General features: G+C 38.0%; 2 protein-coding genes across 11 annotated transcripts; one reads left to right on the forward strand and one right to left on the reverse strand.

Moving 5' to 3' along the window:
• Positions 1-8,449: 8,449 nt before the first annotated feature.
• On the reverse strand, positions 8,450-27,026 carry DCLRE1A (DNA cross-link repair 1A). 5 transcript variants are annotated; one of them, XR_013525123.1, is made up of 10 exons: positions 26,967-27,026; positions 25,320-26,451; positions 21,941-23,620; positions 20,469-20,602; positions 18,965-19,083; positions 17,361-18,166; positions 15,679-15,824; positions 14,758-14,912; positions 10,766-10,907; positions 8,450-9,028 (listed from the first exon to the last, which is right to left on the reverse strand). XR_013525123.1 is itself a non-coding variant. In XM_009010308.5 (10 exons), exons 2-10 carry the CDS (start codon positions 25,780-25,782, stop codon positions 8,868-8,870), a joined length of 3,141 nt encoding a protein of 1,046 aa, XP_009008556.4. In that variant the 5' UTR covers positions 25,783-26,451; positions 26,967-27,026; the 3' UTR covers positions 8,450-8,867. The 5 variants fall into 5 exon arrangements, 4 of the variants coding, with proteins under 4 accessions (XP_009008556.4, XP_002756651.4, XP_054099305.2 ...); XM_009010308.5 differs by having other exon boundaries at positions 17,361-17,501; XM_002756605.7 differs by having other exon boundaries at positions 17,361-17,501; positions 26,922-27,026.
• Positions 27,027-27,239: 213 nt separating this feature from the next.
• On the forward strand, positions 27,240-89,418 carry NHLRC2 (NHL repeat containing 2). 6 transcript variants are annotated; one of them, XM_035269147.3, is made up of 11 exons: positions 27,240-27,789; positions 30,987-31,139; positions 46,388-46,843; positions 49,769-49,890; positions 54,524-54,653; positions 70,055-70,154; positions 73,333-73,564; positions 74,131-74,253; positions 75,181-75,390; positions 76,796-77,015; positions 80,293-89,418. In XM_035269147.3, exons 1-11 carry the CDS (start codon positions 27,717-27,719, stop codon positions 80,547-80,549), a joined length of 2,076 nt encoding a protein of 691 aa, XP_035125038.2. In that variant the 5' UTR covers positions 27,240-27,716; the 3' UTR covers positions 80,550-89,418. The 6 variants fall into 6 exon arrangements, with proteins under 6 accessions (XP_035125038.2, XP_002756652.3, XP_009008553.3 ...); XM_002756606.7 differs by having other exon boundaries at positions 27,240-27,658; XM_009010305.5 differs by lacking the exon at positions 46,388-46,843 and having other exon boundaries at positions 27,240-27,658.
• Positions 89,419-144,179: the final 54,761 nt, after the last annotated feature.

A 144,179-nucleotide genomic window follows, 5' to 3' on the forward strand; every position in this document is an offset into this window, starting at 1 on the left:
TTCTTAAGTATTTTACATATATTAGCTTTTGTCCAGCCTCCTAAGGAACCTCTAAATTCCTCAAAGTCAAGAACCTCATCTTCAGCTTCAACACTTCACAGAGACCCCACAATTGTAATGTGTTTCTCAAGGTCAAAGGTATGGGCCAGTTCTCCAGTCAAGCTACAATATACTGTATGTATTATTAAGATATATATATGTGTGTATCAATTTTATGTCTATATATATCTTTATCCATCTATCATCTATTTACCTTCTATACTTCATTTCCAACACATAATATGCTGACTGCCCCCAAATCTTTAAGAACTCTCAATTCTCTTCAGAATACCCCCACAACGCCTTCCTATGGATTTCAAAGCTTTTTGTCAGCTTCCCGATCCCATCTACCCTTTCTAGCCTGAGTGTCACATGCCAACACATCAGTTACTTAAAGCTCCGTTTCCCCCCCTCTGTTGTCACACCTCCAGGCCTCTGCTGTCCCTTGGATTTCCACCTAGTCTATGAAAAACCTGCTAAACTTTTAAGTCCAAGTCAAGAATCATCTTCTTATAAACCCTACCTTTCAGAATTTCTCCTTTTTAAATCCCTTCATAGCACTTTGTCTAATCCTATATCCCTTATTACGGCTTGATTTATGTGGTGCCTAAGGACATGCCTTCTCTCCTAGTATTAATTTCCTGAGGTTTGTAACTGTTAATGTGTGACTCCCTACCAAAGCACCAAGCTTGTATTCCCTTCACCCTTTACCAAAGAAACCACTCAATAAATGCTTGCTAGAGATGACAGGTTGATAGGTGCAGCAAACCACCATGGCACATGTCTATCTATGTAACAGATCTGCATGATCAGCACATGCCTCCCAGAACTTAAAGTAAAATTTAAAAAAATAAAATAAAATAAATGGTTTCTAGATTGAATTATTTTTTTTTTCTTTTTCTTTTTTGAGACGGAGTTTCGCTCTTGTTACCCAGGCTGGAGTGTAGTGGCGCGATCTCGGCTCACCACAACCTCCGCCTCCTGGGTTCAGGCAATTCTCCTGCCTCAGCCTCCTGAGTAGCTGGGATTACAGGCACGCACCACCATGCCCAGCTAATTTTTTGTATTTTTAGTAGGAATTATTATCTTTAATTCCCACAACACCAAGAATGGTGTGGGGCACACAGCAGTTAATAAATAAATAATGTTACTTAATAGAATATACATTCTTGGGAGAAAGAGTCAGATGCTCAATGACTCATTTTAGTGACAGTAAAGTTATGATAACCAAAAAACGTTCATTCTGTAAATTGTCCCTACACTGAATTGGGCCTAAGTAACAGATGCTTTAATGTACCAAAACAATTAGCTAGGTGTTTTGTTTCAATATATTTTTATTTCCAGTGGTCCTTCTGGAATGAAACCATTTTCATCTGGGAAATACATGTAAAATAATTTCAGAAGTCAATTCTTAGAATGTACATGGATTTTTGTCACTTTTATTGAAGATTCACTCAAGTATTTATCACTTATGTGAACTGTCTCTGGGCAGACACTGAAAAACGTACTGGATCATCAAAACAAGATACGGGTTCTGACCTTAAGTGTTTACAGTATAGGAGGGGAAGGATCTCAAAGGAATCTAGGTTTGATGCTTCAGAAACACTGGTACTAATTATCTAGATGCTGATGAATTTGGAAGTTCTTTAAAAAGCATTATTTTAAATTCAGATTTAAATGTTTGTTTCAATGTGTACTAAAAACAAAGGTATAACAATATTTTATTTAGAAAGCCATTTTTATTCATGTAAACAGCAAACAGACAACTAGATGCTATGACTCAGGGTTGGGAGTAGAGTGAAGACAGAGAGGTTTTCTAGAACAAAATTTCAGGAGGCCATTTACTCTCAGGGTCCTGCAAGTACAGGGTCAGCCTTGAAAAGGAGTTCCTCTTTAAATTCATAACTCTAGCCACCTCCTCTGCCTGGCCTTAGCTCTGACCCAGCTATAAATGTTTAAGAAGTTAGTAATTTTGTGTTATACCTGGTTGTGTATACTCGGTATACTCCATAACAAATGCTTTATAAATTATTTCTGATTTATAGAAAATGGAACTGTGGAATTATGGAGGAAATGCACTATGATGCAAAGGAAATATGTATACTTTTGGGAGGAAGGAGTAGATACTAAGGGAAAAGGAGAGATGAAACCCAATTAGCATATTAAAATGACTGCCAAGTTAAAAGCTACCAAGTATTCAGATTGGAAGTAATTCTCATGCCTAAACTGTTCCACTACTACTCAAAACCATTAACTTATGGTTTTGCTACTTTAAATAACTTGTATTGGCATCTGTAATTGTCCATTCTCACGTTGCTATGAAGAAATACCCGAGACTGGGTAATTTATAAAAGAAAGAGGTTTAATTGACTCACGGTTCCACATACCTAGGCAGGCCTCAGGAAACTTTCAATCGTGGCTGAAGACGCCTCTTCACAGAGAGGCAGGGGAGAAGATGAGTGCCCAGCAAAGGGGGAAGCCCCATGTAAAGCCGTCAGATCTCGTGAGAACTAACTCACTATCATGAGAATAGGATGGGCAAACCTACGCCCAGGATTCAATTATCTCCACCTGGTTCCTCCCAGGACACATGGGATTATGGGAACTATAATTCAAGATGAGATTCAGGTGGAGACACAACCAACCATATCAGCATTTTTCTAAGATAATACCAAGTGAACTAAATGAACAAAAAAATACAATAAGTTACAAGATAATATCATCACTCTTTTAAGACAGATTAATTTGGGGATTAGCACCTGAAGATTATTCTCTTAATTCCTTAGTGTAGTTATTGACGGTTATTTAAGACTGAATAAGGAAATTCTGGATGCACTCGATCCATGGGAATACAATTCAATAAATGAACCCAAAGCTTTAATTTAAATTTGTTGTCCTAAAGAGAAATTTCATATTTAGGTACATTATGAAATACAGAGCAAGTGATAATTTAAATGTAAAAGGCATCGACATGAACCGGGAAAGGTTTTCCATCAGATCAAAGTTGAAATTTGAAATCAGCCTTTCAAGTGTCACTACACCAGGTAATACAATGTTCAATGTCAGATAAGCTTGTAAAGAAGCTTCCTGAAAAGTTCCAAGTAAGTATAAATTAAAACATTTTCCCCATATTGGCTTGATTCTACTTCCCCCTTCTCTCCACATTTTTTAGGTTGTTAAGAGCTGCCAGCTATTTTGAGTTGGTGGTAGGTTTATTTTTCTTTCATTTCACTTAAAAATGGAAAAACTTTACCTACTAAAATGTTCTATTAGAACTAAGAATTTCATTTATGCTGTCAATAGAACCTCGAAAAGTTTACTTGTGATTGTTACTTATTTATAACACGATTTGGTACAGCCGGCCTTAAATGAGGTTTTACATTTCCAGCAATAGCAGGGCATTATTCCAAGATGCCACAAATGGTGATGTTCATGTAAAAAGATATTTTTGCATAAGATAATAAAAAGGCTGAGGCTGCTCTTAAAATAACATGCTTGGATTTTCAAAAACATTCAAAATCATGAAAAATATTTTTACCAATGAAAAATGACAATTCTGGGGGGGGGCGGAAATCACTCAATTAATAAACAAAAATGACCCCAGGACGACTTGACCAGCTCTTCTATGTTAAGGATATCTATAATTATAGACAATATAGAGTTTTTCTAATTATAACTCTTAAGAGCTTACAAAATGTTTAAGACATCAAAACAAGTTAAATATTTTAAATTTGTAACTGAAGTCAATTGAGAACATAAACACTACCACTGTGCCCCCCAATAGCTTTTGTTCTTCTAAATGTAATCCCCCATAACTCTTACCTCTATAAAGTAAAATCAAAACCCATGAAATAAAGTTCACAGAGAATACTATCCTTCTGACTTTTATTGAAAAATTTCCATGACTATTTCTATGAAAATATTAAGAAATTCCTCAGTTAATTTCGTTGCTAAAGCTAATGCAGGAATACACAAATACACACATGCATACATTCCTTGTACTAGCTGTTGTCTTATTTGGGCAATATAAACACATCTTTAATATGCATTGGCCCCAAATTTTCACTTCAGATCAACTATTCAATCTATGTTGGAGAGATTAATATCCATAAATACGTTATCTAATGATACTTTATTAAAAACACTGCAACTAAAACTTTTAGTTATCTGATGTCTTAAGTTAAATAGTTCAGATAAATGTGCAAACATTTCTGCATCCTATATTGGGTGATTATCTAAGCCCTTCGAATTGTCTTGTTCAAAGCCACATGTTGAATTATTTTCACTGATATTCCGTAAAATTTCACCAATATCACAGCTATAAATCCTAAAATCCAAAACAAAACAAAGCAAAGCAAATCATAACCTCAAGGAAATGAGCCAATTCTTTAAAAGACACAACGTGTCAAAACTCACACAAGAAGAAATAATCAATCTGAATAGGCCCATATCCATTAAATAAATTCAATTAATAATGAACAACCTTCCAAAACATAAAGTACCAGGCTCAGATCAGTTAACTGGTGAGTTCAACCAAACATTAAGAAAGAAATTACACCAATTCTTTGATCTGTTTCAGAAGACAGAAGTAGAGGAATACTCCGGAGGCCAGCATTACCCTATTACCAAAATCAGATAAAGCGATGATAAGAAAACTACAAACCAGTATCTCTCATAAACATGGATACAAAACCCTCAACAAAATATTACAGCAAATCCAACAATGTATAACGAATTATAAACCACAATTAAGCAGAATTTATCCTAGGTATTAAAGCTGCTTTGAAAATAAATTAATGTAATGTATCACAACAAAAGACTTAAGAAAAAACGTCACAGGACCATAGATGCAAAAAAAAAAAAAAAAAAAAAAAGCATTTTACAAAATCCAGCACCCATTCCTGATAAAAGCTCTCTGCAAACTAGTAATAGAAGGTAACTTCCTCAAGTTAATAAAGACTATCTAAAAAGAGCCCTACAGCTAACATCATATTTAATGGTGGGAAACTAGCAGTTTTCCTACTAATATTAGGAATAAGGCAAAGATGTCCCCTCTCACCCCTCTTTTCAATATCATACAGGAAGTTTTAGCTAATGCAATGTCAAGAAAAGGAAATAAGGCCAGACGTGGTGGCTCACACCTGTAATCCCAGCACTTTGAGAGGCTGAGGGGGGTAGACCACCTGAGGTCAAGAGTTCGAGACCAGCCTGGCCAACATGGCAAAACTGCATCTCTACTAAAAATACAAAACTTAGCCAGGCGTGGCATGCGCCTATAGTTCCAGCTACTCAGGAGGCTAAGGCAGGGGAATCGCTTGAACCTGGGAGGCAGAGGTTGCAGTGAGCTGAGATTGCGCCACTGCACTCCAGCCTGGGTAACAGAGCAAAACTCTGTCTCAAAAAAAAAGGAAAGAAAAGGAAATAACAGGTATACAAATTGAGAATGAAGAGATAAACCATGTTTGTTCACAAATAACGTAACTATATAGGAAATCGAGATTATTCAAAGGTTGAAGGATACAAGTTAATATGCAGAAGCCAGTTGCTTTCCTACATACCAGCAATAAACAAGTGCAATCTGAAATTTAAAACATGATACAGTTTATATAAGCACAAAAGAAATGAAATACTTAGGTATAAATCTAACAAGATATACATAAGATCTATATTAGAAAAACTATAAAACTGATGAAATAAATAAAAGAACTAAATAAATGAAAACATTCCATGTTTATATGTAGGGAAGATTCAATATTGTTAAGATGTAAGTTCTTCCCAACTTGATCTATAGATTTAGTACAATCTGAAACTCCCAGCAAGTTATTTTGAGGATATCAATAAACTGATTCTAAAGTTTCTATGGAGAGGTAAAAGGCCAAGAAAAGTGAATATAATACTGAAGGAGAAAAAAAGTTAGAGAACTGACACTACCTGACTTAAGACTTATAAGAAAGCTACAGTAATCAAGAGAGTGTGGTATTGGTGAAAGAACAAATAAATCAGTGGAACAGACTAAAGAGTCCAGAAATAGACCCACTTAAATACAGTCAGTGATCTTTGTCAAAGGAACAAAAGCAATGCAATGGAGAAAAGATAGTCTTTTCCACAAATGGTGCTGGAATAATGGGACACCCATATGCCAAATAGTAAATTTAGAAATAGACCTTACACTATAACTCAGAATGAATCACAGATCTAAGTGTACAACACAAAACAATAAAACTCCTAGGAGACATTATAAAAGAAAATCAAGGCCAGGTACAGTGGCTCACGCCTATAGTCCAAGCACTTTGGGAGACCAAGGTGGGCAGATCACAAGGTCAGGAGTTCAAGACAAGCCTGGCCAATATGGTGAAACCTGTCTCTACTAAAAATACAAAAATTAGCTGGGCGTGGTGACATGCTACTCAGGAAGCTGAGGCAGAAGAATCACTTGAACCCAGGAGGCGGAGGTTGCAGTAAGCCAAAATCATGCCACTGCACTCCAGCCTAGGTGACAGAGTAAGACTCTGTCTCAAAACAAAACAAAACAAAAAAAACAACAAAAACAAAAACCAGAAAATCTAGATGACCTTGGGTATGGAAATGAATTTTTAAATATAACACCAAAGGCATGATCCATAAAAGGAATAATTGATAAGACAGACTTCATTAAAATTAAAAAACTTCTGCTCTGCAAAAGACATTGTACACTGCCAACAGAATGAGTAGGCAAGCCACAAACTAGGAGAATATATTTGCAAAAGATACATCTAATAAAGGATTATTATCCAAAATATACAAATAACTTTGAAAACTAAACAATAACCAGAAGCTCCGGTAGTCTTAGCTTCTCCACAGGCCGAGGCAAGAGGACAGCTTGAAGCCAGGAGTTTGAAGCTGTACTGTGCTATAATTGCACTCATGAATAGCTACTGTACTCCTGCATGGGCAACCTAGTGAGACACTATCTCTTAAAAAAAAACAAAACATAAAACAGCAACTCAAAGTAATATAATGTTTTTAAAAATACAAATATATAAACCTTCAACAATAAGGAAATGAACAGCCCAAATTAAAAAGTGGGCAAAAGATCTGAACAGACACTTCATCAGAGAAGATATGTAGATGGTAAAGAAGCATAAGAAAAGATGTTCCATATCATACATCATTAGGGAAATGCAAAAGAAAACAAAAATAAGATATTGCTGTACACTTAAGAGAACAACCACAATCCAGGAAACTGACACCAAGTGCTGGTGAGGACGTGAAGCAACAGGAATGCTCATTAGTTGCTGGTGGGAACACAAAATTGTATAGCCACTTTGGAAGACAGTTTGACACTTTCTTACAAAACCAAACATACTCAAATCAAGGACTGAGGTTGCTGGGTAGTACGATATTTACCCAAAGATGTTGAAAACTTAGCCTACAGAAAAACCTGCATTCAGATGTTTATAGCAGCTTTATTCCTCATTGCCAAAACTTGGAAGCAATCAAGATGTCCTTCAGTAGGTGATGGATAAACAAATTGAGGTATATCCATACAATGGAATAGTATTCAGTGCTAAAAAGAAATGAGCTATCAAGTCACAAAATGACATGGAAGATCCTTAAATGTATATTACAAAGTGAAAAAAGCAAATCTGAAAAGGATACCTACTGTATAATTCCAACTATATGACACTTTGGAAAAAGCAAAATTATGGAGACAGCAAAAAGATCACTGCTTGCCAGGGGTTTTGGGGGATGCAGGTATGAATAAGCAGAGAACAGAGGATTTGGGGAACAGCAAAAATTTTGTAGGATATTAAAATGGTGGATATATGTCATTACACATTGTACAAACCAAAAAATGTACAACACCAAGAGTGACCCTAACGTAAATTGTAGACTTTGGGTGATTACGATGTATCAATGTAGGTTCATCTATTATCACAAACGAACCATTCAGGTGAGTGATGTTGATCATGGGAGAGTTAAGCATGTAGGGGTCGTAGGAAGTATATGGGAAATCTCTGTACTTTCTACTCACTTTTGCTGTGAACCTAAAACTGCTCTGAAAAATAAAGTCTTGGGTTGGGTGTGGTAGCTGACGCCTGTAATCCCAGCACTTTGGGAGGCTAAGGTGGGTGGATCACAAAGTCAGGAGTTTCAGATCAGCCTGGCCAACATGGTGAAACCCCATCTCTACTAAAAATACAAAAGTTAGCCGGGTGTCGTAGCAGGTGCTTGTAATCCCAGCTACTCGGGAGGCTGAGGCTGGAGAATCACTTGAACCTGGGAGGCGGAGGTTGCGGTGTGCCAAGATCACGCCATTGCACTCTAGCCTGGGTGACGGTGCAAGAATCTGTCTCAAAAAATAATAATAAATTTAAAATAAATAAAGTCTATTAAAAATAAAACAAAAAACCACCAAAAGACAGTAGAGCAAATTTTATATTAATTTTATTTAAGTATACATATAAAAGTTTCATCTCATAATTTTAAAGATACATAATTGCTTATACACATCATGTTTCAATCTAGTTTATTATCATTAATCCTTTTGGTCCCTGAATCTGCCTTTGCTTCCTCTTCTAGGGCTTGATGCAGAATATAACTGCCCATGGAAGGCAAGGGGCAAGAAATTAAGGGTCTCAGGGAGACTCAGTTTCAGTTATCCTTGATGATGCTGAGAGGCATTCAGTACCAGGAACATGTTGTTCAAACATAAATGAAAAACTAAACTATCTTAACAATCTTCATGAAGGTTTTCCACACAAAGTACATTTCATATCTCTATAGACTTAACTACTAACAAGCTACAACTAAGGAACTTAACTACTACTGAATCCTCGGAGGTATCATCAATATCCTGCTTCCAATTTCCACTCTCTAAAATGTTTCTCCATCGTGCTCCTAGATTTCCAGGTGCCAACATTTACAGTAGGTATGATTTTCTGGGGCTTCAGCCACTGGACAAAGCGTTTCATTTCTAGGAAGCTGCTGTGTTCACTGTAAGGAATTCCTATAACACCAAAGAAATGAAGTTGTACACTAAAAATCAAACTAATTAAAAAATTCACAGTCCTAAAATAAAATAGAATAAAACAAAAGAGAAAAGCAATCCATGGTATTTTTGTCAAAGACTCCTTGGTGCTTTACTTTTGATAAGAAAACTTGTTGATACCTTTTATGAATAATAAAGATTAAGACATTAAAATAATACCAATATGGTTTGGCTCTGTGTCCCCACCCAACTCTCATCTCAAATTGTAATCCCTGTGTGTTGGAGGAGGGGCCTGGTGGGAGGTCACTGAATCATGGGGATGGATCTCCCCCTTGCTGTTCTCGTGATAGTGAGTTCTTGGCCAGGTGTGGTTGCTCATGCCTGTAATCCCAGTGCTTTGGGAGGCAGAAGCAGGTGAATTATCTGAGGTCAGGAGTTGAAGACCAGCCTGGCCAACATGGTGAAACCCCATCTCTACTAAAAATACAAAAATTAGCCAGGTGTGGTGCGGGTGCCTGTAATCCCAGCTACTGGGGAGGCTGAGGCAAAAGAATTGCTTGAGCCTGGGAGGTGGAGGTTGCAGTGAGCCATAATCCTGCCACTGCATTGCAGCCTAACCAGTGGAGCAAGACTGTGTCTCAAAAACAAAAAAACAATAATAAGATAGTGAGTGAGTTCTCAGGAGATCTGATGGTTTCAAGTGTGTTGCACTTCCCCCTTTGTGCTCTCTCTCTCTCACTCTTCTGCTCCACTAGGGTAAGATGTGCTTGCTTGCCCTTCGCCTTCTGTCATAGCTGTAAGTTTCCTGAGGCCTCCCAGTCATGCTTCCTGTTAAGCCAGTGGAACTGCAAGTCAACTAAACCTCTACTATGCATAAATTATCCAGTTTCAGGTAGTTCTTTAAAGCAATGTGAGAACGAACTAACACAGAAATGAAACTTAGAATATTCAAAAATCTATTACTTTTTTGTGTATATACTTAATAATATGCATTTCTAGAGTCCTATTTAATTAGGATTTTCTTCTTTTTAAACATTTCTTCCTTTAGATACTTTACTTAGCTACAGGTTTTCAGGAAAATATGGAAGAAGTATGAGTCAAATGTGAAGAATAACAACCAGGACACCCACCTCCAGAGCAGGTAAGCAGATTTGTCCCTAAACTTTGCACATATTAAAAAAAAAAAACCCACCCTTTATCTTCTTTATTGAAGATCAAGTATCACAGTGAAAGGTGGGAAGGATCCTATTTTCAGTAAACTAGAGTCTTTAGAGGCTGAGGGTAAATCACTGGTCTGGAGATACACCAAACGTGTTTCCATCAGCTGTCACTGCAATAAGCCAACTCTGAAGGCACTGGTAAACTTTCTCCAAGGATGAAAACAGGCAAGTCTGTATCTCCTGCCGTGACCACATCTAACCCATCATCTTCCTGCTCCCAATTTCACAGTGTCATCTATACTTCCAGTATATAATCACAGTAGTCCTCCTTTCAAGTAATTCTGCAATTTCCTCTCAATATCACTGATCACACAAGTGAAATGATCTGCATTCATCAATGTCTATCTACTAATCAAGTTCTCTTACATCAGTTTACAATGGACTAGATATAGAATTAGAGTTGCAGAGAGATTTGAAAACTCTTGAATTGTTAAATTCTTTGGTGACTATTTTTTTTGGATTCAATTTTTACAACACTTTTAAAAAATATAAAGTAATTATAAACATTAAAAGTGACAAAATTTAATAACTATACCATATATTGAAATGTTTCCTTTGGTCTGGGGAATAACATCTGCTATTCTAGTGAACTTGTTAGAGTGTGTCCATCCTGTAGGTCTAAATGCCAAAATCTGATCATATTTCCCACCATACTTCTTCAAATGACTCTGTAAGCCCTGTTAAATAAAAATAGCATATCGATGTAGAGGTCAATGGAGATGAGTTATGTGGAATAAAACAGACTGATTAAAGAAGTTACACTGGAGTAGGCATGAGGAGTTGTCACTTGTCAAGCATTAGCTTCTAATACCTAGTGCCGTGCTTCTAAAAAATAATCCTTGAAAAAAAATACATATATGAAATATTTTCTCCTTCACTTATCTGAAGTTAAACAAGTACGGTCTGGAAAAAACAAGTATAACGAGACAACTTGAAACACAAGCAATTAGGTATAAACAAATTACAATTCCGATAGCTACCAAAAACAAAAACAAAACTACTCTCCAAATCTTACTCCACAAAGAGAATATCAATAATGGCAAACACCAATGCAAACATATCTCCATGCATATACACCAACAGGTGATAGCTAGGTGGACAGAAAGAAATAATTTTCTGTGAATGGCATTATACTCAACACAGAGATACATTTTACAGCTGCTTAATAGCATTCTTTTCAGGTATTCGCACCTTTAACCCTTTAAACATAAACTAGATTTATTTTAAAACTTTTCGTGCCACTATCATTGGAAGTAATATGCTCCCCTTATAAGCCTTGAGTGAAATAAAACTTCCCTAAAGTCATAATAAATGATGACATTTGATAAAACTCTTAGAAAAATCAATGACTGAAGTTCAATCTTTGAAAGATAAATCTAGTTAAAATAATAATGGCATGAAGGATACAAAAAAATCTAATACTTTTGGTCTGAAGAGCAAAACCCAAAGTTTCAAAGATTTTGAATGAATTAATAATAAAATTCATTTTATTGATGAATTGATAACAATCTTTTGATCTCTTCTATATCTAATAAGAACCTTTTATTAATTAGAAGTGAATATCAAAATACCTACCATAAGACAACCATATTTCTTACCAATTACTATGCACATACAAAAAAAGTTAGTTATGGATACATAACTAAACTTCCATTTCAATATTCTTGGCTCTGCACATTTGCAAGTTTTGCTTAGTCTAGCACCTACCTAATGTAATTTGTTTAATCACTATTCCTTCTGCCCTTGTCCTCACAAAGAAAAAAAAAATAGGAAACTGAGGTTTACAGTAATTTTACATATAATATATTAAATAAGTCCAACTTTTGATACATATCATCAAACCTGTCCATTCCTATTTATCTCTGCAAAAACATGCAGAAGAATTAAATGATAATATTTGCTTTTTGTGGGACAAATTAGAGTTGCCATAAAAACATCTTTAACCTGTGCCATAAACAACAACTTCAGATATTATCGTATATGCCAAACATATAGAAAATAAGACTACCAACAGCTACAAGTAGTCCATTAACCACAATCTGAAAACTATTCTCATGAGGAAATTTATTAAGAATAGTTTAGTCAACATGAAATCCCTGATTTATGACTTGTCTCTCTCCATTTATTAATAACCAGTTTAGAAGAAAAATACTTTTAGAAATATTACTAGAATTATTTTTTCAGCAGGCAAATAATCATGTATAATATCACTGTTGTAACACTTTACCATAATCATCAATCAGGTTTAAATCAGAGGTGGTAGTCAACTATGTAGCCCATATGTGAACTTCAGATGTTGAACTAGATGGCATGAATGGTATTATTTATAGTCTTTCAAAGGTGCATTGGGCATCTTGAAAACTGTATTAGGATTACTTTTTCACAAAAAGTAATTATCTTTCATGAAACACAATTTTTCTCTGGTAAAAAAAAATGGGCTCGAATTACAAACTAAAATGTAGTATTATGATTACCATCAGTTTCTGCTCCATTTGTGTCCTAGAGGTAAGAAATTTTCTGAAAATATGTGAGTAAATCAGGCACAGGGGAGGGAACAAAACTTTTTACAATATGCCATTTTATATTTTTGTTTTTACCACTGTCAATGTATCACCTATTCAAAAACATTTTAAATACATATTTGATTATCATTGCTAGAATGTTTAATAAATGAATTTCAAAAGAAAAAAAGTCTTCAAAAAATATGATCAATACCTACTCACTTTAATGGAGGAAGGGGAGCGACTACTGAGGCAATACCAATAAATAGCTGCTCCAGTATTACATAGTAGCTTGTGCCAGTGTGGAGGACAAGAGGACACAGACTTCACTTTCTGCAAGCTTACAGCCTAGTGGGCAGGAGATCAGTAAACCCCATCTTCCAATGGAAACCACTTGCCCTTTGTCAGTTTTTTCTATCTCTCATCATCTATTCCACCATCAGCATCTAGGAGGCTTACAGATCGGTCTTTTCACAAAGAACTTATGTTTTATTATAAAATCATAGACGTGGAAAAATACAGATTTGACGACTATCAAATATATAGATTTAATGACTCCAGATCACTCCTCCAAGGACACTAGCCTCAAAAAAAATATTCAGAATGAACATTTCTGAGTTATTAAAATCAATTTGAATTACTGTATTAAAAAGTATTGTTTAGGCCAGGCATGGTGGCTCACACCTGTAGTATCAGCACTTTGGGAGGCTAAGGAGGGCAGATCACTTGAGCTCAGGAGTTTGAGACCAGCCTAGACAACATGGCGAAACCCCATCTCTACTAAAAATACAAAAATTAATGCGGCATGGTGGCATGTGCCTGCAATTCCAGCCACTCAGAAGGCTGAGGCATGAGAATCTCTTGAATCTGGGAGGTGGAGGTTGCAATGAGTCAAGAGTGCACCACTGCACTCCAGCCTGGGCAATAGAGCTAGACTCTGTCTCAAAAAAAAAATTATGCTTGAGTTTGTAGTTGTGAAAATGTAAATCTTGTTTAAGTTTGGATTTGTACATACATGCTCTCTAAAAGAAGGCCATATGCATCAGAGCACACAGTCCATAGAGTGGTAGGTTGTGAGGGAATTGTCAAAGGAAGACGTGGCCCTCTTCCTGTTCAAAGTGGATGCACCTCACTACCTATGTTTCAGATCCTGCTCAGAAACCTTACTTCATCAATTATCCTCTTATCTTAGATTCTCCCTGACCCTCACAACATCAAAATCCTCATCTCAGCTAACAAACAAGCAAACCCCCTCCCTTTGGCCATCAAAGTATCCATCTCCTCTTTACGCCATGCTCTAGTCTTACTGTCTCCATTGCCTCACCTCTCATTCTTTTTATTTCATAAACACAACAGCAAATGTGAAAATACATTGTTCCATACATTATGTTCTAAATTTCTTTTTTAACATACAGGTTAGATGTATTCAGCTGCCAGGTGTCAAAATGGTAGTATATGGAAGAATCCTTAGTTAGTATATGAATAAATCTGACAAATAAGCCCCCAAATCCCAGGAAGGTCATATCCTATGTCTTAATTTACACCTTGGAACTAATGCTCAAACTTCCTCTTAGGATACACTTCCACTATTTAATTGTCACGACAAGTAAATTTTCAATATATATCAATCTAGAGAGGCTTAATATTAATAAAGAATAGAACAGACCTGAAGTAAAGTAAGAATTTCTTAGACTCTCCCCTCATTTCCCGACTGACCCAGAAAGAACTAGAAAATAATCTTAAAAATTGAAGATTTGAATGACCAGACAGCTGCATACATTTCTATTTTTGTTCCATATGTTAGTTCTCTAGTTCCTAAACTTCTGGTGGGCATATGAACTACTCTACAGAGTTACATTCATAGAAAAACTACAAACATTTAAAATTCCTTTTGAAAGATTGTCTAGGGCAAATTTTACTATGAGTGACTCTATTATAATTGAATCCCTGTAAGTTAAATGCAGTTTACAATCATCAGATTACCTTTTTTAGTTCGCCCTAAAACGCGTATCTCTTGAATGCTTACCTTGAAATTAATTTGCATCATTGGGAGAAGGTGAACCAATGAACTGCACATGTCTGTAGTGATGAGTGAATTAATATCTGGTATATTGAGGCACTGTAGTGTTTTATATTTTTCTTGGGACATGCCCACTTTTGAACCTAAAACATCAGCAATGGCTATGGGCAAAGGAAAAGGTTAAAAATAATAAACTTACAGCTGGTGAAAAAAGTTACAGTTTAAGCAAATTTTAAAGTAAGAATTTACCAAATAAAAGGAAATTCAAAGGATTCACACTTTTACCATGATATCTCAAAAAAGGCTGAATCATTGTTTTAGTTTACTGTGCAGAATAAATTGTGAGAAAACCAAATAATTTATTTTTAAAGACTATTTAAAAACTGCGGAAGTGTACAGAAAGTGGGTAGAGGAAGGGAAGGAACTAAATTTGGAGAAGTTAAAAGCCCCAGCTTTATCATCCTTAACGTGTGATATAATGTGACCATACTTAAGAAGAAATGGAAATATTTCACAAATCAGTATAATACTACCTGGACAAACTACAGTTATATGTCCAGAAATCATTTAGGAACAAAAATTAACACTGCTAATATAATTATCTATCATCCTCAAAGAATGCAGCAATACAACTATGCACTGTCATCTTTCAAAGTTTATTAAATAATAATGTAGCATGGGCAGTTGCTCTATACATTTCTTACATCTAGAAAGCCTAAATTAAACACACTTAACAATGTTTTCATAAAGTCAAACCTTCAAAGATTAAGGGTTTCAAACTAAAATTCTCCTTCAACTTCAAAGGTAATATTGAATCATTACAGGAAATAATTATCAAATGCAAGAATAGAAACTGAAAGGGCTTTATGCAAAAAGAATCTGATCTTTATAATATATTAATATAAATTAGATACACCTACCACTCACCTAGGAAGACTTTCTCTTTTCCAATAGAGTAAGTACCACAGACAACAAGAGCACGTGGGTTTAAAGTTACAGCCTCAAAGGCAGTGTTGATGGCAAACTGGATAACCTCTTGCTGAGATGGAAAGGTGTATTCTGGGCTACAATATCTGTAATATGGAAACATGGTACTTATTAAAAGAACAATAAGAAAGCTGTAGCCTTAAGCCAGATGCTATTTTAGAAAACAAGCTTTAGCAACTTGCATACAACAGCAGTATACCATATTAACACCACAAGTTATTTCACTGCCTGTGCTTAAAATTATTTATCAGTTACTACTAACATGATAAAATTCTAAGTTTTCAATATATCTTTTTCATTATATTTCTTTCATCACCCTCAAAAAATTGTTTTTGAAGATTTTTTCTCCAAGAATATTTCTAGCAGGCCAGCTATTTTAGTTATAAATTATAAACCTCAATATCTTTCATTTAATCCAAACACTATCAAAAAATCCTATTGATAAGGATTATATCTGAATTAAACATTGTTGATCTAATAAAAAATTATTAAAATAATGAAACTATGAATTTAAAGTTTTAAATCAGTTAATATTGATATTAATAATTGATCAATTGATATTAATATCATTTCTTGCAGACATAAAATATATATACTGTGTATATATGTGTATACACACACATAAATACAACAGATCTATAACCCAGTGAAAAATTAACTCTAAGCTACCATCTATATTCGAGACGAAAAGCACTTTTTCCCTAAAAATGTAACAAGCTACAAAAACCAAATAAACATATTTTTCCCAATTTTCAGCATTGTTTTGTTAGCCAACCACTAGACAAGAGGAAGAAAAACCTTTCTCCTATAAAAACCCATGATGAAATTCAGAATTGTATGAGAATAGAACTAGGTAACAAAAAAGAGGTTTTTTTTTTTTTTTTAACTTATTTTCTTAATTTATCCAGTGCTTAAAATCCATATAGAAGAATGGAAAAATCAGTTACAGTGTGAGAAAACTGGATGTGGAAAGACCATCTTTTACTAAAATATTGCATCCAAACATACTTCTCCTTGAAACAGGCTGAAATGGTTAAGATAATTTCTAACAAGTTGATGAGATATTTTAATATATGAAATCACATCATATACCAGTAATATATATAATCTTTATGTACTTAATAAAGCTAAGGAGAAATACATATACAGTTAAAATGTAAGGGCTTATGCCATTATATTTATGGTACTCAGGAATTCAGAACTGTAACTTATCATTACCTTTTTAAGAAAAGAACACCAGTAACTTTGAATACTCAAAAACAGAATCACATTTTGGCCTCTGTCTTCTCTTCACAATTAATAGCTACACAGATACTCTGAAAGGACAACTTAAAAGGGTGTCTTCCTAAAGTTTGCTCCTAAGTTTTTTTTTCTTGTTTCAGTAACAGGATTCTCATATGCCATATTTTCAAAAATAAATCACAAAGAAAATGAGCTGTAGTCAGTTAACACGTGCAATCCCAAATTCGCCCTTAAGCAAGTATACATTTTTTTTTTTCAAACAGCATCCCTCTGATAAAGACCTTTAAAGTAATAACTGGCAATAAACCACCAAATTGATGACCATGATACACAAAGGCTGTCAGTGGGAAAAGGAAGCACACAAAGAAAGCCTCTCTTACGTGGTGTCTAAGTACAGCACATGGACTTCCCGGTTTGCAAGAAGAGAACGTTCCATGCTGGGATCTGCTCTGAAGTCTCCCGTGTGTAATATGACAGTACCATTAGGAAGACAAAAGAGGATCATGACAGCACCTGGACAGCTGAACACAAATTTCAAAGGAATATTCTTAACACAGGCAAGCATCTAAAGGAACAGTATCTATTTCAGTATCAACAAGTGAACACACTTTATTAGCTGACCACAATGACACAGCATTGCACTACAAAGGAATTGCAGCACTTTAACTCGAGGAAATTTACATCAGAAAAAGAAGTGGTGTGCAGAAAGGCAGACCCAGGTTGTTCAAACTCCACACATTCCCAAGAAAACTCGTCTTCAGGGCTGGCCCTTGGCTGGCTTCTGGGAAATAAACTCTGAAACCTTGGAATATTATGCCAGGTAAGACTGTTTTGTATACCTGAGACATTGAACTATGTACATGATAACAGCATGATGCTAACTTTGTGATCTATGGTGAAAACCCCATAAAGTTGACTAAAAATCAGAACTCAGCTGGGCGTGGTGGTTCACGCCTGTAATCCTAGCACTTTGGGAGGCTGAGATGGGCGGATCACATGAGGTCAGGAGTTAGAGACCAGCCTGGCCAACATGGCGAAATCCCACCTCTACCAAAAATACAAAAATTAGCTGGGCATGTAGTGCATGCCTGTAATCCCAGCTACTTGAGAGGCTGAGGCAGGAGAATCACTTGAACCCCGGAGGTGGAAGTTGCAGTAAGCCAAGAATGTGCCATTGTACTCCAACCTGGGCAAAAAGAGCAAAACTCCATGTCAAAAAATAAAAATAAAAACTCAAACTGGCAATTTAACAACAACAACAACCAAAAAAAAAACAGCTGCAAATATAGTAGACAAAAAACTTAAAAGCAACCTAACGTAATAGCATTGGCCTGGATTTTAGGAAACCTAGATTTAGTCTTCTTTCTCTTCATCTATGACCTCCATGGTACAGAGGGCTAACATTCTATGGAAAGTAGAAAGAAGCAGAGTTGATAGTTGTGTTTTGACAACATGAATGCTGATAGTACTTTATATTAAATGAAAAAAAAGAGGGAAAAATACAGGCCATTTCCAAGAAAAAAAATCTTCCAACTCTTTAATATCTAGAGGCTGAATGAATTCTTAGTTTAAAAAGGGCTAGGGGGAGATAAAACTGACCCTCTAGTATCTGCAGGTAGTATAAACTGTTAATTTATATAAATGATAAATGATATTAAAGAAAACAGCAAAAGGTTATCTTGCAAAGAACAGCAGCAACGATATGTTAAAGTATTTTAAAACATAAGCTGGAATCTCAGATGTGAAGTGTAGTAATTTAAACTGGATAAAAAATGGGTTAGATAACATTTAGAAGATCTCTTTACTTTTAATATCTGAGTCTATAACTGGGTACATTTTTTCCAAAAGGAGAAACAACTTACTTAAGTTTTAAGAAATATCAAGCATATTAATTCCAATGAAAAAGTTATTAAATAATCATGCCAAAGTGCTGTCCTTTTGAACATTTAAAAAAATATGCTATTAAGATGACTTTAATACTTACTGATTGGCATCAAGCAAAACAACTTTGACACCATTCACGATACATTCAGTGTCCAGTGGCAATGGATGAATATATTGTTCTTGCACGTGAAGCTTGTTCTTCAACAAATTGCCAGTTATCTGCAAAACAAGTTGCACTTATTGCTGATACAGTAAGACACTAAGTATTTTATTTCACATCTAGTTTATAACAGCATCTTAATAACATCCCTTTTCCTGTTTATATTTAGGTAGACACTCCATAAGGCCAGGAAGAATTTCCTATAATGACTGTGCCACTACTCTGCTTGAACACCATCACTGACTTCACCTCATCTATGAAACGTCCATCCGTCCGGGCCTGACATACAAAAGCCTGAGTGATCTGGTCTCTGCCTATTCCTGTGGATTTGTCTCCTGTTCTTCCCTGACTTTCCTTCTAGCCATTCTGAATTATCTGAAGGGCCTGGAATGGGCATATTTCTCAGGTGTCTGCGACTTTACATAAACTTTACTCTCTACCTGGAACGTTCTTTCCTCTGCCTTGTCCTGGAATCAGACAAATTTGCATACACAAGTTCAGACTCTGCCATTCCTAGCTCTGTGACCTGGGGCACACCACTTAACCTCTCCAAACCTCAGGTGCTTTATTAATAAACAGAGGGTACTTGAAGTATGCTGTGAGGTTTAAATCAAATTCTAGTTCAAGCCCTTAGTAATGAGCGTTAAAATGTTCTCCTTTTAATGATTAGTTGAAGGTATCTTTCACCCAGAAAACTGTCTAACCTTAGCCCAGGACAGGGTAAAGCACTCTCTTCTCCCTACTCCTAGGTACTCCATCCATTTTTCTATTATAATACCAATCCCAATGTGGCATTATTTATGAATGTTTCCTCTGGAGGCTATAAGTTCCTTGAAGTTAGATATAGTCATGTCCCTCAGTATGTGCAGGGGACTGGTTTCAGGATCCCCGGAGGATACCAAACTCTGGGGATGCTCAAGTTTCTTATATAAAATGGCAGAGTATTTGCATATAACCTATGCACAACCCCTTTAAATCATCTTTAGATTAATTATAATGCCTAATACAATGTAAATGCTATATAGTTGTTATACCGTATTTTAAAATTTGTATTTTTTTGTTGTATTAGTTTTTATTTTTGAATCTTTTCAATCGCAGTTGGTTGAATCCATGGATAGGGAACCCACAGATACAGCGAGCTGACTGTATTTTGCCTTAAGAATCCATTTAGGCTTTTAGTGAATGTTTACTCAGTGACACTTCTTGTTTTTAATACATCGTGAAATAGTTTATCTTTTGTTTCCATGTAATAAAACATATGTTTTCTAAAAACGGAAACCCAACGTTAACTCATTTAAGTTTAGAACTTTTATGTGGAATGTGTTTTCTCGTATTTTTTCTAGTAGAATGAAAGATCTTACTGTTTTAATTATTCTTTTTTAATGAAATTGCTTAGAAATTCACAGCATTCTACAAAGTCAAAAGTTAGACAATTAAAACATACCTCACTACAATAAACTGGAAATGTGAAGTGTTTAGACAATCCAGCATAATGATCAGAATGAAAATGTGTGAGAAAATAGGCTGTGCAACCTTCAACCACGCCATACTGAAAGGCATCAACTGTAAAGCCAGTTCCTGCAAGAAAAATACCAATACAGTAGCTTGAGCAAGAGCTAACAAAGATACCCAATTTGATGACAAACACTGAATGAACCCTCTATCTTCTTTACATCTTATTTCCAATTTAACTATATTTAAAAACTGATGCCACATAAATTTAGCAAAAGGTGACACTAAAGAATGTCTTATACATTTCTACCAAGTATTTCAGTATAGAAACTTTTATTTGTGAATAACTGCACCAAAAAATATATATATAAAATTCTGAGCTAAAAACCAATTGCTTCTTTAGCTAATACTTTCATAATACTTAGCACTTTACATCTTCAAAACAGCAAAAGGAGAATGCTAACTTTCTTCTAAAACATGAATTCTCAGTGGGGGCTGTATTGATTTAAGGAAGCAAAAATGGTTGAGGGCCAACATAATCTCACATGTTACAAAAGTGTGTAGCTCTCCAAAGAGCCACAGTACAATAATACCCAAGCAATATATCTATCATCTTTGAATTTCACTGCACAGTCAGACTGGAGGAGTGGGGTGGGAAACAAGAAAAAAAAAATGCCCAAAAAGGCTCCCTAGAGGAGCAGTGATGAAGAAGAGGTTGAGAAATACTGTTCTAAAATGTGCTCATGCAAAAAATAACTAAGTATGCTCATTAGCAATGTGCAAATAAATAAGCATAACTTCTCAATTCTATTGAGGCTTATCAACACATGGTTTTAGGCTCACTTCAGGTACAGAAAATTAATCAAAATAATAATTAAAAACACCACTGGTATTATAAAGCAAATAAATGCTATTCTTTACATAAATATATTGAACAAGTTAAGATCTAGAACATCAACAAAGCGTTTTAAAAATCTTTCAGCAACCAGGTATATGAAAAGGCAGAGAAAGTAAGTTATAACGTGGTTTTAAAATTTTTGGCATTTATTATATGTAAAACTGGTGATGTTTCCCTTCTTAGAAACTATTTAGTACTTTGTATTTCTCATGAGTACTTAAGAGGCTATCTTTTATTATATTTATTTAGAGACGCCTTTCCTCCTTTTGTATTAAGCTGAATCCCTACTCCTTTCTTACTAATCTTTCTATAGCCAGTAATATCTACCTAACTAGTATGGTCACTTACATAGAGGACATGTTTAATAGAAACTTGATGAATTCAATGTAGCAAAAAAAAATCAAATAGGCAAAAACCATATCTATGTTAGAGGCTCATGAACTATCACAAAAGCAAAGGAAACACATACAAAAAATTGTTTCATACGCACACACAAACATCCCAAACGGGGCAAGTTCAAAAATGTTGTCTTTGTTGATATATTGCGTATTGATATTTCAACTTACCAGGTATTTTCTTATAGAATGGACATGACTTTTTTCTTAATTCTCCTACATTTGATGACTCTGGGATTTTCTTGTCCCTCCTTTGCAGCCCACCATGAGCTGATTTTGTGAAGACTTTGACTTTACTTAAATTGACTGTTTCGGATTCTGCATTAGTAAGGTGATCTGCTCTCTTCTGATGCGCTCCTTCCTGCGGTGAATTTGACTTCTTAAGTCTCTTTTTTTGACGCTGTGACCTCTCACTAGAAAGTTCCACAGAAAGCTGACTCTCGTTTACATTCTTTGCATCAAATTCTAAATCACTTAAAGATTTTTCTGCTTTCCTCTTGCACTGCCAGGACCTCTTTTTATTAGGACTTGGAACTGGATTTAAGTTTATCCCTTTTAATGCACTTTCCTCTGGCAATTTCTCTTCTTTTCTTTTGGGAGGTAGTCCAAAATACACACCTATATCTGTTTGCTTCATTACTTTGGTAGAAGGATGTCTTGCATTACACTTAGGACCAGAAGGCAATATTTTCAAAGACGTAGCAGCAGGTGTACTAGAAAAGTTTTCTGTATTTAAAATTGTAGCTTTACCAACTGGTATACCATCTAATTTCTTTCTGCAGAAACATGCTGAGTTAGCATTATTCTTAACATTCAAGCTCTCACTTGATAATTTTCTATTTTTACTTTGGGTTGGTTGGGAAGAAAGATATCCTTCTACCTGGCTTTCAAAAGGTTTCGATGTTAAACTCCTAACTAAGGAAAGAGAAACTTGATTGTAAACAGCTGATTCTTCAATTACCTGTTTCTGGTTATTTGATTGAGATGAGTGAAATTCTGGCTCACGAGGTTTCACTTTAGTTGCCTGATGAACAGAAGCAGCAAGCTTCCCTGCCAATGCAGGTGGAAACAACACAAAATCACCACCACGATATGCTGCCTCATGAGGCAAAGTACTCTCATTATTTTGGGAAATAGGTTGAAACAAATCATTTAGACTACTGAATCTATACAACTCTTCATCATGCTTATCCTGAGTTAAAAAGCTATTCACTTTGGGGCAGCTCTCATCCTGGTCCTTCAGTAAGGGACTACGTTGTTTTATAAGCAAAGTACAGCTGTCATCTTCTTCAAGGCTGCCATCTTTTGAGCTTTCTGTAAAAAACAGTTCTTGTTGTGAATCATCCAGTTTTTCATTGATATCATGAGGGTCTTCATCGCTTTGAAGCGGAGAATAGGAGATTCCACAGTCGCTAAAGTCATTTTCTGGCAATGGCAAATTTATGTGTTCTGAGTTGTTTGGGCTGCTTAGTTCTTCATCAGCAAGAGGCAAAGCAACTCCTACCAGTTTATTCTCAACAACTTCGGTAAATTGTAGAGCTTGTTGGGATGTTTGGATATTAGTGGAAATCTTTTTATTGGCTTCAGTTGGAGATGGAGATTTTCTTAAATACTGTGTCATCAATAAGGGATCATTTGAAACTGAGTTATCAGTTTGGTTCCGATTCAAAGACCATCTTTCCTCAAAGCTGCAAAGAATGCCTGATTTAGTCTCACTGAAACTGTCACCTGGCGCAGGTGATGGGCTGCTAAAAGGATGCTCACTAGCTCTGCTTTGAGCTAGCAGGAAGTGAGTGTATCTCTTGTAATGAAATGGAATTGTTGAGGTACACAGAAGACCATCAGGACACTCTGAAATTTTAATTAAAAAAAGTTATAGGATCAAAGCATAGACTAAGCTTTGACAACAATAGTCCCATAAATTGGGTTCCATTATTTAACATTCACGTTGCATATAATAACAATTTTAATAAGATTAGTTATAATTGCTGATACACTGAAAAGTTATAGATTCTATTCTAAAAATAGAATTTGAGAAATTGGTTAATTATAAGGCTTTACTAATTTGGAAACTATTCCCCGTCAAACTATTGTAATTGAGAAACTTTCTATAAGCCATCTTTGCATATCCCTGTATATGTTAATTTCCAGATTTATCAAAAAATGACACCTCCTTCCCCTCAAGAAAGATATTATATTAAATTAGAAATCTTCGTGGCTTAAAACCTAACTTAAAACTGCCTCTTAAAAGCATTTGTTATAGAACGGAATTTAATTCAAGAAGAACCATCTAAGAGTCTATTCAAAGGAGTTTAGTGAAATATTGAAAGAAAATATTTTTAAGGTGGCTTCACTCTATAGGACATTTCACCCTAAGGTCTTCAACTATGGACTCCAATTCCATTCCTGATTTTCAAGTTACATAAAAGCAAATTACTAGAAAATTTATGAGGTTTTCACTTGCTATACTTTTATGGGAAAGGCTAATGCCCAATTTAAAGAAGAGGTTTTTTTGCATCTTCATGCAGTACTTTAAAATAACTACAGGTTAATAATAAAATGTATTCTGAATCATAGCTAACATGAAAACCATATTGAGTATTTTTTTATTTTACTGAATTTTAACTTTTTCAGATTAAAAAATCTATATATAGTATATATAATTACTTGAAAATATATAAATCATAACAAGCCATTCTCCATATGCATTCCAAGTAGGATTTTCTACATTAAATACTTGTCACATATTTTAAAAGATAAAAATGCATACTTTTGTTATCATTTGACACATTTTTTTGTTAGAATCTTAATCACCTAAGACTCCCTCACAGTTCCTCTTCCTGTATACATTAGCATGATGACTAAAACATAACCATATTTAGGAACCACACTATATCTATACTTACTTTTTTTTCAGACAAGGTCTCACTCTGTTGCCGCACCCCAGCTGGAGTGCAGTGGCATGATCACAGCACCCTACAGCCTCAATCTCCTGGGCTCAGGTGATCCTCCCACCTCAGCCTCCGTGTAGCCACCACACCTGTCTAATTTTTGGTATTTTTTGTAAAGATGGGGTTTCACCATGTTTTGCAGGCTGGTCTTGAACGCCTAGACTTAAGTGATCCACCTGCCTTGACCTCCCAAAGTACTGAGATTACTGGCATGAGCCACCGTGCCTGGCCTATTTATAGTTTTCTATACAGTTCCATAAAAATATCAAATCGGGCAAGGTATTTGACTTTTAAGAACTTTCATCTATAAAATATCAATACCACCTTCCTTACACGGTGGTTGTGAAAGTACCCTGCATAGGAAGGATTAAATTAACATTTATGAAAAATAATCCGGATGTTTAGGAACTTTTATGAAAAACAAAATGTATTTAAACTGTTTTCCAGTCTGCCATTTTCTTTACCATTATACAATTGACTGGTATCTCATCTCTCTTTTAGTTTACTGCCTGCCTTTCTCGTTTCACTGAATTGTTATGTCTGGCCTAATGAAGGCTTTATAGATTATTTAGAAACTGCTACCTTTTCTGCAATCTTACCTGTTTCAAAGCCTGGTGGAGAATCCAAACATTCAAAAACATGCCATCGAGGTGTCTGCCCTATCAATGAGGAAAAAGGCATCTGGCAATTTGGACAGTATCCATCATAAACTGGACGTATCTTTGGAGACACGTGTTTGCTTTTTTGAGTTCTACAGAGCTTTCCTGGAGTGGTCTCCTTGTCTTGGGACTGCTGAATACCATCTCCAGAACTTGAATTTTGACTAGAAGCTGCAGAAGTCTGACAATCTGCTTCTTCAAGGGATATTTCATGGTCCTTCACCTTCTCTTTAGCGTCCGTGGCTCTTTTTCTCTTTCTATTCCGTTTTGACTGGTATTTTCCATCTGTTCCCTTTTTAACAGATTTTAGAATATTTTTAGAGCAATTATTTGGATCAACTCGTTTCGGTTTTCTTTTAGATTTGTATTCCCAAATGTCTTCTTCGGAAATGTCTTCTAACATGGCAAAATGATTTTATCACTCAAGAAGTATTAATCTTAAGTAAATGGAGAGTCCATTTCTTGTCACAAAAAGTTATGGAATTATTTTCCTGAGAAAATTATAAAGGTAACAAACCCCCCACCAACTCAATGGGACTCTAAAGGAGTGGTAATGAACATATTGGCAAGCTAGAAAACTTGAACCTGAGAACACCTGCTGTTCCATTTATACCACAATAAAACTAAGATAAACCTATCACAGGAGTAGCAACTGTGAAGTTTTCCATGATGGGTGCCATTTCATTCAATTATCTTGGCCTTTTCCAGGACTTGATTCATAAGAATAAGAATCAATAATACTTTGAAAATTAAGCACTAATGGGAAATATAGGTTCAACAGCTTCATCTCAGAATGAGCTTTGAAGCTACTGTCAGTTCTCTTTCAAGTGGACAACTGTCCAAATAATTCATAAATCCAACCACAGTTAACTGGACAAGTGACTCAACAGACGTCCCAAACACTAAATGGCTATCTCAGTTTACTAACAAAACTAGTCACAACATAATCAAAGAGGGGTGTAATTCGCAAAAAACTGCCAAGTCACTGCTCTTATCCACATCTAGTGGATGTTTAACAGCTTCGGTTTCCCGGGACAGTCCATGATCTTCCTCCAGCAGCAACGAACAATCCCTGCACAGTGAGCAAAAAAAGTTCAAATATGTGAGAAAAAGAAGTTCAAATATGTGAAAGGGTGGGCTTGTACTGAGGTCTGACTCCGTAAAGCACTAATGGTCCTGAAAGTGGCCAGCGCCCTGTCCACCAGCCTCAAAACGGGGTCACAGGCCAGCCTCTCCCTTCCCTTCCGGCATTACAGGCTGCAAGACCAGGGAATGGGGCCTTAACCCTCTCCAGGTTAAGCACAGCCAGCTCCAAAAAAGCCCTCAGAGCCCTCCCCTTCAGTAGACTCTGAGGCCAGCCCTCAGGGACCCTCGCCACCCCCCCACCTGCCACTCGTGCCCCGGGGGAGCCGCTTCAGCTGCGTCCGCTCTCCTCGGCACCCCCACCTAAAAATCTGTTCGCGGTCGCGCTTTCAGCACTCCCAGATGACAAAACGCTCTATTTGTGTATAAGTGAAAGCCACTTCCGCCAGGCACTCCCACCTTACAAAAAGCCTTCTCCCTCGAGGTTATTCCTACACCCTTTACCTTTAGAGTCTTGGCGGGAGCAATTTCCCGCCACCACAGTAGCGTGTCGAATCGGCGGATGCTGGTCAAAGAGAGAAACTTTAAAAATAATTTTTAAAAATAGGTTGCCCTTTTAAGTCCTACCGATTTATTGTATTTTATTTTTGTCCTAAAGTCCGCTAATTTCTAATGTAAGGGTGGGGGGTGGTTCCCTTACGGCCTCTGGGACTTTGTCCCTGAAGCCTTTTCCATGTTGAATCTGGCGCTCTCAATGTCCAGGCTCGGCTGCGGCGTGGGGACCCAGAAAGGGCGGGGTAGGTCGGGACGGCAGTTTAATTACGTGCCCGGGAACTGCGACGATTTGGACTTTCGGCACTTGGATGTATTAAAAAGAAAAAAGTGTCGTTGGCGTGGAGTGGAGCTGGTGGAGGGTGAGACGAATGCGCCCTTTGGAAACCACAGGACAGTGAACGTTTCGTCTCCCAGCGAGAATCTCCCGCGGGCCCGGCGGCTGCTTTGGGAGCCCGGAGGGAACATGGCGGCGCCTGGAGCCCGGAGCCGCAGCCTCTCCGGCCTGCTCCCCGCGCAGACCTCGCTGGAGTACGCCCTGCTCGACGCCGTCACCCAGCAGGAGAAGAACAGCCTGGTCTACCAGTATCTACAGAAGGTGGACGGCTGGGAGCAGGACTTGTCGGTTCCCGAGTTTCCGGAAGGTGAGGGGCTGGCGTCGGGGTGGGGGGCCCCTCCTGGCACCTCCCCTTCCTCGGGGGAATGGCTCTTCGCCTGACGTGGGCCGCCTCTCTTGTGCTCTGCAATTCCAGGGATCCCCAAGCGGCCACCAACGGTGGGTTTCTCCGGGACAGAGACCCACGTACTCGTCTGTGTGTCCTGAGTCCTGCCCGCCCCTGATGTTAGCCAAGTAGAGTCAGTGCATGTTTAGTGTCCCCGTTGGCGATTATTGCAACGTTCACACCATTCTGTCCGTTCAGCCTGGTTCCCCAGTGCCGTCTCGTCATCTTTTTGCATCACCTTGACATTTATTGATCACTTTTTCTTGTACCACACACAGGTTTTTTTGTTTTGTTTGTTTTTGTTTTTTTTATTGAGGCGAGTCCGGCTCTGTCACCCAGGCTGGAGTGCGGTGGTGTGGCCTTGGTCTCACTGCAACTTTCGCCTCCCAGGTTCAGGCGATTCACCTGCCTCAGCCTCCGGAGTAGCTGCGACTACAGGCATGTGCCAACACTCCCGGCTGTTTATTTATTTATTTTTTTGGTAGAGACTGTGTTTCATCATGTTGGCGAGGCTGGCCTCGAACTCCTGACCTCAAGTGATCCTCCCGCCTCGGCCTCCCAAAGTGCCTGGATTACAGGCGTGAGCCACCGCGCCCGACCTGCCACACAGAGTTCTAAACAGTTGAGGGAATATGTCTTTATTCAGTCATCTCTATAGCCCAGTGAGGTGCTCGTATCATTCCTCTTTTACAGTTGAGGAAATGGAAGTACAGAGAGATTAAGTAACATGCCTAGGGCCTCACAGTTGATAACTGCCCCAGTTGGATTGACCCTAGATTTGCTGATTTCTTAGCCCGTGTCATGCTTCTCCGCTCAAAGTCCTGAAACTAATACTTTTAAAAATCGGAATCAATTATTGCCTGTCTCCAGGGTTTAAATCCTGGCTATGTGACCTTTTGAAGCACGAAGGAATAGATATTCCCAGCAGGGCTGTTTGTGAAGCACATCTTGCCATGATACATGAAAACATATTTTACCTTCTTTGGATGGGAGTAGCATTGCTTTGCCTGGTGGTGCTGGCATGTGTCCTGGAGTGACACTGAAACCACATGTATAGTTAATTGGTTGGATGTGGCAGAGTTCAGTTAGCTCGTGGGTGGTATATCGGAACCTGCCTCTGACAACGAAGTATTTGGTGTCTTTCCAAGCCTTTTGCACTACCCATGTTGAGAAGTGCTTATTTTTCCTACTATTAATATTATTTTGGATTTGAAATATTGTGGAATTCTTACAAAAGACTTGGGTACATGAATGCTTATCCCATCAAATAACTTTGAAATATTGTTTACATCTATACAAACACATGCTTTTTTTTTGTAAGAAGGTAGTTACTTAGTAGGTACACTTATCAACAAGCAGGCCATCAGCTGGGATTTGGGCAGTGTTTTTTATTTTCCAGTCTTGTTTGTATTTACAGGGAGTGTATTTTATTCCCATGAGATATGACTTCTGTGACTCATAAGTAAAAAACAGACAATAAAATATTCAGGCTTTGTGTTTACCGTAGTATGATTTTCTACTGGATCCAATTATTGAGGCTAGAAAGTTAGAAATGACTATTTTCTTGGTTTCCTTAGCAGTAAACTATAATCAAGAAGTCATAAACGTAACTTTATCTCAAAAACTGTATGATTTGTTCATTTCTTAGAAGACTCACATGTTTATGGGAACAGTGCAGTGTAATGGACAGATTTATACAGACCTGGATCTTTGTTAATCCATTTTGTTGGTTGTGTGATTTTGAGCAAGTTACTTGACCTCTAAGCTTTATATTTCTCATTTGCAAAATTGAACTATGATTTACCTTTCAGGATTATTATTTGTATTGAAAGTAATGTATGTGAAATTCTTAATTCACAGAAAAGCTTACTAAATGTTAGCAGCGTTTTATTGTAATTATTGTTATAAAATACATTATTATTATTAAGCCTGGTAAGAAGCACAGTGAGAGGTAATCTTTCTATACTCCCTGATCTAAGTCACTCTTCACTATTTACAGTAAAGTCACAACAGACATTCATAAATATTTTGCAAGTAGGAAATGAAGTATACATTAATTAGTGTGAAGTTTTGTATGATTACTTGATTTGGTATATAATTAATGCTTTAGCAAAATGGATAATTAAGAGGTCACTGTACCCTGAAACCTCATTAGTTTGGACTAATTGGCACAAATACTAGTTTGATCTGCAGATTTTTTTTTCTAGAATTTTGTTACAATTGAATAACTCCAGTTATTGTTGTTAGTCATTAGCTGTTACTGTTTACTTGTTCCTCCCAACTTTGGCTTTCAGTAGCTAAAAACTGTTCCAAATACCTGCTTTGCGATATAATTAATAATTTTAATAGCTGCATTAATTGACTTATAAGCAGTAAATTTTTTTTCTTAGATTGGCTAAATAAGGATGCTGTACTTTATTATTAGTTAACAAAATCTTTCTTCTTAGTACAGAGTTTTCTTTTTTTGGAGGAAAGGGAACACGTTCTTCATCAATATTAATGTTACCTCAATGAAATCTGCAACAGTAATAAGTGTATTTTGCTTAACTTTACATTTAAAATACTTTATTTTGTATTTAGATTCTCATCCAAATCCAGAATATTTCAGTTTCTTCTCCTTGAGGAAATGGGCTTAGGCATTTTGTATGTTTATCCTTATATACATTTCATTGCTTTTTGATGTTTAGTTATATCTTACTCTTCTTAAGCTTGAGTTTTATTCTCAGTAGCCCATTAGTATCTAATTGTCTATGTAAGTAGGTTCGTTTAGTATTTGATATTTCTTTCTTTCTTTCTTTCTTTTTTCTTTTTCTGAAGTGTGTTGCTCTTACTTCCTTTCACAGACTGACACTATTTCCGAAAGAATTTAGTAGCTTTTTTTTGCTTTATTTGTAGACAGCATCCTAATAGCAGCTTTCCTCCTGCTCCCCCACCTGTACCCCCATCCCTTCCTTTTCTTTCTTCCTTTTTTGAGCTTTTTATCTCTACTAATTTGCCTTCTTAGTCTTTTCATTCAAACTAGAAATATCTGTTTTGTCACAGTCGTAAAGCTATGTTGGTAGAAAATGGTGGTTCAGAGTATACAATAATAAATACATCCAACAGCCACAGCCTTCAAATGGTGCTAGTCTCTCCTAAAGTATTTATTTGCATTAGTCTTTAAAAAAAAAGTTACGTTTTAATGGAAAGTTTTAGATAAATTTTTTCTCTTTTCCTTTAATCATTGTAATTTATTTTATGTAAATTTCAGGATTAGAATGGCTAAACACAGAAGAGCCTATTTCTGTCTACAAGGATCTATGTGGAAAAATAGTCATCCTTGATTTCTTCACCTACTGCTGCATAAACTGTATTCACCTATTGCCCGATCTCCGTGCATTAGAACACACATACTCTGATAAAGGTATCTGTTCTTTAATTAGTTTCTAACAGACTGTTCTGGCATAGTTACTGGAAGAGTGGCTGACTCATTAGCTCATAAGAGAATGAACATTTGGCAAGACTTCAGTGATTCTAAAAGTAATCTCTAATCTATGAATTAAAGACTTCATGTACCTTTTTATAAAGGGTTAAGCTTAGTGATAGTGGTTTGCCTGTCTAAAGAAAACTAGCATTTAGTATATGGTTTTTCTCTGAGGGTAGGGGTATAATTTGCTTTTTTCATGATCAGATATTTTAAAAGGTCTTTTTATATGTTGAGGCTTTATATGTTCAGTTTAAAAAACTGAAATTTTTTCTGTTTTTTAAAAATGAAACATCTGACCTTAATTTTATACTCTTTTTCACTGTGATGGGAAGGTTTAAAGTTCTTATTAGACAATGAGAGTAGGCTGTCATTAATATTGAATGACATGAACTGCAGTGGAATGCAAAATATAACAGATACTCTTTCTTAGACACTGCTTCATTAAAAAATGATTTATTACAGCTAATGTTTTTCAGAGCAGACTAGGAAATCCATTTTTATGTTATTACAAATTCGAAAGATGTAGGAGATTAATTGACTTTAGAAGTTTGAAACAATCAGATTTTTTTTCTTGTCTACTTTCTAAAAAAGAGCATGGGGGTAAATGAAATTAATTAAACATACCATTTAATTAGGTATAAATGAATTGAAGCGCTAATCTTGGAGTGGATTAGAAAAAAAGAGATAGGGTCACGGATCCTGTGATAGTAAGGATGAGAATAGATTATATATGTACAAAAGTAAAGGATATTCTGAAACTTACTTTAAAAGGGAAGTGATAGAGAAATCTTCAGTGCAACTGAAACTTAAGATGCTTCTGAATTGTAATAGATTGTATGTTAAAATCACTAGTCAAATGATTAATCAAGAACTCAAATATTTCTACTAGCTAAATCATGTTATTACAAATTTATCTATATGGATTTAAGAAATATGGATATCTTATTATCTCCTAGGTTTTGGATGCCAGTATTTCTTGTTCAAGACATCACATTTATTGAACATGTGTTATGTGCAGGGTACTCTGCTAACTGCTGAGGAAATATGTAACAAAATTGAATTAAAAACATTATGGAACCTGAGGAAAGGAATAAGTCACTTTGCCTAGAAACATTGGAAAAAGATTTCTCAGAGAAGGAGACAATTGAGCTAGAACTTGAAAAATGAGCAGGAGTGCAGCTGAAAATGAAAATGGGGCAGAAGGGACACTCCTGGCTGAGGAAGCGTCAGGTAAACAAACATGGAAGCACAGAGGAGTAGGATTCTTGCTCCAAGAACAGGTAAATAATTTAGTGTGGCAAGATGTAAGGGTTCATGGTAAAAGTAAAAGGAGACAAAGGTAGGCTAGGTTAGGGCCACATTGTGAAATGCATTGTATAGCGTTCTTAATAGTTTAGACTTTTTCTACTGTTGAGGATATAGAGATGCTGAAGTTTGGTTTTGATTTGTTTGTTTTTTGGTAGAAGGATGACATTTGTGTTTTAGAATGGCATTACACATGGAGTTAAGAATCTCAAAGTTTATCAGTTCCATACCTAAGATCACCCCTAAAAGACTATTTGGTGAGCTTGGGGTTAACTCCATACCTGAAGCAGATTCAGTGACTTCTAGAGTGGATGGGTCCCTATAATCAACAGTTTACTGGAAACATTGTTTTTATAGCACATTGTGACAAAAAATTAAAAATATTTTTATATACAAATACACTTCTGAAAAGTAAAATACTTTGTAAGTGGAGTGAGAATTCGCTCTCAGTTTCAACAAAGAATCACAAATCATACACAAAGAAACAGGAAAGTGCAGCCCATTCAAAGGAAAAAAATAAACCAATAGAAATTGCCTCCAAAAAATATCTGATAGCATATTTATGAGACAAAGACTTTAAAACACTGTCTTAAAGATGCTCAGATAACTAAAGAAAGATATGGAATAAGTTTAAAAAAAAATGTATGAAGAAAATGGAAATAGCAATAAAGAGAGAAAATCTAAATAGAAGCCAGAAGGAAATTCTGGATCTGAAAAGTGCACTAACTGAAAGGAGGAACTCACCACAGAGGCGGGGCTCCTTGACTTACAATGCAGCTGATAAACTCATGGTAAATTGAAAATATCATTAAGTTGAGAAAGTATGTTTAATGCTTGGTAGCACAGCAGATGGTCTCTGACTTATGATGATTCAACTTAAAATATTTTGACTTAATGGTGGTATAAAGGTGACACTCAGTAGAAATCATAAATCATAAGGAGCTCTTTTACTTACAGTGGAATTATGTTCAGATAGACTCATCGTAAAGTTGAAAAATCATTAAGTCAGACCCTCATAGGTCAGGGGCTGTGGAGAAATTCAAAGACAGAGCTGAGCAGACAGAAAGAAGAATCAGTGAACTTGAAGATAAGGCAATGGAAATGATTGAATCTGGGGAACAAACAGAACAGAGATTGAAAAAGAGTAAACAGAGCCTAAAGGACCTTGGAATACCATCAATCAAACCAGCATATGTATTTTGGCAGAGAATATTTGAATAAATAATGGTTGAAAACTTCCCAAATTTGATGAAAAACATGAACACAAACATCTAAGAATGTTAGTGAAGTCCAAGTAGGATGAACTCAAAGAGAACCATGCCAAGACACATTATTGTCAAACTGTCTAAAACCAGAGAGAGAATTTTGAAAGCAGCAAGAAAGAAGCAACTCATCACATACAAAAACTTCAATAATCAGCTGATTTCTCATCAGAAACTTTGAAGGCCAGAAGGCAGTGGGCCAATGTATTCAAAGTACTAAAGGAACAAAACTGTCAATGAAGAATTCTACAACTGGCAAACTGCGCTTCAAAAGTGAGAGAGAAAGCAAGACATTTCCAGATAAACAAAAGCTAAGGGAGTTCATTACTAGACCTGCCCTGAAAGAAATGCTAAAGGAATCTGAAATGAAAGGACATTAGACAATAATTCAAAGCCTGTGAAGAAATAAAGATCTCAGTAAAAGCAAATACATGGGCAAGTATAAAAACAAGTGTTATTGTAACAATGGTGTTTAGCTCCATTTTTTGTTTCTACATGATTTAAGAGACTAAAATTATTCTAAAAGCTAATGTTATTGTGATGTCACATTTTGTTTTCTATGCAATTTTTTTAGAGTCTCACTCTATTTCCCAGGCTAGAGTGCAGTGGCACAATCTTGGCTCACTGCAACCTCTGCCTCCCAGATTCAAGCAATTCTCCTACCTCAGACTCCCAAGTAGCTGGGATTACAGGCACCTGCCACCAGGCCCAGCTAATTTTTGTATATTTTTTAATAGAGACAGAGTTTTGCCATGTTGGCCAGGCTGATCTCGAAGTCCTGACCTCAGGTGATTTGCCCACCTCAGCTTTCCAAACTGATGGAATTACAGCCATGAGCCACTGCGCCCGGCCTGTTTTCTATATAATTTAAGAAACTAATGCATTCAAGTAATTATTAGTTTATATATTTGGAGATATAATGTATAAACATGTAATTTGGGGATATCAACAACTGAAAGGGGTGGGGATGGAGATGTTAAAGGAGCAGAGTTTTTGTGTGTTATTGAAGCTGGCATAAATTCAGATTAGAGTATAGTAACTTCAAGATGTTAAATGTAATTCCCCTGGTTACCACAAAAAGGAAAAAAAGCTAAAGAATATACACAAAATGAAATAAAAGAATTTAAATGTTTCACTACAAAATAAAAATCCACCAAACAAAAAAAGACAGTAATGTAGGAAATGAGGGATAAAAAAGCTCTAAGGCATGTGGAAAACAAATAGCCAAATGATAGATGAGTCCCTCTTTGTCAATAATTACTTTACATGTAAATGGATTAAGTCCTCCAATTGAAAGGCAGAGATAGGCAGAATGAATAATTAATATATTCCAACTATATGTTGCCTTCGAGAGACTCACTTTTGATCCAAAGATACAAATAGGTTAAAATCGAAAGGGTGGAAAAGGATATTCTATGCAAATCGTAACCAAAAGAGAGCTGGGATAGCTATGTTAGTATCAGACAAAATGAACTTTAAATCTGAAAAGGTTACACGAGACAAAGGAGGACATTATTTGTTAATAAAAAGCCCAAGCCAAGCACAGATTGCACCTGTAATTCTAGCTACTCAGGAGGCTGAGGCAGGAAGATTGCTTGAGGCCAGGAGTTAGAGACCAGCGTGAGTAACATAGCAAGACCTCATTTATTAAAAAATAAAAATTCAATACATAGATGATATGATTATAAACACTTAGGCATTTAATAACAGACAAAATATATGAAGCAAAAATCGACAGAATTGAGGGGAGAAATAGACAATTCTACAAGAGTAGTTGGAGAATTATGCCCAATATATACAGGACATTCTCCCCAGCAAGAGACACTAACCAACACCAGCAGGATTGCATATGGGACATTTTCCAGGATAGACCATAAGTTATGCCACAAGTTAATCTCAGTAGATTTATTAAAGATAAATATTAAAGCATCTTTTCTGATCACAGTGAGAAATTAGAAAGCAGTAACAGAAGGAAAACGGGAAAATTCACAAATTTGTAGAAATGAAACAGTACTCTTTTAACCTATGAACCAAAGAAGAAAACACATGGGTAATTAGAAAATACTTAAATATGCATGAAAGCACAACATAACAACTTATGGCACATGGTGAAAACAGGGCTAAGGAAGAAATTTATGGTTATAAATGCTTATGTTCAAAAGCAGGAACTATTTTAAATCAATCCAATTTTATACCTTAAGGAACTAGAAAAAAACAAACTAAACCCAAAGCTAACCGAAGGAAGGAAATAGAGTCAAACAGAGAGAAGCAAAGTAGGTAATAGAAAAGAGAATTTAGGTACAACCAACTAAAAGTTGGTTCTTTGAAAGTACCAGAAAAATTGATAGACCTTTGGCTAGCAAGACTAAGAAAAAAGAAGACTCAAATTACTAAAATCAAGAATGAAAATGGGAACATTACTATTAATTCTACAGAAATAAAAAGGAATTAAGACTACTATGAGCAATTGTACACCAACAAATTGGACAACCTAGATGAAATAGACAAATTTCTGAGAACAAAACCTACCAAGAGTAAAGTATGAAGAAGTAGAAAACCTGAATAGACCCATATCTAGTAGCATTATTCTCAGTAGCCAAGATATAGAAACAACCTAAGTGTCCATTGATGGATGGTGGGTAAGGAAAGTGTGGTATATGCATACAGTGGAATATTATTCAACCTTAAAAAGGAAGGAAATTCTGACAATATAGATGAACTTTGAGGACATTATGCTAGGTGAAAAAAATTGACAATTTTTACCACACATAAAAATTCAAATACTGCATGATTTCACTTACGCTGGGTACTTAGAGTAGTCTGAATCATAAAGACAGAGAGTTAAATGGCAGTTGCCAGGGACTAGCAAGAGGGGAGAATGCAGAGCTATTGTTTAATGGGTACATTTTTCAGTTTTGCAAGATGAAGAGAGTTCTGGAGATGGAGGATGGCAGTGGTTGCACAGCAATAGGAATGTACTTAATACCCTGAACTGTACACTTATAAACAGTTAAACTAGTAAATTTTATGGAAGAAACTGTAAGAACACAAAAATGAGTTTATAATACCTATTTGTGAAGAATATTGGAGAAAAGGAAAAGCATGAGAAATGGTTGAGAATGCCATTGTGATCAGTGTTCACAGAGGCTGGCTGGCTTTTTTTTTTTTAAATATAACAGAGATTTCCTTTTTATTTTGTTTTTGAGACGGAGTTTCGCTCTTGTTACCCAGGCTGGAGTGCAATGGCGCGATCTCGGCTCAACGCAACCTCCGCCTCCTGGGTTCAAGCAATTCTCCTGCTTCAGCCTCCTGAGTAGCTGGGATTACAGGCATGCGCCACCATGCCCAGCTTATTTTTTTCGAATTTTTAATAGAGATGGGGTTTCACCTTGTTGACCAAGATGGTCCCGATCTCTTGACCTCGTGATCCACCCGCCTCGGCCTCCCAAAGTGCTGGGATTACAGGCTTGAGCCACCGTGCAAGGCCCCCCTTTTTTTTTTTTTAAAGTTCTGGGATCCATGTGCTGAACGTGCAGGTTTGTTACATAGTGGAATAAATTTTTAAGCATTAAAAAATATTTTGTAAGTAGTCTCAACATTGTATTTCAAAGAAACGCTACCTCTGTAATATGCTACTATGTGAAAATTCTGATAAAAGATTTTTATATTGATCAAAAGTTAAGTTCAGTTCGTATTCACAAAAGCAGACATACCCAGAAATGATCACATGACAACCCAAGCTGTAACTAAGTCACTAAATTAAATTTACTTTTTTGAAGTTAAATGTCTTTTCCCATTACTATTTGATGTACTTACCTGCAGCAGTGCAGTTTATGTTCTTGAAGTGACATTTGACTGTATATCTAAAAATCTGTGAAATGTTCCAGTCATTTTACCAGAAAGCCAAAAATGCTCCACTGAAAAAGGAAGTATTTATTAATTCAAAACACCTTGAAAGAGTCCCAATTTCTTAATCAACCTCCTTCCTCTAAATCAGCTTTTAAATGCAGAGTTGTAGTAGGGGCCAGTGCCACTTTCACAGTAGCGAATGAGAAATTGCAAATGCCTTAAAGAAAAAGCAAAATGTACTTAATGGTAATGAGTTGTTCTGATGTTTAAACATTTTTAAAGAATAACTATGCCCTAGGATTGTTATTAATAATAATTTTGTACACATTTATGTTAAACTGACAAGGACCACAGTGATATTTTACCCTTTTCTATTTGAGAGCTAAGTTTTTTTCATAATATATACATTAATGGTATGTTATTATATAATACTGAAATTGAATATAATGGCTATTATCTAAGGAAAAACATTTTTGTTTTATAAGAAAATATCTATTAGGAAAACTTTGTATTTTAACATGATTGCTAGGTGTATGTTAATATATAACTAAATCAGACTTTAAAAATCTGAATTTCATATTACTATTGAGTAAATTCTAGTATGTAGTATGTGCTTTTTTTCTATTTTATACTTTATTAAAGTTAGAAGAATATACTTTTAATTTTATAGTAAAGCTAAGCCTTTAAATAAGTCTATATATAATTTCACTTTGTGTCATGGTTCTCAGATCTTGCTCCCAGCCCCCACCAGTTTTGATAGTTTTCATTAGGAGTACTCAGAAGATTCAGTATATAGTTGTACTCATGACTGTATTACAGCAAAAAGATACCAAGCAGAATCAGGAAGGGGAAAAGATGCATGGGGCTAAGTTGAAGGGAGACCAGGTACAAGATTCTAGAGTCTTCTTTCAGTGGAGTCAACCCAATATGCTCTTAATTTCCTCAGCGATGTGTTGTAACAGCACATTTGGGATGTTGCCAACCAGAGAAACTCAGAAATCATCAAGGTTTATATTGGAGGCTGGTCACGTAAGCAGCTTCTGCCTGCTGGCATGTTCCAAAAGTCCAGACTCTCAGAAGGAAAGCAGGTGTTCAACATAAACTGTATTGTTTGTACAAACATTTTAGGCATAGTGAGCCACTCTTACCAGTTCTAGGAATGGTGAAAACCCTCCCAAAATCTAAGCTCCCAGAAGCCAGTAGTCAAGAGCCAATCTTGTCTGCACGCCCTTTAGCCATCAGGGCTACTATGTTTACTCTTTGTGCACAACACATGTTGTATTTTCTTTATTCAGCAGTCTATTTATTGTTCTGTGTTCTTAAATAAAGTACTTTGAAAACATTGCCAATTTATGGCACATTTTCACATGTTTAGTGTGGACAACAGCCTGATGTCAGTTTTTGATTGGCTTTCAAATTTGCTTCTCATTTCTTCCTCAGTTTGGTGTTGAGCGATTTTGATCCTTTAATTTTTTATGTTCCATCGTTCTTAGTATAAAAATTAAAATTTTGCCTATCCAGCATCTTTTCCACACCCTTCTCATCCATCAAGGCTGTTCTACCTTCCTGGCTTTCCTCCAGTTCCTAAGTATCATCATTCCTCTTGTTTTAACACCTTGCTTGACACAGTGTTCCCTCTGCCTGGAGTCATCATCTCATCTTTTTTGTCTAGTGAAGTCATGGTTGTCTTCTGGATTTCAGAATGTCTTTGTTACAGTTTTTTTTTTTTTAACATTTTTCATAACGCCTCAAATATTCTCAATCCTTGCATTTTAGTGTGTTTTTACATTGCCTGTGATTAATTGTATATAGTACACGCTCTGCTACAGTATATACAGTTGCAATTGAGTGCACTTATATGTGTTTAAGTATACATCTCACAAAAATGAGACCTTTGAAGCTTCAAAAAGGTGTATTTTTAAAAGTTATTTTATTACTAATATTTTAGAAGCAGTTATAAATTTATTATGTTTTTTGCTTGTTAGTCTGAGACAAGGTCTCACTCTGCTGCCTGGGCTGGAGTGCAGTGGTATGACCACAGCTCACTGCAGCCATGACCTCCCAGGCTCAAGTGATCTGCCTGCCTCAGCCTCCCAAAGTGCTGTTATTACAGGCATGAGCCAACATGTGTGTGTGGTTTTTGTTGTTGTTGTTGTTGATTTTACTTCACTGAAAAGGAGGAAGTTATAATTTTTGATAATAGTTTCTCCTTCCCTCATTCCCTTCTTCCTTGCCCTCTTCTCTTCTTTCCTCTCTCCCTCACTTCTTTGCCTTTCTTCTATGTTTTCTCTTAAATGGAGTCATTTTGATCCCTATGTTGGCAAAGAATTCACAAAGGGAAGACTCTTTTACATCTGCTTTTTGCTGTGCACGATTAACAGAAAAAGCAAAATAATTTAAGAAAAATCTGTGCATATTGAGGTTATTACAGAAAAAAATGGGATATTTGCATATTTGGCAATTATGTTTGTATACAGATCAGTATAGATACTCTATTTAAATATGATATGGCTTATGCGGTTTTATAAATTCCTTAAGTATTTATGTCCAGTGAGATCATTTGTTTCCTACTTACATACTAGGCACTGTGCTGGAGAATAATAAAACATGCGTGAGTCCTATGTAATTAGTAGGCATTATAGTCTTACAAGAGGAGGCATATAATCAAATAATCGCACACATATTTTTATAATTTCTTATTAGTGATGTATAGGAAAAATATAGGCTGCTATGATAAATTACGGAGTTTAATTTGGAGGAAATAAAGCTTTCTTATGAAAGTAAAAATTGAGCTTCAGTTCTAGAAGACAAGTCTGGCTTTAGTAGGTCAGAACAGATGAGAACATTACAGACAGGGAACACTATGTCAACCCTGTAAGGCAAAAGGAATAATGGTATTGTTGAGGAATCAAAGGAAGTTCTAGAATACACTGCAGGAAAAGGGTGTGGAGAAGATGCTGAAGAGATGAGACTTGTTATACTAGGAACTGTCAAAAGCCAATGAAGAACTTTCTACAAGATGACATGATCTTAGGTGTGTTTTTAAAAAGTCAGTGACTCCAGGATGGTTAACTAGTTGGTAGACAAGAATGGATATGGGAAATCTGTGACAAGGCTGTTGTGTTCTGTGAGATATGATAACAACCTGAAACTAGTCATAGCTGATAATATAAATAGGACTTGATTGTGGATTAAGTATAGATGATGAGAGAGGACGAATTGGTTATTACAGAGATGTCCTAGATTGTTTTTTTGCTTGTATAATTGGATGGTACCGTTCAGTGACAGGAAACACTGTGAAAAGGTCATATTGGAAGGGAAGGTTATGAGTTGTGTGTGTGTGTGTGCCATAACTCATTCAGCCACTCTCCTGTGTATTGGCTCTTAGATTATTTCCGTATTTAGCAATTATAAGCAATGAGTAATCTTTTGGATATGTTTTTGTCTTACTGGTGGAATCACTTAAGGATAAATTCCTAGAAGTGGCATTGCTGGGTCAAAGTTAAGTGCATATGTAGTTTTATTAGGTATTGCCCATTCTCCAACAGGAAAGTTGTATGAGTTTGTATTCCTATGAGCAGCCTGTGAGTGTACCTCTTTCTCAGGTGCTGCTTCAGTAAAATGTTTTGACATACTTTTAAATTTTTTACTAATCTAATAGATAGGAAATGGCATCTTGGAATAATTTAAGATGCATTTTTGAGTTTGGTTAATCTTTTCTTATGTTTATATGGCTATTTATTGTACATGGAGTTTTGTCCACCATTGTATCCTCTAACTGGTTATTGTTTGAGTCTCTGGAATCTTCTTAAGATACTGTTATATCTACATGTAGAAATTTTTCAGTCTTATGCCTCTAATTGATTTCACTTGTCTACTTATGTTGACTAATCCTCCCCCCACCCCAGTTTATTGTTAAACAATAGTAGAGTTAGTAGGCATTTTTTCCATCTTCTTTATCATATTGGAAATACTTCTATTTTATACTACTTTTATATTGTACTTATATTTTTATACCAGCTTCTGGTTTTATACTCAGTTAAATTTAATCAATGAACAAAAGTATGAAAGATTAAATAATTATATGTTAAACCTAATGATTAAAAATAATCTATCTCTGCTACTTCTGGGTTTGGAGGAGAATGGTGGCCACCTGGTCTTGAATCTCCCCACTGGCCCTCCCCTCTGTTCCAAGCAATTAAAAACAAGGAGAGCAAGTAAAACTACACTTGACCCCACATTTCACAATCCTAGGAGACAGAGAATGTCATGGCCTTCACATTACATATAAGTTCAGAAATAAACTAAATTGCCATAAAGGTTCTATTGCTGTAAGTCTGTGGATGCCAAGAACAAGTATAGGGGAGACTTAAAAGACTGTATGAGAACACTAGAGTGGTTCAGAGTACATAGACAAAGCACAAACAGAATAGTCTCCTTAATTCCAGAAAGAGAAATTCCAATACAGAATATAAAATACTGAACACAGGTCTGGACATACTAGACCATATCACCAGCTCTTAAAAGAACGCAGGAATAGTAACCAAAGCCTCAGAAAAGTACTGCTTCTGGGAGATAATCAGCTATATAGGAAAGATGTGGTTTCCCTTGGAGATAGACCACTGAAGGGAAAGAACGAACTGTGAGGGAAAAGGTAAGGCTGTAATGGAAACAAAAGAGTTGTATCAACCCCTCCTTCCACCAATGCTCATCATAAATGAAACTGCCCAGAAAAAGGGAACTGTCAGAAGAGGGTGCTATCAAACTAGGAACCCTGTTCACAAAATGAAGAGGAAGAGAAAAAAAGCAGATCATATCTATATAAAAACTACTGCAAAAAAAAAGCTGAAAATGCTGATACAGATTCTCTAATAATCACAAAGTTGACAAAACTGTAACACTGTACCTCATACTGGATTAAATATTCCTAAATCAGCATTTTGGAATAATTAAAAAAACTACTTGAATCAGAAATTTGAAAACTAAGAAATGGACAAAAAAAGAAAAAAGGAAATGAGTGTTCATTGAATCCAGAAAAGAAGACATATTCAAAATAGTATTAGAAATAAAAACTAAATTACAAGATGTCCAAGGAACAATAAATTTGTATAAAAATTTAATGAGCGTTAAAGAAAAGCAGGGGATGAAACTCCAGAGAATGAAAATGACCTTAACAAAAAAAGAAAAAAGATTTTTAAAAATGATTGAATTGGAAAACAGGCAGAAGAGGTCCAACATAAGGCTACTTGGAGATCCTCAAGAAAATGAGAACAGCTGACTGGAACAAATATCTAAAATTCGAATCCAAGAAGACTTCTGGGAAAGAAAAACCTTGAATCTACAAATTGATGGAGCCTACTAGGTACCAGGGAAAATTGACCCAGAACAGTCCAAGAAGTACCCTAATAAAATTATTATACTTTAAACATTGTAAAACAAAAAGGATAACTTAACAAAGACATGTAAGTTGGACTGGCCATGCTTTTCACAAATAAGGTACAAAGCAAGGCAACAGCAGTAGAGTGTCATTTCAGGAATCTTAATGAGTGTAAACCATAAAGCCAAAAAGATTATATCCAACCATTTGTCCTTCAAAAATCAATCAATCAAGGTTAAAGAAAAATGGTTTGAATTGTGCAAGAACTCAGAGAATATTGCGCACTTGTGCTCTTTCTGGTGAATCTACTATAGGGAGAGCTAGGGAACCAGGGGTGAGTAGGGAAACTGCTAATGGATGGATGGAGATTTTATACGTGTAGAGCTAACACCAAAACTAGAATGTAGAGTTTTGGTATATTAGTCACAGTTTGATTAGAGAAGTATACCAACTAGGGATAATAATGAATAAACTCATAGGGGATTCATTATAGGTAGTTAACCTTATGTCATTGTGCAGCTACATGGCTAACTAGTGTATATGAGGCTGTTGCTTCTATGTGCTTCTGCAGCCTACCCGAGTTTTCTGACTTTTCACAGTTTTCAAGCAGAGGTTTGTGTGCATATGTACCTGTGGTTTGGTTTGGAATTAAACTTCTAATTATTGGCGAATAGTATCTCCCGATGGCAGATCAGGCAGTTGAAGAGGAAAGAGGGATATAAAGTAGCAGAGAACAAGGGTAATCCAGAAAGAATGTGCAAACATGAGCTAGAACTTGCCGGGATAAACTGAAACCCATATAAGCTTCAGTTTAGATAACGAAGTGGAGCAAATCGCTATTTGGAGAGGCAGAAGGAGGAGATCTACAACCCATGTATTCTTATTGCTTTCATTTACCTCGCATATCTTTTTTATCCCTTTATTTTTAGGCTTTCTGATTCACTTTTTCTTAGATGTATCTTTTATAGACAGAATTTACCCAGATCTTTTAATAATTAAGAGTTAAGCCCATTGGTATTTATTCATATGACGGTTAATGTACAGGTATTAATGTGTATTTGATACTCGTGTTTATCAACATGATGCACTTCCTTTCCTGTTTTATTTTCCTAATCTTCTGATATTTAGAAATATTTACATTTATCTTCTATTAGTTATCTTTATACTTACAATTAAAAATAATAATAGCAAACTTTGTTGAGATTTTACCCTACATTAGGTACTATGCTAAATGCCTTACGCAGATTATCTCTTTTAATCTGCCTGACCTATGAGGCATTTACTGTTATTTTCCTCATTTCACAAATGAGAAAACAAATGAACAGGTTAAGTAACTTGCCCAACGTAACAGGTGTGTGGTTCTTCCCACTTCCCCTTTACCCACATTCCTCAGGCAACCATTCCTCACTGCATCTTTTCTCTCAGCTGCTTTCAAGGTGTGTGTGTGTGTGTGTGTGTGTGTGTGTGTGTGTGTGTGTCCTTCAGCAGTTTGTTTATGATATGTCTAGACATGATTTTAATTTATTCTATTTGGTGTGTGCTGAGGTTGAATTCTCTAAATTTATATTTTTAATCAAATTTTGAAAGTTAGGGCATTATTCATTTATTTTTTTTTCTGCCCCAATCTATTTATTCACTTTTTCTGGGGCTCCAGTTATACTTACTTAGATATTTTGAAACTGTTCCACAGGCCCCTGAGGTTCTGTTTATTTATTTATTTCAATCTTCTTTCTTTGTGTTCTTGAGATTGGATAATTTCTGTTGAGCTATCTTCAAGTTCATTAACCTTTTCTTTGTCATGTCCTTTTTGCCAATGAGATCATCTAGTGAACTTATGGTATTTTTCAGTTCTAAAATTTTTAGTTATTTTTTATAGTTTTTCATTTCTCTGTTTATGTTTCCTATCTTTTTACTTATTTCATTTGTGTTTTTCTTTACCTCATGGAGCATAGTTATCTATTTGCTTGAAAGTCTTTGTCTGGTAAATTGAACATCTGCTTTATTTTGGCATTGATACTGTTGATTGTTTTTTTTTCTGTCTCTCTCAATAATTGACCATATTCCCTTTTTCTTTTCTTTGACTGTCAGGTAACTTTGGATTGTATCCTGGACTTTGGAATGTGATATGGGTCCTGTTATAGTCCTCTGTGGAATATTGGTAGCTTTATTTTAGTAGGCATTCAACCCTCTTACTTCAGATTACAACTTCTGTCTCATCTCCGTCAGCTCTCTCTCCTATAAACCCGGTTATTCAGTTTTCAGCTCTCCAAGCACTTGCTATACTTTTTTGAATCTGTTCCATGCACTGTAGTTTAGAGGTTAAACTAAGACTTATAAGTGTTCATACTCAGAAATAAGGAGTTGCCTTCACCAGCTCTCTTTCCCTCAGGCTTCTCCCACACTGTCCAGGTTACGTGGTGGTTACGTGGTTTCTTGGGCCAGAATTGCAGTGGGGTTTCTATTGGAATTTTAGTGCTTAATACAGCTCTAAACCTGGGAACCACTCTCAGGGCAAAGCTAGGAAAAGGGTGGAAAAGGAAAATAAAAATTGGCAGCTCATTCTTCTGTCATTTACTTTTCTGAGTTTTGACCCTTCTGTACAATCTACCTGGTCACTTTTACTTTTCTCCGTCTTCAAGCATGTTTCAGAATTAATAGTTGCAATAGGGAAGTAGGAGTTGCCGGGAAATTATATCTCTGCTACCTTGGTAGTCAATATTGAATTTTTTTACTGAATCCAGCCTAACAGGTGGTTTTTGTTGTTTGTTTGTTTGTTTGTTTTTGGTATTAACTTCTTAAAATAATGTATTGATTAGATAAAAGAAGTATGTTGTTTTCAGCAGTTCTTTCTACAGAAAGGTTTGTTCTAAGAAGCATACAATAAGAATTTTAAATAAATCAAAAGCTTTATATTATGGAAACGTCTTGCTTATATTTATTTTGTTACTCTATAATGTAAGGTTAGATTAAAAAAAAATAAGAGAGTAATATAACAATAAATACCTCCCCAAAACAGCATCATCAACTCTGAGTTTCAAAGGGACTTTATTATAGGTGGAAAAAATTTCAGCATTTCATAGGAAAATAAAGACGATTTTTATAGCATTATCTAAATAAAAGAAAAAAAGAGTTTTAATCCTGCAATAGCCATATGAACTTAATCATATTTGTTTTTATGTAATCATCAAGATTGTCATGAGATTTAAATTTCTTAGTTTTTTATGTGTGTGTTAAAATGCAGTTGAAGATCCCAGTGTAGTTCTACTTTTTGTTTTTTGTTTTTTTTATCTAAGGACTTTTAATATTTGTTAGTGACCTAAAACCTAATGTGTGGATGATGATATTCAAACTTAAATATTTAATAATGTTTACATATAATTTTTTCCTTTCAGATGGTCTTCTCATTATTAGTGTTCACTCAGCTAAGTTTCCAAATGAAAAAGTCCTGGATAACATTAAGAGTGCCGTTCTTCGATACAACATCACCCACCCTGTGGTTAATGATGCAGATGCCAGCCTTTGGCAAGAACTAGAAATTTCCTGCTGGCCAACTCTAGTCATACTTGGACCTCGAGGAAACATGTTGTTTTCTTTGATTGGCGAGGGACACAAAGACAAATTATTTTTATATACTTCAATTGCTTTAAAGTATTACAAAGACAGGGGGCAGATCAGAGATGATAAAATTGGAATAAAACTCTATAAAGATTCTTTGCCACCTTCACCATTGCTATTTCCTGGCAAAGTAACAGTAGACCAAGTTACTAATAGATTGGTAATAGCAGACACTGGACATCATAGAATTTTGGTCGTTTGGAAGAATGGACAAATTCAGTATAGCATTGGAGGTAAAGTTTGCTTCTGATTATGATACATGTTTTCAGTAAAAAAATAGTTCAGGTAAATATAAAAGTTGAAATGTCTGAATGAAAACTAATTATAGAAAGGTGATATACCTGGACTTAACTTCCTAACACAAATTTTTTGTTAATTAATGTCTGATGTCTGAATTAACCTCTTCTTACTCCCTCATAAAACAAGCAAAACACCAAAAAAGCTTCAGGTCAAAAAGAGGAAATAGTTCAGCTTTTAGGTATATTTACATATTCAACCTTGTTTTGTTAAAAAACTGCCAGACTTACTGTGTCTTATGAAAACAGATGTTTTAGATTTCAGACATTTTTAAGTGGAATTATTATATTTCACTTTCCAAAAACGAATAGCCTTATCTTTTTAAAGATTATGTCAGTGCCCCATGAACCTGAGAAGTAGATTATAAAATAGATAAGCAGAATTTGTACATAATTTTCTCTCCTTTCTTCTATAAGAACTTGAACATGTTTCTGGATCTACTTCCAGAATAGAAATAGTTGTAGCAGCATGATACTTATAATGTGTAAGTATCATGGAAGCATAAATCATTTTGTCCTATATCTCCCTGGTCTTAGATCTGAAACTGCCTCTTGGTTACATCTACATAATTAATAAACTCTACTGAGTACATTCTTATTAATTCTGCTTATGTAAGCTCAACTGACATCTGACAAACATGTTAGTCAAAGACAAAAGTAATTCATATCTTTTTGCAATCAGTCCTGCTTTAGTAATATATGCAGCATTAGTATGTAAAGTAGGAATGTCTTAGTTCTTAATATAAAAAAGCTAGTTGTATTCCTGTGCCTTGATGTTATTCTTAATATGCCAAGATGCAGTATGCGTTGTGTTTCATGGTATTTGTTTTGTTTTGGCTACTTGGTATTTCGATTTATGATAGGCAATGATGAAAATTTAATTGTTACTCAAAAAATGTCTTTTGTAGCAGCTTGAATTTAAGTGAATTAAGAGTGCTTAATAGATTCTGTACTTTTCAAAATAGTGTAGGTGAATATTCTTTGTTTAAAAAGGAACCAGCAGCAAGCTACACTACCCAAACATATTTCTAGAAATACTGTTACCTTTTGACATAGTTATTCTTTAATTATTAAAAAAGTAATTATTTGGTCAGATACACTTAGAAAATGCTCAGATATACTCAGATACACTCAGGTTCAATGTTATCTAACAGATTTTTATTGGTGATGGTATCATAATATTTCTCAAATTTTTTGCTCTGCTAATTTTCCTCATGAGGGAGTATAGTACACAGTATTTTCCAATCTCATGTAACCAAAGAACTCTCCCTTTTTTTTCAGGGAACTCTTATTGATATTAACGACAATGATAGTATTATTAACAATTATAGTTACAGCAAACACTATATGTCTGACATTATTTGAAGCACTTTACTTGTGTGAACTCATTTTTGCCTGCACAATGCTATGAGTTAGGTACTATTATTAGTTCCATTTTACAGAAGAACACAAAAGACTTGCCCAAATCTTCAGCTAGGAGATTCACCTGGGATTTAGATCAGGTCTACTGGGCCCTTAAGTTAGTTTTCTCCTTTTTTGAGATGGAGTCTTGCTCTGTTGTCTAGGCTGGAATGCAGTGCCATAATCTCAGCTCACTGCAACCTGTGCCTCCCAGGTTCAGGCAGTTCTCCTGCCTCACCTCCCAAGTAGCTGGGATTACAGGTGCCTGCCACCACAGCTGGCTTTTTATATTTTTTTAGAGACTGGGTTTCACTGTTTTGGCTAGGCTGGTTTCAAACTCCTAACCTCAAGTGATCTGCCTGCCTCAGCCTCCCAAAGTGCTGAGATTACAGGTATGAGCCACTGTGCCAGGCCTTGAGTTTGTTATTTTTCTTTTTTTTTTTTTTTGAGAGTTTCGCTCTTGTTGCCCAAGCTGGAGTGCAATGGCACTGTCTTGGCTCACTGCAACCTCTGCCTCCCAGGTTCAAGCAATTCTCCTGTCTCAGCCTCCTGAGTAGCTGGGATTACAGGCACGCGCCACCATGCCTGGCTAATTTTTGTGTTTTTAGTAGAAACGGGTTTTTACCATGTTAGCCAAGCTGGTCTCATACTGCTGACCTCAGGTCATCCGCTTGCCTGAAGCCTCCCTAAGTGCTAGGATTACAGGAGTGAGCCACCACGCCTGGCCGAGTTTGTTTTCTAGCTGCTATATTATACTCCTTTTTTATGGACACCTAGGGTAATGGAGTTCCACAAACAGTTTGAACTGCTGATTTAGAGACCTTGAATTGCTTGTCTGCTGGCCATGGAAATAACAATGATATTTTATTGTGTTCTACTCCCCACCCTTGAAACTCTACATGAATTGTAAAAACTGAGAAGTGGACTAGAATCACTCTCTCTCATAGTGTGTATGATATATTAGACTTTGTGACAAAGTGAAATAGTAGCTAGGAAGGATTCTTAACCTGGGGTCCTTGGACTCTTAAGAAAGGCTCGAATGGTCCTCGGGATCTAGGATTGTTTGCAACAATTTAGCCATGTGTATTTTTCTAGGGCTAATTTTCCTTGTATTATCCAAGGAGCATAGCTTGCATAGCTTTCAGAATTGTTAAAAACTGTTCATCTGCTGAACAATTGAAATTATTTTTAAGTCTTTGTAGTCTAGGTAATGGATAATTAGAATGCTTTTAAAATTATTTTCTTCTGATTTATGCTACTGTGCTTAAGTGCACTAGTAATTATACTATGAGCCCTATCATTAGCAAAATTCACTCTTGAGAAAAACGTTCCATGGGGAACATTTTAGTTTTTAGATGGATGTACCATGTTATTTATATTAAAATCCTAGCATTAAATACAAGTTTTGTTTTGTTTTACCTTGAGATCACTTCTTAAGTGAGAAATTTCATCTTATTTTAGGACCCAACCCTGGAAGAAAAGATGGAATATTTTCAGAATCAACTTTTAATTCTCCACAGGGTGTAGCCATAATGAATAATACCATATATGTGGCAGACACTGAAAACCACCTTATAAGAAAGGTAATTTTTTATTTTAAATTTAAGTTTTAATACTTATAATCAGAAAGGTGATATGTATTTGCTACATTAAATATTTGTAGTTAAAGGGTGATGGTTCTGTATGTCCGTGTCCTTATTCTGCTTTTTTTGAGGTACTTTAGTTTTATTCTCAAGTATCCTCTTTTTATTTGTGTCAGTATGTAGTTGCCACAGGAGAAAACCCCATTCAGTACTTTTTTTAACCCTTTGTTTCAAAGCTGTGTGCCTAATCACTCAAAAGCTCCTCATTTTGAAGTATTTTTCTAACTGCTAGTTTATAATGATCGCTTGCCCTTTTTCAGTTAAATTTTCTCAAACTAGAAAAAAAAATCATACCTCTCCTGCTTCTTGTTAACTCTTATGCTTTGGCTGGAAATACTGATTAGCCAATTAGTCTTAAAACTTGTTTTATCTTACTATAAAAGTAATATGTGTTCTTACTTCGAAAAAGTCAGCTAATACGTAAAGGTAAAAAAAAGTTCCCTGACCATTAATTCCAGTTCCCTATAGGTAATCATCCACTGTTAAAGTGTGTCTTTTGGAAATTTTCTATTCTTATAAAAATAAATTGATATAAAAAGACTTTAGAGAATTTTTAAAAAACAAATGTAATGATGCTGTACATACATAATGTTTTGCAGGTTTTTCTAACTGTATTTTTTTCCATATTAATCACGAGTGATATGACTATATCACACTCCATTGTAGATGTACTCAGTTATTTCAGACATTTCCTACTGATGGTTGTTTTGGCCAAACCATTGGTCTTTACGTTGCCATATATTTGTAAAATAACCAAGTTCATCATACTCATCCTGTCTAAATACATTGTTTCAGATACTTTCTTGCTTTTCTCACTTTTTCTTTCAATATTGACATTTATCCTCATTTATTTGAAAACATTATCACCTATATACGTGATAGAAAAAAATACATAGAATATATAATAAATGCATTGTGGTGTAAGTCTCCCTGAGGCCTAGAAATATGTTTTGTCTACTACTGAATCCTAGCACCTAGAAAAGAACTGGCCTATGTATGGCAGGTATTCAACAGATATTTGTTGGATAAATTTGTGGGCAAATAATATCTGTTTCATGAAGCATTTTCAAAAGTGTGTATTCCTCTTAATATAAAAAAGTGTTACATGAACAGATTTTGTGGGTTAGTACATTAAAGCAGATATATTTTTGAAAGTCTTGGAACTTTCTTTTTCCAGACTTAAATATGCTAATGTATTGTTGAGTGCATTAAGAGGGGAATATTTGTGCAACATTTCTAGACTTATTTGACCAGAGAGTCCTTTATAGGCAGAGCTTCTCAAAGGACTAATGTTTCTATGGTGTATATTTTAGGGAAAAGTGGTTTTACTAAGTTCTTAATGATCAATATTTTTTATCATTATCTTTTTGGGGTTGTATGCTTCTATAATTCATCAAAGGGCCTAGACATCCAACAGTGTATTAAAGTAGTAAATAGCCTGTAGCATTCAGGGAGTACTTGTCCTTTTTTAATTGTATTTCTCTTGCTTTACAACTTAATGGGTTTTGGAGTATTGACCATGTGCTACGTTTCAAATATTTATGCATTTAAGTAGCATAATAACAAATTTAGGTTACCTGAAATTGTTCTATTTGATGACTTAATATGGTGTCTGCAGAAATGGAAAGTAGTGTAAGTCTCTTATTTTTCCTTTTAAAAATATAAGAATTATTTGTCCTTTTAAAGATATAAGAATATTTATTGTTTTATTTTTATTTAAGACCTCATTTGCAGAGGATTGAGTTGATTATACTCCTACATTCACAGCTAACAAACATTATTGTTCCATGCAGATCCTTCTCATTAAGAATAATTTATTTAATTTATAGATTTTCCTGCTTTCCTATCCCCCGCCTACTCTCATTTCCCTTACATAAACATACCTATAAGCAACCATTGTGGTATATTTAATGCATATATTTTTATTTGTATGTGATCTTGTAAAACAGTGTTTTGTGTATATTTTTAAATTACTGCGCTGTATTTTACATATCATAAAGTTCACCCATTTCAAGTCTACAATTGATTAGTTTTTAGTAAATTTAACAGGTTTTGCAACTGTAATCATTAAGTTGTTGTTAAAACATTTCATCCCCCAAGTAAGAACCCACGTGACCAATTACAAATAATTCCTATCCCCTCCCATCCCTAGGCAACTGTTAATTTCCTTTCTGTCTCTATAAATTTGCCTTTTCCAAACATCTTATATAAATAGAATCATATATGTTTTCTTGTATGTGGCTTCTTTCATTTTGCATATTAAAAAGTTTATATATGAAATAACATGTCAGTAGTTCATTCCTTTGTATTCTGTCATGTGAATATATGACATTATCAGTTCACCATTGATAGATATTTAGATTGTTTTTTGGCTATTGTGAATATTTTGTTATTTTTGGCAGTTATGAATAATCTTGTTGTGAACATTTATATATAAGTTTTACATGGACATACATTTTCATTTGTCATGGTGGATACCTAGAACTGGTATTGTAGAGTTATGTGTTTTATGTTGAATTTTTTGAGAACTGCTAAGTTATTTCCCATAGCAATTGCACCATCTTACCCGTGGGTTCCAATTTTCTGCATGTTCACCATCACTTTAGTTTTTATTGTTTAGAAACTCTAGCCATCCTACTGGATATGAAGTGGCATCTCATTGTAGTTTTGATATGCCTTTCCCTCATGACTAATGATGTCAAGTATCTTCTCCTGTACTTATGGACCATTTTTATGTCTTTGAAAAGTGTCTGTTAAGATTCTTTGCCAAATTTTTAATTGGGTTGTCTTTTCTATAATAGAGCTGTATATTATTTGTATATTCTATGTACAGGTTCTTCATCAGATATATGATTTGCAAATGCTTTTTTACATTTTTTTTTTGCTTGCTTTCATACTTATTTAATCGTGTTCTTTGATGCATAGAAGTTTTAAATTTTGATGATGACTAAATTGGTCCATTTTCTCCTTTTGTAGCTATGTTTTTGTTGTCGTAAGAATCCATTGTGTTTTATAAAAATAAAACCCCTGTGTTTTATTCTAAAAGTATTTTAGTTATGGCTTTATTAATTATATTTAATTATTGTAGTTATGGCTATATTATGGCTACTATAGTTATGGCTGTATTTTAATTATGGCTATAATTAGGTCTTTGATCTATTTTGAGTTGATTTTTGTATATGGTGTGAAGTCGGGGTTCAACTTCATTCTTTTACATGTGGATATATAGGTATCCCAGAAACATTTATCCGAGAGACTTGTTTCTCCATTGAAGAGCCTTAGCTGCCTTGTTAAAAATTAGTTGATCATAGATATACGGACAGGTCTATTCCATTGATCTCTATGTCTGTCCTAATGCCAGTACTTCACTGTTTTGATTGCTGTAGGTTTAATAAGGTTTGAAATTGGGACATAGAAGTCCTTCCACTTTCTTCTTTTTCAAGATTATTTTGGCTATCCTAGGTCCCTTCCAATTTGATAAGAATTTTAGGACCAGCTTGTCCATTTCTGACAAAATCTTTTGATTGTTTCTTATGTAAATATGTTGTCTGTAAAGACAAATTCCCTTCTGATTTTTAAACTTCCTGTTTCCTTTTACTATATTGCTGGCCAGTACATCTCTTGCTTTTAAGCATTAGTAGTGATTGGTGGGTTTCTTGTCATGCTCATAATCTTAAATACATGTAAATTTTCTCCAAAAGTTTAATATTTGCTATAGCTTTGGGGAGTAAGATATCTATGAAATAAGGAAAATTTCTTTCTTTTGATAGCTACATTAAATATGCAGTAAAGCAATTAAGTGAAATATTGACTAGAATCTAAGTGGCAGGTATATAGATGTTAGTTATAAAAATCTTTTAACTTTCCTGTGTGTTTGAAAATTTTCCCAATAAAATGTTTGGGAGAAGGTCTCAGGAGATGAAAGCAGAACATATTTTCCCAGTAGAGTATATTAGTTTTTCAGTTTATGAAGTAAAGTCAACATAGTGTCATGGAACTGCCTGGGTTTAGGTCCCAGTTTCTTGACTTACTAACTGTGGGATGTTGAAAAAGTTACTTAATGATTTGTGTTTTTGTTTTCTCTAAAATATTGAAATCATAGTCATGTAGTTATTATGAGCATGGCTGGATGACTCGTTGGCATGCTCACTATTGGATCAGTGCTTGGCATATAAAAAGTTTTAATGTGTGTCAGTCACCAGCTGAGCACAATTGAAATATGTGCATTTAATTTTTAGAAATGTATTTTGCTACGTTGTGTTTTAAAATTTCATTTTCTTTAATTTTTTTTTTTGTTTTGTTTTTTAGTTAAGATGAGGTCAATGCCAGATCTGTTGGAGGCATGCTGGGAAAAGGGGATAAGAGGGAAAAAGTGGGAATGGACAGGTGGGGAAATGAAAGGGACTGATTGTGTGCATTTCAGTAAGAAGTTCATTCTATAATTGACTAGCCCTTTTTTTTCTTTAAATAAAACATTGTGTTGCACATACACTCTATATGCCTATTGAAAATCTTTACACAGCAGAAGACAAAAGCGAGAGTAGCATTCATTGCAGAAATTATATTTCTGTAGATTGACCTAGAAGCTGAGACGGTGAGCACTGTAGCTGGCATTGGAATTCAAGGTACAGATAAAGAAGGCGGAGCACAAGGAGAACAACAACCCATTAGTTCCCCTTGGGATGTAGTTTTTGGAACGTCAGGTATGTGAACTTTTAATATTAAATGTAAAAGTAAATTTTACTTAATAAAAGTAAGATTTAAAAATATTTTTGAGATGGTCATTTGGATTAATTCTGTTGCTAGTTATTTTATTTTATACTTTTATACCTATGCCTCGGAGTTTGTTAATTGTGTAAAAACAAAGCCAGCAGTAATACAGATATATATTATTATATACTAGGGTATATATAATATATAATATTACATATTATATTTTATCTGTAAGATAGATTGTGTTACTCTAAAGAATTATATATTAAATGCATCTTCCAATTAATGTAGTTCTGAATATTCTTATATTGAAAAGATTATAGTTTCAGAACTTCAGATTATTCTTGAACAGTAATCAATAAAAATAAAAATAAATTTATTAATTTATTATTTTTAAATAAGGAACTTACAGTGTCCTTACATAATCTAGTTTGATAAAGAAATCCACTGCCCAAAAAAAAAGAAAAAAAGAAATCAAAGAGATAGCTGCTTTTTTAGATTGAAATTTGTGTTAAAGTATGATAGCTTTTTTTGAACAATTAAACTTTTACCCTACTGAATTGTATAGACATTGATAATAAATGAAACTTAACCTTATCTTTATTATCTTTATTACCTATAATAATTGACTAAAAGAAATTGAGGAGTACTCTTATTAGTATTCTTATTTTTTATTGGCTCTTAGTGATACTGAGATGATCATTTACATGTCTAAAATTGGATTAATGAGTAAGCAAAGTTAGTAGAATACATTGAAAATGGAATCTGGGACTAAATGGTTGGTGTCTTGTTAATATATTTAAAGTGTGTGTAACCACCAGCTTCGTTGAAGGCCTTTACATTTTACATAATTTTCTGTTATGATGTCAATTTAATTATGATTATTTATTGGCAGATTAATTATGCCAATTTAATTATGATTCAAAGACCCTACTTTTTTTTCTTAGTAACTTTTGTAAAGCACTTAATATGCATAAAATAAATGAGTGATCTTCTAGTACTACATGCACTTAACGTTTATCTTAAGTATTTTGTGTAGGTTGTTTTTGAGAATTCTGTTTATCGAATTGAATGTTGTAAACATCTGTAATTTGTTTCATAGTTCACCAAGGGGGATGGTAAGGGATACTTGGTATGTAGAGAATTTTGAAATAGTAATACAATGAACTAAAACTTAGTCTCCATTTTATTACCCTGCATTAGCAATTCTAAATAATTTCAGGGCAAATCCTCATCAGTACTTTTCACTTTTACTACCTGCCTTTGATACACCAGGAGGCTATTAGAACATAAATTTTATAGATGGGAAAATAGTCTGAAATATATCTATCAGTAACATAGTAGTAGTGGTTGATTAATTATTGCTTTGGTATGATACTGCCATCTCTCAAGGAAGAAAAATAATATGCCTTTTATGTGTAAACCCCTAATGATTTATAGTCAGTAATCCCTAGAGTAAGTTAGTTATTGAAATTTACATTTTACAACTTATAACCTATACCTACTGTGTCGGTTGGTAATTGCCACAAAAATGCTGCATCCCCAAACTTTTACAAACCTAAGCCTTTATTCTTGCTCATATATGAGATTAGAGTTCATCTGATAAATGCTGAGCCAGACTGGGCTTGGTTCTAAGGTGTTTCTTAAGTCCAGATCTGGTTCATTTGTTATTCATCTTCCTTGGACTAATAGCTGTCTCAAACATTTTCTTCTCTTGACAAAAGGCAGGAGTACAAGAGGGTAAGACCTCTTTGCTCTTGACATGTTTTCCTACCTTCTGTTACTGAAATAAGTCACATAACCAAGCTCAAAGCCATGGAGCAGTGATGTGTACTTTACCTATGATGAGTCCATGGCAAGGGTGTGGATATATAACATTACTAGAGATGGGTGAGGAATTGAGAATAGTAATTAACCTATCATATACATCAAAATTTACATTGCTTAAAAATAAGATATACCTTCCTGGATGCTTTGCTAAGTTAGATTTATGTAATGGCCAAGAAGTACTTAATTTTTTTTCTAGGCTAAAATTTTTTAAATCATACTTTCTGGCATGGAATTTCTGGTTGTTAATCTCTATGTTGAGAATGCACCCAAATTGCTTTACAAGGAAAATTGTGGTTGTTGATAAGCACTCCCTCATGTTGCAACTGGAGTGACTGTTTCAGACTCAGATTTTTACTAAGTTCAGTTTTCATTAAACGAAATGAATCCTACCTTAGCTCAACAGATCATGGTTCAGCATTTAATTTACAGCTGAAAATATCTTCCTTTTTTTTTTTGAGACAGAGTTTCACTCTTGTTACCCAGGCTGGAGTGCAATGGCGCGATCTTGGCTCACCGCAACCTCCGCCTCCTGGGTTCAGGCTATTCTCCTGCCTCAGCCTCCTGAGTAGCTGGGATTACAGGCACATGCCAGCATACCCAGCTAATTTTTTGTGTTTTTAGTAGAGATGGGGTTTCACCATGTTGACCAGGATGGTCTCGATCTGTTGACCTCGTGATTCACCTGCCTCGGCCTCCCAAAGTGCTGGGATGAAAATATCTTTACTGCAGGTACTTGGCAGGAGGAGTAATCTTGCTTCCACTTAATCTCAACGTCTTACAGAATGCTCATTAATAGAAAATGGTTTTCAAGTATTGTATGAAAGACCTGCAATCGCAAATGACTGCTCTAGTCCATGAGTTTTTAGCCTTGTATTATATACCAAGGCATTGGTGGTTTGGCTTTATAACGTACTTATAAATTACTGGGTGTTCTCAGAAATTCTGAGAGTTTAATATTTGGAGAAATTGGTCAGATTTGGGCCAGATTTTCAAAGTGGTATTTTACTCAAAACATTTTAAGGACCACTGCTTTAAATTACTCTAAAATCCAATCCTGGATTAATTTATATTGTCAGAGTATGGAGAAATTGGATCGTAGATTATTTGCTCTACTTATGATTATTTTTACAAAGTTGTATTTTAGTATGAGCTGTTCTATAGTACAAGTAAACAAACTACAGCTACATCTAGCAGCCTGGACAAATATAACAAGGAATATTTTGAGTGATAAAAGCAAGTTACAGAATATGTACAATATAATTTCTTTATATGTAGAAATCTACAATATTTCTTTTAAAAAGTACAGTGGCATTTAATACAATCATTGGGAGATCCATTCAGACATAATAAAGTTGAAAAGAAAAAGGTAAATGTACATTTCATACTAGTGGTTCCTTGTGGTAGGAATAGGAGTAGGGTATGATCACAGAGGGATGCACAGCAATTTCAAATAATGTTGTCTTGAGTTTGGTAGTGTGCACATAGGTGTTATTATTTTACCTTGAAATGTGACATGTATTCCATATGCATATTTAATGAACATTAAACATTAAAAAGAAAAAATAGATTGGGTAAAGAGAATGAAATAGAACGAGGACAAATACACTGTTGAATGTATATTTAACCAAGGATCCCAGCTTAATAAACAACATACTTCAAGAAGAGATTAGGCAGGGGTAGCTATACATATATCAGACAAAATAGACTTTAAGTCAAAAACTATAAAGAGACAAAGTCATTATGTAATAAAAAGGAGTCAGTTCATCAAGAAGTTATAACAATTGTAAATATGTATACCCAACGCAAAGCCCCTAGATATAAAAAGCAAGTATTAATAGATCTGAAGGGAGAGATAGACTACATTACAATAATAGTAGGCTTTGATACCCCACTTTCAACATTAGATTATCTAAACAGAAAATCAGTAAGGAAGCACTGAACTTGAACTATGCTTTAAACCAAATGGACTTAACTCATATTTATAGAACAATTCAACAGCAACAAAATACATATTCTTCTCAAGTGTACACAGAACATAGGCCATATATTAGGCCACAAAACAAATCTTAACAAATGTAAGAAGGTTGAAATTTTATTGAGTATCTTTCTGACCACATTGGCATAAAATAAGAAATCAGTAACTGGAGGAATCTTGGAAAACTTGCAAATATATGAACATTAAACAAAATACTCTTGTACAACCAATGGGTCAAAGAATAAATTAAAAGGGAAGTTTTAAAATGTCTTGAGATAATATAAATGAACATGAAAACTCAGCATATTGAAGCTTACAGAATGCAGCAAAAGCAGTCCTGAGAGGGAAGTTTATAGCAATAAATGCCTACATCACAAAAGAAGAGAGATTTAAAATAACTTACTGTCATGCCTCAAGGAACTAGGGAAAAAATGAAGGACAAACTAAGCCCAAACTCAGCGGAAGGAAAGAAATAACGAAGGTCAGAGCAAAAGTAAAGAAGACAGAAAAGATGAATGAAACTGAAAGCTTTTTTTTTTGGAAAGTTAAAATCAACAAACTTTTAGCTAAACAAAGGAAGAAAGGTGACTCAAACAAAATCAGAAATGAAAGAGAAAACAACTAGTACTACAGAAATACAAACAATCATAAGAGACTACTAGGAGCAACTATACACCAGCAAACTGGGTAACAGAAGAAATGGATGAATTCCTGGCAACGTGCAAGTCACCATACTGAATCAGGAAGAAATAGAAAAGCTGAAGAGACCAATAATGGGAAAGGAAATTAAATAAATAATAAAATATTTTCAGTCAAAGAAAAGCCCAAGACTCAATGACTTCACTGCTGAATTCTGCCAAACATTTAAAGAACCATACCAATCATTCTCAAACTCTTCTAAAAAATTGAAGAGAGAATACTTCCAAACTCATTTACAAGACCAGCATTGCGCTGATACCAAAGCCAGTTAAGGACCCTACAAGAAAACTACAAAAAATTCTCAACCAATTACTAGCAAACTGAAGGCAACAGCATATTAAAAAGATCATTTACCATGATCAACTGGGATTTATCCCAAGGAAGCAAAGGTGGTTCAACATACATAAGCCAATAATTGTGATATATTGGCATAAAGGAGAAAAACAACATGATCATCTCAATAGATGCAGAAAAATAATGTACAAAATTTAACATCTGTTCATGATAAAAACTCAAAAAAAAAAAGTATAGGAGGAACATAAGAAAGCTATATATGGCAAGTTCACAGCTAACATCCTCAGTGGTGAAAGTTAAAAGCTTTCCTCTAAGATCAGTAATAAAGATGTTCACTCTTGCCACTTCTATTCAACATAGTACTGAAAGTCCCAGCTAGAAATTAGGCAAGAAAAAGAAATACAAGGCATCCGTATGGGAAAAGAAAAGTGAAATTGTCTCTATTTGCTGATGACATGATCTTATATATAGAAAATCCTTATGACTCTACCAAAAGACTATTAGAGCTGATAAATTTGGTAAAGTTAACGATTGCAAAATCAACGTACAAAAATTGTGTTTCTATATAGTAACAATGAATATCCAAAAAGGAAATTATGGAAACAAATTTCATTTACAGTAGCATTTGAAAAGGTAAAATACTTGAGTACATTTAAACAAGGAGGTGGAAAGATATGTTTTCTACAGAAAACTATAAAACATTGATGAGAGAACTTGAAGAGGACAAATAAATGGAGAGATATCTCATGTTCATGGATTGGAAGAATTAATATGGTAAAATGTTCATACTACCCAAAGTATTCTACAGATTCAGTATAATTTCTATCAAAACTGTATTGTCATTTTTCATAGAAATAGAAAAAACTTAAAATGTGTATGGAACTAGAAAAGATCCTGAATATGAATAGCCAAGGCAGTCTTGAGCAGAAAGAACAAAGCTGGAGGCATCACACTTCCTGATTTCAAAATATGAAGCTATTGTAATCAAAACAGCATGGTACTATTATAAAAACAGACATATCAACCAAACAGGATAGAAAACCCAGAAATAAACCCCAAGTATTTACACTCAAATGGTTTTCAACAAAAGTGCCAAGAACACACAACGAGGAAAAGACAATTCCTTTCATAAATGGTTTTGGGAAAATTGGATATCCACAGACAGAAGAATGAAATTGGACCATCTCATATGCAAATACCTACTCAAAATAGATTAAAGACTTACAAGGCCTGAAACTGTAAAGCTACAGGAAGAAAATGTGAAAAGTTCCACGACATCTATCTGGGCAATGAATGATTTCTTGGATAGGACTCCAAAAACACAGGCAACAAAAGCAAAAATAGACCAGCGGAATTGAATCAAAACAAAAAGCTCCATATAGCAAAGAAAACAGTTAACAGAATGAAGAGACAACCTATGGTATGAGAGAAAATATCTGCAAACCATACAACCACTAAGGGACTAATCTCCAAAATATGTAAGGAACTCAAACTAAGCTCAATAGCAAGAAAACAACCTGACCAAAATATGGGCAATGGTTTCAACAAACATTTCTTAAAAGAGGTATGAATGGCAGACAGATATGTGAGAAAATATTCATCATCTCTAATTATCAAGGAAATGAGAATTAGAACCATGATGCGATATTACCTTACACCTGTTAGAATGACTTTATCAAAATAACAAATGATAAATGTTGATGAGGATGCAGAAAAAAAGAGAACCTTTGTACACTGTTGGGAACGTAAATTATTACAGCCATTTTGGAAAATAATATGGAGGTGCCTCAAGAAAACTATAAATAGAATATTCATATGATCCAGCAGTCCCACTTAAGAAAGGCTTTAAAATTGTTGTGTCATAGAGATATTTGCACCCCCATGTTTATTTCAGCATTATTCACAATTGCCAAGATATGGAGGCAACCCAACTGTCCATTAGTGGATGAATGGATAAAGAAAATGTGTATCTAAGGCCGGGCATGGTGGCTCATGCCTGCAATCCCAGCACTTTGGAAGGCTGTGGCAGGCAGATCACCTGAGGTCAGGAGTTCAAGACCAGCCTGGCCAACATGGTGAAACCCCAGCTCTACAAAAAAATATAAAAATTAGCTGGACATGATGGTGGATGCCTGTAATGCTAGCTACTCAGGAGGCTGAGGCAGGAGAATCGCTTTAACCCCAGAGGCAGAGCTTGCAGTGAGCCAAGATCATGCCACTGCACTCCAACCTGGGCAACAGAGTGAGACTTCATCACTTAAAAAAAAAAAAAAAAAACAAGAAAATGTATTTCTACACACTGGAATACTACACAACTTTAAATACTGTCATTCATGACAACATGGATGGAAGCAGAGGACATTATGCTAGGTGAAATAAGCCAGACAGACAGATACTGTATGATCTTATTTGTGGAATCTAAAAACATCAGTCTTAGGCCAGGCATGCTGGCTCATGCCTATAATCTCAGCACTTGGGGACACTGAGGTGAGAGGATTTCTTAAGGCCAGGAGTTTTAGACCAGTCTGATCAACATAGCGACACAGTATCTACAAGAGAAATTTTAAAATAAAAAATAAATTTAAAAGTTTTCTAAGAAAATCTCAGAAAAAGAACATAGGAATGTGGTTGCTAGAGGCTAGGAAAATGGGAAAGGGAAGAGGTTGATCAAAGTGTAGAGAGTTTCAGTTGGAGGAATAAGTTTTAGCGATAATAGTACACTGCGTGGTGACTGACCTCTAGTTATTAATGTGTATTTCACAACTGTTACAAGAATAGATTTTTTAACATTTGCACCACAGAAAAAAATGTTGATAAGGTCCTGGATGTGTTAGTTTGATTGAATCTTTCTACAGTGTATACATAGATCAAAACATTACATTGTACCCTATGAATATATACAATTATTATTGGTCAATTAAAAATTTGAAAAAAGATCTAGGAAAGGGACTAGAAATACCTCTCAATATTTTAAATATATGTGTAATGTGTAAATGCATGTGTGTATGTATTTTAAATAGTATCTGAATATTTAACCTAACTATGCTGTACAGTCATAAAGGCATAAAAATAAGCAATATAAAGTGATTTTTACAAAAGTAAGTTTTATCTGTGTTCATTTTTTGTCATTCTTAATATGGTCATAACATCATGCACTAAAAATAATTACTAATTACAGTAAGTTCAGTTTTTCAGCAGATACTTTGTAATGTTGCTAAAATGTGTATCAGGTCTTTGTTGACTCCATTCATGCCAGACAACAGCCTGAAAGATGTTTTAGCATAAAGGTTGAAACCCTTATGTGTATCATTTTTTTTAATTTTTGTAGTCCTAGTCTCACTTTCTTGCCCAGGCTGGAGTGCAGTGGTGTGATCTTGGCTCACTGCAACCTCTGCTGCCTGGGTTCAAGTGATTCTCCTGCCTCAGCCTCCTGAGTAGCTGGGGTTACAGGCCTGTACCCCACCCAGCTAATTTTTGTATTTTTAGTAGAGATGGGGTTTCACCATGTTTGCCAGGCTGGTCTTAAACTCCTGACCTCAAGTGATGTGCCTGCCTTGGCCTCCCCAAGTACTAGGATTATAGGTATGAGCCACTGCACCCAGCCAAAACCCCTATCGTATCTAAGTACTTTAGACTTTACCTGATTTTGAGTCATTTATAGAAAGCATAATGTGCCAGAATCCCATTAACCTTTCTTGGCCCTTTAATCAGTATTTTCCCTAGAGAGAAGTTTAGCCACTCTTTTACAGCCTTTAATGGTTGAAATCCAACTATTTAGTATGCTAGTCTGATAATCGACAGTGTTGGTATTTATGTGCTTCAATAATACGCTTCTCTGACTTCCATTATTAATATGATATAAAATACCATGAAAATATTTTTCTTTAAAAATAGATGACACAAAGTTTTGAAGGGATAAATTTGATACAGTATGACTAGTACATTTTTGTTTGTTAAAATAAGAAGTTGTATCTTTATATCTAAAATTTGAGAGAAGATTCTTATAATACCTTATCACATTGGTTAAGTTTTTTACATTAATTAGGTATAGTTTACATAAAGTAAAATTTATCCTTATTAGCTATATAATTCTATGAAATTTGACAAATATGTGCAGTTGCTGTAACTTTTACCACAATCAAGATGCAAAATATTTTCATTATCCCAAAAAGTTATTTCTTAGCCTGTTGTGGGGTCTCCCCCAACCATCACCACACCCACTCCAGGAACTGGCAGCAGTGATCTCTTTTCTGTTCTCTGTCATCTTTCATGTCTGGCTTCTTCAATTTAGCATAATGCTTCTGAGATTCATCCCTGTAGTTAGTTCCATGTATCAGTGGTTTGTTCTCTTTTACCACTGAGTAGTAGTTCATTGTATGGCTCTACTCAGTTTGTTTATTCATTCACCAGTTGATAGACATTTGAAGGTATTTCTAGTTTTCAGTGGCTATAAAAAACCTCCATAAACATTTATGCACAGTTTTGTTTCTTTTTCTGTGGTAATATGCATTTACTTCTCTTGGGCTGATGCCTAGGAATGAGATTACTGGGTCATATGGTACGTGAATGTGTATAAGAAACTGCCAAATTGTTTTCCACAGTGGCTGTTTTCTTAAAGTCCCAAATGTCTGTTGGGAGTCGTTGCTTCTGCCTGAAGAGCTTCTTACGACACAGATCTGCTGACAGTGACTTTTCTTCCCTTTATTCTGTTCTGAAAAATGTATCTAGCTTTCATTTTGAAAGTTATTTTTACTCCATATGTGAATCTGGATAAACATTTTTTCCTTTTAATACTTTAAAGATATCACTCCATTGTCTTTTGACTTACATAGTTTTCCATGAGAGATCTGTTTTAATATTATCTCTTATTCTTTGTATGTAAAGTGTGTTTTTTTCTCTGATTGCTTTCAGGATTTTATCTTTGGTTTTCATTAGTTTTATAAACCTAAGAATTATCTTCTCGGAATTCTCAAATCTGTGGTTTGATGTTCATTATTTTCAAGAAATTCTCACACATTATTTCTTCAGATATTTTTTCTGTCCCTTTCTGTCTTTCTCTTTCTGGGACTTCAGTTACTCATATGTTAGATTTCTTTTTAATATTATATTCAATAACTGTTGCATAATGTGCTCTTTTTATTCACTCTTTTTTTTTTTTTGCTTTTTATGCTGGTAATTTCTATTGATTTATCTTCAGAGTCACTAATTCTTTTTTCAGCTGTGTCTAGTCAACTGATGAGCCTGTTGTATTAGTCCATTCTCACACTGCTATAAAGATACTACCTGAGACTGGGTTATTTATAAAGAAAGGAGGGTTAATTAACTCACAGTTCCACATGGCTGGGGAGGCCTCAGAAAACTTAAAAATATGGCAAAAGGTGAGGGGGCAATAAGTCACATCTTACTTAGCAGGCAGGCAAGAGAGTATCAAGGGGGAAGTGCCAGATACTTATCAGACAACCAGATCTCTTAAGAACTCATTCACTATTACAAGAACAGCATGGAGCAAACTGCCCCATGGTTAATCACTTCCCATCATGGTTGATCTAGTTCTCCAGACAGGTTGATCTAGTTCTCCAGACAGGTTGATCACTTCCCATCAGGTTAATCTAGTTCTCCCATCAGGTCCCTCCCTTGACATGTGGGGATTACAATTCAGATTACAGTTTGGGATGAGATTTGGGTGGGTACATGGCCAAACCATATCATTTGTTGAAGGAATTTTTCATCTCTAATATTGTGCCTTTTTAATATAGTATTTGCATTTCTTATAGATTTATTTCTGCTGAAATTCCGTATCTATTTAGATGTCTTGGCCACCTTTTTCTCTAGGTTCTTTAACATACTGTGCATAGTTATTTCAAAGTCTGTGTTTGATAGGTCCAAATTTGGGGACTATCCTCGAGTCTGTTTCTGATCATTCCTTTGTTATTTAAAAGTGGGTAATTTTTTTTCTTTTATGTGTGTCTTCTCATTATTTATTATATGTCAGTCATCTTGTATAAAACAATAAAGGCTGAGATAAATAGTACTTATGTTATCGTTATGAAATATTGAGTCAGTTTGGTCAGGAGCTAAGCTGGGCCTTCATTTTATTATTCCCAGGTCAGTGCACCATGTCTTTCAAATCCCTCTAGCTGGGCAGCTGTTGCCTTCTGATTTTGCCTCAGCACAGGGGCCTGGATTAGCTGGAGAGTTTTTTAGTGCTCTACCCTCAGCTTTTGGTCATCCCTGTACAATGAAGCCACACGGTGGTTCCCTCTCTCCATCTTAATAGTTGTGTGACTTGGGAAAACTTTCATAGCCTCTTTGTACCTCAGTTTCCCCACCTAAATTGAGGATACAACTGGTACGTACCTGAAAGGCTTATCATGAGGATGAGAATTAATATATGTAAAGCACTTAGAACAGTGCCTGGTGCATAGAAAGCATAGTATACATGTTTGCTATTATCATTGTTTTCTATAAGATAAGAATTTTGTTATAAAGCATCACAAACAGATGCTGATGATCTGAAGCAAACCAAAAATGGTAAGGCAAGGGACTAGAAAATAAACGTTAAAGAGATTATTCAACCATAGACCTTTGCCAGGGAGAGAAGGGCAGAGGGATAAACCTCGCTATGCATCTTGGAGTAGAAGGCTGTGGGTACATTTAATCAGATCCCGGTTTCTAGTCACAGACAGAAATGCACTTGAGTACTTGATACCAGAGCTAAGTCCATGGGTCAGAGGCAGAGGGGAGGGCGAAAAGGGGGCAAGCAAGAGAACTGAACCAAAGAGCACAAGCTCACTTCCGTAGTTCTTTTATTCTTACCAGAACACTAATTATCTGGAGTCAGATTCACTAATGAATTCGTTTTCCCAGTTAAGCTGTGTGAATTTCAGCAAATTATTTAGCCTCTTTGAAGCTGGTTTTTTATAAAATGAAGATGAAGATAAGACTTCTTAAGGTTGTTAAATTAAAGGAAATAATCCATGTAAAGTGATTAGCTCACTGCCATCATACAGAAAGTGACCTGGATGGTGATTATCATCATCCTGAGAAGTTGGTATGTAGATTTCCAAACACCTAAACCCTGACCAGACACAGCCGCTGCTTCTCTATTTCTCATTCCCCGGGCATCTGAAGGAAATAAGTACACAGAGACCAAAACTAAACCAATGCACACACTTTCTCTGTCACTGGGAAGCTTTTGCCTTCTTGTTGTAAGCCTCAGCTGAGCTAGACCAACCTGTCTGGAGAACTAGATAATGGAGCTAAATTTGATCTTTTACTCAGCTATACACCAACATAGCTCTCCTTTGCCAAGACAGAGGCTCTAAAAGCAAGCTAAGAAAAGCAAGTGTTTTTGTTCCTAAGGCTTAGAGCTAAATTTGCTTACCTCACCCTTCTGAGATTTTCTCAGAGTGGGACATTGAAGTGAATGAGAAAGAGGCAGTTTTCAAGGTGGGAACAGGATGACAAACCAGTTCAGAAGGAATTCTTGCAGTAATCCCGGATGGCGGCTTAGGTCAAGGTGGAGGTGGTGAGAAGTGGTCAGATTTTGGATATATTTGGAATAAGAAGCCTACATAATTTGCTGATGGATCATCATGTGTGACATGTGAAAGAAAGGAGGAATTAAGGATGACTCCAAGGCTTGTGATTTGAGAAGCTGAAAGGATTTTCATTTACTTGGTCAACCTTGCAGTCTTGTTACCTACAAGGATCTAACATTGGCCAGAGCTGACTTTTCAGTGAAGATAAGTTGTATAAAAATATCTGTGTTTATTTCCCTCAATAACAATTCTCAGTGTAGAAGGCTTATAAATCTTTTGTTAGATTTACCCTTAGGTGTCTGATGTTTTTTAATGTCGTTATAAATTTTCTTTTATATTTGTTTGCTGCTGTAAACCAATAAAATAATTTATCCTTGCTTACTGACTATACTAAATTACATTGCTAAATTCCTCTATAAAATTGTAAAGATTTTCTGTGTACATAATTCTGTCATCTGCTAATAACTAGTTTTATTTCTAATCTTTTCGTACTCTTCTTTTTCCTTCTTTGTTGAACAAACTAGGACCTCCATAAGGTGTTAAATAGAAGTGTTGATAGTAGGTATCAACACTTCTCATTTTTATTCTCAGGGAGTATTTGCTATATTTCATTCTTAAATAGGATGTTTGCTATGACTCTCTTAAAAATGTTATTTATAAGATTAAATAAAATGCCTTCTGATCCTAGTTTCCTAAGAGTATTTATCATGAATGGAAGCTTTTTAGACATGTTGAAAGGCTTTGTTGTTATGCATGGCTTCAGAGTTCTCAGCCCTATCAGATCCCACATCCCCTTCCTATAATAAATTTTATGAAATGCCTCCTTTACCATATCTAAAGTGAAATTCATAGGTAATGGAATCCACTTGTGATTGAGATATATATATATATATAATAAATATAAAGAATAAATAAGTATAATTTATAATAAAATAGTATAATCATTATGTAAATGATCTGGCATAACTATATCATCATACAATATACTACCCATCAAATATCCAAAGCATTTTTTAGGGTGGGCTGCCACTCCCATTCAGCATCAGTGTTTGAAAGGATAATAGCACAGGTTTACATCTATAGCAGATTTTTTTGATTAGAGATGAATCATTAGTACTATTAGGGAATACCAACCATCATTAGGATAGTTTTAGGGCTTATATGTATAATGACAAAATAAAGGACCTTTTTTCTTTTTTGTGGCTTCTAAGGGAAAGTTTACCCATTAAACAAATACCTACTGAGCATTTGCCTTGTGCCAGGCACTATTCTATGTGCTGCTAATAAAACTGTGAATAAAACAAAGCTGCTGGCCTCTTAGACCTTATGGTCAATAGAGGGGAAAGGCAGTAAATTAATAAATATGTAACATGTAAGAGTGATAAATGCTACAGTGAAAAATAGACAAGGTAAGGAGCTAAGCATGATGGGTGTGTGTGTGTGTGTGTTTGTGTGTGTGTGTGTGTGTGTGTGTGTGTGTGTGTTTATTAGGGGGAGCAGGGAAGAAACTTGAGCAGAGATCTGAATGAATATTCATATCTGGAGGTAAACTTTCTAGGAAGAGGAAAGAGGGAGCACACTAGGTATAAAAGTTGAAAGACAGCAAATTGTTTAGCACCTAACATGATGCCTGGCGCCATGTTAGGTACTTTGCTTACATTGTTTTATTCATTCCAGTAATCTTATGTAGAGAGTGATGATGTGCTTATTTTACAGATAAGGAAATTGAGGCACACACATCACATAGTGATGCATTTACCATTCAAATCCAGACCCACCTGGTTCCAAAGCTAAGGAAGGTGAAGGAATCCTTTCAGGAGCCCTCTTCTTTGAGTGATCTGTCACAGTACCATAAGGATAACTTTATTTCATTCAAAGAAATGAAAGAACTGGGTAGAGGACTAGAAAACAATCATTTACATTTTTTTGTGTAGCATTTAAAAAATATTTGAACCAATAAAGGCTTTGAAATCCTGTGAATGGAAAACATTCCAAAATAAGTTACAATGAATAAGATTATTCATTTTTGTGAGCTTTCTGTGTTTTTGTTTCTATTACCTACTAATCTTTTCGTTTTGTTTGGTCATTTCCATGGTTGATGATACCATTGACTATGCAGAAACATAAGACTCAATCATTTTCATTGTTTAATACTAAAAAGTGTATTGTCTTAGATTTATGGTAGATTTAATAAAACAAACAATTATAAACTGAGCGCTTTCTTAGTTACCAAATAACTGTTGGTAATATGTGCATTGTCAGTACTCACTGTAAAATTAACAGCCTTCTTAAGTGGAAGAGATTGTGTTATACTTTTTACCCTCTTTGGTGTCTGTTGAAAGACTGTTCAGTTTGTAAATGTATTTATATTTTCCTAGTACAAATACTATAAAATTAAGGTCCAGATTCACTAAATAATGATTGTGGCTAACATTTGAGTGATGTTACCTCCAAGCATTACTCTAAGTACATCACATGCTTTGAACCTTTTTATTTGAATGTTAGTATATCTAAAATAACAGAACATTTTATTAGCTTAGATTTCCTGTTCATTTTAGTAGTCCCAGGTTATGGCTCTAGAATAACTGAAACATTATGGTATGCTAAAAATTAATTATGGAAAGCTTTTGATATAGTTTAAGGTGATTAAGCAGAGACAGTCTCCAGAATATGTGCATGCCATTGTCACTTGTAATATAGTTTATATCATGTAAAATAAGAAATCAGATGTTTAAAAACATTGTTAATGCTCACTGTAAAATTAACAAACTGCTGAGGCAGACTTCAGATGCAGAGATGCAGAGGATATATTGCTAGTCAGAATACTTTGGATTCCTGTGAAATTGTTGCAGGTAAAATGGGATATCTTAAAAAGTAAACCTTTCACAAGAAAACAAAATTTTTAAAGATAACTTGAAACATTGCAAATATTTTTATTTATCAGATGATTCATAAACATATTGTTATCTTCCATAAATTAACATTTTAAAACCATTGGAGTGTTTATATTAACCAGATATGTATATAATAATTATGATTTATTTTTATAAAGGTCCAGAAGTCCAAAGAGATGACATTCTGTGGATAGCCATGGCAGGGACTCATCAGATATGGGCACTCCTACTGGATTCTGGGAAACTGCCTAAGAAAAAGTAAGTGACAGCCTCTCTCTTTGAGTAGACTGTACTGCTTGGCATTCATAGAATTTCTTTTTTCAAAATCACCGTCCTCACTGTACTAGTCAGGATGTGCTAGGTTAAACTGCCATAGCATACAATGCAGATTCTGAGTGGCTTAAAACAAGGTGCATTTCTTGCTTACTTGCATGGGTTCACTGGGGCGTACTACTCTGCCACCCAGGCTGATGAAACAGCCACTGTTGGGAGCTTTGCCAGTCATCCTGGCACAGTAAGAGAGAAAGAGGTGGTAAGTCACTCACTGAGTCTTAAAATTTCTACTCAGAAGTGACACACGTCACTTCTACTTACATTTTATCAGCCAGAGTAAGTCTCATGGCCACACTTCACTTCAGGAAACCTGCAAAGAACCATTCTTTTTAATGTCCAGAAAGAGAGCTAAGAATATTCGGTGGGCCCTTATCTTTTAAGACATAGCTGAACTGTCTCTAACCATTCATTCAAATAGTTGAGTACCACATAGCAGAGTACTTAATAACCCGCTTTTTGTAGTCAGGCTTGAGATTGAATCCTGGCTCTGCCATTTATTATCTGTATGAGTTTAGGAGAGCCATTTTAACTTTCAAATCCTCAGTTTTCTTATTTATATTAGTTCATAGCCTTGCTTTGAGAATTAATAATATGTGTGAAGAGCTTGGTATAGTGCCTAACATGTACAGTAAACATAGGTAGCTTTGCTGTCATGAAGATATAGGATGAAAGGGTAGTGTCTGCAAAGTTTCTCATATTTTTTCCTTGGAGCCTTTCCTCTTCCCCCTAAACCCCAGACAGAACTGGCCATACTCGTCTCTGTGAACTCACCGTGCCTACCGTACCTGGTATATAGTTACATCACTGCACTAAGTTTTCCTGCCCTGCCTCACTGCCCTTCCCCTTTCTCCCTCTTCTTCTTTTTTGATTGTTCTTTTTAGCCATTTCCTTCCTTCTGCTAAACTGTCTCATAGAGGAAGGGACCCTCTCCCATTCATTTTTATATCCCTTGTATCTATCACAGTATTTGGTACCTAAGAGGAGCTCAGTAAGGGTTTGAAAATAAATGAGTAAAAGTCATTAACCAGAAAGGCTGTCAAATACCCATGGAAAATGATCATTTCAGGTTACCTTTATTAATAGCAGCATTTGTATAGATACTTCAAAATAGCAGATATTCCAAATACTGTGTATGTTTGTGCATGTTGCTTTGGACACATTTATATACTGTGTTAAGACATTTAATAGTTTATCTAGCAAATATTTATGAAACCTACTATGTGCTAGGCAACAGGGATGAAATAATATGCTCACTATGTTAAGGATAAAGTGAAAAGGTGTGGTTGCTATCATCAGTGGACTTAGAGAAGAATCAGATCAGCAAAAAAAATTAAAAATTAGTATATGCAAAAGGAAGCACTGCAAATTGTAATTGTTTCCTGCATAAGTAAGAAGAAGACCCAACATCAATAAGATTTGAGCTGTCAAGGAGGGCTTCTTGGAAGAGGTAACTCAACAGACACTTGATAGAGTGGTAGAAGTTAGATGGGGAGAGTGGGAAGTTTTCCAGGCAAGAGTTGGCACTAGTGATGTTAGTAGAAGCCAGATCACACCGTGCCTTGTGAGTACTTTTAAGGGATTTGGAAATTCTACAAGCCTTTATAGAAAGGTTTAAGCTGGGAAGTGACAGGATTAGATTTGTGTTTTTGAAAGAACACTGGCAGTACTCAGAGTAGAACAAGACTAGAGACAGTGATACCATTGAGGAGCCTATTGCTGTTATCCAGGCAAGAAATGATAGTAGCCTGAACAGTGAGGTTACCAATAAGATTTTGCATGAAGCATAACTACAAACAGCAAACAGAAGGAACAGAAGTTGCCAGAATATGCTGTCCTGGGTGATGGCTGTTTTATACGTAGATGGTTAAGAGCTGCCTACATTTCCTAATAAGTCGAGTTGTCACTCTCCTTCGTAATAGGAAATTGGCACTAGGATCATGTTGACCTGTATTTTAATTTTAAAGATGTATTTTCTTTATTACTAATCTTCAGATAGTAATGATAGCATTTTAAAAGTAATTGTTTCTCCCTACTCTTTCCTTTATTTAATTAAGGAGTCTCGTTTTTAAAGTAGTAAGACTACTTGTAGACTCCTTTCAATTAATTTGTTTTGCATATTACTGATTGCATGTATTTTACTGGCTAGTTTATGTTTATACGTTTCTTGAATAAGTGGCCATATTTTATGCATCCTAAATCCCTTTGCCTCTGTCCCCTGCCCCCTACCTAACTTATCATGGGAGCATATCAGCCAGAAAGTGATTGTTAGTTCAGACTTTTGCATGTTGTACCATATTCAGAAATGATTTACACATACTCTCATTTTGTGTCATAAGTCAGCTGCTTCCCTTCCCTCAACACAACACACTATCATGTCTTCCTTATAATCCCTCTGTCATAAATTTAGAAACCAGGGTCTAAAACTTTCTCTGCGTTACAAAAGGAATCACTGCAGTAGTTCCTTAAATAAAAATTTTCCTAATGTATATAAGAAATTGATTTCTATAATTGATTTAATTGTACATAATTGTACCATGTAATTGTAAGATAATTATGTACATTTTTATCATTTTTCCTATAATAGTAATGTCTGACCTGGCTATCTAAAACTATTCTTTAATTCCTTTTTCTAGTCTCTGTTTATATACAAGAACACAAAACACTTTCAATGAAAACTGAGGCTTGAAACTATCAAGAGCTAGATAATCTTTTTAGTTCCCTTTCAGAACCTAATATTGCATGAAACTAAGAAGTTAAGAACTTACAATGGTAAAAACACAGTCTATCTCATCAATAATCTGATCATTATTTTTATCTTATAATTCTAACTCTGTCAGGGATTTCTCGTTTGACCTTTGAAAGTGATTTCAGTTTTGTGTATGTCAAAGTAAAGTGAAAAGTTTCCTACACAATGGGTAAATAAGTTGATTGGCAAAATGACAGTAAAAGCTGACTTGAACAATTTAACTAGGCCAAGATCACCAGTTTGTGTTTTTACAAGGCTTATCACTATTGATTCGATCATTTAAGTTCATTTATTTAATAACTAATTTGAACACAATATACCACATGTTGACCCCACCTATGAACTTGTCTTTTTCAGCGAGTTAACAAAAGGAACCTGCCTTAGATTTGCTGGAAGTGGAAATGAAGAGAATCGAAACAATGCCTATCCTCACAAGGCAGCTTTTGCTCAACCTTCAGGCCTTTCCCTGGCCTCTGAAGATCCCTGGAGCTGCCTGTTTGTAGCAGATAGCGAGAGCAGTACAGTGAGAACCATTTCGCTGAAAGATGGAGCAGTGAAGCACCTCGTGGGAGGAGAAAGAGACCCCATGGTAATGACAGTCACTCTTGCCCAGTGCGCTCAGACACTGAGCAAGCTGTCAATTTTGTGAATTATAGAAAGTTAATAAGATTTAAGAGAGATTATCCTTGGCCTATCTGTGAATTGAAATGAAAGTCAAACCAAAGGAAATGTGAATATAAAGCAACATGAGGAACACACCATCTAAGAGAAGTAAACTGACTCTATTATGTATAAATGTTAAGGTTTCAGGGAGAAAGAAAAGATGAAGTATTGATTATTGGAGAAAAGAAAAAAATGTAAATTACATATTGGGCAGTGGGGTGGAAAGAGCACTAGGCTAGTGGACTTGACCTGTTCCTGACTAGAAGTACTATTGTGAGTAAAACTACTAAGCACCACAGATTAATACAGGTTCAAGATACTGTCATTTTTTTCTAATCTGAATCAAGAATCCAACACTATTTATATTAAAATCAGCATTTTCCCTTTTAACTTGAATATCATTTATAACTATCTGAATTTTCACTTTGTATCCTAACAAAATACTGTAAAAATTATAATAACTGCTGTTTCTTTCCTTTTAAAAAATTAAAGAATTTATTTGCTTTTGGTGACGTTGATGGAGTAGGAATCAATGCAAAGCTTCAACACCCCCTTGGAGTAACATGGGACAAGAAAAGAAATTTACTTTATGTGGCAGACTCCTACAATCACAAGGTGAGTCGTGACAGAATTATATAATATCTTGCTTTTTGTATGTGGCATTTAAAATGCTGAAAGATCTGTGAGCCTCCTACAAGTGCCACTCTAAAATATAGACAGGAATAACAGTCTTTGACAACTGTATCCCAGCTTGTTCTGTTCTTTTCTTGGTCCTTTTTTGCCACGAGGTTATGATGGTGTTCTGAACTAGGAAAAGCACTAAACCAGTTCCAATGGTAATGGCCAACAGCTGTGAATTGCAGCCCATCAAAGCTGCTTAGTAACATATTCAGTATATCAGGATAAGACAAGTAGCAGGGAAATTAATATGTCAATTAACAAATGAACGCTTTTGAGATATTGCATAGTTACAATGCCTGTTAGTAAATAATTTTGTTTTTAGCAGCACTTCCATTTTTGTCTATTAAATTGTTTTGTTTTATTGCATTTTTACTTTTTACAGAAGTCAGTGGATAATAAATATTCATGCAGTACTTCATGATGTGAGACCATAAATTTAATATAATTGAGCCATAACTGGAAATCATTAAGTTTAACAAAAGTAGCAAATCTAATGCTAGATGCTTAAGAAGACAGAGTCAGTTCAGTTTTGAAAGTGTGTCCCATTTCGAAGAAAAACAATTCAATTAAAAAATTTTTTTAAATTCCAGAAATAATTTCATGAAAGATTGCTTCTAGAAGGCAAGCTATAGATAGGAAATTTATGTTGTTTTTAGTTCTTAGAGTAGAATATCTCCCCTTAGACTGTAATTTGAACGTTTGGCTTTTCAAGAAAATATGGAAATACCTGTTCCTTTTGTGAGATTTCTTGAGAATATAAATGGCAATCAAATTATCTAGCTTGCTTGATACTATACCCTTCCATACTACAAACATGAGCTTGATCTTCAGATATATACATTTTTGTTCTTTCTTTTTTAGATTAAAGTTGTGGATCCAAAAACAAAACACTGTACAACATTAGCAGGAACTGGAGACACAAATAATGTTACCAGTTCCAGTTTTACCGAGTCAACTTTTAACGAACCAGGAGGCTTGTGTATTGGAGAGAATGGACAATTATTGTATGTAGCAGACACCAACAATCATCAAATTAAAGTAATGGATTTAGAAACAAAAATGGTATCTGTGGTAAGTAATTTTAAAATGTAAGTTAAAGGATGTCATTTTAAGAATGATACTTAGATCCTCACAGAACTGACAGAGGCATTTTTGGTTAGGCCATCTCCAGGAGAGTAGTAAGTGGATGCTTCTGTTGTGTTTTTTGACTAAGAGACCAGCAGGACTGCTTTAAGGATATCCTCCTAGTCTTAAAATAAAAGTTCCATCTGTGCTGAGAGTTTGAGAAAAATACTGGAAATTGGAGAGAATCTGATGAACCTCCAAGAAAAAAAAAAGAGAGGACTCGGATCTGTTTTTAAGTGTACAGGCATACTGACACATACTACCTACACCTGCTCTGTGGGTTAGGTTATTCAGCTCTTTTTTTTCAGTGATCTTTAGATTGACGTGTAATCTTTGTTTCCCTATGATGAGTCCATTACCAAATACCTTCTAACAAAAACTTTAGAAACCGCATTTCTCAAGACATTGAAAATAAGATTGTGGGAGAAACTTCATTCAGTGAGTTGTAGTCAACTTTTAAAGATATGAACATGGTTTGTTACAGAATTTTCAAGGAGAAATATCTATTATAAACTAACTCTTGTTGTATGACATTTACTTGAAAAAAAAAAAGTTTTTTCCCGAAAGTGTGGTAATTTGCACAGTATATTTTTAAAATAAAAAACACAGGGCCAGGAGTGGTGGCTCATGCCTATAATCCCAGCACTTTGGGAGGCCGAGGTGGGCCTGAGTTCATTTCAGGAGTTCAAAACCAGCCTGGTTAACATGGTGAAATCCCATTTCTACTAAAAAATACAAAAAACTAGCCAGGCGTGGTGGTGTGTGCCTGTAATCCCAGTACTCAGGAGGCTCAGGCAAGAGAATCACTTAAACCTGGGAGGCAGAGGTTGCAGTGAGCCAAGATCACACCATTGCACTCCAGCTTGTGCAACAAGAGCGAAACTCTTGTCTCAAAGAAAAAAAAAGACAAAACCAAAAAAAACACAAAAAACAGATTACATAGATTACTATTGCAATGTAAGTGGCATTTCTCTTCACACAGATCTCTGATGTAAGATGAATAACATCTTCTTACAGTTGGCAATGAAAATTATAAGAGAATGTAGATCTGTGTTTAAATTTATAAGCTTTTCCTTTAATTTCCTGCTATCTATAAACAGTGGATGGTTACTTTAATTTTGCCTCATTCATAAGTCTTGGGTTTTGTTGTTGTCTTTGCTAAGATGAACTTTTTCTGTATCTACAAAAATAATCTTGAGAGTATCTAACTAACACATTCTAATTCAACCTAGAATGGAAAATAGTTTCACTGATACAGAATTTCATTATTCTACTAAAGTTTTAAAGTATGCTCATTCTGTAATTACTATAAAGTTCTTACGTTTTAATAACAGACTTTCTTATTTCCTAGCTTCCCATCTTCAGATCCGAAAATGTTGTGGTAGATGGCCCATTTCTAGTAGAAAAACAGAAGACACTACCCAAATTACCTAAATCTGCTCCAAACATTAGACTTTCCCCCATGACTGCGTGTGCTGGCCAAACTCTTCAGTTCAAACTCAGATTAGATCTCCCATCAGGATCAAAGCTAACTGAAGGAGTACCCAGTTGCTGGTTTCTAACAGCTGAAGGTATGAGTATAAGCTTGCAAATACTAATGCATCATACATTCTTGATGTTTAATCTAGTTATTTTTCATTTGTTAGGTGATATTTTCACTCTGTATGGGCAAGATTTGAAGGAGTTAATATGAACAAATGAATCCAAATCCAACCCCACATTGGCAGTTTGCTTTAGTCTTCAAGAGTCTTTCCTCCCTTTTATTAAAAAACAGTGTAACTCTCTAAAAGTTAAAAGTCAGTTGTTTGTATGATTTCTTAGAATATGGGATTTCCTATACCTCATCCCTTATTCTGATCCTGTTTTTCATTCTATTCTTGTTCCCAAAAAAAATCTTAGATTTAAAAAGTCTGAAATAGAGGCTGGCTGTAGTGGTTTACACCTACAATCCCAGCACTTTGGGAGGTTGAGGTGGGTGGATTACCTGAGGTCAGGAGTTCGAGACCAGCCTGACCAACATGGTGAAACCCTGTCTCTCTAAAAATACAAAATGTTAGCCAGTGGTGGTGGGTGCCTGTGATCCCAGGCGTGAGGCACGAAAATTACTTGAACCCTGGTAGGTGGAGGTTGCAGTGAGCCAACATCGTGCCATTGCACTCCAGCCTAGGCGACAAGAGCGAGACTCCATCTCAAAAAAAAAAAAGTCTGAAATAGAGAAATGCAGAGGAACCTCTTTATTTAACATCTTTTTCTGTAACTCTTCCTTTCAGTCACTGTTACACATTCCTCCCTTTCTTCTATGTGTGAATCACAGTGTGAACCAGCTACTTATTTCATTAATCTATGGTAAGGAATTAGTATACTACTTGCCTTGCAGTAGTGCTTTCCACCTTCTGTAACCTGGTGGGCAAAAATTTTAAAGTGAAATTTTAGAGGTTCAGAACTTCTGATGTACAACTTGTCTCTAATGAGGTTCCTCTGTCCTGGTCTCCCACGCTCTTTCACTTTCTCACTCAATTTTCCATTTCCTCCCCTACTCCTCCTCCTTCATACCCTCTCACACACTTTTCTTTTGTACATTACCCAGATCCTGGGTAATTCACACCTTCTTACCTTCAACTTTCTCAGGGCAGCAGCTACTGACCTGCAATTATAATTATCAACTTAGTGTCTAAACCAAGAGGATAACAATATCTTGGTAGACTAGCTGGGAGGAACTGCTGGTTAGTGTTTGGGAGGCTGGTTCTAGGGTGATTGAGTCTGTAGGGAAACCATTTCCTTGTCACTCCCCACAAGGGAGAAGGCTGACCATGTATTACTAGGACCTTTGGAGCTTACTTTAGACAGAAGAATACTCAAACCCTAGCCAGTCCATCACCTTCTGTAGGTTTGTGCAAGTCCTAGACTGCCAATTTAGGTCTGGAAGTATTACATCAGTTGGAGATGATCGTTAATTTAATTTTTCTGGGTGGTACTGTAAGAGCAGTCACTGTAAAAGCAGTATATTAAATGGTGTCATTGTAGGAGCCGTGTATTGATTTTTAAAATAGCATATTGACAAATTAACGTGCTTATCTCTGTATTATCAGACACACTAATTAATATTGAATCATTGGGATGTAAAATACAGGTAGTATTCAAATGAGGTAGTCTATAGAGAAAATACTTAGCTGTTTTATCATTTGTCCAAGATATTGGCTGCATTTTTATTATATAGAAGCAGATCATTTTCAGGCAGTAATACTAACAATTTGAAGTTTTTGAATATTACAGAGTACATTTGTACACTTATGTTTAAAGGACATTTTCTTTTTTGATTTGTTATTTAGAAGCAAACATTTACTTTTTGCCGAATTTTGGTCTGTATAATCTTAAGGAAGTTAGACCATATGCAAGTTTTAAGAAAAAAAAAAAGACAGCATTAAAATACCACCTGTATTGTAACTTCACAGATTGTGTGTGTCATATATGTAAAAAATAAAGAAACGTTTTCTGTTTTATTTCTAGATTTGGACATTAAAATAGCTCAGTATTGTTTTCTTTGTTTGATTTAAAATATAAGAAGTTCTCTTCTAATCTCTCTAGCAAAATCATGCATTAGATAAAAGGTACCCTCCAGTCCAGGAATAAGCAAAGAAAGCCAAAGAATATTAAAAGAACTGTTTAAAAGCTTCAGCATAAAAGTTTTGTAGTTATCTCTCTAGATTCTTATTTTTCTCTTTCTTACTCTTATTTGACATATTTTTCTCAAATTTGACTTTTCAATAACCTAAAGCAATAAACTAAAAGACACCTCAAGAGGACTGATAAAGGCAGGTACTCTGAGTTAGCTGACTCATCCTGAGAACAAAAGAAAGAGATAGAAAAGATGAAAAGTAGACAGCATTTCATCACACTCAGTAGATGGTCCAGTTTTTGTACAGATCCCCTGAGTCATTGATTAGTCATTAGAACCAAATGTTCAGTGTTCTCCATTTACATGGCGGGAAAGCATTTCATATATTTCTCAAATGCTGGCTCTTGAAGGCTGCCACCCTCTTAGGCTGAATGTCTGTATGTGTCTCTGCTTCCCCAGTATGACACATGTGTTCCTTCTAAGAGAAGTTCAGATAAATAAAGACATTTACAGATGATTTTCATTCTTGAGGACTTAAAATTTGTTAGTAGCTTATTCAATTTTTGTTATAGATAATCTGTATATTTATGTCGAGAAAGAGTTTTACATGTTAAAATGAGATATACAGAATCTCTTGGTTTTTACATTGTGTAAGCCCACCAACGATAGATATGCAATGGTATCAGTTTCTAAAGAAATAAGTTTTGTGTGTGTTTGTGTTTAAATTACTTTTAGGTATTCAGTAATTCATTATTAAATATAAAGTCACTACAGAGTTGCAGATACATTTGCATTTCCTAGATAAAATTTTATTTTGTAGTTTATATATCCCTGAAGACTTTTATCTGTTTGGTAAAAATGATGCATTTTCTCAATGTCATATGTTTATTTCTAAAACTTAATAGGTTTCATTTTTAACTTTAGAGATTAAGGCTTTATATCCATATTTGCAATATTCAGCTTGATTTTAATAGGAATAAATGTGTAATTTACTTTATAGTATCCAAACAAAGGAAGAACTATAATAATTAGATATAATCATCAAACTGGGAACTTCTAACGAGTGGTTAGTGTATATTATTTATATTTATGTCCTTCCCACAGAGCACAATGCCTGGCACTTAGAAATCTTTAATAAATATTTGTTGATTGAATTAATCTAGTCTTCATAAGATATTCCCAGTTTTCTCCTTATCTTATACAGTCTAAATAATTTCTTTTTTAATTTTTAGGCAATGAATGGCTTCTTCAAGGACAGATACCATCGGGAGATATAGAGAACATTTCCAATCAACCAACAGTTTCACTACAGATTCCTAAGGATTGTTTATCACTTGAAGCCATTGTATCTATCAGCGTGTTTCTTTATTACTGTAGTGCAGACAGCAGTGCTTGCATGATGAAGGCAGTTTTGTTCAGTCAGCCTTTACAAATAACTGACACCCAGCAAGGTTGCATAGCTCCAGTAGAGCTCAGGTATGTATTTTAACCAGCCAGGTAGCTAGCATCCCATTGCCATCACCTGCTGTCCCCATCCTATCACTGTAATTTAATGAAAGAAAACTTCACTTCTGCCTCTGGATACCAAGATGCCCTTTGCTCATTTCTAACAACTGATATTAAAATAAAGCTATGCTTCTTACTTACTTTTTTTATTATAAACAGATTCCTTTGCTCTGGCCAATACTAGCTGAGTTGTTGATCATCATTGGAATCATGATACTGTAATCTATGCTGCTATTTGGCACAAGACTGAAGTCCACACTACAGTAGAGAATACTATAAGATAATTTGCAGTGAATACTGATAATAATACCAGATATTTTAACTTTTTCTACCTTTATTAATAGCAGCCAGCACAATCGAATGTGCAAATTTCGCAGTAACTTTAGGCAGAACTTAAGCTCCAATCCACATTTGTATCTATTCAAGGCGAAGTCTGTTATAAGCCAAAAAAAAAGTCTTTTCATCACTGTAGAAGCTTTAAGGAGTACATCAGTGGTAAATACGATTCTTACTCTCTTCTGTGATTTTCTCAGTTGAGATATTTTTAAAGGAGAGTTTTGATCTATTTTTATTATAAATAATTTGTTGTTTTAACATACCACTTTAATGCCTTAAAACTTTATACAGGTAAAGTTGGACACAGAATATCTAAGGGCATATAGACCAACTCTTTTAATTTTGTTTTTGAGTGACTACATTCAGATAATGAATGAGTCCCAGAAATATTATGACTTTCAAGGACAAAAGGGAGTTCAGGACACATTACTTAGTATCCGTGATAAATAATTTATTGTGACAGCTAAATCTGATGGTTATGTATCTTGCTTGTTTTGGAAATTTACATTTTACTTGAAAGCATTACATGCAGATTTGTTGGGTTCAGCTTTAGAGGTTTTTTGTTCCCATATTCAGAATTTAAATTATCATTTATTGTGATGTTTATAAAAATCACTTTTAAGCTTTCAAAGTGAAATTTTCAATGTTAAGTATTTTCATGTTAATAGATACAGTATATCCTAATATATTACTCTTCAAAATATTAAGGCCGAAAAGAATAATACTGTTTTTTAATTTTTGTTGTTTTTTAACCCTAAAAAGATATGGAAAAGGTTACTTCTGTCATAATTTATAACTATTTAAAAGCCTAATCATTTTTTCTTAAGACCTCTTCAACATGTTTGTGATTTAATCAGCTTACAAGGTTTTAAAAACATCAGGTGAACCATGTTTATTCAGTAAATATTTATAGACGATATGGCATAATATGCTTCCATTCCTTATAAAAACAGTGCTAAATTTAAAGCATCACTGTTTATTTTTTAATTTTTTTTGGAATGTTGTTTTGAAATGTAGTATTAGTTTGTTTTATTCATAAGGTCAGCTGAATCTCTGAAGTAAGGATGTATAAATCATGACATTGATTTAATTAGTCATCTGCTGAAGTTTTTTTTAAAGAGAAGTATAGATATAAAATTAAAAGGAATCCTTTTTAAAACCATATGTAATTACCTCATAAACCTTTTCTCTGCACAAGCAATCAAAAAAATGAAATGCTCTGCAATGAAGGGTGTATAACATTCTCTTTTGGGGAGAATAGGCCTTAGGTTTTTTCTTTTCTTTTTGTTGTTGTTTTGAGATGAAGTCTGGCTCTGTTGCGCAGGAAGGCAGATGCAGTGGCGTGTTCTCAGCTCACTGAAACCTCCACTTCTGGGTTCAAGAGATTATCCTGCCTCAGCCTCTGCAGTAGCTGGGATTACAGGCACACGTTACCATGCCTGACTAACTTTTTGTATTTTTAGTAGAGACAGAGTTTCACCATGTTGGCCAGGCTGGTTCCAAACTCCTGGCCTCAAGTGATCTGCCTGCTTCGGCCTCCCAAAGTGCTGGGATTACAGGTATGAGCCACTGTGCCCGGCTGGCATTAGCTATTTTTTAAATCTCATTTGACTTACTGTATTTCTCATTTCTAGTTGGACAGAATGAGAATGTTTGGGCCCAATCACTTTTTGTTTAAGGACAAACAATTTCACACTCTAAAAGAAGTATATATAATTTTAATCTGCTAATTTAGAAGTGTCTGACAATTTATTTTTCAATATAATACACAAACACAGTGTTTGTTATACATTTTCATGTGCATTGAAAACGCAAAAGCATTTTTTAGAATCTATTCTAAAAATGTTTTAGAATAGATTTTTCTTTGTTTGTCTAGACAGTTTTATGTTAGTCCTAGCTTATACTTTTCTTGACTCTCAAAGTACAGTTTTTTGAACATCCTTATTCTTAGCCACTACCAGTCTGCATTGTTTTTTACGTGAAAAGTATTATTTGTAGTAGATTAATATGATTTTGAATAAATCACACTAATGCAATATAAATAGGTTCCTGGAATTTATGACTTGGGTAAACCTCTCACATAGGAGGAAGTACTAGAAAGTTTATTTTTAAAACTTGTTGATCCATGTCTACCTTTCATAATCTCTAAGGACTTCTTCATATTTTTTAACTTTTGCTTTTCTTGTTGCATAAATTATTATGTCCAATGATAGTTTAAAAAGAGTAAGATTTTAGTGTAAGTCACCTCAGTTGAAATGCCAGTAATGTGGCATTACACATACTTTATATAATACCTGGAATCTTTGTCCTAAATTATTCTGCTGATTTGTCCCTATTTTTTTCCTCTTCTCTTTATTCTACAATTGGTAGAAATTTTTGATATGATTCCTCTAAAGAGTTTAACTTACCTTAAATATTCTGTCTTAAGCAAATATTTAACAAGGGAAAACTCTGTAGTTTAATCACCTATAAGTGTAACTTTGGCAAAATTCAGTGACTATGAAAAGTATTTTTTTTCTTAACTGATCTAATAATATTAGTTATAGTATTGTCAAACCTTCAGAAAGCTATAAATCTCAACACAGCCAGAATAAAAGTTTAGTATATGTATATTTATATAGGTGTGTGTGTACATAACACAAAGATTAAGAATTACTCATGATTCTCTTCTGGCCAGTAAACTTTTGAGCTTATACAACTGAGATAAATTACTCTTTCCTTGTTTTTCTATAGTTGGAAAATTTAGGAAGATAGAAAATACATATCTCTCTAGTGTAATAATTTTCTGCCTGCACAAAGTTTACTATTAATTTATGTCTACCAATTAAAAGTACGATAGTTCTGTTTGGCATCGTGTTTAACAAGTCATCAAAATCTACCTAAATTCTATAGTTCAAAGTTACATAAACATATATGCAGAGGGAAAATGTCAATAATGGTTCTTGTGAATGATGAAATAATGGATGTTTTAATTTTAATTCTACTTTGCTGAGTTGTTTTTGTTTGTTTGTTTTCAGTAAGCAGTCTTATTTTTAAAATCACGGTGGGGGAAAACCCATAAAGTTTAAAGATTTAAAGTTAACTGAATTTTAAGCACTCAGAACATTGTTTTGAGTCCGTTAATCTACAGTTCTCTTAAGTATGTGATTTTGTGAAGATAGAAATAGTCATGGCTTTTTTGTTCTGGTATTTTTATTGCCTAGCGTAGTATAGTGGTTGAGAGCTTGGATTTTGCAGTAATTTGGATTCTAATCTTTTAAAATGGGGCTAATATACCTGCCTCATGGAAGTATTTAATGAAATATTGTGTGTAAAGCACTTAGTAATTAGTGAAACTGATCATTATTGGCTTAGTTACTATAATGATAATTTGTGACCACAAACAAATATCACCTTACATTTTCTTTGCAACTGCAATTTGTCAAGGAAAATCTTCCTCCCACCAACTGTTGGTTATGTTAATATTCTCCATAGAGTTGGGTTCAAAAGAGAATATGGTTTTATAATGAAGCATATGACTATTTTGTAAACAACATTGTAATTACAAAGAAGCATGTCTATAGTGTTAATAAATTTTTTTTTTTAATTTGAGATGGAGTCTCGCTCTGTCACCCAGGCTGGAGTACAGTGGCGCTATCTTGGGTCACTGCAACCTCTGCCTCCCAGGTTTAAGCGTTTCTCCTGCCTCTGCCTCCTGAATAGCTGGGACTACAGGCACGTGCCACCACATCCAGCTAATTTTTTGTATTTTTAGTAGAGACAGGGTTTCACCACGTTAGCCAGGATGGTCTTTATCTCCTGACTGCATGATCCTCCCACCTCGGCCTCCCAAAGTGCTGGGATTAGAGGTGTGAGCCACCATGTCCAACCTAAAAAATGTTTAAAGACTTTCTGGAACTATGGGTAATAAAGTTGCTTTGAGAGGGTCCAGACATACTCATCCCGAACCACATTCCTACAACATGTGCCCAACAACTTGCACCAGAGTACTTATATCTTAACCAAAAAGTTTCACTCGATGGGGCTTTACCAAATCTTCAGAATGTTTTCATGTATATTGCCTCATTTGAGCTTCAAATAACCTTACAAATCGGGCAGGTAGATGTTAGTTTACAAAGAAGGAGATAGCTTTGGAATAGGGGTAACATATCTGAAGGTCAGAAAACTCCCAGAATAGTGCTCGATGCCTAAAGTGGTGCCTGGCGCCAGCAGATGTTCAATTCTATCAAACAAGGGGAAATAGTGACTGGTGGAGCCTTTATTCAGGCACAGGTCTCCTCATTTCTAACTCTTCTCCAAGATGCAGAGGGAGAACAAACTGCTAAATTAAGAGTTCTTCCACGGACACTTTCTTAAGCCTTCAAATAAAGTAATAAGAATAATAGATATTTACTGAGTTCTTACTGTTTGCCAGCCGTTTTCTATTAGGTGCTTTTATATATTAACTCATTTACTTTACACAACAACCTTATGTGAGAATTACCATTTTTCCTTGTTTGATTGGTGAGGAAACACACAGAGAGGGTAAGCATGATCAGATACACCAGCGTAACCAAAATCACAAATTTAGGGAGTGGCAGGGCCTGGATGGGAGTCTCCTCAACTCCCTGCTGTATTGCCTCTCAAAGTAGGTTTTCTTAAAATGTAAATCTTTCGTAACTTTATATATTAATAGTAACTTAATCCAAAGAACCCCTAAAGTCCTAGCAATGATTGTGCAATTTAAATAAATCCATTTAATTATGCAGCTTTGCATTATATACTCTTATTCAGACCTTGAAACAGTCTATAATTGTTGGTCAAAAGATTTTATGTACCACTCGTTCTTAATTTCAGATACTATCCTGAATTTTTCTTGGCAGATAGATGTATTAAAGAAAAAGCTTTCCAATGTTAGTTCTAACAGTGCTGTTTCAAAAGTTGTTTCAGAAGTTCTAATGGTTGATCTTCGAAAGGTAATTAAGACCTTATAAAGAGCCTTATGCACAGGACTATCTCAAACCCTAAGAAGCTTATTCATATTTAAGAAAATGTTGTTGTATTAAATATTAGTCCAAGTGAGCTCTAGAAATATAGTCTTCTGCTTCCTTGTTTCATAAATGACATTGGTATGTAGACCCCTCCCCATTACTCAAATATTAATATATACAATTGTGTTATGGTAAAGTTTTCACCATGGTCAACTTATTCCAGCATTAGGTACCTTTTTTTTTTTTTTTGACATGAAGTCTCACTCTGTCACCCAGGCTGAAGTGCAGTGGTACAATCTCAGCTCACTGCAACCTCTGCTCCCAGGTTCAAGTGATTCTTCTGCCTCAGCCTTCCAAGTAGCTGGTGCTAACCACCACAGGTGCCCACCACAACACCTGGCTAATTTTTATATTTTTAGTAGAGATGGGGTTTTACCATATTGGCCAGGCTGGTCTCGAACTCCTGACCTCAAGTGATACACCTGCCTTGGCCTCCCAAAGTGCTGGAATTACAGGCATGAGCCACCACACCCAGCCTAGCATTAGGTACTTTTTTTTTTTGAAATGGAGTTTTGCTCTTGTTGCCCAGATTGGAGTGCAGTGGCACCATCTCGGCTCAATGCAGCCTCCGCCTCCTGGGTTCACGCAATTGTTCTGCCTCAGCCTCCTCAGTAGCTGGGATTACAGGTGCCCGCTACCATGCCTGGCTAATTTTTTGTAGTTTTAGTGGAGATGGGGTTTCGACATGTTGGCCATGCTGGTCTCAAACTCATGACTTCAAGTGATCCACCTGCCTTGGACTCCCAAAGTGCTGGGATTACAGGCATGAGCCACTGCACCCAGCGAACTAGGTACTATTTAAAGGAATTAAGCAGAATGCTACGTACCAACGATTATGATTCATGATCATCTAAACACAGAATGCAAACTCTTCATTCTTAGTGTGCTAAGTAGTATTATGGTGCAGTAAGGAATATGTTAATTTTCTTATAAAATCCCTCTTTTGAAATCCATAAGGAAATGTACATCAGCTTAAGAAATAATAGTGTCATATTTTAAAAGTAGAATTCACTGTTAGTCTCCAAGATTACCTTTTCTTCTCCCTGTGGCACAGTTTATTTAAATGAAGTATTAACAATAATCATGTCACTATTTTTGTCCTGAATAGCTAAGAGTTTGCTTTTCTCCCATTTCTTTGCAATCGAATAATATAAAGAATAGTATTAAAAGTCAGAGGCTTTACTAATCTACCTATTTGTATTCCGTGACTAACGAACTCTGGCCCCTTCACATATGAGCCCTGCAGGTTTACCTGCCTGCCTCTGGCTTGCGGAAGGCTCCCCCAGTCACAGAGCCTGGGTAAGGTGGAACAGGAGACAGCCCCACTCGGCTTTTCTGATTGCACCCCACCCATTTCTGAGTGTGTTGGTTTGGTTTCACTTTTTTCAAAGGTTGGGGTTGAAAAGTGAAAACCCTAGACACTTGTGGAATGTTTGCCTGGTTGTTTTGGTGTGTGCCTCTTCACTGGCATGTCCCTTTCAAGTGTACCAAAGGACATTTTGTTCTGTTAAAGCCCCAGGACCAAAAGGAAAGTATTGCAAGCATTTGCAAACATACTTTCCTACCTATACAAGCCGCCATAATACTAAAAAGCACTAAACAAGCACAAACGAACACTAAACAGCGTTATACCAAAAAGCATTCTTGTAACTGTCAGAGCATGGTATGAGTTCCTTCCTCTTTAAGCAGTAATTTACAGGCCTAGTGACTTTAAGTAATACAGAATTAAGCAAATAGTTATTCTTTAATGTAGAAAACTCGAAAGTGTGAGTAATGTGGACATAGTTTACTACCTTTTGCTTTTAATATACTTGGTTATGCATCTCTATCTGAAATAAAATGAAAGGAGACCTCATAAACTGATGCTGAGAAGTAGAGAAAATCAACTCTCAGTTTTAAATGTGCCCAATTTAAATAGTTTTCTTTTCCTCCCCTCCACCTTTTTTTTTTTAAAGAGACAGGGTTTTGCTCTGTCACCCAGGCTAGAGTGCAGCAGTGACGTGATCATAGCTCACTGCAGCCTGGAACTACTGGGACCTGGAGGTCCTCCTGCTTCAGCCTCCTGAGCAGCTAAGACCACAGGTGTGTGCCACTACTCCTGGCTAATTTTTTTGTAGAGATGGGGTCTTGCCATGTTGCCGAGATTGGTCTCAAACTCCTGGCTTCAAGCCACCGTCCCCCTGTGCTGGGATCACAAGCCTGAGCCACCACTCCTGGCCTGTTATTCCTTTATCTAATGTGTGCTAAGATCATGGAAAATATATGTTGAGATAACTAGGGCAAAACATTAGTGATAAATTATGCTAATTAATGGGGGGAAAACAGGTATTCCTCTAAAATTTATTCCTCTGAAAATTTAAAAGGACTCTGCCATGCAACTGTCTTCTGTTTTTGGAATTTGTGGTCATTCTTAGTGTCACTGGAAACACTCATTCTTCGAGCATGTACAGGATAGGCTACCTGTTGTATTTATTATACTTTTCAAAATGCTAACACATTTTTGTTTATATAGAGTTGAAATATATTGTTCATGCATGCCTGTGATATTCATCATCAAAATACACCTGTAACAAAATAAACCACCACTTCCTCTCCACACCTTAGGCCTCCCTGTTACTAAAAACAATAGTAGTTTCTGTAGAAGTTTCAGTGAGAAATTGGTTTATATAAACAGATACGGCAGAACAATTTTTTCTGTAGTTTTTTCCCCTAGCATTTCTCATTGTAATAGCTCAGTTTTCAAAGGAGGGGAACAGTACCTTAGTGAGTTCCAATTAATTTTTTCTATTTTGAGGTATACCTTCCTAATTATATTTTCATAGGCTATTTTTTTTTTACATTTGAATTATTACTGCTAAGATGCATTGAGAAACAGTTTAGAAATGTTGCAGTGGTCATTTCTTTACTTGTGGACTATGAACAAATGAAAGTTTGCTGTGTGATTACAGTTTCAAGTTATAACATTTCATAAATATGTCAGTTTTAGAAATTCTTTCCCATCTTTTGTATGGATAAAGTTTATGGTTTTATTTCTCAAAATAGAGTTGGTCTGCTATGCTGACTTCATGTCTGTCATTCCAAAGGCTTGATTATGTTTTTTTCTGCAGTGATTAAAAATGCAGTAAAAATCCAATTTACACGTTCATATATTGATGTATCTAGACATAATCTAGTTCTAAAAGAATGTACTTGGTGTGCATTTTTAAGGATTTCATGTAAACAGATTAATATATTTTTGTACAACATTATATTTCTACATTTATTTCAAGACTGTACTTTTCAGTGACTTTTTCAAGTGCATGTGTTAACAGAAGATTGTTTGGAATGGGAGTGCAGTGGCCTTCTTTACTGGCCAAGAGCAGTGTAATACAAGTGATCATAGAAGAAGGTGAGAATGTGTTTATACTGTACATGGAAACCTAATGCCTCTTTTCTAAAGCTTTGTACATTTTTTTGTGAAATAGATTAAATATTTTCTCTCTAAAACTGTTACCGTTTTAATGTGCTTTCTAAGTGTATCATAAGGTAACTCTACTACTTAGAAACCTGTAAGCCATGATTTATTTGAGCTTTTGGGGAAATGGAAAGCATGATACTTAGGTTAAAAAAAATTTTTTTAACTGCAAGCAGATACCTCAAGATCAAATCGTGCAATCATAATTACTGTAGAGGTTTTTAATATATATTGGAAAGAGTAGTCTATTCAATAAATGACATTGGGAACATTTGAAAAGAACAGCAAAAAATAGATCTCTGCCTAACACTGTGCACACTGAATTTGAAAGGAATTAATGACATAACACAAAAAATAAAATTACAGAAATGCCAGAAGAAGATAAAGGAGATTACCTATAGTGTTGAGGTGAGGATGGCATTCCTGAGAGTGACCGAAAGCCCAAAAGCAATGATTGGAAAAGTTGACTTGTGTGACTACATAAAAATTTTAAGCATCTATATAATGAAAGAGAACAGAACTGAAAAAAGGAAATGCAAACAGCGAAAATATTTTTGAGACACAAAATAGAGGATTACTATGTGTAGTATCTGAAGAGCTCTTATAATCAGAGGAAGACGTCCCACTTGGAAAATTGGCAAAGAATATGAGCATGCAATTTACAAAAGAGAAAATAATGAAACATGTTCAGTCCCACCAAATCAGGAAATGCAAATGCATTCATTCAGCTATCTATTGAGCACCTGTTTTGTGCTGTATTTCAGGCCCAGTGATGAACAAATTAGACAAGGTCTCTGCTCTAAAACTTGTGTTGTAGTTGGGAAGAGAGACAGGAAAATGAATAAAACAAAAAGGATAAACGCCGTAGCAAGGTAAATAGGAGAGTCCAGGCCTTACAAATGAACGTGAATGGTGAGAGAAGCCCAGTCATGCATGCCCACCTGCGGGCAGTGCAGAGGCCATGTAGGTTTCTGTTTTCCAAAATGATTCTACCAATTATACTCCCACTGGCAAAGTACATGACAGCCAGTGGATCCACGTTCTCTTTATTATATTGTCAGACTTGAATTTTTGCCCTTTAGATATCAGATGGTGTGTCATCGTGTTGATTTGTATTGCCACGACCACCAGTGAAGCTGAACGTTTTTCTCACTGATCCGGTAGTTGCACTTGTAGAAATTGATTTAGTAGAATACTTGCTTCATGTGCACGAAAATGTGTCAACATTGTGATAGTGAAAAACTGAAAACCTAAATATCTCAATAGGAACATTTTTTTTTAAGTAAACAATGGTCTGTCCATACTGTGGAATATAATGCAGCCATTAGAAATAATCAGACATCTACTTGTACTCATAATGTGAAAAACAAGTTTCTGAATAAATGTAAATCTTAGTTTTAAAAACTAGCTCTATACACATGCACATGTGTACATCTACAAACCCTCTTTGCTTTGCACAGTAATATAGGACCATAAAAATGACCTCGCAAGCTGAAGCTGTGCAAAGCAATCTCAGTGATCATTAGAGGAGCAGTTGATTGTTTCATGACCTCTAAAAACATTAGTGAAAATATTAAAAGCTCTCTGTCAATTATAAATGAATGGGGAAATGAAAGATGTAAAGCTAGTATTTAGTATAACATAATTTAAAACATTGCAAATATTGAGAGTTCAAGTTTTTGTCAAAAAATTTACCAAGAGCTTTTGAACAGTGCTTGCCTGCATCTCCTAATTTGCAATACAGAGCAAGTATCTTTTCTATGCCTTGACAAATTGTTAAACTCCTTTCAACCTTGTAAAATACTTTAAGAGTTCTTTGATGTGAGGTATTTATGCCAGCATTACTTCCATTGGGACATCATCTTTTCATTACAACCAGTTTCCTCCTTTATGTTGATAAATGTTAAGTCCGCTTTCACTAAGTGTCTCTGGCTTCTTACCTAGAGTCTATCAACGAGCACAGTATCAGCGTTCCCACAGCCAGCCCAAATGTTATTTCCAGTGTTACTGCTTTGCATTTCTTTGCTGTATTTTTCATCTCTGTTGGCCAGTTCCCTATTTTAACTCTCCAGTTCTGTAAAATGCCATGTGCCTCTGTCACTGTGACACAAAAAGGCAATACAACTACACACATTGCTGTCTGTGCATAACAGATACACAGTGACCAGTCACTAATGGATTTTGAGATAAGTGACATCATTAGTTGGGGCACACCTACTGTTAGTGAGTTGTGGGCTGAAGAGCTAACAGTGAAGTTTGTACTTAGTAATTACAGCTAATATGCCATGGAAATGAAATTTTAACTGTGTCATTTGGGAACTGATGTTATTTAAACCATGTAACTGAAAGTGTGCCTATCAGAATTGTTCAGAAAGATTGCCTGCATATATATATATATATATATCTGCATATATATATATATATATATATATATATATGTAGGATATATGTATATGTGCATCTACACACGTCTATGAAAATATATACAGGAATAGAAAAAATATAGTAGGACACAACAAGTTTCTAATTAACAATATAGAGTTGAATTTGAGGAAGGGGATAGGGAGGAACTAGTATTTATTGATCTTGCAATATTTTCATATTATTTGAATTCCCATAAATTAATGCTTTTTTAGAACAAAATTAAGTGGAAGCGCTGGGTGTGGTGGCATATACCTGTAATCCGAGTACTTTAGGAGGCTGAGGCAGGAGGATCACTTGAGGCCAGGTGTTGAAGACCAGCCTGGGCAACATAAGGAGACCCCGTCTCCACAAAAAATAAGTGGGAAAAAGATTACTTCCATTTCCCACAGTCACAAAGCTTGCTTTGTGTACATTCTGGAAAAGGTAACCAGAAGGGTAATGAGAATATAAGAATGTTGAAAACATAAATGTTTAGGGGGAAAAAAACTTTGTGATGGCTGTCTTAGACCATAGGGAGAAAAATATAAACTGAGAGTAAGCGTGCCACAGCATAGTGCAGTGTCTAAAGATACCAACTCTGTGCCAGCTGACCCAACACAATCGCTTCGTCTCCATCGACATTTAGTTTCCTATCTGCATCTGGATATTAATACCTTAGAATTATTTTGTGATAATATTAGAAAAGCACTTTAACACAGTGACTGTCGACTACTAAATGCTCAAATCATTGCATTATTCATGCCATGGAGAGCAGTGAGTTTTCTGCCAGTGAATGTCTTCAAATACAGTCTGGGAGATGGCTGATCGGAGTAGTTACCATATAAGGAGAAATAGAACCAGATGACCAGAAATTCTGAGCCATTCTCAGAGACCATGATTTGAGATATTTATGGAAAAATCTGTTTAGTTCGATTTCAAAACAATAATTTGTCATATATGCCTTCGGATTTTATAATACTTTTTGGAATGAGACATACACTACACACTAATTCAAATAGTGCATTGTACAGATAAACAAGAGTTTTAATAGGACTGAGAAAATTATTGAAAATGGTTTTAATCAAATGCAGCTTTACTAGTGGATACACTTGTATAATTCCAATCTTGCTAATTCGATTTATATTTTAAAGTGGGTAAGAAACTTAAGACTTAAAAGGATTTTGAGGGGAAGAAAAAGTGGATATTCACTCCCCTCCCTTTTTTTCTGTAAAGTAGTTCATGAAAAATGTTTGCAAAACTCTTTTATATACATAAAACTTTACTTTAGGCTATTTTAAAATTCTTTAAAAATGAAAAAATTTTTTAAAATCATGGGCCCTCAAACATACAATAATCAAGTTATTTTACACATCTGTGACCTCAGTCTTAATTTTCCAAGGAATATAGGGTTTGAGATTTTTTTCGTGACATCTGGAATACGACTAGATCGTTAATGATATTTTGTGTTCATTTCTTATCTTGCCTGCTGCTAAGGAGCAGAAATAAGGAAGATCACTGAATTGACAGACAACTGTATTTCCACACTCGTGCCCTCTGGCATCTGCCTTTTAGTTTGTGAGGCAACCCTCATCAGCATGTAGTAGCATGTTGGTTGGTGCTGGCTAGTTACTTGCCAAGAGCGAGGTAGATGCTTCAAAATAAGCAATGGAATTGCTTCAAGTCAGTTTTAAAATTGTTAGTTTAGAATAAAACTAAAATGAGAAGTTTTTACATTAACTGCTGTGCGTCATTTTTCTGTTCATCAAAGCACTTCAAGTTTACTTTAAGTTCAAATAATTTAGCTTTTTAGTTTAAAAACATCTCCACAACTTTTAAACCATGCTTATATCTCTCTTGTGAGACAGGCAACCCACAAATTATATATACTAAATTACATATGTATGCCAGCATTTTATGTACATATATATATATATATATATATATATATATATATATATAAAACTGGTGAATTTCACCAGTTCCAGTTTCTAGTTTCCGCTTTGTGATGCCAGAGTCACAATTCTAGTCAATCTTAGGGTATTATTTTAGTAAGTAATAACTTTAATCAAACTTTGAAAATTGTGATTGCATATGTTAAGCATATTTTAATTTCAATTGCTAAGAAAAACAGATTATCACTGTATAATGTATCTGCTGTTACTTCCGCTTATTGAAGAAATCACTGAACTGCCACTGAAGAGTGGGAGGCACCTAGGAGCAGTTGGGTTCTGGAATGCTGCCAACATACGAGAAGCATGCATTTCTCCTAAAATGTTTAGGATTTTCATTTGAAAGGAGTCTTCTCATTCAGTAGTATCTATCTCTTTAAATTGAAATGATTCTATATTTGGCATTTCATTGGAAATGACACCACAACCAAGTTTCTTATTAGAGTGGGCAAGATAAGGAGGATAGGATAAATATTTGAAGTATAGTTTATCTGCCCATCCTGGAAAGGGAAGAACAATAGCTTATCCATGTTCAGGAAGCTAACATGACCTAAAAATCCAAGCGTTGCCTGGGAGCTAATGAGGCTGTTTACCCCGTTCTCTCATCTTTCAGCAGTATTACAGTAAACTTAAGTCAGCTTTGCAGAAAGTCAAGTAGAAAAAAACACCTGCTTTTATTTGTGTAACTTCCTAGAGGAAGAACAAGATAATCATCCATATAGCCAAGAACCTTCTTTGGTTTCCTTGCACCTTGCTATCACAAGTTGTAGGATACTGGGTGTTTTTGCTGTGGTTCAGCATTGCAGGTGGAAGGTACAGCACTGAAGTCTTTTTAATAATTTGTGTTAATAAAGGCCTTCTGTCAAAACCTGCCACAATGAATGAGGCAATAGAGAAACTGCATTTTAGCCACTCAGGAGATTAACCATGTGAAGATAAGGATCTAGCCTATCTTAAAATGCTATTCTGCAAAACTTATGGGAAGTACATTCTTATTTAACAGTTTAGCCGGGAGATGATTCCTTGTGTCTAATCTATGTACCCTGCTCTGCGATGTGAGCACCCCACTTGTTCAATGAGCATGCTTCCTAGCTCTTTATAACCTTAACTTTCTCTTTTCAAAATGAATCATTTCATAATTTAACATTTTCTTCAGTTCAGTATTAATTCCCCACACATACGTCTTCTAGATCTTTTTTCCTAGTCTTCCATTTTTCTGTCAGCCTTCCCTGAACTGTTCAAAGCCACGTGGAGTTATAAAGCCAAGAATTAACACATTCTGTGGACAGGAGAGCCAGTGCTGGAGATGAAGGTATATTCCTGAATGGCACAGGAGGAACACCAGTGAATGACCATAACTGGTAAATATTATTTTAAAATAGCCATTTAAAGTCTCTGGAAGTTGTCTCAAAGGCAGGTTGTTAATGAAACGTTTATTCAAGAAAATCTAAACCTTGATAAGAACTGTGAGAGTCTATGACATGGGAGTCATGATCATTCCTTCCCTCCCCCCACTCCAGAGCAATGTGATGGAAGCTCCACTCCTGGTTTGGCCAAGAAGGTGGGACTCCCACTTCCCCAGTTCCCAGTAAAGGGCTGCAGGTGTTCCCCAGGAGGGGCAGGCTGCCAGCATCTTCCTCTCCCCAAGCTGTGTGTTGAAAAGGCTAAGTTCCAAATGAGGGCAGCCTTGAGTCCAGGGGTGGCCCTCTACCTTCGCTAAGCCACCACTCAAAGTGGAGCTTCTTCCCCATGCATGACAAGCTGAGATTACAGGAGCGTTGGACACCCTCACCTCAGCTGTCTGGCAGGGCAGACTTTTCAAACCAAGAGGCAAGCCAAGAAGACTAGAGGCTACCATCACTACCTAGTGCCCTGCTCACAAAGAACAGGTGTCACTCCAAAAACAGCAGGGCGCTGACTTCACTCCCATCTCCAGAATAGTGGCATCGAAAATCGGAAATAAAAGGGAACATATCAGCTGACCTTGCAAGATTTCAAATGAATACTATGAACAATTTAACTTTGATAAAATTTTTTAAATTCTGTAAAAACAAAAAGGCTGTAAATGACTCAAGAAGAAATAGAACTGAATAGACCCATAAACAGACTGAATTAGTAATTTTAAAATATCCCACAAAAGAACAAATGGCTTCACTGGTAAATTCTACTAAATATTCTAAGCGTAAGCAATACCAATTCTTCACAAAAATCTTCAAAAAAATAGCAGAGAACACTTCCTAACTCATCCTATGGCCTGATTCCTAAACAATATAAAGACATCATGAGAAAAGGAAACTACAAACCAATATTGCTTGAATATGGATTCAGAAATCCTCAATAAAAGATACTAGCAAGTCGTATCTAGTAACATATTTTTTAAATTATGACTGTTAGCTAGGTGCAGAGGCTCACATCTGTAATCCCAGCACTTTGCAAGGCCAAGGTGGGCGGATCACTTGAGGTCAGGAGTTGGATACCAGCCTGGCCAACATGGTGAAACCCCATCTCTACTAAAAAAAAACTACAAAAAATTAGCCAGGCATGGTGGGCACCTGTAATCCCAGCTACTTGGGAGGCTGAGGCAGGAGAATCTCTTGAACTCAGGAGGCAGAGGTTGCAATGAGCCATGATGGCACCACTGCACTCCAGCCCAGGGAAACAAAGCAAGACTCAGTCTCAAAAAAAAAAAAAAACAAAAAAACACAAGCAGGGAAGCGGGAGACAAGATGTTTGGGTGAGGAAGAGGAACAGCTGCCATTAAAAAAGAACAAAAACTATGACTGTTGCCTAATAAAGATTTTGTCCTTTGCCCTTGGTTCCTGGTATGGAGATTCTAAAACACTTGTAATTCCCTGAGTGATAGAAATGTATTTTTTTTTTAATTTATAAGCCCCTTGGTTCACATCTGAGTTTGTACTAATGAAGTGACTCACTGTGTGCCCAGAGACAGCTTCAGGATGGGGGCTGAAAAGACCAACCATGTAATTACAAGGTTGGCACTTCCAGCCATGTGATTTTAGCCTGGCTTCCCAACCTCCAGGGATGGGTGGGGGAGAGGCTGGAGACTGAGTTTAATCACATGGTCAATGTTTAATAAAGCGTATAATAAATGTAATAATGTATACTGTATTTTTACAATTATAATAATTGATATTGTAATGTTTAATAAAGCATGTAATAAATGTAATAAAATATCAATAAAACCCCTGGACATAATCAGTGGAGCTTCCTGGTTGGTGAACACATTAATGTGCCAGGAGAGTGACATACCCTAATTCCACAGGGAGAAGGCACAGAAGTTATGTGTTCAGGACCCTCCCAAACCTCACCCTACATGACTCTATATTTGGCTGTAATAAGAATAGTGCTTTTCTGAGTTCTGTGAATCATTCTAGTGAATTAACCCAACGGGGTCATGTAAGTCCCCAGATTTGTAGTCAGTTGATCTGGAGTGAGGGCAATCTTGTTGTGGACTATGCCCTTTAACTGGTGGCATGTGAACTAAGTTTGGTTGGTTAGTGCCAGAGTTGAATTGTAGCATACCAGTTGGCATCAGAATAATGACCAAGTGATATTAATTACAGGAATGCAGGGTTGATTTAACATCCAAAAAGTAATTAATGTGATACACCATATCAGTGGAATAAAAAGCAAAAAATATCACATGGTAATATCAGTAGATGCAGAACATCATTTTGTAAAATCTAATGCCTTTCATAATAAGTACACTTAATAAACTAGACGTAGAAAGAAACTTAATCCAATAAGGGCATCTATGAAAAAAAAGAAACACAGCCAACACTGTACCTAATGGTGAAAGACTGAATACTTTTCCTCAAGATCAGGAATAAGATAAGGATGTTGACTTGTGCCACTTCTATTTTGAAGAAATTCACAAGCTGGCCCTAAAATTTATACGTAAATTCAGGGAACTCAAAATGGCCAAAACAATCTTTAAAAAAAAAAAAAAAAAGGCTGGAAGGCTCACACTTTCCAATTTTAAAACTTACTACAGTCAGGGTAGTCAAGGAAGTGTGGTACTGGTATAAAGCTAGACGTATGAATCAATGGAATAGAATTGAGAGTGCAAAAATAAGTGTCACATTTATGGTCAATTTTAAAAAGCTAGCTGGGGCTTTGATAAGGATTGTATTGAATCTATAGATCAGTTTAAGAAATACTACCATCATGATAATGAATATGGCATGTCTTTGATTTAGGTCATCTTTCATTTCTTTTAGTGATGTTTTGTAATTTTCAAGGGAGAAGTTTTGTACTTCTTTTGATAAATTTATTCCTAAGTGGTTTTTTTTGGAATTAATGTGAATGGAATTATTTAAGTTTATTTTTTGATTGTTTGTATATTAATCTTTTATCCTGCAACCTTGCTGAACTTTTATTGGCTTTAATGGTTTGTTAGTGGATTCCTTGGGATTTTCTGTATTTAAGATCATGTTATCAGTGAATATAATTTTTTTTGAGACAGAGTCTAGCTCTGTTGCCCAGGCTGGAGAGCAGTGGTGCAATATTGGCTCACTGCAACCTCTGCCTCCTGGGTTCAAGAGATCCTCCTGCCTCAGCACCCTCTGTCCCAGTAGCTGGGATTACAGATGTGAACCACCACACCCAGCTAGTTTTTGTATTTTTAGTAGAGACAGGGTTTCTCTATATTGGCCAGGCTGGTCTCAAACTCCTGACATCAGGCAGTCCGCCTGCCTTGGCTTCCCAAAGTGCTGGGATTACAGGCATTAGCCACCATACCTGGCAGGTGAATATAATTTTAATTCTTTTTTAATCTAGATTCCTTTTCTTTTCTTTTCTTTTCTTTTTTTTTTTTTTTCTAATTGCCTTGGCTAGAATCTCCAATCCAATGATGAATAGAAGTGACATGAGTGGACATCCTTGTTTTGTTTCTGATTTTAGGGAGAAAGCATTCAGTCTTTCACCATCAAGCACAATGTTAACTGAGTTTTTTACAGATGCCTTTTATCAGGTTGAGGAAATTGCATTCTTTTCCCGGTTTGTTGATTATCTTTATAAAAGCATTAGATTGTTTCAAATGCTTTTTCTGTGTTTATTGAAATGATCATGTAGTTTTTTAGTTCTATTAATAACACGAATTGATTTTCAGATATTGAGCCAATTTGACATTCCTGAGATAAATCCCACTTGGTCGTGATGTATAATTTGTTTCACTTAGGTTGCTGGATTCAGTTTGCTAGTGTTATGTTGAGTATTTTTGTGTGTATATTCATAAGAAATACTGGTCTGTATTTTGTGTGTGTGTGATATCTTTGTCTGGTTTGGTATCTGGGTTACATGGCCCTCATAAAATGAGTTGAGCAAGTGTTGCCTCCTCTTCTGTTTTTTGGAAGACCATGTGAAGGGCTAGCAGTAATTCTTCTTTAAATGTTTGGCAGATTCAGTGGTGAAGCCCAAACTTAGACTTTTCTTTGTGAGTTCTTTTTGATTACTAATTCAACCTCTTCACTTATTACAGATCAATTCAGATTGTCTAGTTCATGAGTTGGTTTTAGTAGTTTGTGTTTGATTGGGTTCAATGTTGTCCCCCTAAAATTAACATTTGCATGGAACCTGTGCCTGTGATCTTATTTGGAAATAGGGGCTCTGCAGTTGTAAGCTAGTGAAGATTGGAGAATATAGCCATACATCAGAGACTGGAATTTCGCTGCTACAAGCCAAGGAACACTGAAAATTGCTGCAAATCACCAGAAGCTAGAAAAAGGAAAGGAAGAATCCTCTGCAAGAGCATTTGGAGAGAGTATGGTCCTATAAATACCATGATTTCAGACTTGTAGGCTCCAGAACTCTGAAAGAACAAATTTTTGTTGTTTGAAGCCCCCAGTTTATAGTACTTTGTTATGACAATTCTAAGAAATTATACAATTTCTTTCTAAAAATGTGTCCATTTCATCTGTTATCTAATTTGTTGACCTACAGTTATTCATAGCATTCCTTAATAATTATTTTTATTTCTGTAATAATACGGGACATCAGTGGTGATGTCCCTGCTTTAGTTTTTGATTCTAACAAGTTGAGCCTTCTCTCTTTTTCTATTGGTCTCGCTAAAAGCTTGTCAATTTTGTTAATCTTTTCAAAGAACCAACTTGGATTTCCTTGGTTTTTCTCTATTGTTTTTCTTTTCTGGTTTACTGTTTTTTCTTTAAACCTTTCCTATTTTCTTCCTTCTTGTTTTAGTATTTGTTCTTTTATTCCAGTATCTTAAAATGGAAGTTTAGGTTATTGATTTGAGATCTTTCTTCTTTTTTAATATAGGCATTTAGTTATTCATGTCTATCAAACACTGACTTAACTACATCTCCTAGGCTTTAGTATGTTGTGTCTTCATGTTCATTAATCTCAAAGTATTTCCTGATTTTTTAAAGTGACAGGATACTTAATGTTGCCCAGGCTGAACTCTCGGGCTCAAGTGATCTTCCTACCTTCCTGCCTTAGGCTTTCAAGTAGCTGGAATTACAGACATGCGCTACTGTACCTGGCTGATTTTCCTTTCATTTCTTCTTTGACCCATTTGTTATTTAGGAGGGTGTTGTTTAATTTTTATATACTTGTGAGTTTTCTACATATTTTCCTGCTTTTGACTTGTAATTTCATTCCTTGCAGTCAGAGGACAGACAGAACATCTACTGTTGAGCCCCTCTAGTGAATGTTTTTAAATAAACTACTTTTTAGAGTAGTTTTAGGTTCCCGGCAAAATTGGGCAGGAAGTACAGAGAGTTCTCATATACCCTTTGCCTGCACACATGGACAGCCTCCCCTACTCTCAACATCCTACAACAGAGTGGTTCAATATTTATAATTGATGGGCTTATATTGGCACATTATCACCCAAAGTCTAGGGTTCACTCTTGGTGTCACACATTGTGCAGATTTTGATAAATGAATAATTTATCTACATGTATGTTGAGAAATAGGACATGTATCTACCATTATGGTATCATACAGAATAGTTCACTGCGCTAAAAATCCTCTATGCTCCACCTATTCATCCCTGTCTCCTCCCTAACCCATGTAAAGTTCTGATATTTTCACTGTCTCCATGGTTTTGTATTTTCCAGCATATTACATAGTTGGAATCATACAGTAGGTAGACTTTTCCAATGGTCTTTACATGGCTTAATACCTTTTTTTTTTAACACTGAATACTATTCCATTGTCTGGATTTGCCACAGTTTATTTATACACTTACCTACTGAGAAACATCTTGGTTGCTTCCAAGTTTTGGCAATGAAGAATAAAGCTGCTACAAACATCTGTGTGCAGGTTTTTGTATGAACATATATTTTCACCTTCTTTGGGTAAATACTATGGTTGCAATTGCTGGACTATATGGTAAGAGTCTATTTAACTTAATAAGAAACTGCAAAACTGTCTTCTAATGTGGCTATACCATTTTACATTCACACCAGCAATGAATAAGAGTTTCTGTTATTCCACCTCCTCACCACCATTTGATGTTGCTCATGTTTGGGGTTTTGGCTATTCACATTGTTTGAATCCACAATGGTATCACATTGTTTGAATCCACAGTTCCCTAATGACATGTAACATTAAGCAATTTTTATATGCTTATATGCCATCTGTATGTCTTCTTTGGTGAGGCATCTGTTAAAGTCTTTTGCCCATTTTTAAATTGGGTTGTTAATTTTCTTATTGTTGAGCTTAAGGGTTCTCTGTATATTTTAGATAACAGTGCTTTACCAGGTATGTTTTCATAAGTACTTTCTCGCAGTCTGTAGCTTATGCTCCCATTCTCTTGATCAAATGAATGCTTATCCAGTTATTATATTTTAAAAACAGAACTTTTATTTGCTTCTTTCTTACAATGTATATCTCTTCACTGATATCCTCTATTTGATACAACATTGTCATCATACTTTCCTTCTTTAACCAAGTTTTCCATTAGTTCTGTGAACATATTTATAGTGGCTATTTTAAAGTCTTTTTCTGTTAAACGCAATATCTGTTTGCATAAATTAACTATACGCAAATATTCTATTGTTTTCTTTTAAAGTAATATCAAATTGTTTACTGGCTGCTATGGTTTGAATATATCCCCCAATCTAATGTATTGGAAACTTAATCTCCAAACTCATATGTTGATGATATTTGGATATGGGGCCTTTGGGAGGTAATTAAGATTAGATAAAGTCATCAGGGTGGGGTCCCCATGTTGGGACTGGAGTCTTTATGAGAAGAGGAATAGAGAGACTGGAACTGACATTCACACTTTGCCCTAGTGCTATGTGATGCCCTCCACCATGTCATGACATAGCAAGAAGGCTCAGTTTACTTTCTATTGCTATAACTGGATACCAAATGCCGGCACCCTGCTCTTGGACTTCCTAACCTTCAGAACTGTGGGCTAAAAAAACCTTATTTTTTAAAATAAATTACCCAGCATGTGGTATCCAGTTATAGCAATAGAAAGTAAACTGAGACTAATGTACTTGAGTTTAAATTTAACCTCAAAAATACTGGTGATTTAGAGATGCCCAAAATCTCACAGCCACTGTCATTATTATGACCAGTGGATTTTTAGTCATTTACTTTAAAATAATTATGAGTATTCACTTCATGTATGTCAACTGCTCATAAATCTGCAGTAAAATTTGTATTCACTTTCCAGTCCATATTAACTTTTTAAATTTTATTAAGCATCCTGCAAGTTTGCTGAATTCACTTATTCTAATAATTAATGGTAGAGTCTTTAGAGTTTTCTATATATAAGATCATCTTATTGGCACATTAAGACAACTTTACTTCTTCCTCTCCAATTTGAGCCTTTTTATTTCTTTTCTTGCCTATTGCTCTAAGACTTACAGTGTTGAATAGACATTGCAAGAGTGGATATTCTTGTACTTTCTTGATCTGAAAAAAATTTTCAGCTTTTTACTGTTAAGTATGATGTTAGCTGTAGGCTTGGCATATATGATCTTTATTATGTTTTGAGATACATTCCTTCGGTACATAATTTTTTGAGAGTTTTAATGTTTTAACATGTAATGATGGTGAATTTTACTAAGCAATAACCAAGATATGCAAATAACCTAAATATCTATTGACAGATGAATATATAAAGAAACTATGACATATATGTACAATGGAATATTATTTGGCCTTGAAAAAGAAGGAAATCCTGGTGTTTGCAACAACATGAATGAACTTGGAGGACATTATGCTAAGTGAAATAAGCCAGACATAGAAAACCCAATACTGTATGATTTCACACATATGTGCAATCTAAAATAGTAAAACTTGTAGAAGCAGAGAGTATAATAGTGGTTACCAGATGTTAGTTAGTGGGTACAAAATTTCAGTTATGCAAGATGAGTACATTTTGGAAAATATAATATATAGTATGGCAACTATACATAATATTATATTGTATACTCGAAATTTGCTAAGAGGGTAGATGCTAAGGACTCTTTGCTTGCCTTTTCTTAGCCTCAAACTTTTTATCACAAATCAACATAATCTTCTAATCCATGTTAGGCTCCCCACCAAAAATGGGAAAGGCCTGGAGAAAATTTCATGAGCATTTATCTATTTATCCAATCTACTTTATTCTTTCAAAATATTCCTTTGAATATTATGATTTGTGGGGTGAGGGAAGAGGAAGGTAAGGGAAGGAATCTTTTAAAGACAGCCTTGGGCCCCCAAAGGAAAATACTTTCTTTAAAAATGTGGATTGTCCCAAAGGCATTGGAACACGGGACAATCCATGTTTTTAAAGAAAATTGAGATTATTGTTGAAATTCCCTCCAAAAATACCACTGGTATTTGTTTTTTGGAGGGAAATTCAACAATATTCCCTACTTATGGAAAATCCTGATTTTATTTGCTGTAGGGCAAGGAATAGGTGCAAACAATGGCAAATATGGGCAAGATCAAAATATATTCTGCTTGGTGAAAACTCAAAGCTCTCTTGAATTTTTTAAATATCTCTACCGCAGGTACAATCCCCCTTGCTAAACTCTTTTTTTTTTTTTTTTTTTTTTTTTTGAGACAGTCTTGCTCTGTCACCCAGGCTGAAGTGCAATGGTGCGATCTTGGCTCACTGCAACCTCTGCCTCCTGGGTTCAAGTGATTCTCCTGCCTCAGCCTCCTGAGTAGTTGGGATTACGAATGCACATCATGACACCCAACTAAATTTTGTAATTTTAGTAGAGATGGGGTTTCACCACGTTGGCCAGGCTGGTCTTGAACTCCTGACCTCAAGTGATCCACCCACCTTGGCCTTCCAAAATGCTGGGATTACAGACGTGAGCCACTGTGCCCAGTTTCCCTTGCTAAACTCTTACCTGAAAGACTCAGAATTTTGCCTAAAACTGTAAACAATAAGAATTAAATTCAACTGAAAAGTATTTTCCTTTGGTCTTCTGAGTACCTTAAGATTTGTAATATATGTGGATAAATTTTTAATACATTTATATACGCTTTTCACTGTAAGGTCAGCCAAGGTAATGTTCTGGTAAAATGCACAAGGAGCTGTGTGGTTTTGCAAAAAAGAACTCAGAATCACAGGTTTGGTCCAAATTCAGCCCAGAAGTTCTGGACTGTTAACTCATTCAGAAAGCTAAAGAAATCAAACATGAACACCACTTCCATGCATGACCACTGTCCCTCTTTCTCCTTCCCCATGCCAGCAGCTCTCAGAGATTCTGGTTGTGTGTTGGGCAGAATAGTGGCCCCTCAAAGATGTCCTCATTCTGGAACCTGTTAATATGTTACCTTAAATGGCAAAAGGGACTTTGCAGAGTTGATTAAAGGAGTTTTAGATCCTGTAATCAAAGACCTTCAGATGGGAGATTATCAGGGGGGCCCAAAGTGATCACAAGGAACCTTAAGAGAGTGATAAAGAGAGACGTGACCACAGAAGCAGAGGTTGGAGTAATGTTACTGCTGGAAGGGGCCACCAGCCAAAGGATACCGGTGGGCATTAGAAGCTGGAAAAGACAAGAAACAGATTCTTTCACAGAGCTTTCCGAAGCTGCACAGTCCTGCCAACACCTTGCTTTGAGCTCATAAGACATTTTGGACTTCTAACTTCCAGAATTAAGACAATAAGTTTGTGTCGTTTTAAGCCACTAAGTTAGTGGTAATTTGTTATAGCAGCATAGAAAACCAGTACAGATGGGAAGTTCTAGTTTAAATAAGGAAGGGAGGAAGGGAGGGAGGGAGGGAGGGAGGGAGGAGCCGAAAAAGCAGGCCCCAGAGCCTTCTGCCACAGTCCAGCAAAGCTGTGTGGCATCTTGAATCAACCTAATTTACAAAGTTTCTCTCCTTGAGAAGGTTGGTAAGGTGAGTCTGAAGGCCAAGCGTGTGTTTCACGTCCTAGCACTAGGCACTGAGAAAGACACTCACTGATTCATTGACGGTTTCTCAGTTTCCTAAGTTCAGCATTTTCCTCCTTACCACTCTCCTCCATTTCCCCTCTGCCAAAATGCGTACCACTTAAAACCTCACATTCAATTGTAACTCTCAAACCAGCTTCTGCTTAAAAAAAATACTGAACTGAAGAAAGCCTTTCTTTTATTTTTCAGACTAAAAACAAATTGATACTTTATTTTACAGCAAAATCTGTTGGTTTCACAATATGTCTAGTAATCAATTATTTCATCATTAATTTGAATGACAGAGATCTAGTTGAAAAATATCAGTGACATGTCCCCCACCACTTTTTTTAAGAGACAGGGTCTCACTTTGTTGCCCAGCCTGGAGTGTAAAGTCACTCATATAACCTCTAAATCCTGAGCTCCAGCGACCCTCCCACCTCAGCCTCTCAAGTATCTAGGACTACAGGCACTATAGAGAAAAGGTTTTGCTATGTTGCCCAGGCTGATCTTGAACTCCTGGCCTCAAGCAATCCTCCCTCTTCTGCCCGGCAAGGCATATACCCTTAACAGGATAATTAAAAAGCACTAGCAGTTTTGATATCCATCTCTATGCATGCATACAAGATTTACAGTTTAAATTTGTACAAAAAGTCAAGCCCTGAAGTAGTTCTTTTCCCCAAGAGAGAAGTTCTGATGCTAAAACTTTTAAAAAGAGAGAAAGACGGTTATGTAAAACTATTTTTACTTAAAATGTTGAACTCCTGTGCCACTTTTATGATAAATGAATATAACCTTCTATCTCCTAAGATTATTTTGCCATTAGAGTCAAATGTATAAGACTCGCAGAATGTTTAAGCCAGAATGTCATTTAAAAGTAGTGGTTATGTAAATAGAAGAACTTGGGCAGATTCAACGAAAAGTACCTTGTATTACATGATATTGTACAGCCAGTTAATAGTTTACGGATAATATGCTTAGTGGTAATGTGAACAAAACACATTACAGTATTCTGAGTCAAGCGATCCTCATTTACTCAAGACTTCTTCATATATTTTACCACATAGAGAAAACACCTTCAAAACAGAGTCATTTGAATCTTCATTGTTTCAATGCACGCAGTTGCTAAAAAGGTATTCATACTAGCCCTGCCACAGAATTAATTGATAAGTAACTCTCCATAGTGGTAGGGAATGTATGTACTTCATAATAGTTTATGTACACAAGCATACTCTTGTGTTTATGCACACTGTACAATGAAATCAAGCATGGGATGAAAGTTAGCAGCCTTACTCTTTTTTTTTCTGAGATGGAGTCTCGCTCTGTCACCTAGGCTGGAGTACAGTGGCACAATCTCGGCTCATTGCAACCTCCACCTCCTGGGTTCAAGCAATTCTCCTGCCTCAGCCTCCCAAGTGTAGCCTCCCTGTAGCTGGGACTACAGGCCATGTGCCACCACGCCCAGCTAACTTTTGTATTTTTAGTAGAGACAGGGTTTCACCATGTTGGCCAGGATGGTCTGGATCTCCTGATCTTGTGATCCACCTGCCTCAGCCTTGCAAAGTGCTGGATTACAGACGTGAGCCATTGTGCCCGGCAAGCCTTACTCTTAACTCGTCCTAAGTGGATGCACTGGGAAGTAATAAATAGCCTTGTACAATTAGTAGTAATAAACTCCGCCTTTCATAGGGGAATCCTACATATTTTTCATAAAGTGTAGACAATATTTCTAGAAATTCCATGAGGGAAAGCTCAATTTTCTTGCACAAAAAGTGCACAAGTCTGTCCTGTGTGTCAAAATCTCTTAATTTGGGTACACTTTTTTAAACAAAAAATGATTCCTACTTGAATACATTAAAAGAGTATAACAGCACAGCAACAAAGCACACTCACAGCAAAAGGGATGATTTCCAATGAGATTAGGAATGAGGATAAGAATAAGTTAAAGAAGAGTCTTCCGTATTTCTAGTCAATGGAATTACCTTTTAAAACCTGAATTATACCCATATGGAATTAGTTTGCAAATACAAATGCTATAGGATGGACAAATACCACTTGAACAACTGCTGCAGAGTTTCGTAATTCAGGAACAAAGCTTCGGTGCTTTATAACATGGGAAGCAACTCTTTAAAACGGCCAAGTGGTTTGAAGAAAGCCTCCTTTCTTTGAAACTCGAGTCTTTTATGTAGAGAGTAAATATTGGAACCAATAAGAGAACAGCAAGAGGATCATTCATTCTGTGGACAGCAAGCCCATCATGGCAGCAAAGCCTGGGACCTCTGTGGCATCCTTCCCACAGATGTTGTGGCTGATGATGAGCATATGGAAGGAAAGCAGCTCGCCCAGGCAGTGAATTACAGAGGAACATGTATTCTTCGTGTAAATTCTCCTGGTTTGCCACCACGTTTTTATTCTATTTATGTAGCAATTTAAAAAGATATCTGCATCATGACTAATAAGCAATGAAACCAGACATACCACTTAACTGGTGGCCCATTTTTGAGCTGCAAAAGGCAGCTCGCTCATCCAAAAGCAAGAGAGATTGATGTTTAATTTTAAGTAGACTTGGCTTTCAGGTGGAGCAAGTGTGACAGTGTCACATAAACCCACGTCGGGAAGCAGCAACACGTGCTTCCACTGAGAGAGCTGCTGCTGACAACATGGAAAAAGGATGTGTCGTTGGAACTAAATACAGAAAGTTCCCGGCCAACCATCCACAACTGACTGAGCATTGGTAAGTCTTGTTAGCCATCTGAATCATCACCACAGCTTTCACTTAAAGCTGTTTCTTTGCCAGTTAAAGGACCTTCTGCCTCCACCCCAGTTTAACCGCAGTGCCCAAGGGCCTGATACTGGGCAGCAGCACTAGATGATGGCAGGCCTGCCTGTGTCCCGGAAGAGCACAGGCAGAAGGGGTCTCTGCCTGTGGACTACATATAGGCTACATATCTGGGAGGAAAACCACCTCTTGCCCTAGGCCTTTTTGTGGAGCAGGCTTCATTAAATGGGCCCATGTTTTCACTGAATGCCTTTATTCCTTCCCAGAGTGGGAAGTTACACCTGTGAGAGCTGTTTTGTGGACTCAGAAGCCTAACGGACCGTGGGGACTGCCTAGAGGAACCATCATATTCTCTGGGGAGTCAGGCCCATGGAGCTTGGTATTTATCCACAGCACCTTGTTAGTGGCTGCTATGGTTTGAATATGTGTCCCATCAAATTTCATATGTTGAAACGTAAATCCCCAATGCAATAGTGTTGAGAGGTGGGGCTTGGGGAAGTGATTAAGTCATGAGGGCTCTACCCTCGTGAATGGAATTAGTGCCCTTATAAAAGAGGCTTGAGGGCGCTTTCTCGCCCCTTCTGCTGTGTAAGGAGGCTGCAAGAAGGCATCATCTATGATGAACAGATCCTTACCAGACACCGAATCTGCTGGTGCCTTGATCTGGGACTTCCCAGCCTCCAGAACTGTAAGCAATAAGCTTCTGTTATTTATAAATTACCCAGTGTGAGGTATTTCATTACAGCTGCCTGAATGGACTAAAGCAGAAGCAGAACTGGGTTTAGAATCCAGGCGTAGAGAAAGCCCAGTCCAGGGCTCTTCCTTCATGGCAAACACCAGCGTGGTCTTATTTATTATACCAGAGGGACCTCTTAGACTGCTCAGAAACTCACACTGCAATTTTCAATTTCTTCAGAAAAATTGAAAACAATGATGTCCTTTCATTTACTGTTTACTTCTCCTGAAGATTTGATAAAATGTTTCCATATCCATAATAAAATGAGCTTGTTTCCCATGAGATTAAACCTGTTATTTACCCAGGGTTTAAACCTGGGCACAGCAGGAGGTGTCCTTGTCCTCTGTTGTCCTCATAGGAAGGGGGCTACAGCGCATAGAGACTTTTCAGATTCAGGTGTTTGCCTGATGAATCACTCTCTGATTTTCCCAGAAATCTCGGGATAACAGCTCTTGTTCCTTACATTACGTTCCCAGGCCTATTGTAAGTGGCAATGTGCATTAGGTCATCTTACCTTCACAGCATCACCAGGAAATGAGGACTGTCATTATTCCCATTTACTACTGAGAAAACGGAACCCAGGAGAGGGTAAACGGCATACCCAAAGTCACCCAGCCAGTGCTGCTGAGCCAAGACTCAAACCCAGATCTGCCTGACACTAGAGCCACTGACACTGCTTCACCGTGGGCAACAAAACCCTTTGTATTCAAGTGTTATCAATTTAGGATCTGACATATTTTGGATAGAGATAAATCAAAGTATAAAAAGATCACAGGAGGCAGTGTTAAAATGACATATAAGAATAAATTCAAAACACTTCAAAGTCTGTCGAACAAATGACATGTTAATTACAAATGTCATATTTCCATTTGAGCAAATCCCAAAAGACTCCCTCTTCTAAGCAATTTTCTATTGCTCGAGGTCGAAAGTAATGAAACTGTATTTCCTTTAAAAAAGTCTAATTCTGTGGCTCAGTTGTTATGAAGAACTAAGTGTAAAATTCTGGCTTTAGTTTTACGTGATAAAGAAACGGAACTTTTAAAATGTCCAAGATCTCTTTAATGGCTTCAAATTGAAAACATGAATCTTTGGATAAAACTTATAGTCAACGTTTTTATAATCTAGGAAAGTTATTTGATTCTTCCCACTGCTGAAACCACGTTTCCTAAACTCTGCTTAATTTGCTGAAAATTCTATTAAATATAAGCTATAATGAAATCCTCTTGGTGTAAATGTTGTTGGATACATAAAATGTTGCTTTATTGTTCTGCCATTTCATTTTCACCAAATATTATTCTTTAGGGATTTCATCCAAGTGAAGAGTGCATGCAGTTACCTACAAAAAAAAAAACAGCAGTCTAATTCTGACTGCATGCATTCAGGTCAACCTTGACTTCTTACCTAAAAGACTCCTTTTGTTTATTAAAATACAAAAGAAGTTGTCACAAGTAACAAACTAAACAAGCAATGCATCATTTTAGCCCTGGAAACAAGGAGCTCAGGGAAATAGACTCATAGAAGAGAGAGGAGGACATAACAAAGCCACAGCCAGCTCTCATGAAAGTCACTAACTGTCCCCACCTAAGAAACAAACATCAGCCTCCAAAAAGGCCAGATGTCTTCAATGTCTCAGCCCGGCATTTACTTCTGTTTCCATCCAGACTGATTCTCTCTTTGATGTCCCTTTCTTTTGCATGTGCAGTTCCAATATAACTTAATTTCGAGGCATCATCAATGTGGTTTTTAAAACCAACTCCAATAATACTGCCTTAGTCTACAATTAGGATTAGAAACTTGAAAGGGTTCTTCTTACATTTCATTTGAAAATTGAGACCTGCAGTGCTTGCTCATAATCCCCCATTACAATCGCCGGGAAACTGAAAGGGTGGGATTGCATTCTCGTTTGGTGGAAACGGTATGCTGGTTTTCATGCTCTTCCCAGGCAGCGATCTCATTTACCCTGGGTGTTTAACAAAGAAGAAAGTGGAAAAAGACGTTAACTGGAGAACTAGATAGAAATTTTCCATGTGGGCAGTTTAAGTTTCTGTGAATCTGTCTGCTGATATGCTTCTAATTCAGGGCAAAGAGGGGTGAGAGAAATGGGCTGACAAAAAAACAAAAAGTGCTTTTTAAGCCAGGAAGAGATCTGAAATCTTCTGTTGAGTCGCCACAAAAGGCTTACTAATCACTGAAGCGAATGGGAAATTCCACTTCAAAAGAAAGAAAGGGAGCAATGCATTAATCCCCCAGGGACGTAATATTCTAGGGGTCCCTAGGGACTCTAGGACTGTCCCCATCAAAAGCTGAGAGCCATAGAGAAACCACACAGAGCCAGGCTTACTCAGAGCATGTCCTCCTTACTGCTCCTCCAAAGGCTATGTGATGTGGAGCTGTGTCTGTGTGGGCCCTTGAAACCACAGGATGCTTAGGCCAGAGAGGACTTGATTTAGGATTCGGAGGTACAAGCAGTGTCCACAGGAAATCCAAGAGGCTTGTCTCAGAAATGAAGAAAACCAGGACACCTTTCACTGATTCCATCTGTAGAACTGAAAGACCTGAATTTTTCTCCATTATAGTGAGATACAAATCCAAATAACTTTAAAATAAAGTTTTTAAAAAACTTTAATGCTTAAGAATCCAGAAGCCCTCCAAAGTCATGGTGTGGAATGCAATGTAATAACTGGAATCATTCGAGCAAAACATCACTTAAAGAAACCTGCGTGTTTATTACATGCACCTTGGATATCTTTCCTTACAGAACGAGAGGTTTGAATCTGGATGGCTGAAAATTAATACTTACAGTTTATTCCCATCCCCTGCTTCCTCACAACGTTAAGATAATAGAAATGTTATCAAATGAAAGGTCAAGACTCATTACTAGGTGTACAGCTCAGAACTTCATTTGTCTCTTTTTCAAGGGTCCTCTGCAGTGTCATTAATCAAAGCAACGTTTGCAAATCGTAGCTATGCAAAACTTGCATAAAATCATTTGGTCCTTGATTTTTTCTCTTTGTTCCTTTTCAGTTAACTTTTTAAAAACGTTTTCCCAAACATCTCCCACTTCAGGAAAAAATCTGACAACCCCTTATAAGCCTGCATGTTTTGTGACAGATCTATGATTATACTTAAGCAGCCTTGTCAAGAGAAGCACACTCCAGTTTTTTTCTGAACCTTGATTTTAAAGAATGCAGCGAACTCATTGATGTTTTAATAAGAGCTTTCTGCACATCAGAAAAGGAAGGGAAATGGGTGGGACTTATAGAAGGTGATGTCTATCATTAATAAATGAAAGGAAAATAAATAAACATAGGTAGCTAAGCTATGCTGCTGAAAGTCAGTCTGGACCTAACTCTCCAGGGAAACTAAAGCCAGGAAAACATAGTGGTTCAGTTGAGCTAAGGGATGCCCAGGGGAGAGCAACGTTTCTGGAACCCAGAAGACACCAGGTTTTGTGCTGGAATCTCTGGAATGCAGCTGTCAGTAGATGCAACCGGAAAGTGGGTTTTCTCTGATTATAGAGAAGCTTGACAACAATTAGATATGTCGATAAACAGAAATGTCAGAAAACAATGATGTACTCCCCATCGCAAGAAGCATGCAAGGAGAGGCCAGGTGATCACCTGGCAGAGAGTGTACGGAAAGTGTTTCTTCTTTGGGTTAGAGGTGAAACTGGATAACTAAAGGCTTAATGCACCTAACCCTAACCACACGCACCCCTTTTCCAGCTGAACCCTCACCTTTGCTTCTTGTTATAAGCCAGCATAATTACAAGCAGCAGAGACTACCAAAAACTCTACACGGACGTGCTCTCACACTCATACACAGACACAGAGCTGCTGTGAACAAACTGTTCAAGTGCATTCAAGTTCAGGAGTGGGATGGGAAAAGGGGAGAGAGATTTTAATCTTTGGCCTGCCACATGGGAGAAGACTGAACATCTCACGTCCCCATGCCTGTGTCCTGTAATGTTTATCGTCTGAGATCACAGGCAACAAATCTCCTCCCTGTGTCCCTTTTCCTCCCCCAGCCCTGGTGTGGGGATGCTGGCTTGGAATTAGAGAAGACCGGATACATGCTGACCAGGAGAGGAAAAGGGAAGACTGAGTTCTAGATGGAGCCTCGGGGGCTAGAAGATGGACCTAACCTGGGGTATCTGTGCATCCTTACCCACTAGAAATTATGTCTTAATTTTTTATGTCTTTGCAGATGTAGTTAAGTAAAGATGAAGTTCTACTGGATTAGAGGTGGGTCCTAAACCCAATGACTGTTGTTATAAGAAGGCCGTGTGAACACACGGAGACAGGCACCCAGGAAGAGCACCATGCAAAGAGGGAGGCAGGAACTGGAGTGATGCCACAGTGGGCTGAGGATGGCCACAGACGGCCCAAACCAGGAGACTGTGGCCTTTGCCTTCTGCCATATTATCTTGGGTTGAACAGTGTCCTCCTTCAATACTCTGTAGATACTGGGGCAGTCTGAGGCTGGAATCTCTTTTTAGAGCTAATACATGTATGGGTTTTCCAGGGATGGTATGATAAATTAGTACAAATTAGATGACTTAAAACAACACAAATTTATTCTCTCATGTTCTGGAGGCCAAAAGTCTGAAATCAAGGTGTTGGCAGGACCGCACCCCCAGAAGGCTCTGAGGAAGAACGCTTCCATGACCCTTTCTGGCTGCTGGTGATTGTGGGCCATCCGTGGCATTCCTCGGCTTGCTGTGGCATCCTTCCATGTTCTCTCTCCCTCTTCACATGGTGCTCTCCCAGCGTAAGTGTCTCCTTGTGTTCATATGGCCTTTTTATCTTTGAGATAGAGTCTTGTTCTGTCACCCAGGCTGGAGTGCAGTGGCACGATCTCAGCTCACTGCAGCCTCTGCCTCCCAGGTTCAAGTGATTCTTCTGCCTCAGTCTCCCGAGTAGCTGGGATTATAAGCACATACCACAGCATCCGGCTAATTTTTGTATTTTTAGTAGAGATGGTTTTTCCCATTTTGGCCAGGCTGGTCTCAAGCTCCTGACCTCTTGATCTTCCCTCCTTAGCCTCCCGAACTGTTGGGATTACAGGCATGAGCCACTGTACCTGATCAGCCTCCTTTGCTTGCTTTCTTTTCTTTTCTTTTCTTTTTTTTGAGACAGAGTCTCACTGGTCTCTCGCCCAGGCTGGAGTACAGTGTTGCGATCTCAGCTCACTGCACCTCTGCATCCCCAGTTCAAGCGATTCTCCTGACGCAGCCTCCCACGTAGCTGGGTGTGCACCACCACACCCAGCTAATTTTTGTATTTTTAGTAGAAATGGAGTTTTGCCATGCTGGCCAGGTCTCAAACTCCTGATCTCAAGTGATCTGTTCGCCTCAGCCTCCCAAAGTGTTGAGATTGCAGGCATGAGCCACTGTGCCCAGCCTGGGCCTAACAATTTATTTCTAATGAATCTAGCAAAAGTGTTAGGGTGTCATTTCTGAGATGAGGTCATACAGAGACTCTGACTTCTGTCTTGCTCACCCTCTGCTGCTGTGTCTCCCTCTCACTGGGAGGGAAGCAGTTGCCATGTTGTGAGCTGCTTTATGGAGAGGCCCCATGGCAAGGAACAGAGAGAGGCCTCTGGCCATAACCCATGAGAAATTGGCAGATCCTGTGAGGAACCACTTAAGTGAGCTTAGAAGCAGATCACTCCCAGTTAGCCCTGAGATCACTGCAGCTTTGGTCAAGACCTTGATTAGAGCCTTGGGAGAGACCTTGTGTCATTATGTCATCATTTCTGGGGGTCAGGAATCTAGACACTGCCCTTTGGGTCTGTGTCCAGATTCCTGACCCCAAGAAATTGTGACATAATACACTTTTGCTATGTTAAGCCTCTAAGTTTGGGAATAATTGTTAACAGCCATAGATAACTAATACGCCTTATTAAATCAACTTAAAAAGCAAGGAACAAGAGGAAAGAGATGGGTTCGGATGCAAGCAGAGTGAAGGACCACATGATCTGAGCCCTGGATTTTGCAATATTCATATATCCAGTTTCTCTCCCTGCCTCTCCAGCCTTCCGCACTGATGGCAGGGATTCTGAGGACTACAGCTGAGGTTGAGCAAAGGGATCATTTTTAGACCTTAGGAATAGTGAGTGCCTCGTATCATGTGTATATTTAGTATATCATGAATATTTGATGCTTTGTTTATGTATATTAAATTCCTGACAAGTGTATTTAATGCATACTTGGTCTCTCCATCCCTTTTTGTTTGTTTAAAAAGTACTTTATTAACCTTAAAAAATTACAGAAATAGGAGAAAACGTTATCATTGTTATTCATGCCTTCTGCTTTTCTGGCCACTCAATTGCCATGTGTTTACTTTGCTTAGAGTGCCTTCTGCCAAGCCTATCAAACTCCTCTTCATTCTTCAAAGCCCAGTTTTAAGTCCATCTTGTCTAGAAAGCCTGCCCTGACATTTCAGCCACCAATGTAATAGAGCTCGCTCCCACCAGCTTACAAAAACCAATTGTTAATATTTCAAGAATTTTGTGAGCTAGAACACTGGCATTATTAAAAATTAAGTTATGTAAACTCACAAGTAAATAAATTATATTAAAAACTAAGGTAGGAAATGTCCAGACCTCATCACCTCTGAATTATATATGTTTTACTATAATCTATGCTCAAGTTCATTTACATCTATTGCACCTTTAAAGTGGAACTGCCCTGTGACGATGTACTCTTGTGTGTCTCTCTCCAGCTCCACATTTGAGGAGTCAACTTGGCAACTTGAAATTGACCATGGTAGAAGTGTGATATTTACATCGTGAAAATTGGCAAATGCTGCAAATCAGAGTTTTTATTTTCTTTCCAGGCAGTTGTTAAACATTTACCAGCACCACTACTGACCCCAGCCAAAGTAATCTAAACTCTCATAGCCCTCCTGTCTTTTCTGCTCAGTGAATGCGCATTTTGCATTTGCTGCCTGAGTTACTAGGTACATTCTGTGTGTCTGTTTGCATGCACGCGCATGCTTCCTACCCTTGCCTGGGTTATTGCCAGCTTTAGAGGCAGGGACTGTGTCTCCTTCAAACTTCTGGAGGCTCTTTCCTTAAATAACTGAACAAAATGTATCCCTCTACCAGCGTGAAGCCCAGCACCATCCTCAAACTTCCTGGCACCTTCCAAAGGCCTTGCTTACCCATCACCATCTCCCCTACTCGCCTTCTGGCTGCTGACCTGCTCCTGTTGCTGCTCTCTGTGTCCGCCCCACATCCATCCCTGCCTCTCTTCCTCTGTCCCCCACAGCACCATGGACACAGCAGTGTAATTTTACCAAGGGTTTGGTAATGAGCTGGAGTATAGCAGAGGAATCAATAATAATGCAACGTCAGGTATCACTTCCTTGACACATCCATTCCCATTATTGGGATCTCTCTCTGCCTTTTTTTCTCCACCAGGACCCTTCTCTCTATGTTTGAGGGTCCCCAAGCTCCAACTTCCTTACTCACCAAGAGAAGATTTACAATCTGTGTCACTCTATAACAACAAAAGATTTGTTCTTAATATTTCCTGAGGCCCCATCTCTGCACATTTTTTTTAAAAAGATGACTTTATTAAGGTATTTTGATAAATACCAGAGTTTAACAAGGCAAGGAATTGTAAAAGTTTTGAGAACATTTACATATTATTATAAAAAAACACTTCAGATCTATTTCATAGTCATCTGTCGAAACAACCTAGAGGCATTTCCCCTTCTCACTATGCTTCTGACCATCATTTTGGGTGGCCTAAGACAGAATGCATCCCATCCTGGGTGACCTGACTCTGTGCTCCCAGCATCTTCCTGAAGTCTGAGTGCCAGGAAGCCCTCAGCTGTTCTGAGCAGATGACCTCCCGGAATCCCCAGCTGTTCTGAGATCAGCTTTGAAAACCATCATCCTCTCATCCTCTCCAGCCCTCTCACCTTCAGAACCTCTAGCCCTGAGCTCACAAACCCTGAAATCACATCTCTTTGAGAACTTTTACAGATTCTTTTTTATTTTTTTTTTTTTAGAGACAGGATCTTACTCTGTCGCTCAGCAAGCAATCCTCCCTCCTCAGCCTCCCAAAGAGCTCAAGGGAGGAGGGAGGATTGCTTGTAGCTACCATCCTCCTAAGTAGGTAGGACTATTGGCATGTACCACCAAGTGTGGCTAAATGTTTTATTTTTAGTAGAGATGGGCTCTCACCATGTTGCCCAGGCTTGTCTAGAACCCCTGGCCTTGAGCAATCCTCCCACCTTGGCCTCCTAAAGTGGTGGAATTACAGATGTGAGCCACCACACCCAGCCCAGACTCACTATTCATTGTCTCTCCAAAGCAACAACTGATAGGGATTTTTCCTTCCTCGAAGCATATCCCCATAGGCCACTTCCTGCCCCCTGTTACTAGACATTTCTGGGTGGAAACATTTTCTCTCTCCAAAATGAGACTTTAGGTAACAAAAGCAGGGACCATTCCAGCTCCCGGACCTTCCCTTGGTATCTTGTATTTCTGTAGCACTTTGCTCATAGTCAATGTTCAGTGCATTAAAAACCCTGCAACTTGCACCTGATGTAACTGCTTTCTCCAACACCTCCGATGTGATGCTGCCCCTTTGCTCTGTCTACCGTGTGCATATACGTTCATGACAAGCGGAAGACTTTTTTCTCAGCAGTAAAAAGGATGTATACAGCTTACAGATGGTCCCAAGGCTAAAAATGGGCTCACAAACACTCAGACACCTCATTAAATGCACTTCTTTCTCATCCATGATCATGATCATGAAGAGTACGTGACCTAGCTATCTCAAAACCACAAATAGTCAAATAATAATTTATGTCAGACACTTATATTATTCTCTTAAATTGTTCTTAGAGTTCCATTATAGACTCATACATTTTTAGAATGAAATGATTAGTCTGTTCCCCTCCCTTTAAAAGAAAATTGTGGTAAACTGAGGAGAGCAGTAGTTCCAGCTACTTGGGAGGCTGAGATGGGAGGATCACTTGAGCCTAGGAGTTCAAGGCTTCAGTGAGTTATCATCACGACACTGCCCTATAGCCTGGTCAACAGAACGAGAACCTGTTTCTAAAATAAATTAAGAATCCAGACAGCTGCCCATTGCCGCACCCAGGCAGATGGGCTGCCTTTCAGCCTGTGAGCAGCCAGTTAAGACGCCCCACCATATTTAAAAGAACTTAACAGTAAATCCTTTCGGGGAATGAAGAATCCCCTTTCCCCCTCACCCTTTTTGTGAATTGAAATATTTGTGAACAGTGTTTCTTTTCTTTTTTTTTTTTTTTGAGACAGAGTTTTTGCTCGTTACCCAGGCTGGAGTGCAATGGTGCGATCTCGGCTCACTGCAACCTCCGCCTCCTGGGTTCAGGCAATTCTCCTGCCTCAGCCTCCTGAGTAGCTGGGATTACAGGCATGCGCCACCATGCCCAGCTAATTTTTTGTATTTTTAGTAGAGACGGGGTTTCACCATGTTGACCAGGATGGTCTCGATCTCTTGACCTCATGATCCACCCGCCTCGGCCTCCTAAAGTGCTGGGATTACAGGCTTGAGCGGCCGCGCCCGGCCGTGAACAGTGTTTTCTTAAAGCAGAATCCCCTCTACAGTCACGAGAAGGAAGGCTACCCATTGTCACGGCTGCTTTGATGACATTCTCATACAAGAAAGGCTTTTTCACTTTATCTGCCACCCCACAACCTTTTCTTCAAACGACAGCAGTAGATGTCGGAGATGGGGTCAGAGGTTGCTGGAGACCAACTTTCCTACAAGAGGGTCCCACGTAGGGGTTGTTCTGCTTCTTCCCCACCCCTCCAAATCAGGGTTTTCGAGTCCATTCTGATGGCCCGGACTCGGCCCTGTGCTGGTGCAGTTTAAGGTCTGGAGTATCCCTTGAAAAAGATCTAATGTTCCTGACAGATCATCAGTAAAATCCCTGTGTCCACGTTTGGAGTTTCCAGCTCTCTGTTTCAGCTAAAAAGGGAAAGAAAATACTCCACGTGCTCTTCATTGCAGGATCCAGCCAGATAAAAGCCTACCTTCCTTTCAGTGGCACCAAACTCCAGACCATCTTCCTGGCTGGAGACTCCAGATAGTTCCCCACAGCCATGAACCTTGTGTAGACTTGGGGTTGGGAAGAGGCCACTTTGGATCTCACAAAGGCACCTCAGTCCACCTCCAGAGTCTGAAAATGTTTATCAGAATGATTTTACAAATGATTGTAAAATCACGTTTTCCAAGCTGGACAGGATCTTGGAGATCTTTGAGCCCAATCTCCTCATCCTACAAATGAGGAAATGTGGGGGGAGGGCAGCGTTTTGAAGACAGTCATCCGAGGACATGCTGCTGGTTGGTAACAGAGACAGGGCCAGAACCCAGCCAGGTCTCCTAACTCCCCATGATCGTCATTCTTTCCACTACAGCTTGTCCTAATTTCCAGATAACCAAAACATTGACAAGACCCGGCCAATGGCCCACCAACTTCAGTCAATATTTGCTACAACGAAATTCCAGCAGAACCTAGAGATTTTGAAATCTGCACTCAGGTGACTTGATGCGTCCAACTGGAAAATGACCATTTTTGACTTTTCTCTATGTGATCAAGGCTATCTGTTGATTTAGTTCACCCACTGTGAGTGTTTTGTCCTCCTTTACCAAGTTCACACTCCATAAATGTTCCATAAACATCCAGTCCATTTCTCCTGATTCTTCATCCCCAGAAAGAAGCCACAAGACAAATATTTTTTGGTCCCTTGAGGCAGATTGACCAGGGGTAGCAGAATTAGGATGAGGATTTTCTGGCATTTGGTCCTGGGGGGCATTGAACCTAAAGTCAGGGGACCTGGGTTTGAGCACCTGCCTGCTCAGTCCCTACCTGGTTTCTTTGGAAAGGTTCACACCTCGCCTGGCCTGCAGAAACCAGGGGGTGTAAGCAGCTCCAGCCCTGGGCTCTAAGCTCCAAGTCCAGCCATTCTCTCATTTCCCAGGTTGGTGTCTGCACTCTGTTCTTCTGCACCTAAGGGGTACCAGCCATGATATCATCATCAACAGGTTCCGTGCTTTGTTTTTCTCTGCAAACTCATTCACTTACTTTCTCCTTGATAACCCTTTCCCTGACAGACTTTCCCAGTGCTTGATCCTGGACTCTCTGTCCCTGCCCTGCCCACCTCTTGGGACATATGACAATCCTGGGCTAGACCCCTTCATGTGGTTTGGCTGTGTTCCTGCCCAAATCTCATTTTGAATTGTAATAATCCTCATGTGTCAAAGGCAGGGCGAGATGGAGATAACTGAGTCATCAGGGTGATTTCCTCCACACTGTTCTTGTAGTGGTGAATAAGTCCCATGAGATCTGATGGTTTCATACAGGGGAGTTCCCCTGCACATCTCTCTTGTCTGCCACACAAAAGACATGCCTTCACTTCTCCTTTGCCTTCAGCCATGATTGTGACTGAGGCCTCCCCAGCCATGTGGAGCTGTGAGTCAATTAAACCTCTTTCCTTTCGATATTACCCAGTCTTGGGTATGTCTTTATTAGCAGTGTGAGAACAGACTAATACACCCCTCCAGTGCTGAAAGCTCACCTGGTCTCGGCTGGGGTGAAGTGCCTGGTGGTTCCGATTCTACATGTCTGTGTACGTTCAGTTCCCCAGACTAAACCTCTCTCTGGCTTCCCTTCCAGTCTCAGCTAGGTCTCCCTCCCATGTCCACTCCCACTGTATTAGTCAGGGTTCTCTAGAGGCACAGAACTAGTGGAATGCATATATACACACACATAAAGGGGAGTTTATCAAGTATGAACTCACACGATCACAAGGTCCCACAGTAGGATGCCTGCAGGTTGATGAGCAAGGAGAGCCAGTCCAAGTCCCAAAACTGAAGAACTTGGAATCCAACGTTGGAGGGCAGGAAACATCCAGCATGAGAGAAAGATGTAGGCTGGGAGGCTAGGACTGTCTCTCTTTTCACATTTTTCTGCCTGCTTATATTCTAGCTGCACTGGCAGTGGATTAGATTGGACCCACCCAGATGAAGGGTGAGTCTGCCTTTCCCAGCCCAGTGACTCAAATGTTAATCTCCTTTGGCAATACCCTCACAGACACACCCGGGATCAATACTTTGTATCCTTCAATCCAATCAAATCGACACTCAGTATTAACCGTCACACCCACCAACCCTCCTCCCCACCTTTCATCACTCCACAGCCCTTGGGTGGGCCCAATTTCAGAGTAAGGCTACCCTGTCTTACTGAAATCAAGGGGCCAGGCTGAGCACACGTGATTCATAGGAGTGCTGTATATACACACACATGCAAACACAGGCATGAGAATCAATGGAACAGGATGTGAAGAATTCGGCCATTAGAAAAGCAAGGCTGGGTTGGGTGTGGTGGTTGACACCTATAATCCCAGCACTTAGGGAGGCTGAGGGTGGGAATAGAGAGCTCCTGGGAGGGGATCACCTGAGGTCAGGAGTTCAAACCAGCCTGGCCAACATGGCAAAACCCCATTTCTACTAAAAATACAAAAATTAGCTGGGCATGGGGGTGGGTGCCTGTAATCCCAGTTACTCAGGAGTCTGAGGCGAGAAAATCACTTGAACCCAGGAGGCAGAGGTTGCAGTGAGCCGAGATTGCGCCACTGCACTCCAGCCTGGGCAACAAGAGCAAAACTCCACTTCAAAAAAACAAACAAAAAAGAAACAAAGAAATATAAAAAGAAAGAAAAGAAAGACTGCTGGGTTTCATGATATAAGTTTATCTACTAATGTCTTTAAAGTGACCTAGTTTTGAAACATTCCCACTAAATGAGGAATAAGAACACTGAAAATCTGAACATGCTGGTGGCTTCACCCTGTCCCCAGGCTCACATAGGTGTCAGGGAAATGCGGAAATTCATCAGCCACAGTAGAGACCAAAACAAGACTGAATTTTCAGGGCCTGTTGCTAACGCGTGTGTGTATTTCTTGTTAAAAGTCCCAAATCTGGTGGTATAATGAAGAGCCTTTGTTTCTATTTAAGTTTTGTTGATCAGAAATCTGGGTTCATGATTTGTCATCACACAGCCCTCAGATGAATCCAGCATGGGCCAGTGTCCTGCACTCGCGACTCTGCTCCCTCCCAGAGCCCTGAGAAAGGTCACATGGGGAGCGCAGTGGGAATAAGCTGGCGACCCCTGGATGGAAAGCAGTGCAGGCTGAGCAGATCAAGCTCCGTGGAGGCCCCGGAAGATGCATCAGAGCTCCCAGTTGACGTGGGGACAGGCGGTACGCACAAAGTTGGGGTGTGGTGGTCACGGAGGCTGAGTGTGCTGAGGATGTGAAGGAACAACTGGCTTCAGGGCATCTTTTGACCTGCTGTTCCATCCTCAACCTAGTAATTCAGAGATGTGAGATTTGTACAGTCAGTGCAATTGCTCCAATGGTAGGTCTGTTGTGGTTCAGGGGAGCCCTCAGCTTCCCTAAGAGGATGTTTCTCCAGGTTCTTAGTCTACCACTCTCTCAAGAATGAGAGAGGAGACCACAGCGCAGTGTGCTCGTGAAATAAATACCAGACCCCAAAAGTGTTGCAGAAAAGTGATTTATTTAGGCAGAGAGAGAAAAAGGAGAAGGAGAGAGAAAGAAACATCTAGCTCTCACACAGAATGAGAAACAGAAAAGCCCCTCTCACACTGAGTGAGAAGGGTTCCCAGAGGGAGAAAACCAGAGAAGGAAAACTCCCCTCACACTGAGTGAGAGAGTCCAGAAAGATGGAATCCAGGAGAGGAAAGACAGCTTCCACACAGGGTGGAAAGGGACCCCAGAGTGGAAATCAGGGAGGGGAAAGAGAGCTCCCACTATGTGGGAAGGGATTCCAGAGAGCCGGAAATCTGGTGTGCGTGAAGGAGCTGGGGAATTTATCCTGGGAGAAATTCCCACCTCCCCAAGTTCCTCGATTCAATGAAAGGAGTTCCTTTAAACTTCAGCTGGGGTGATTGACTCTTAGTTTCTTCCTGCTCTGCGAAATTTAAACATAAATAGTTAAATCTCCCAGATGGAGAGCAATGGGAGAGGGGGCGTGGTGCTGGGAAGTTCTTGCCCTTAAAACTACGCCTCCTTGTGGATCCAGAAAGAGAACACATTTCCTCAGGTCCTTAGAAGTTTTACTGCGATGTTTTACTTGCAAGTTTTCAAAACGCTTTTCTTAGGTTGGGTTCCCCAGAAACAGCCTAGGAAGAAGATTCATATGCAAGTGACTTACAGTGAAAGTACTCCCATGAGAAACCAGCAAGGGAATGGGGGAAACAGGGCAGGGAAATAGGAAGAGGCCCAGCACGGGTGAGTTCAGGTGCAGTCCCAGCCTCAGCAGACCCAAAGGGGACTCAAGAATATAAATTATAGCTTAGGGTTTTATCCCCTGGTGAGGAAGGGAGCTGTCATTAGCTACAGGCCACTGGGGCCAGGATGGGCTTATAAATTTCCAGAATGTTCCGGATCTCTACTTGTGGGAGAAGAAGCTCCAGTAGCCCAAAAAGGCCAGCCTCCAAAGAAGGTCTCAAGTGGGAACCTTTGGACAGGAAGCACTCAGAACCTGGGGGCAGACACGCAGAAGCAGTAAGACTCTCCTAGGAGGCCTGGCAGAGTTAGTGCACCGGACCCAAAAACCACTGGGGGGCAGGCATATATCCTCCATTTAAAGAATGGGGAAACTGAGATAAAGAGCCACTGTGCTCAGGCCATACACAGTGTAAATAACAGAGGCAGACAGAACCCACCCCGCGCCTCAGTCCTCCAAGCTCTTCCTTCACTACCCTGTAAGTGGACTTTTATTACCGCCCACTGTGGTTATCCACCCTGCCCAAGGTGACACGCACCCAGGGAAAGAATGTGATCAGGAGGTCAACTCAGCTGCATTCCAGAGCCACCTGGAAATTCCTTTCAGATTTGCTGCTGGTTTTTATTATACCCAGCTATTAACCCCCTATCAGAACAGGTTATCAGGATCTGATAGCAGCTCCTGATAATCTCAACACCTCTGGGAAACAGGTTGCAGAATAGGTGAGTTTTGATGAACAAGCTCACCATTCTAACGTGTCTTACACTGTCCCCACTCACTCCACCCCTGTGTTTGTGCCATACCTGTCCTACCAACACCCTCTCCTCGACTCCCTTTGAAGTCATATCCTACTGGCAGGCAAGATCCCCACTTAAGCCTTTGAGCAAGTATTACCAAGACACCCACCACCCAGGGCCTGCTCCCTTCTGACCTTGGAAATCAGCCATGCGGCCTCCTGGTATGTCTCGTTCTGCCTCCATTTTTAGTGGGTTTCTCTCCAAAAGCAAAGATCAGTTTCTTAGCACCCCCACAGCCACACTCTCTGTATCCTCTTCAGTGTCCAGTGTGATGCTTGTAAACAGTGAATGTTTGGATAGTATTAGCCACTCAATGCTGGAGAGAGAAATGTGGCAGCACCAGGATCAACCTCGTCATGAGCTGAGCTCAGCCTGTAAATGTGTCCTCTAGATGTTCAGATGCACGTTTCCTCTTTGAACTGGGAAGGGTCTGGGACCTTCTGTCCAAGACTACCGCTCTAGGGGATGCCAGGGAAAGAGGTGGGCTCTGGAGTCAACCTGCCTGCCTGGGTCATTAACTGTGTGGCCTCAGACACTTATTTCACTTTTCTCTGCCTCCATTATCTATTCTGTAAAATGGGGTTAATATAAAAAGCACCTGTCTAATGAGACAAAAGGATTAAATGAGTTAATGAATATAATGAATTTAGAACGGTGCAGGGTAAACACTCTAAACAGACCCGCTGGCTGGGTGCGGTGGCTCATGCCTATAGTTCCAGCACTTTGGGAGGCTGAGGTGGGTGGATCACCTGAGGACAGGAGTTCGTGACCAGCCTGACCAACATGGTGAAACCCCGTCTCCGCTAATTAAAAAAATTAGCCGGGCATGTTGGCGCATGCTTGTAATCCCAGCTACTTGGGAGACTGAGGGAGGAGAATCGTTTGAACCCAGGAAGCAGAGGTTGCAGTGAGCTGAGATTGCACCATTGCATTCCAGCCTGGGCAACAAGAGTGAAACCCCGTCTCAAAAAAAAATTAAAAATAAATAGACTTACCTCTTAAAAGTAGTATTGCTATTGTTATTTTACAAAAATCAGAGGGTTAAAGAATTTGCCTAAACATTTTATATCTAGGAAGATTATGCTCAAATATCGCCTTCTCAGTGAGACCTTCCCTAACCACCCTATTTTAAAGGGCAGCCATTCCCCTTCCATACATCTCAACCCCCTCCTGCTTGTCACCTTCTAACCTACTATGTAATTTTTATTTATTATCAGTTCCCCCCACTATGGGGGAAGGCAAAGGCAGGGGTTACTGCCTATTGTGTTCACTGCTGGATCACCCAAGAGCTGGAACAGTATCTGGCACACAGTAGGGACACAAAAAATATTCATGGGATGATGAAGCGGCAAATCTGGGATTCGCAGATGTTTTTGGTGACTGTGAGCACCAGCACACACGGGCTTGGGTGATGGCCTTGGGTGTGGCCTCCCAAACACAGTCTTTCTTCTCGGCCCAAACACCCACAAATATACGGTGATAATTCAGCAGCAAGTTACAGAAAAGGCTCTACTTCTACACGGAGGCACTGCATGAATGAAAAAGAAGACAGGTCATGAGGGGATGGCTATCTCATCATTTTTATTCTCCTATTTTGGTAACAAAGCCCTCAGGCATGGGTCCACCCTGAGACTGAACCCTACTGTATAGATCTGTGCTGTCCAATGTAGAGGCCCTTTGCCACGTGTGACTATTCAGCATTCCGCATGTGGTCAGTACGGATGGAGATGTTGCTGCCGGTCCGAGACTCCAGTCCCAAGCCCCGCCTTTTATCAAGCTGCATGACTTGCGCCAGAACCTCTGCTTCTGCTTATCCCCGTCTCTGGCATGGTGGTTGCCAGGCCTCTCTCAGCTTCCTCGGTCCCCGCTGCAAGGCCTCCCTACTTGCCGAATCTGAGAGCATCAGGGTTTTCCTGGCCTTCCTTGTCAGTGCTGATCTAAACCAGCAAGGGCGGCTCTGGGCACAGCTGCTGTAAATGCAGCCCCTGCCTGCAGGAGAGGAAATGAAGGGAACTGGCCTCTGCAAAGCCTGGCCCAGCACTCCCTGGACTGGCCCTGGGGCAGCTTGGAGTCGGGGGGCTGGGCCAGTGGCTGAGTCCTTTGAAGCTGGAATAGCTATTTGGGTGGGGCAGGCGTGTGGATGAGGCAGGTTTTTTTTTCTTATAGGCAAGAATTTCCGCTGCCAATGGCATTCATCTTTCCCAGGAACTCCCTTCAGCTAGAAGAGAAAAGAAAAAGCAAACAAAAGCAACCCTCCCTGAACAAGGAGACTTTCTTTCTACAACTGTGAGTCCCTGATAAGAAAATCCCTATGCCAATTACGGCATCCTGTTCTAGAACCTCGCCTGCAGCTCTTCTACCTGGCAAGGCCTCTCTGGGTGTGATCAATGGCAGTGGAGGGCTGAGTGGCCTTCAGGTGGTTGCCACAAGGTCACAGTAGATGAACTGTTGGTGCTCGGGGACATGCATTCAAGCTGTCAGCCAAGTGTGCAGAATTACCCAGCTGAAGCTAATTTAATTCTCTCTCTCTCTTTCCCCTCTCTTTCTCCCTTCTTAATTATAACTTAGACACATTGCCTGGTAGACACTTAAAAGATATTAAAATGACTATATCATCATTTTTATTCTTCCACTTTGATAACAAAACCCTCAAGCATGGTTTCACTTGACATTGAATTCTGCTGTTTGGATTTGTGCTGTCCAACCCAGAGGCCATTTGCCATACGTGACTATTGAGCGTTCGAAATGTGACCAGTCCAAACTGAAATGGGCTGTAAGTGCAAAATAGGCACTGGATTTCAAAGACTTAATATGACCCAAAAAATTGCTCAATAAGAATTTTTATATTGATTTCACGTTGAATGGCAGTGGTTGGGACATATTGGGGTAAACAGAATGTATTACTAAAATTAGTTTTACTTTTTAAAATGTGACTATTAGAAAATTTGTAATTGGGCTGGGCACAGTGGCTGACACCTATAAAATCCCAGCACTTTGGAAGGTCAAGGTAGGCAGATTGTTGAGTTCAGGAGTTTGAGACCAGCCTGGACAACTTGGCGAAACCTTCTCTCCACAAAAAAATACAAAAGTTAGCCGGGTGTGGTGGCACGTGTTCGTAGTTCCAGCTACTCAGGAGGCTGAGGTATGAGAATCGCTTGAACCTGGGAGGAGGAAGTTACCGTGAGCCGAGATTGCACCACTACACTCCAGCCTGGGCGACACAGAGAGATCGTTGCAAAAAAAAAAAAAAAAAAAAAGGACATTTAAAAGTGTATACATAGTTCACATTATCTTCTATTGGACAGTGCTGGTATGGAACTTAGTTTTCTTACCATTCTAAGTCTCTACATTCAAACAAGGAAGACCAACGTGTTTGCCACACTCGCCTTCCTTGCACAGTCAACCCATTTTTCCCAGGCTGCAAGATAAGCAAGAGCAGAGCTTTACTTCTAGCTCATTATTCATTCCAAAACTCCTGAGAAAGGAGGTGAGCATGCGTAGGACTTTCCTCAGTCACTCACCAGCTCTTTGACTAGCAGCTGCATGATCTTGAGAAATCCACTTCCCTGGGCTGCATATTCATCATCCATAAAATTGGCAGGTGCTTTCTAAGAGTGCTTCTACATTCTATGTTAGATTTAAAATTCTAGACTTTAAAAACCTCAGTTTTTCATATTGCATCTCGACTGGGACAAACAATGATTTTTATCATAATTAAGATGCAGTAACAAAAAGTTGAGCTTTTTGTGGTCAACTTTCCAATATTAGGCAGAGGTTTTCTGACTATCTTATAACATTTTTCTTCTTTTAAGTTTGGGGTTATCAAATCTAAGCAGCAGAAGAACCCTTAGTGTATATTAATTTATAGTAAACTCTTACCTGGTTTGTGTAATCCCCCTAGGGGAGCGATTTAGTAATGTCTTTCAGGAACTGCAGAGGTCATCTCCCATGATCCCATAGTCTCCTTCTTGGAATCTTCCATAAGGAAATTATTAGAAATTTTAAACAAAGATATAGGCAGAGAGTTAATGGGCCAGGCTACTTAATAAAGCAAAATAATAATAATTGGAAAAAGCCAGATGTCTAGTAACAGGTAAATGGCTAGACAGGTAGGCAGATGATAGATAGATACATAGACAGACAGGTAGGCAGATGATAGATAGATACATAGACAGACAGGTACACAGATGATAGATAGATACATACATACATAGACAGATAGACAGGTAGGCAGATGATAGATAGATACATAGACAGGTAGGCAGATGATAGATACATAGACAAACAGGTAGGCAGATGATAGATAGATACGTACATACATAGACAGATAGACAGGTAGGCAGATGATAGATACATAGACAGGTAGGCAGATGATTGATAGATAAATAGACAGGTAGACAGATGATAGATAGATACATACATATATAGACAGATAGACAGGTAGACAGATGATAGATAGATACATGCATACATAGACAGATAGACAGGTAGGCAGATGATAGATAAACAGATAGGTAGATAGTGAGATGGACAGATAAAGTAAATCCATACCATAAAATGTTATTACAGTATTACCAATGATTTTTAAAAGCTGTTTCACACAGGGAAAATGCTCCTGGCATATATTTTCAAAATCAGGTTGGAAGACAGTTCTTCAAAATCTGAACAGCAGTCCTCCCCAGGGAGGGGCCTTTATGGGTGATTTTTATTTTCATAGTCAGGCTTTTCTGTATATTTTCCAAATTCTTTAATAATTCCAATTACTTTAACAATCAGAAAAGCCGTGACTTTTTTTTTTTTGGAAATGGAGTCTCTGTTTCCCAGGCTGGAGTGCAGTGGCACAATCTCAGCTCACTGCAACCTCTGCCTCCCAGGTTCAAGCGATTCTCCTGCCTCAGCCTCCCGAGTAGCTGGGATCACAGGTGCACACCACCACACCCAGCTAATTTTTTATATTTTTGATAGAGATCGGGTTTCACCATGTTGACCAGGCTGGTCTCGAGCTCCTGACATCAAGTGATCCACCCATTTTGGCCTCCCGAAGTGCTGGGATTACAGGTGTGAGCCACCGCGCCTGGCCTTAGAAAAGGACCCATAGTGCTTTTCTTAGCCCTGTGGTGCTGAAGGCTTTGTTTGGTCCTGTGGTGGATTCGTAGCTGAAGTGGAGACTCTAGCAACCCACTTGCCTTCAAATAGGACCCAGCGCATTGTGGTGTTCAATAAAGCTTTGGTTCATGATCAAATGAAGACCTTAGAGAGAAAAAAATTTAGCATGAAGAACCAAGTAAAATAATTTTTATTTTCAAATGAATGCTGCAGAAAATAATTTTTTTTTTTTTTTTGAGACAGTCTCATTGTGTCACCCAGGCTGAAGTACAGTGGCATAATCTCAGCTCACTGCAACCTCCGCCTCCTGGGTTCAGCTGATTCTCCTGCCTCAGCCTCCGAGTAGCTGGGACTACAGGTGCATGCCACCATACCCGGTTAATTTTTGTATTTTTAGTAGAGATGAGTTTTCACCACATTGGCCAGGCTGGTCTTGAACTCCTGGGCTCAAGTGATCCACCCGTCTTGGCCTCCCAAACTGCTGAGATTACAAGTATGAGCCACCACGCCAGCCCTGAATGCTACAGAAAATAATTGTGATGAATGGAGAGGGAAGAGTGATCACAGGAGCTTGGTAGAAATGGAAATATTTACGGGAGACACCTCTACTCATCTGCACGAGCTGCCGTAACAAAATATCACAGGCAGGGTAATTAAGCCACAGAAATGTATGTTCTCACACTTCAGAGGCTGGAAGTCCACATTCGAAGTGTACTTTGATTTCTCCTGAGGTGTCCTTCCTTGGCTTTCCTGGTCTGTCCGACTGCATCCCTGGTGTCGCTCTGTGTGTCCAAATTTCCTCTTTTTATAAAGACACCAGTCAGATTGGATTAGAGCATGCCCTAATGGCTGCATTTTAATTCATCACTCCCTTACAGGCCCTATCTCCAAATGTAGTCACATGCTGAGTTACTGGGTGTTAGGTCATCAGTATGTGAACTTGGTGGGACACAATTTAGCCCTTAACACCACCCATCCCAAGTGAGTCCCCCTGAGAGGCTGAGCAGCAAGGAAGCTGGGCAGATGATTATTCATCAACTGACAGCAAGTGTTGGTTGAGAGATGCTCATGGAACTGGGGAGGAGAGGCGTTAATACCCTGGCATTTTCAGCCAAAAGCCACGGACTTTATGCTTGAGAAGGTAAGTATGGGCAACTGCAGCTGAGACAGCAGTCAAAGATTTTTATCTGGAGCCCAGAGGTCCCCGTAGAGATGTCTTGGAGGAAAAGTGGGGTACCAAGTTAGAAGAGTCAGAAGGGAAGACATTCTTTCATCCTTGCTAAGAAACTCAGCTTGATGGGGTCCAAAGTGGCTCCAGCCGGATGTCGCGGCGCTTGCGAAGGTGAGGTCATGAGTTCAAGACTCACACTGATTGGCAAAAAAAAAAAAAACGGAACTCAGCTTGACCCTGTGGATAGTGGGGACTCATTAGACACTATTTATATAATACTTGCATAACTTCCCTGGTTTTTGTTTTGCTTTGTTTTGTTTTTAACTCCAAGGACTAAAAGGGACTGTTCTATGTGAGACTATAGAAGTGTTGCTTATGAATACAGAGCATTTAAATAAAGATAGTCTTGGCAATCAAGTTTTGCGGTTGAAATAAAAGATAGCCTTTGTTCTGCTAAATAAAAATATCACAAAATTGACATAATCACTGCTCTGCTCCGCTGTGCCCACACAGCCAAAGCAAACAGTCGAGTCCGTTATCCACATAATTCTGTTTTATTTATGGAGAGTTTGACTTCACTGTAGGATGCCTACCTAGTCTTACTCTCTTCTAGAAAATAATTAAATCCTGAGCCATCTAAACGCCAGAGGTAAAATGAGCATTCTTTCCAGAGTTTTCTTCTTTAAAATATGGAGTTCTCATATAGTACAGACTGTCAATTCTTTCTTAACTTTTGACTTCTGTTACCCCTAAGAGTTGCCAAGTTCCCCACCAAAGATCCCGAGAGGAAGGCAGTGACAAGAAAACTGTCAGCGGGCTGTGATGGAGCCTGCTTTTCCTATTGAAATAGAGATTTTAGGTCAGGGAACCAAACAAAAAACCAAAATAAAACAAACTCATCGAAATGCAGGCCCCTCAATTGGGACTAACACTCCTTAACTTTTAATTTAAAAGAGAGATGGAACAGAATGCCGTTGGCTTCCCAGGAAAAGTGGCACTGTTCCCTACTTAAGCAAAAGAGATTTAATTTGCTTCTATTTTAAGACTTGGCCCCATCTTCTGTCCCTACCCTTGTTGTCCTGTTACGTCATCTGTCTTCCAGATTAATGTTTTTATCTTTGGAAGTCACCTTAATTCCTTTTTGGAACAAGACACAAATACAGACACACGTACCCCAAAAAATAACACTCGAGGACCCTTGTTGATGGTGCCACGAAGCCTTTTCTTCTTTTCCCCATTTTGTCTCCTGAAAGACTGGAGTATGGGAAGGGAAACATCCCAGTCTTAATCATTTATATTCTTAACTGGGTGCTGGTGAAGGTGAAGTTCAGAAAGCATCCCACAGAGGGTCTATTATCTGCACCCTGGATAGTTACTATGTGTTTGTGTCTCCCCCGCTGAATTCATATGGAATTCAATGTGGAATTAGGAGGTGTGGCCTTTGGGAGATAATTAAGTTTAGATGAGGTCAAGAAAGCGGAGCCCCCAAGAAAGAATTAATGCCTTATAAAAAGAGGAAGACAAACCAGAGCTTCCTCTTTCTGCCACGTAAGGGTATGTTGAGAAGGAGGCTGTCTGCTGGCCAGGAAGAGAGCCCTCGCCAGAAACACAATCTGCCCATACCTTGGTTTTAGACTTCCCAGCTTCCAGAACTGTAAGAAATAAATATCTGTTGTTTAAGCTATCCAGTCCATGGCATTTTGTTATAGCAGCCCTAGCTGGCTTAAAACCTGCAGGGATTGCATCAGCCCAGCCTTGAAGGTAAAGCAGCAAACCTCTGGTGAGTCTTCCCTCTGAGCCACCTGGCAAGTCATGTGCATGGGCACAACAGCACTAATGCATTTCCATCAGCTCTCTGCTGAGTGCCTGAAGTGGTGTAGCCTTGGCCAGCCTTGAGGATTCCAGAGCCTTGGCTTAGTAATTTCCTTCTCCCTTATGAGAACTGGAAGCACCATAAGGTGCTTTGTGTCTCTGATGCTCACCCCAGAGCTTCTTACACTCGTGGCATTTGGTGGAGCTTCACAGAGTAAAAATTTTCTCCTGTGGATTCTCTTGGGAGCTGGCCTTTTCTCTTACAGCTAATGTGACAGTTTCCATAAAATTTCTCGATGTGCCATCTCTCTAAATTTATGGTTAATTTCCTTTTTTTTCTATCTCATTCAATGAAAAGCAGTCACAATAAATTACACATTGCATTTTTTAGTTGGGCAGACATTCCAAGTTGACAACAATATGTTAATTACAGAAGCTTGTCCTTTTCATCTAAATGAAGACCAATAAGACTTAATTGCCTGAATTGGGGAGATGGGGGTGATTCTAAAACCTGTGTCATTGCCAAGATATTTGCAGCCTACTAAGCAAGCTAATCATGTTTCCCTGAAGCAATTTAGACAGCGCAGTGGAGCGGAATTACATAATTATTCTGAAATTAATCTATATGAAAACCTACATAAACTAGCTTGACATTTGGATCCTGATCAAAACACAGTTTGACGTTTCCTCTCTCTGTGTCTTCAAATTTTATCCAGTGAGGGTGATCTTCACTGGCACCTGCATCACTCAGGCCTTTCTGCAATCTCTTGAAGGCCCACACAGAGTCTCAATTCAGTAAAAGGAATGTCTTCCCTCCCTCCCCAGGGTGGAACTAGTTTTGGGTGGGAGCTGATCGGTTCTTCCGATCCTTCCTCTCTTCCTGACTGCTGGCCAGGTGGAGGGTCAAAGGATGTTGGAGAAAAACCAGCAGAGGCAGAAGACAGTTCCTGCTGCAATGGGGCTCCCACGTTGGGCCCTGTGCCCATGCTTGGCAGACTGTTAAGGCTGACGATCTTGCAGGAGCCTTTCAGAAATCCCCCACTGGCTTCTCTCCCCTGTGAGGGGGAGTTCCCTTGATGGAGTAAATCCCCAGTAGCCCAGTAGCCCCTTCATCAACCTGAGACACTCTCCAGCCTACCCCTCCAGTGTCCCATGGTTGAGGCCTCCTGGACCAGACCTATCTTAGTCCCCTCCGGCTGCTATTAACACAGTATAGCAGTGCAGATAATTTATCAGCAATAAATTATATCCTGCAATTTTGAAGGCTGCAAAGTCCAAGATCAAGGCCCTAGTGGGTTTTTATCTGGTGGGGGTGTCCTCTGCTTCCAAGATGGCACCTTGTTTCTGCGTCCTTTGGAGGGAACGAATGCTGTCCCCTGACAGAAGGGCTGAAGGGCAAAAAGGGGGCCTAACTAGTTCCCTCAGCCCTTTTATAAGGCATTGATCACATCCTTGAGGGCTGGAGCCTCATGGCCTAATCATCTCCTAAAGGCACTTACCTCTCTCAATACTGTTGCACTGGGGATAAGGTTTCAACATGAATTTGGAGGCACACAAATAGTCAAACCATAGCAGCCCCACATCTGCCTTCCTGCTCTCACAGATGTGGGGAGCAGGGAGCCCCCAGTCCGGCAGCTCCCTAGCACCTCCAAAACACTTAGTCCTCTCTGGCCTTCAGATTTTTTTCACAGCACTTAGGCCCCAGTCCGTGGAGCCAGAAGCCAGCCCTTGGGGTCTCCCAATGGCACTAACACGTTGTCAAAGCTCTCAAGGTTCCTCTGGAAATCTTCCTGGATTACGCTCTGGGGAGGGGTAGGCAGGAGCCACAGCAGAGCCCTGTGTTGCACCATCACAGCTCACTGAAGTATTGAACTCCTGGGTTCAAGCCATCCTCTGCCTCAGCCTCTCCAGTAGCTGGGACTACAGGTGTGTGCTATTGAGAACTAAGTCCCTAAACGCAGGATTTCAGATGTCTGGCAAGGGAGAGTTCCTTCACAGCAGCCCTTTCCATGTCTGCACAGGGCCAGGCGTGGTGGCTCACACCTGTAACCCTAGCACTTTGGGAAGCCAAAGCAGGAGGATCCGTGTTCCGTATCCTGCGTTGACTTCTTTACCGTCTTTCCCTGCTAACGCAGCTCCTTCTCCTTTGTCTAATAGCTGGTTGTATTCATTTGTTGGTTAACATATTTATCAATTCCCTATTGAAGGCTTTGAAGCATCATTGTTTCTACAAGTGATATGGTTTGGCTGTGTCCTCGCTCAAATTTCACCTTGAATTGTGGCTCCCATAATTCCCACATTTGTGGGAAGGACCTGGTGGGAGATAATTGAATCATGATCGGCGGTGGGGGGGGGTCCTCATACTATTCTCCTGGTAGTGAAAAAGTCCCATGAGATCTGATGGTTTTATAAGGGAAAACCCCTTTCACTAGGTTTTCAGCCTCTCTCCTCCCTGCCACCCTTGCCTTCCGCCATGATTGTGAGGCCTCCCCAGGCACTTGGAACTGTGAGTCCATTAAAACTCTTTTTCTTTATAGGAGTCTGATACGTCTTTATCAGCAGCGTGAAAACAAACTGATAGCAACAAGTCAATCTTTTTTTTTTTTTATTTTTTTGAGACTGCGTCTCTCTCTGCTACTCATACTAGAATGCGGCTGCATGATCACAATCACGGCTCACTGCAGCCTCAACCTCCCAGGTTCAAGTACTCCTCCTACCTCAACCTCCCAGGTGACTGGGACTACAAGCACATGCCACCATGCCTGGCTAATTTCTTGTGCTTTGGATGAAGCAAGAGTTAACATCTGAGAAGATAAAAGTAGAATCTGAAAGGAGGGAAGCAGCAGAGAGACTGGAAATGTGGCAGGGCCGGGGCGTGGTTGCGTTTGGAGTGGGAGATGTGTGGAGACAGGTTTGGGAACAGCCTCAGTTTGGGAGAAGATGGAAGCTGGGAGAATTTAGAAGCAGGTTTCTGAGGGGCTGCAGGCCATTTATGCTTTTTTGCTTATTTGTTTTTGAGCTTTTCTCTCAGGTTTGGGAGTTTGCCAAAGGAATGTGCTCTGCAAATAAGTCAGCAAATAGTTCCCGAGGCTCTGCTCCATGAAAAGCCCAAACTGTGTGTGAAGAGCACACGTTGTTTAAAAATGTTTAATTGTGGCAAAGCATACATAACATGAAATTTGCCATCAACTATTTTTTAAGCAATATTCTAAATGATGCATAGTAGATGTACACAGTTTCAGGGTTGCCATCAACCACTTTTAAATGCACAGTTCGGTTGTGTTAAGTATATTCACACTGTTATACAACCAATCTCCGAAACATGTGCATAACCATTAAACAACAGTTGTCCATTTCCCTCTCCCTGGACCCTGGCAACCACCCTTCTACCATCTGTTTCTATGGATCTGATTACTCTAGATACCTCCCGGAAGTGGGATCATTCAGTCATTGACTCTGGGTGGCAGAGCAAGCATTTTTAAGTCTTGCCGTGTGTCCATCACTGGGTGTGACTCTGAAATAGAAAAGGAGGAAGAGTTTTAAAATGGATCATTTTTTCACTGCCACCGTGATCAGCAGAACTAGGGAAAAGGCGGACCTTAGCGATGACCTCTCACATTGCCTCAGTCCACAGTATGAGTTCCTCACCCAAACTTCTTTTCTGGCCCTAACTTTCCTCCCTGACCCCATGTCAATGCTGCCTGGACCAGCTGTCATATTGGACTCTGGGACAAATTATTTCACATGAAACTGCTAACAGCCGACAGAGTAATAAGTCAGATTGTGTGTTTCAACATAAGGAACTAAATCTCTTTAAAAAAAAAAATAGAGAGAAGGGGTCTCACTATGTTGCCCAGGCTGGTCTCAAACTCCTGGGCTCAAGCGATCCTCCTGCCTCAGCCTCCTGAGTCACTATAGTTGTGTCCCACCAAGAACTAAATCTCTGAAACTGGAACTTCAGATGACAGCCGTAGCCTGGTAAAGGAGAGCCTCTTCACAGCAGGCCTTTAGGTGTCTGCACAAAGCTACTGGGTTTCTCTCTGCCCAACACGGTAAGCTTGTGGCCTTCAGGTCCAAAACACTTTGCCTTATAGGTGCATCCTAGGAAGAATTCATCCCACTGAAGCCTCCGTCAACTGGCTGAGCCCTCTACCGGCAGTGGTGTGACCTGCTGTCTCCCTGCTGTGCTGGAGTACAGCCTCTGTGACCTGCCTCTGCCACAAGCAAAGTTCTGAAGGAAACTAGATAAACTGGACTGACTTGGGAAAACCATTTATGACACCAGGTAAAAGACCTTGGAATGCCAGACCCTTCAAGGTCATTGATAGAGGGGCCTACGTCCTGTCTTAGCTCAGGTTCTAGAAGCAGAGCCTAAGACAGGGATTCTAGGGCAGGTGATTTCTCCAGGGATTTCCCTTCAGGAAAAAACTCCATGAGCATTAGGGAAGGACGGGCTAAGCAAGGATGGGTCTTGGGTAAAGCAGAGCTGTGACCTGAGGTCCAAGGGCCCCTGGGGCATTTCCACAGGGAAGTCACACCGTCCTTCGGTGAAGGGGGCTGGTCTTTGTGCCTCCTCATCAGTCAGCCTCTGGCTGCAGTAATGGGGCTAACCTCCCAGGTCACAGCAGCTTGGGACTGGGTCCCTGACTGCTGAAAGGATCTGGCTGGTTCTTTTTCAGAGGAACGTGACATCTGCATGACTCATGCGTGCAAACCACCCACACGCTAGGACTCTGAAGTGGTTGCTCCTAGAAACAGAAATAAACGACCGTCCACTGATGAAGGGTTTACCCCAGCCAAGAGACAACTCCAGGGAAGAACTTTGCAGTGTGAGAACCGAGGTTGTGGTTTAAGGTAACTAATGATTTACATAAAGGCACCTTCCATATTACCTGCGATGTGGTGAAATATGGACACTGTGCTTTTTGAGAGGTAGAGAAAAGTAAGTCAGTATGCAAGCTTACTGCCTGAAAACCCCAACACCATAAAATTCCCTCCTGTAAGAATCAGCACCAGACAGGCATTGAAATATTTAGCATCTTCTGGGATGTAATTACTACTCCGCTGTGTGCATCTGTGTGTGCTGTCCCCTCCGAATGGAACAGAATGCGATTTCACTGACTTGGCAGATTAATCCACCTGGCTTTTGAGCAGTTGGTCACTTTTCAGTCTGGTGGTGAATGCCTTTCCCCAAACCCCCAGCATAGAGGCAGGCACCATCCACCCCCAGCTCCCAAATCCAAGAGAAAAACTCCAAGAGAATTCAACCAAGGGTGGATGGTTTTTATGTCAGTTACCTGCTTTCTGATCCTTCCAGAACCTACATTGGCCAGTTGGCTATGACATTAGGGGGTAGATCAGGCATCTATAAATGACATATGACTAAGAAGCAGAGGGATACCAGCTGCTTTTTGACTAAGTGGGTGGCTCTCAGTGAGGCATGGAAGGACAGAACTGGCCCAGACCAGCTGGGAGGCTTTGGCACATAAAACAGAGCGTGCTGGGTCACGGCACTGCCATTGCCATCCTGTGAAACTTGAACCTGACCTTCTACCCAACAAGTTCTCTCATATGGGTTTCTCCTTGGTTTCCTGCAGGATTTATACTCATCAAGGTAGCACTGATTTCAAGGAAGTAGCTTTTCTGTTTCTTTATGGCTGAATACTGTGTCAACTAGTGGTTTGCCCAACCCAAAAATTCAGGGTGATGAGACTATGCCCTTTAGGGTGGGATGTACCCTTCAAATTCCTGCATCCTGTGGGCAGGTGGGCTTCGTCCCAAGGTGTTAGCCTCTGTGCGGTGAATATCCCGTGCTGGGGCCAGCAAAAGGTCCAGTTGCCCTCAACACATGAAAAAGGTACCTCCTCCTCTGCTGAAGTTCGCTGTTAACTCTGCCCCAGGGCCCCAACAGTGCTAACACCAGCCCGCTCCACTGGTGTAGAAGGATGGGTCATAGGTGCTGGCTGGGATGTGGAGATCAGCCAGCTCAGGAGGCTTCACACTGGCTTTGGTTTACAGTCTTTAAATAAAAGTCAAATATAAACATGACACAGCTCAGGTCAGTGTAGAGGGGAGACCTGACTCCTGCCCACTTGCCCACCCCCATCCACAGGCCCCCAGGGAGCTCCATGGGTGCCCCTGGAATCCCTGGAGCACTTTGGAAAACTGAGCCAATGCAACCCCCTCCTTCTGCACATGAAGAGACTCAGACCCAAAAGGGAAAGCCATGGCGGGGAGCTGGGTCCTTCTCACCCTATGCAGTTGGCCTCCTGGCCTGCAGACTTCAGAAGGCTCCTGCTGGAGCCCTGTCCCTTCCTCAGGTCAAGTCCTCTCCCTGGTCACTGCTCCGCACCAAGTGCCAGGCCTGGTTTTTATTGTTCTCAGACTCAGGCCTTGCCTTTCATCTCCATAAAGCTGAGGCCCCCGCAAGCCCCTGTCTCCACCTGTGTGTATTCTGCCAGGGAGGCACCTGGGCTGGGGCAGCGATTATTTACCTTGTTGAGGCAAAGGACAAGCGTGACTTCCTTTGTTTGATGTTGCTACGTTATTAGAAAAAATAAAACCACATGCCTGACAAAGAGGTTTCAGATATGACTGGATGGCACCAGGGTCAATGGGGGTTGAGGCCAGGGCCCAGGTGGGGGATGAGAACGACCAGGACACAAAGACAGCAGACTCTGTGATGATGACACAGAAAAATGACAAGGGGATGACATCGCTTCCTGGAAGCTTTAGAGTCCACCTGCCTCCCTAATGAGGCATTTCTTAATGCCTGAAATAGCTAAGGCCTCACCCTGTTGAGTCCTTTTCGTCCTTTTCTTTCTTTTTCTTTTTTTTTTTTTTGAGATGGAGTTTCGCTCTTGTTACCCAGGCTGGAGTGCAATGCCGCGATCTCGGCTCACCGCAACCTCAGCCTCCTGGGTTCAGGCAATTCTCCTGCCTCAGCCTCCTGCGTAGCTGGGATTACAGGCACACGCCACCATGCCCAGCTAATTTTTTGTATTTTTAGTAGAGACAGGGTTTCACCATGTTGACCAGGATGGTCTCGATCTGTTGACCTCGTGATCCACCCACTTCGGCCTCCCAAAGTGCTGGGATTACAGGCGTGAGCCACCGCGCCTGGCCTGAGTCCTTCCTTTGCTTATGTCCTGCGCTCTACCTCTGCTTCTTCGTCCTCTGCTCTCCACCTTGGCCTCTATAATTTATTTCTCCTCTCCCTGCTTCTTGTACCCACTCCTGCTCTCTGTATCTGGCCTCCACGTGTCTATTCTCTGCCTTTGCATGCTGGCTCCTTGCTTCTATGCTGCCCTCCTTTCTGTGTCTCCTTAGCTATGTGCATAAACATACTTACTTGCACAAAAGCACATACAATGCATACACAATCCCACACAAGTTCACACTCAGAGAACCACACACAACCACACACAGAAGCATGCGCACATGCTTGCCCACGCACACACAATGCATGTGTGCACACACACGATCATCCATAATCGTGTACAGTCCCACATAGACAATCTCATACAGCTTATGCTCACACAGTCACACACACACACACACACACACACACACAGTCTCTCTCTCTCTCTCTTTCTGTCTCTCTCTCACCCACCTCTCTCTAGACCTGCTAAATAAACTCAGAAGAGACCTGCTTTTAACCCACAGGCTTGGTGACGCCTCTTTGTGCTAACGTGATCAGCAACCACAGGAGTGTCTGAGCTAATCAAATAAGTCCAGGGCCAATAAGTTAGGAGTCATCTTGCATAAAACTGGTTCCAGCCATGGCACCCCCTGGAAAGGAGCCTCCTGTCTCAGTCATTTGAGCAGTTGGTGACCTCAGCAGCTGCAGCTAGACTGCTAAGAAATGGGACTCCCCACACTCCTTTTGCAGACAGTTGTGGTTAGGGTTTGGAGCCCGACTTTGGTTTACATCTTCAGAAACTGGGTTTAGAAAGGAAGCACTATTTTGAGAAGGGAGATCGTAATCGCACTGGCTTTTTTGATTGGTGTCTGGAGTCTGACTGAAAGGATTCCTTGGGAGAGATGCAGGGTTCACTACTTAAGTTGAAAGCAGGCTGGTAGGTCTACCAGGTCAAAGAACAGAAACTAAGGGATTCTGGGTTTTCATCGTGTCCCTGCGTCTACGAATCAGCTGCTTGACGCAAGAGTCAATTGACTTCTCATGGCCTCCGCTGACCTAATCTTGCCCTGCCAGCAGCTCAGTACTCCATCTCCTAACTAAAAACTTGGTGCAGAAAATTACTGATCAAGGTTGAAAAGTAACAAACAGGAAGCTGCAAAATATTCTTATTTCTTTTGAATGTATTTGAGGCAAACATAATTGTTTAGGATTCCCTGTTAGATGGTGGCTTGAGGACATTTACTGTGAAGACAAGTAAAGGTTCAACTAAAGTGACATGATGCCCGAGCGCTTTAGCAGGACAAGTAGTCTGACAAGATTAAGGAAAGTAGGACAGCATATGTAAAATTGGGACCTTTCCAGAAAATCTGCAATATGTGGTCATTTTCTGATATTCAGTCATTGCTAAGGGCAATGATGTAGCATTGGATAATAATTAGTCCTCAAAATAAGTTCTCCCACATATCACAAAAATGTTAAATAAAGTTTAATGTATTCTGTGTAAGCAGAAAGGAATATGTAAGAACATAATCTCTCTCTGTATATATGAAGAAATATATATGCAGACAAATATAGATATATATATGGAGTATGGTTTAGACAGAATTTAATCTTCCTACGGGTTAAAAATGTTCATCTGGCCGGGTGTGGTGGTTCACACCTGTAATCCCAGTGCTTTGGGAGGCTGAGGCAGGAAGATCACTGGAGGCCAAGAGTTTGGGACCAGCCTGGGGAACATAGCAAGATGTCCACATCTACACAAAAATAAAAAATTAGCTGAGAGAGGTGGCGCACACCTGTAAGGCTCAGGTAAGAGGATCACTTGAGCCCAGGAGTTTGAGGCTGCCATGAGCTACATCACACCACTGGACTCCAGCCTGGATGACAAAATGAGACTCAGTCTCAAAAAAAAAAAAAAAAAAAACAGGCTGGGCGCAGTGGCTCAAGCCTGTAATCCCAGCACTTTGGGAGGCCGAGGCAGGTGGATCACGAGGTCAAGAGAACAAGACCATCCTGGTCAACATGGTGAAACCCCATCTCTACTAAAAATACAAAAAATTAGCTGGGCATGGTGGCACGTGCCTGTAATCCCAGCTACTCAGGAGGCTGAGGCAGGAGAATCGCCTGAACCCAGGAGGCAGAGGTTGCAGTGAGCCGAGAACGCGCCATTGCACTCCAACCTGGGTAACAAGAGCGAAACTCCGTCTCAAAAAAAAAAAAAACAAGTTTATCTTACAAAATGTTTAAAATAAAAAATGTTTTGGGTCAACAGGCAAACCCGCATCTCTGTGGAAAAACTCAGATATCACCATGACATATTTTGCAAGAGTCCCCAAATAGCAGAGATTTCCTCACATGCAGTTCGTAAGCAATTCTTAAGCGCCTAGTAGCTGTGGGGAACTGGTTGCTTTTACATCTTTGAGGACACACCAATCTAGACTAGGGCAGGATATTAGTTGTCTCTTGCTACTGTAACAAATTCAACAAGCTTAGTGGTTTAAAACAACACACATGTATTATCTTACAGTTCTATAGGTCAGAAGTCTAAAAATAGGTCCCACGGAGCTAAAATCAAGGTGCTGGCAGGACTGTGTTTCTTTCTGGAGTTTCTAGGAAAGAAATTAGAAATTGTTCCCTTGTCTTTTTCAGCTTCTAGAAGTCCCTCACATTCCTTGGCTCATGGCCCCTTCCTCCATCTGCAAAGCCATCAATGGCAGGTAAAGTCCTTCTCATATTGCATCCATCTGACCCACAGTCATGTCTTCTTCTCTCCACAGCTGGGAAAGTTCCTCTCTTTTTGAGTTTACATAAAATTAGAGTGGGCCCACTGGGTAATTGAGGATAGTCTCTCCATCTCACAGTCCTTAAAATTAATTACATTTGGGCGGGCATGGTGTGCCTCATGCCTGTAATCTCAACATTTTGGGAGGCCAAGGAAGGTGGATCACGAAGTCTACTAAAAATACAAAAATTAGCTTGGCGTGGTGGTACGCGCCTATAGTCTCAGCTACTTGGGAGGCTGAGGCAGGAGAATCGCTTGAATCCAGGAGGCAGAGGTGGCAGCAAGCCAAGATGGTGCCACTGCACTCTAGCCTGGTGACAGAGTAAGACTCTTGTCTCAAAAAAAAAAAAAAAAAAATTAATCATATTTGCAAAATTCCTTTTGTCATGTGAGGTAACACATTCACAAGTTCCAGACATTGGTGGGGGGCATCAGCCTCGTGCCGTTGTTCTGCCAACCACAGTCAAGTAGAGGCCGGATCCCAGACTTGGAATTATCAGAGGTCAGTGTAAGCACTCAATTAAGCAATGGCAGGAAACTATTGCACAACTAGAGGAGGGCACAAAAGCATGACACACAGTCCTAGGACAAAGCCATTTGCAGTGCCCTGGGGGAAGCAGGGCACAGAGAGAGCTCAGCACTTGTCAGAGCACATCATGAACTACCAGCTTCGGAAAAAATAGCTACCTGATCAAGTACATTGGGTTTGACATCGCTGAGCAAGGCTCTAGGGTGCATTTCAGGAGACCTGGGCTCTAGCACAGTGACGGTAAGGGAGGAGAAAACAGATGACCGAAACCCTTGAGTCCCCGGATTCTAGTTTTCTATCATTTAGTGAAAGCATCAAGCACGTGCATAACTCAGATACATGGCAGAATGAAAACAGATACTGCTTCAGGAGGGTTGGGCTACAGGACTCGTGCCTATGGTTCATCCAGGTTTTGGGATAGGGCAGTCAAACTGGAAGGCCAAGAACATCCCCTAAATCTGCCTAACTTCCCTCTAATAATCCATTATGGTTCTATCTCACATTAATTTCTTTAATCTCATTTTTAAAAACCTAATACAATTGTATAGGCCTTTTAGACCCTGAAAGCATGCACAGCAGATGTGCTTTTTTTTTTTTCGATGACATAGAAGTTTGTGAAATGCCTTTTGTCTTTTTTCCTGCTAGGGATGCTGATGGACTGGCTCTCTGACTCCCCAGGATAAAAACAGTGAATCACCTGTTTTTCTGAACTTAGTGTTGGCAAATGTGGCTAATACCCAACTGCCCAGGTGTTCACGAGGGGCTTACGGTCTTCTTAGCAGTGTGCTTGCTCACCGCGTTGGAACAAGATTTTTCAACATGGAGTTGTAGGGTTTTTGGTGTTTTGCTTTGGCATATTCAAATGGATGTAACAATATACAAAAATATAAAAGTAAAGGCGTGGTGAATAGTCTGTGGGGGGGAAGGTGAGTGGGAGAGGAAGTATGAGGAGGATGGAAATATGAAAATCCCTACCTTACAGGCAGAGAATCAGGAGTTGATAGGGATGATTGATGGCACACAAAAAAACAGGGGTCTGGGCATGCATTTGAAGTTGCAGAGATAACTGGCGGAGGAACTCAGGGTAGTGCCTTTAGCAGGGAGAAAGGAGGAGAGAGAAGGTAATGGGAGGAGGGTGAAGTGGCTGGTGGGCTATGGGGTGGTGGGGGGTGGTGGCTCAGAGCCAAAGTCACACCTCTCAGGACAAGAAGTCAAAGACGATGCCTAAAGTTGGTGAACTAAGAAGCAGTGGCATAAGCATGTTAGGGAAAGATAGAGAAATAACCACCAGGAACAAACAGAAGTGATTAAATGCAGTCAGCTCAGGGAGCAGGGCTGGGTCAAAGAGGACTGTGCAGAGGTTAGCTGCATTCAGTGAAAAGCCCTTCTAACCCAACTGATTTTCTAAAAGCCAGTGTATACGTATTCGCCAATGAAAAAATGTTGAGCAAGAAGAGTCCTTTTATTTTCACAATATTTTACTCTTTCAAAGAGGTTTAATTCTTTTTTTGATAAAATGAGTTATAAATATCAGCTACATATATAGGGTAGGTATCCTATGCTGCATGCATACGTATAAATATTAATTACTGCGCTGAGTTTTTATTCTTTCCCAACATTTTATTGTGAAAATATTTAAACAAAAGAAAGTTGAAAGGATTTTACAATAAACACCCATATACCCACTGCCTAGATTCTGCCACTAATATTTTATTAGCTTGCTTCATTACCTATCCGACCATCTATCTATTCCTCCATCTGCGAATTCATCTTAGCTTTTTGATCTATTTATTACCTTGATGTTTGTATTATGGTAAAAAAACACATAGCATAAAATTGACCATCTCAGCCATTTTCAAGTGGACAGCTCAATAGTGTTAAATATATTCGCAGTGTTG

Source organism: Callithrix jacchus, chromosome 12 (assembly GCF_049354715.1).
Source record: "Callithrix jacchus isolate 240 chromosome 12, calJac240_pri, whole genome shotgun sequence".
Taxonomy (NCBI): domain Eukaryota; kingdom Metazoa; phylum Chordata; class Mammalia; order Primates; family Cebidae; genus Callithrix; species Callithrix jacchus.

Excerpts from the sequence above, each read along its gene's own strand:
- NHLRC2 (XM_002756606.7), top strand. The coding sequence starts at position 27,481 with ATGGCGGCGCCTGGAGCCCGGAGCCGCAGCCTCTCCGGCCTGCTCCCC. Across the intron at positions 46,844-49,768 it reads AATTCAGTATAGCATTGGAG|GACCCAACCCTGGAAGAAAA; the intron begins GTAAAGTTTGCT and ends ATCTTATTTTAG. Across the intron at positions 75,391-76,795 it reads AAACAAAAATGGTATCTGTG|CTTCCCATCTTCAGATCCGA; the intron begins GTAAGTAATTTT and ends CTTATTTCCTAG.
- DCLRE1A (XM_009010308.5), bottom strand. The coding sequence starts at position 25,782 with ATGTTAGAAGACATTTCCGAAGAAGACATTTGGGAATACAAATCTAAA. Across the intron at positions 20,603-21,940 it reads ATTCTATAAGAAAATACCTG|GAACTGGCTTTACAGTTGAT; the intron begins GTAAGTTGAAAT and ends TTTTTCTTGCAG. Across the intron at positions 14,913-15,678 it reads AAAAGAGAAAGTCTTCCTAG|CCATTGCTGATGTTTTAGGT; the intron begins GTGAGTGGTAGG and ends CTTTGCCCATAG.